Consider the following 131,760-nt stretch of genomic DNA (forward strand, 5'->3'; position numbering starts at 1 on the left):
ATAACATATAAAGGTCAGTGGGGCCGGACACTTGCGCTGGGGACCTGTCAATCATACAGCGGTCCCAGCGCTCACTATAGAAGGGGTCACTATTAGTCTGGGGGGGGGTACAGTACACATAACAATTATATACTGTAGAAGCGGCTCCACTCGCTCCCCTGTATAGACCTGTCACAATTCATAATCCCCGCCAGAAGATAGGAGCTCTGATTGGCTAATAGTGCTGAATAGCTTTCCACCAATCAGAGCTCCCCTCTCCCGGAGGCGGGGATTATGAATCGTGACATCTGCATAAGGGAGCCGGCGGCAGCGCAGTGGAGCCGCATGTACCGCTGGCTTTTTAAGTTAATAAATGCAGATCGCAGCGGGTCTCTGGAGAATGTCCTGCTGTGATCTGTCCTTCAGCTCCAGGACTACAACTCCCATCATGGACAGAGTCTGTCCATGATGGGAGTAGTAGTCCTAACAGTCACAATAGAGTCCCGCAGACAGGGGATGTGCGTCTCTCAGCGCTCCGGTACTACAACTACTCCCATTATGGGACAGATTCTGTCCCATGATGGGAGTAGTTGTAGTACTGCAGTGCTGAGAGACGGCTCCTGCATCCTCCACCTGCATCTTCCACCGTCTGCCATTTTCTACGAGTCCTTGCTAGCACTCTTAGGTTTAGACTACTTTTCTTGCAAAAAAGCGCAATTGCGCAAAAAAAAACCATCTACTTTTTTTTTGCGCAATTGATAAATACCAGTCCACTGGATTAGGTGGTGTACGGTAGACCAAACTGGTGACAACTTTAGAAAACTGTCCACCAAAAAAAACGCAGCTCTATGCAAAAAAAGCGCAATTGCGCAAAATTTGTAGACGTGAAAAATGGTCTAAATGCAATGATACATGTCCCCCTATGTGGCTGAAGGAAGCTACTCATCAGCGACTGTAGACTCAGGCTGCTGCTGATTGAGCCGGTACTGCTCCTGCCACCCCTCCCCTCCCCAGCAACCGTGCCAGTGGAATGTGAGCGCAGAGGGCCCCCCGAGTCAGACCTGCGAGTGGATGGACCATGTGGACGTCATCGCGCTGACGAATTGTGACAATTCGGGGGTCACTACGCAAGCAACTCAGCATGCATCGTGCCATTTGTTACAGTGACTCGCTGTGACTACCTGCCTCCATCTCCACTGCATACTGCCACGGTGTGTCTGGGTCCTCTGTCTCGCCTCCCTCGTAATAACCCTCCAGCTCCTCTGGCTGCTCCTGCTCCTCCTCTTCTGTCCAATGACCAGAAACACTGGCCATCTCATCCACCGTAAACTGTGCTCCGCTCTGCCCCTCATCATCCTCCTCCAGTTCATCCCCCACAGGACTCATGTAGCCTTCTGATGTAGGTGCAACGTCTCCATTGCCATGACCAGCCATGTTTTCAATAATTTTTTGGAGTAAATGTAGGAGTGGAATTACGTCATTCATGGCGTAATTCGAGCGACTAACAAAAATGTGGCTTCCTCAAAAGGCCTCAGCAAACGGCAGGTGTCACGTATGAGCTGCCACTCGTTCACATTGAAGTTACACAGGGGAGTAGTCCTATCTGCTTGTATCATCAAAAAATCTGTGATGGCTTTTCTTGTTCATATAGTCTGTCCAACATATGGAGAGTGGAATTCCAAAGTGTGGCAACGTCACAAATGAGACTATGTTGTGGGATACCGTTCTGACGCTGCAGCTCAAGCAAAGTGTGCTTGGCGGTGTACGAGTGGCTGAAGTGCATGCACAGTTTCCTTGCCATTGTCAGGACGTCTTGCAAATGGGATGAAGACTCGATGAACTTCTTGACAACCAAATTCAACACGTGTGCCATGCAGGGCGAATGGTTCACACTTCCTTGTCGCAGCGCGGCCACAATGTTCTTCCCATTGTCGGTCACCATGGTTCCCATTTCCAGATTTCGTGGAGTAAGCCATACTCGGATTTCTTCCCTAATGAACTTTAGCAGTTCCTCCCCTGTGTGACTCCATTCACCAAGGCAAACCATGTGAAGGACGGCTTGACACCGCTGTGCCCTACACACGTGGTATGATGAAGGGCCACCGAGATTTGGACGTGCAGTGGAGGCCGAGGACACGGGGAGGAGGTGGAGGAGGTGCACACTGTAAAAGGACCAACTGCCTGGCAGCCAGAGAGTGGAGGAGGAAGCGGAGTGACCTGTCCAAGTTCCTGTTGTGGCTGTGCAGGAACAACATTTACCCAGTGGGCCGTAAAAGACATGTATTGTCCCTGCCCGTAGTTACAGCTCCACACGTCGGCGCTGCCGTGCACTTTTGAACACACCGAAAGGCTCAAGAACTGGCCCACCTTCTCGTACAAACTTATGCAGGGCTGGTACTGCCTTCTTCGCAAAGAAATGAGGGCTTGGGACTCTCCACCTCGGCTCGGCACAAGCCATCAATTCCCTGAAAGCTGCAGAGTCCACCAGTTGGAAAGGGAGGGACTTCAACACCAGCAACTTCAGGAGCACATTCAACTTGGATGAGTGGGCGCATACTGTTGTCTCTTGGACATGGCTTCGCCGATCGATTGTTGGAGGAATGGCTGACTACGAGCGGAGGAAGCAGGAGTGCAAGAAGGAGGGTTTGACACAATGCTCCCTTCGGCTGAGGTGGTGGAGCCTTGGCTGGATGACGGAGGGAGCGGATGGCCACTAGGTGATGCAGCAGGCTGGACCAGTACCTCGGAGCCACGGTTATCCCAGGCCGCTTTATGGTGGCGAATCATGTGTTGATGCAGGGCCGTGGTGCCGAGATTGGGACCCTGGCCACGCTTCACTTTCTGCCCACAGATTTTGCATGTGACTACGCTATGGTCCTCCGGATTCTTTATGAAGAACAACCACACCGCAGAGTAGCTGATTTTCCCACCCGCAGTTCGCACTATTTCACTGCTATTGGCGCCGTCTCCAGGAACCCCTGTTCCACTACCTCCCTGAATGGTAGCTTGCCGCGAAGCAGGTGGTCTCCCCCTGGCACGTTTGGCTCCTGAATTTTCACTACTGCCACCACCACGCTGATTGCCAACCGTTCTACCGCCTTGCTGCCTCATAGACAAAGAGCAAATCTCTTCTCCTGATGATGATGAAGCCCGGCTTCTGCACCCGGCTCACAATTGCGATCGGCTTCATCATCATCATCATCATCATCATCATCATCAAAAGATGTGTGCACGTCACTGATGTCCTCCTCGTGTTCCACAACAGTGTCTGCCTCAGGACCCTGAACAATTGAAACATCGCCTCCCACGTCACTCTCCTCATCACTACTTGGCCGCATTGCGGAGCAAGGGACGCATGTCTCCTCACATTCTTGGCTGCCCATTAGATGCTGACTGTCCTCTATTACATCGTCCTCACTAAATAGTGGAGCTGAACCCAAAGCATGAGATACTTCTTTGGGAGAGGGAACAGCATAGGACAAAGGCAATGGGATTATGGGGACTGCTCCCGGGCCATGCCAACTGAGGGTTGTGTCTGAGGAACCCACCGACTCTTGACTGGGGTTGTCAGATGTCGCTTGTGATGATGGGGATGAGTGTGCAAACCAATTGACGAGGAGAGATGGGTCGACGACACGACCGCTGGGTGTTAACGGGAGCTCAGGCCTATTGCTGCGACTCCTGCTGCCGCTCGCCCCAAGTCTGCTGCCAACTCTGCCTGACGTATGTAGGCCTCTGCCCCTTCTCTGTGCACGTCCTGGCAGTTCTCTGCCTGACATACTTAGTGCGTTTATGAGGGTATAGAACAGCAGCAGGCGATTACGGCTGTCCTTTCAAAGTATATAGGCCCTAGACAGAATAACAGTTACTAAATAGTACACTCCTTGGTTCTATGTATGCCCTTTGCAATGATGAGCGCACTGTTAAGTGTATTTATATGCAGAAAAAAACTCTTTTTTTGTTGTATACACCAGCCAGTGTATACTAATGTGTGGAATAGCACTGAATTTAGCACCGAGACAGAAATACAGGTACTAAATAGTACACTACTTGGTTGTATGTAGGCCCTTTGCAATGATGAGCGCACTGTTAAGTGTATTTGTACGCAGGAAAAACTTTTTTTTTCTTTAATACACCGGCAGGTATATAACGTGTTGTTACGCCGAGCGCTCCGGGTCCCCGCTCCTCCCCGGAGCGCTCGCTTCACTCTCCCCGCGGCAGCGCTCCGGTCACGTCCTCTGACCCGGGGCGCTGCGATTCCGCTGCCAGCCGGGATGCGATTCGCGATGCGGGTAGCGCCCGCTCGCGATGCGCACCCCGGCTCCCCTACCTGACTCGCTCTCCGTCTGTTCTGTCCCGGCGCGCGCGGCCCCGCTCCCTAGGGCGCGCGCGCGCCGGGTCTCTGCGATTTAAAGGGCCACTGCGCCGCTGATTGGCGCAGTGGTTCCAATTAGTGTGTTCACCTGTGCACTTCCCTATATCACCTCACTTCCCCTGCACTCCCTTGCCGGATCTTGTTGCCTTAGTGCCAGTGAAAGCGTTTCCTTGTGTGTTCCTTGCCTGTGCTTCCAGACCTCCTGCCGTTGCCCCTGACTACGATCCTTGCTGCCTGCCCCGACCTTCTGCTACGTCCGACCTTGCTTCTGTCTACTCCCTTGTACCGCGCCTATCTTCAGCAGCCAGAGAGGTGAGCCGTTGCTAGTGGATACGACCTGGTCACTACCGCCGCAGCAAGACCATCCCGCTTTGCGGCGGGCTCTGGTGAAAACCAGTAGTGGCTTAGAACCGGTCCACTAGCACGGTCCACGCCAATCCCTCTCTGGCACAGAGGATCCACTACCTGCCAGCCGGCATCGTGACACGTGTGGTATAACACTGAATTTAGCACAGAGACAGAAAAAAAGGTGGTATATGGTACGCTATTTTCTTGTATGTAGGCCCTTTGCAATGATAAGGCCACTGAAAAAGCGTATTTGTACTCAGGAAAAACGTTTTTTTTCTTTAATACACCGGCAGGTATATAACGTGGGGTATAACACTGAATTTAGCACAGAGACAGAAAAAAAGGTAGTATATGATACGCTATTTGCTTGTATTTAGGCCCTTTGCAATGATAAGGTCACTGTTAAGCGTATTTGTACTCAGGGAAAAAAAAATGTCTTTAATACACCGGCAGGTGTATAACGTGTGGTATAACCCTGAATTTAGCACAGAGACAGAGTAACAGGTGAAAAATGGTAAAAAGGCACCAAAGTCCACACTAATATGACTTATGTTACGCCGAGCGCTCCGGGTCCCCGCTCCTCCCCGGAGCGCTCGCTTCACTCTCCCCGCGGCAGCGCTCCGGTCACGTCCTCTGACCCGGGGCGCTGCGATTCCGCTGCCAGCCGGGATGCGATCCGCGATGCGGGTAGCGCCCGCTCGCGATGCGCACCCCGGCTCCCCTACCTGACTCGCTCTCCGTCTGTTCTGTCCCGGCGCGCGCGGCCCCGCTCCCTAGGGCGCGCGCGCGCCGGGTCTCTGCGATTTAAAGGGCCACTGCGCCGCTGATTGGCGCAGTGGTCCCAATTAGTGTGTTCACCTGTGCACTTCCCTATATCACCTCACTTCCCCTGCACTCCCTTGCCGGATCTTGTTGCCTTAGTGCCAGTGAAAGCGTTCCTTGTGTGTTCCTTGCCTGTGTTTCCAGACCTTCTGCTGTTGCCCCTGACTACGATCCTTGCTGCCTGCCCCGACCTTCTGCTACGTCCGACCTTGCTTTTGCCTACTCCCTTGTACCGCGCCTATCTTCAGCAGCCAGAGAGGTGAGCCGTTGCTAGTGGATACGACCTGGTCACTACCGCCGCAGCAAGACCATCCCGCTTTGCGGCGGGCTCTGGTGAAAACCAGTAGTGGCTTAGAACCGGTCCACTAGCACGGTCCACGCCAATCCCTCTCTGGCACAGAGGATCCACTACCTGCCAGCCGGCATCGTGACAGTAGATCCGGCCATGGATCCCGCTGAAGTTCCTCTGCCAGTTGTCGCTGACCTCACCACGGTGGTCGCCCAGCAGTCACAACAGATAGCGCAACAAGGCCAACAGCTGTCTCAACTGACCGTTATGCTACAACAGTTACTACCACAGCTTCAGCAGTCATCTCCTCCGCCAGCTCCTGCACCTCCTCCGCAGCGAGTGGCCGCTCCTGGGATACGCTTATCCTTGCCGGATAAATTTGATGGGGACTCTAAGTTTTGCCGTGGCTTTCTTTCCCAATGTTCCCTGCATCTGGAGATGATGTCGGACCTGTTTCCCACTGAAAGGTCTAAGGTGGCTTTCGTAGTCAGCCTTCTGTCCGGAAAAGCCCTGTCATGGGCCACACCGCTCTGGGACCGCAATGACCCCGTCACTGCCTCTGTACACTCCTTCTTCTCGGAAATCCGAAGTGTCTTTGAGGAACCTGCCCGAGCCTCTTCTGCTGAGACTGCCCTGTTGAACCTGGTCCAGGGTAATTCTTCCGTTGGCGAGTATGCCGTACAATTCCGTACTCTTGCTTCAGAATTGTCCTGGAATAATGAGGCCCTCTGCGCGACCTTCAAAAAAGGCCTATCCAGCAACATTAAAGATGTTCTGGCCGCACGAGAAATTCCTGCTAATCTACATGAACTTATTCACCTAGCCACTCGCATTGACATGCGTTTTTCCGAAAGGCGTCAGGAACTCCGCCAAGATATGGACTCTGTTCGCACGAGGCGTTTCTTCTCCTCGGCTCCTCTCTCCTCTGGTCCCCTGCAATCTGTTCCTGTGCCTCCCGCCGTGGAGGCTATGCAGGTCGACCGGTCTCGCCTGACACCTCAAGAGAGGACACGACGCCGTATGGAGAACCTCTGCCTGTACTGTGCTAGTACCGAACACTTCCTGAGAGATTGTCCTATCCGTCCTCCCCGCCTGGAAAGACGTACGCTGACTCCGCACAAAGGTGAGACAGTCCTTGATGTCTACTCTGCTTCTCCACGTCTTACTGTGCCTGTGCGGATGTCTGCCTCTGCCTTCTCCTTCTCTACAGTGGCCTTCTTGGACTCTGGATCTGCAGGAAATTTTATTTTGGCCTCTCTCGTCAACAAGTTCAACATCCCGGTGACCAGTCTCGCCAGACCCCTCTACATCAATTGTGTAAATAATGAAAGATTGGACTGTACCATACGTTTCCGCACGGAGCCCCTTCTTATGAGCATCGGATCTCATCATGAGAGGATTGAACTTTTGGTCCTCCCCAATTGCACCTCGGAAATTCTCCTTGGACTTCCCTGGCTTCAACTTCATTCCCCTACCCTGGATTGGTCCACTGAGGAGATCAAGAGTTGGGGGTCCTCTTGTTCCAAGAACTGTCTAAAACCGGTTCCCAGTAACCCTTGCCGTAACTCTGTGGTTCCTCCAGTAACCGGTCTCCCTAAGGCCTATATGGACTTCGCGGATGTCTTCTGCAAAAAACAAGCTGAGACTCTACCTCCTCACAGGCCTTATGATTGCCCTATCGACCTCCTCCCGGGCACTACTCCACCCCGGGGCAGAATTTATCCTCTCTCTGCCCCAGAGACTCTTGCCATGTCCGAATACGTCCAGGAGAATCTAAAAAAGGGCTTTATCCGTAAATCCTCCTCTCCTGCCGGAGCCGGATTTTTCTTTGTGTCCAAAAAAGATGGCTCCCTACGTCCTTGCATTGACTACCGCGGTCTTAATAAAATCACGGTTAAGAACCGCTACCCCTTACCCCTCATCTCTGAACTCTTTGATCGCCTCCAAGGTGCCCACATCTTCACTAAATTGGACTTAAGAGGCGCCTATAACCTCATCCGCATCAGAGAGGGGGACGAGTGGAAAACGGCATTTAACACCAGAGATGGACACTTTGAGTATCTGGTCATGCCCTTTGGACTGTGCAACGCCCCTGCCGTCTTCCAAGACTTTGTCAATGAAATTTTTCGTGATCTGTTATACTCCTGTGTTGTTGTATATCTGGACGATATCCTAATTTTTTCTGCCAATCTAGAAGAACACCGCCAGCATGTCCGTATGGTTCTTCAGAGACTTCGTGACAACCAACTCTATGCCAAAATTGAGAAATGTCTGTTTGAATGCCAATCTCTTCCTTTTCTAGGATATTTGGTCTCTGGCCAGGGACTACAGATGGATCCAGACAAACTCTCTGCCGTCTTAGATTGGCCACGCCCCTCCGGACTCCGTGCTATCCAACGCTTTTTGGGGTTCGCCAATTATTACAGGCAATTTATTCCACATTTTTCTACCATTGTGGCTCCTATCGTGGCTTTAACCAAAAAAAATGCTGATCCCAAGTCCTGGCCTCCTCAAGCAGAAGACGCCTTTAAACGACTCAAGTCTGCCTTTTCTTCGGCTCCCGTCCTCTCCAGACCTGACCCTTCCAAACCCTTCCTATTGGAGGTTGATGCCTCCTCAGTGGGAGCTGGAGCTGTTCTTCTACAAAAAAACTCTTCCGGGCATGCTGTCACTTGTGGTTTTTTCTCTAGGACCTTCTCTCCAGCGGAGAGGAACTACTCCATCGGGGATCGAGAGCTTCTAGCCATTAAATTAGCACTTGAGGAATGGAGGCATCTGCTGGAGGGATCAAGTTCTCCTGTTATTATCTACACCGACCACAAGAACCTCTCCTACCTCCAGTCTGCCCAACGGCTGAATCCTCGCCAGGCCCGGTGGTCTCTGTTCTTTGCCCGATTTAATTTTGAGATTCACTTTCGTCCTGCCGATAAGAACATTAGGGCCGATGCTCTCTCTCGTTCCTCGGATGCCTCAGAAGTTGAACTCTCTCCGCAACACATCATTCCACCTGACTGCCTGATCTCCACTTCTCCTGCCTCCATCAGGCAGACTCCTCCAGGAAAGACCTTTGTTTCTCCTCGCCAACGCCTCGGAATCCTCAAATGGGGTCACTCCTCCCATCTCGCAGGTCATGCGGGTATCAAGAAATCTGTGCAACTCATCTCCCGCTTCTATTGGTGGCTGACTCTGGAGACGGATGTTGTGGACTTTGTGCGAGCCTGCACTATCTGTGCCCGGGATAAGACTCCTCGCCAGAAGCCCGCTGGTTTTCTTCATCCTCTGCCTGTCCCCGAACAGCCTTGGTCTCTGATTGGTATGGATTTTATTACTGATTTACCCCCTTCCCGTGGCAACACTGTTATTTGGGTGGTCGTTGATCGATTCTCCAAAATGGCACATTTCATCCCTCTTCCTGGTCTTCCTTCAGCGCCTCAGTTGGCTAAACAATTTTTTGTACACATTTTTCGTCTTCACGGGTTGCCTACGCAGATTGTCTCGGATAGAGGCGTCCAATTCGTGTCTAAATTCTGGAGGGCTCTCTGTAAACAACTCAAGATTAAATTAAATTTTTCTTCTGCATATCATCCCCAGTCCAATGGACAAGTAGAAAGGATTAACCAGATCTTGGGTGATTATTTGCGACATTTTGTTTCCTCCCGCCAGGATGACTGGGCAGATCTCCTCCCATGGGCCGAATTCTCGTATAACTTCAGGGTCTCTGAGTCTTCCTCCAAATCCCCATTTTTCGTGGTGTACGGCCGTCACCCTCTTCCCCCCCTCCCTACTCCCTTGCCCTCTGGTCTGCCCGCTGTGGATGAAATTTCTCGTGACCTTTCCATCATATGGAGAGAGACCCAAAATTCTCTCTTACAGGCTTCATCACGCATGAAGAAGTTCGCGGATAAGAAAAGAAGAGCTCCCCCCGTTTTTTCCCCTGGAGACAAGGTATGGCTCTCCGCTAAATATGTCCGCTTCCGTGTCCCTAGCTACAAGTTGGGACCACGCTATCTTGGTCCTTTCAAAATTTTGTGTCAAATTAATCCTGTCTCTTATAAACTTCTTCTTCCTCCCTCTCTTCGTATCCCTAATGCCTTTCACGTCTCTCTTCTCAAACCACTCATCCTCAACCGTTTTTCTCCCAAATCTGTTCCTCCCACTCCTGTTTCCGGCTCCTCGGACATCTTCTCGGTCAAAGAAATTTTAGCTGCCAAAAAGGTCAGAGGGAAAAATTTTTTTTTAGTGGACTGGGAGGGTTGTGGTCCTGAAGAGAGATCCTGGGAACCTGAGGACAACATCCTAGACAAAAGTCTGCTCCTCAGGTTCTCAGGCTCTAAGAAGAGGGGGAGACCCAAGGGGGGGGGTACTGTTACGCCGAGCGCTCCGGGTCCCCGCTCCTCCCCGGAGCGCTCGCTTCACTCTCCCCGCGGCAGCGCTCTGGTCACGTCCTCTGACCCGGGGCGCTGCGATTCCGCTGCCAGCCGGGATGCGATCCGCGATGCGGGTAGCGCCCGCTCGCGATGCGCACCCCGGCTCCCCTACCTGACTCGCTCTCCGTCTGTTCTGTCCCGGCGCGCGCGGCCCCGCTCCCTAGGGCGCGCGCGCGCCGGGTCTCTGCGATTTAAAGGGCCACTGCGCCGCTGATTGGCGCAGTGGTCCCAATTAGTGTGTTCACCTGTGCACTTCCCTATATCACCTCACTTCCCCTGCACTCCCTTGCCGGATCTTGTTGCCTTAGTGCCAGTGAAAGCGTTCCTTGTGTGTTCCTTGCCTGTGTTTCCAGACCTTCTGCTGTTGCCCCTGACTACGATCCTTGCTGCCTGCCCCGACCTTCTGCTACGTCCGACCTTGCTTTTGCCTACTCCCTTGTACCGCGCCTATCTTCAGCAGCCAGAGAGGTGAGCCGTTGCTAGTGGATACGACCTGGTCACTACCGCCGCAGCAAGACCATCCCGCTTTGCGGCGGGCTCTGGTGAAAACCAGTAGTGGCTTAGAACCGGTCCACTAGCACGGTCCACGCCAATCCCTCTCTGGCACAGAGGATCCACTACCTGCCAGCCGGCATCGTGACAACTTATTTCTGAACAGCAGCAGGACCCAACTGGGCAGCACCACAAAAAAAAAAAAATCCATGGATTAAACCCTAAATTGCACTCTGTCACACAATTCTGAGCAGCAGAAGATTTGTGGAGAAAAAAAAAATCAATAGAGCTGAAAAATGAGGAGATAAGATGGTTGATAAAGTTCAGGCAGCTTGGAGATCTGTATGAGGCAGCTGACAGCTATCTGCCCCTCTCTGCTGCAATGCTCTATAACGTGAATAGGAGGCTTAGCAATCAATGATCCTTCTCAGTGTAACAGCACAGCACTCTGCACTCCTGCCTTTCCCTAATGCTGATGTGACTAGCAGTTGCAGTGTAACGCTGTGGTATGAGCTATTCACACACATAGTCCCGTCCTCTCCATCTGAGTGCATAGACGAAATGAAGAGAGGCAAGATGGCCGCCGATTATATAGGGGCTGTGACATCACAGGGGTCAGTAAACACTGATAGGCTGCATCTCACATGTGGTTCAGGGTCAGCCCGCCTACCTTCATTCCCGCCGCTGTTTCCCGCCCTCCCATAATCCCCTGCCCCATGTACTCACATGTGGATCCGCCATCTTAGGTCTCCAATAGCCTGGAACGCTGTAAAGTGGAGTTTAATGAAGCGATTTGTGCGATAGAACTGCGGCGATATTCGTATTCGTTGCAAATCGAATTTTTCATAAAATTCGTAACGAATTCGGGTTTGTCAACTTCGATTCGCTCATCTCTAGTGTTAAGGCTAACTGGACCCCTTGTTACGTGCAGCACTAGGACCCCGCAGACTGCATTGTCGTCCCCATAGATGCCAATGCATTTCTGAGCAGATCTCCCTAAAGATCCACCCAGAAATGCATTGCCATCTATGGTGACGGCAATGCAGTCTGTGCGGTCTTAGTGCTGCCGGCTAAATCTCCAGCAGAAATTCTGCCCAGAGATTCCGTAGTGTGAACCTAGCCTTAAAGTTACAGTGGTCAGATGTGCAAAAAATGGCTGGGTCCTTAAGGTGAAAATGGGCTGGTTCCTTAAGGGGTTAAACCCCACTGGCACTTGACAGATCTTTGGAACAGTGGGCTGTACAAATAAAAAAATCTATCAGACACCTGTGAGGTGTAAATGCTCACTGCACCTCTTATTAGGGGTGTAGTTTCCAAAATGGGGTCAGATGTGGGGGGGGGGGGGGGGGGGTCACTGTTCTGGCACCATGGAGGCCTAAACTCACATGACCTTCAATTTCAGCCAGATTCTCTCTCCAAAAGCCCAATGGCGCGCGCTCCTTCTCTTCTCAGCCCTGTAGTTCACCCGCAGAGCACTTTACATCCACATGTGGGGTATTTTCTGACTCAGAAGAAATGGGGTTACAAATTTTGTGGGGCTTTTTCTCCTATTACCCCTTGGGGAAAATGATAAAATTGGGGTAACACCAGCATCTTAGTAAAAAAATGTTTAATTTTTTTTATTTTCACCTCCAATTTGTCAAACACCTGTGGGATGTTAAGGCTCACTATACCCCTTGTTACTTTACGTGAGGGATGTAGTTTTCAAAATGGGGTCACATGTGGGTGTTTTTTTATGTTTATGTCCGAACTGCTGTGACTTTAGGCCTCAAATGTATATGGTGCACTCTCCCTTCTGAGCCATGTTATGCGCCTGCAGAGCACTTTGCGTCAAAATATACAATTTTTTTTCCTTTTACCTCTTGGGAAAATTAAAAGTATGGGGCAACACCAGCATGTTAGTGTAAAATATTAAATTTGTTTACACTAACATGCTGGTGTAGACCCCAAATTTACCTTTTCTTAAGGGGTAAAAGAAGAGAAAAAAAATGTGTAACCCATAACTGTTCCCTTGAAATATGAGAGGGCTCCAAAGTGAAAGAGCACCATGGGCATTTGAGACCTAAATTAGGGATTTGCATCCACCAACAAATTACCCTACGGCAGTGCTTCCCAAATTGGGTGTCTCCAGCTGTTGCAAAACTCCCAGCATGCCAGGACAGTCAATGGCTATGCCGATGTTCTGGCCCCTGTATCACCCGTCATTACACACAGAGCAAGTTTGCTGACAGCAGGGTGCTGCAACCGAGATCACGGGGGTCCTCTGGAGAGGGGATAAGATGTCTAGGTGCGGAGTACCCCTTTAAGAGGGAAAAACATGATATATATTTAACCCCAACCCAAATGTACCTTATTTTTATTTTCTACCTAAGGTACATAAAGACCAAAAAAAAAATCCCCTTGTTGTCCGATAGTTGCCTGATGTTTATCTGAATATATAGACCATCAGTTACAGAAATGTGCGGTGTCTTTACCAGCAAACCTCAGAGATAAAGGGCGTTTATTAACCCTATTGAGAGATATCATACGGGAAGAGGACTATATGTGGGCAACACTAGATGTTTCTTCATTATATAGTAATATACCACATGACAGAGGAGTGGAAGCTGTGTCATCTTTTTTAGTGGAAGATCCCTTGATGCCCATACATCAGAGGAACTTCATTTTGGAGGCCATTAAAGGAGTAGTCCAGTGGTGAAAAGCATCCCCTATCCCAAGGATAGGGGATAAGATTCAGATTGCGGGGGGTCCGACCGCTGGGGGCCCCCGCAATCTCCTGTACGGGGCCCTGGCTCGCTGGCCAGATAGCGCATGTTGACCACCAGACGAAGCGGCAGCCGACACGCCCTTAGCCTCTTAGCCCTTGATAAAGCCACAGCTTGTGGCAAAACGTCGGGCGGGCGGGCAATGTGTTAGATTTTTAATTGTCTCACACTATAGATTGTGGACTGCAGCCACAATCTATCTTTTCAATTCAATTAAGATAGCATGCAGTGTCATGCCAATCAATGGATTATGGATCAATATGTGTGAGGTTATTTTAATCTTGGCTCAATAAACGTTAAGTTTTATATTGGGTGGGAAATATAGGGTCTTAGTGACCGCTTAGCGGTCAAATGTTAATAGTACCCCTTTAACTCGTTGGGGATGAAGGGCGTATGCATACGCCCTCGCGTCCCGTCACTTAAGGACGGCGAGCGGCAGTGATCGGACCGGGATGACTGCTGATATCTATCAGCAGGCATCCCGTGGCTATGCCTAGGATGGTCCTGAGACCCCCCCATATCGGCGATCGCAGCAAATCGCAGGTCAATACAGACCTGTGATTTGCCGCGATCTGGGCAAATCGGGTCACTGGTGACCCGATCTCCCGGAAAATAAGACTGATCGGAGCTGTCAGAGACAGCTCCGACCAGCCTAAAGGATAGGAGCGAGGTGGCAGTGTTGCCACCCCCTCCTATCCCCTGCCATTGGTTGGTCAGGCTGACCACCAATGGCAGGAGGGGGGCGGGGGGTTAGAGTTCATTTCCCCCGCTCTGGCCACTGATCGGAAGTCGGTACAGAGCGGGAGAACACGGGCGGAGAGGGGGGAGCATGTTCCGGCTTACCTGGACCTTCGTAGGCGGCATCGGCGGCATCCACGGAGCAGCGGCTGCAGCAGGAAGAGCAGCGGCCGGAAAGTGCGGCGGAGAAGGCTGCAGTGAAGATCGCGATAAATGATCTTTACTGTGACCTTCTAAAAACTGCAAAACTACAACTCCCAGCATGCCCAGACAGCCAAAGGCTGTCTGGGCATGCTGGGAGTTGTAGTTTTGCAACATCTGGAGGGTCACAGTTTGGAGACCATTGTGTAGTGGTCTCTAAACTATGGTCCTCCAGACGTTGCAAAACTACAACTTTCAGCATGCACTGACTGTCTGGGCATGCTGGGAGTTGTAGTTTTGCAACATCTGAAGTGGCACAGTTTGGAGACCACTATATGGTGGTCTCCAAACTGTAGCCTTCCAGATGTTGCAAAACTACAACTCCCAGCATGCCTGGACAGTCTGGGCATGCTTGGAGTTGTAGTTTTGCAACATCTGGAGGGCTACAGTTTGGAGGCCACTACTTAGCGGTCTCCAAACTGTTCTTCCCCAGTTGTTGCATAACTACAACTCCTAGCATGCCCAGACTGTCCAGGCATGCTGGGAGTTGTAGTTCTGCAACATCTGAAGGGACAGATATTGCAGAACTACATGCCCAGCATCCCTGACTGTCTGGCCATGCTGGGAATTGTAGTTTTGCAACAGCTGTAGGCACACTGGTTGGGAAACACTGAGCTAGAGTCTGTTTCCCAACTCAGTGATTCCAACCCATGTGCCTCCATCTGTTGAAAAACTACAACTCCCAGAATGCACTGACAGACCATACATGCTGGGAGTTGTAGTCTTGCAACAGCTGGAGGCACATGGGTTGGAATCACTGAGCTAGAGTCTGTTTTCTAACTCAGTGGTTCCCCACCAGTGTGCCTACAGCTGTTGTAAAACTACAACTCCCAGCATGTACGGTCTGTCAGTGCATTCTGGGAGTTGTCATTTTGCCACAGCTGAAGGTTTGGTTTGTACAGGGTACATTTACACGGGCGGGTTTACAGTGGGTTTCCTTCAAGGAAATGAATGTACCCTAAAAACACTACACTAACAAATAATAAAAAGTAAAACACTACACATACACCCCCTTACACGTCACCCCCCCCCCCCAATAAAAATGAAAAACGTCTCATACGGCAGTGTTTCCTAAACAGCGCCTCCAGCTGTTGCAAAACCACAACTCCCAGTGTTGCTGGACATAGACTGTCCTGACAGGCTTGGAGTCTTGCAACAGCTGGAGGCCCCCTGTTTGGTAAACACTGCTGTAGGGTTTTGGTGGAGACAAGTCCCATCCTTGTAACCGGGTCCACCCCTACTGCAAATTCCTTATTCAGGCCTCAAATGCGCATGGCGCTCTCTCACTTCAGAGCCCTGTCGTATTTCAAGGCAACAGTTTAGGGCCACATATTGGGTATCTCCGTACTCGGGAGAAAATGTGTTACAAATTTTGGGGGGATTTTTCTCCCATTACCCTTTGTAGAAATGGTAAATTTGGGAGAAAAAACTGCACTTTAGTGAAAAAATGTTTTTTTCATTTACACATCCGAATTTAACGAAAAGTCGTCAAACACCTGTGGGGTGTTAAGGCTCACCGGACCCCTTGTTACGTTCCTTGAGGGGTGTAGTTTCCAAAATAGTATGCCATGTGTTTTTTTTGCTGTTCTGGCACCATAGGGGCTTCCTAAATGTGACATGCCCCCAAAAACCATTTCAGCAAAATTCACTCTCCAAAATCCCATTGTCGCTCCTTCCCTTCTGAGCCCTCTACTGCGCCCGCTGAACACTTGCCATACACATTTGAGGTACTTCCATACTCGAGAGAAATTGGGTTACAAATTTTGTGTGGCTTTTTCTCCTATTACCCCTTGTAAAATGTCAAAAACTGGGTCTACAAGAACATGCGAGTGTAAAAAATGAATATTTTGAATTTCCTCCTTCACTTTGCTGCTATTCCTGAGAAACACCTAAAGGGTTAACAAACTTACTGAATGTCATTTTGAATACTTTGAGGGGTGCAGTTTTTATAATGGTGTAATTTATGGGGTATTTCTAATATGAAGGCCCTTCAAATCCACTTCAAAACTGAACTGGCCCCTGAAAAATTCCGATTTTGAAAATTTTTTGAAAAATTGGAAAATTGCTTCTGAACTTTTAATTCCTCTGATGTTTTCCAAAAGTAAAAACATGTCAACTTTATGATGCAAATATATAGTAGACATATTGTATTTGTAAATCAATATATAATTTATTTGGAATGTCTGATTTCCTTACAAGCAGAGAGCTTCAAAGTTAGAAAAATGCAAAATTTTAAATTTTTTCATTGAATTTTGAAATTTTTCACCAAGAAATGACTCAAGAATCGACAAAAATTTACCACTAACATGAAGTAGAATATGTCACGAAAAAACAATCTCGGAATCAGAATGAAAAGTAAAAACATCCCAGAGTTATTAATACTTAAAGTGACAGTGATCAGAATTGCAAAAAATGCTCCCGTCCTTAGGGTTATAATGGGCTCCGTCCCCAAGGAGTTAAGAGGGAAAAACATGATATATATTTAACCCCAACCTAAATGTACCTTATTTTTATTTTCTACCTAAGGTACATAAAGACCGAAAAAAAATACATCAGAGGAACGTCATTTTGGAGGCAATTAAAGGAGTAGTCCAGTGCTGAAAAACATCCCCTATCCCAAGGGTAGGGGACAAGTTTCAGATTGCGGGGGAGGGGTCCGACCGCTGGGGGCCCCCCGCGATCTCCTGTATGGGGCCCTGGCTCGCTGGCCAGATAGCGCGTGTTGACCACCAGACGAAGCGGCAGCCGACACGCCCCTTCAAAAAAAGCGCTATGGCAGAGCCAGAGATTGCCAAAGGCAGAGCTGCATCAGTCCCCCCAAAAAATTTGAGTTCCTGGATTTAAATATCTATATTCAGGATGGCTGTTTGCATACTGCCACCTATTTTAAGGAACTACCTCGACTTTAACAGTTGCCATCGGAAACAATGGAAGAAGAACATTCCATTCGGTCAAATGAAAAGAATCCGGAGGAATTGTTCTTCCACACACAAATGCCAGCAACAACTAGATAACCTGGAGGATCGTTTTAAACAAAAAGTGTATCCCAAACCCCTTATACAAGGAGCACGCCAGAGAGTGGACGAATTAGAACAAAGTGCTTGCTTGGAAAATAATAAACAGGGTAATGCAGAGGGAGGTTATAATGATTCTGGTTTTCTAACTACCGTATATACTCGAGTATAAGCCGACCCGAATATAAGCCGAGGCCCCTAATTCCCCCCCCCCCCCAAAAAAAAATAAAAATAAATATATATATATATATATATATATATATATATATATATATATATATATATATATATATATATATATATATGTTATTGACTCGACTATAAGCCTAGGGTGGGAAATATCTCGTCCCCCCATGTAATCATCCAGACCCCCGTCATCATCCCCCCCCCCCTTCATCATCACCGCCTGTCAATCCCTTCATCAGTGGTTTTCAACCTGCGGACCTCTAGATGTTGCAAAACTACGACCCCCAGCATGCCCGGACAGCCATCGGCTGTCTGGGTATGCTGGGAGTTGTAGTTTTGAAACCTCTGGAGGTCCGCAGGTTGAAGACCACTGCGGCCTTCATCATCATCCCCCCCTTAATCATCATCCCCCTCCCTTTCATCATCACCGCCTGTCAATCCCTTCATCAGTGGTCTTCAACCTGCGGACCTCCAGATGTTGCAGAACCACAACTCCCAGCATGCCCAGACAGCTATCGGCTGTCCGGGCATGCTGGGAGTTGTAGTTTTGAAACCTCTGGAGGTCCGCAGGTTGAAGACCACTGTGGCCTTTTTGTTTTGTACTCACCTCCCCTTGGCAGGAAGTTAGGGTGAGCTGGTCCTAGTGATGTTGCCTTGACGACGACGCACAGGGACGTTGCGCATGAAGAGGGCCCTCCGGTGAAAATGGACAGCCCGGAACGAGTATCCCTCCCCACCGGATGGTCCCTGCAGCATAGATGGCCCGGACCAGCTCTAACTGTGGGGGGGGTGAGTACAAAACAAAAGAGGGGGGGGGGGCCTGGATGATGACGAAGGCCGAAGTGGTCTTCAACCTGCGGACCTCCAGAGGTTTCAAAACTACAACACCCAGCATGCCCAGACAGCTGATGGCTGTCTGGGCATGCTGGGAGTTGTAGTTTTACAACATCTGGCGGTCTGCAGGTTGAAGACCACTGAAAAGGAATTGACAGGCGGAGAGATCACTCGAGTATAAGCCGAGGGGGGCGTTTTCAGCAAGAAAAATGGTGCTGAAAAACTTGGCTTATACTCGAGTATATACGGTAGGTATTACACATCACACACCAATATTTTTTTTTAATGTTTTTTATTTTTTTTGTATAGGTAATATCACCAGCTCATATTATTTTTTTATGGTTTTCCCGTGTCCTGTGCAGTATCTCTCCCAGAAGTCCACTTGATGGCCCACGTGGTGGTCTACACCCCGAAGTCATCAATTCTTACTCTAAGAGAGAGTTTGCAGCTGTTCCTGGAGACGGTTAACATTAACCTCTGCATGGTGGAATAATAGGTCACGGTGTTTATCAGGATCAGTAGAAGCATCACCCACTCGATGATTATGGTGGTGATTTCACGGATCTCGTCCCAGTCTTCATCATCATAGAATAATTCCTGTAATGTTTTATATCCAAAGTAGAAAATTGCGCAGGTAAAAGTCAGGCCACAGCAGGTGCATCTACTATGGTGGATGACTTTGTTTGCTCCTGGTAATTTATACATCTGGATGGACTGCCCAAGGTAGTATAAGGCTTCACATGTAATGGAAATTATCGTGCTGACAAAGTGTATCCTGGGATATTCTTCGGGGGACAATACATGCATGACAGCTGTACCAAAACAGGAGGCCCACACAATGGCCAGCAGGATCCTCTGGATCAGGACCTGATGACCCCTGAACTCTTCAGTATGCATAACCATATACTTATAAATAAGAAAGGTTAGTACCAAAGTGCCAATGGACGTCCCTATGAATCCAATTCTCAATAATATGTTTTCGGGAAAGAAATTTCCCACGTCACTGTGAAGGAAAAGAAACCAATGTTATTATGGATATTTCCTCACTCGCAACCCATGAAATAAGAATCTTGTGCTTGTTTATCTTACCTGATGTGCATCAGTGGCGAGGCGGCATGGCCGAGGACGACCGTCACGATGTAGCTGGTGGCAAGCCAGGCCACACACCAAAACGCCAACAGAAGGGGGACGAACCCCAAACCTTTTAGCTCCATCTCAGTCAAGAAGAAGAAATAGAAGTTGCTAATTGCACTGTAACAATCTACAGAATGAAGGCTCGGGCGGCTGTCAGTGGAATGTCAGGACTCCAGCTGTCTATGACATCACATGTCTGATGTCACGATGACTGCTTGTTTCTTAGAGCTGCCATGATTTAGTATTTGCTACATAACCTGATGTTTCTACTATGGACCTTACAGACCCCAGAACCCAAGTAATTAGTGCAGGGGCTCCATTTTGATCATCTCATATTTCACATTATTTGAGTTCCAGGGCTCGGATACATTTGCACCCTCTATAGCAGTGGTCTCTAAGCTGTGAACCCCCAACCGCTGCAAAACCACAACTCCCAGCATGCCCGGACAGCAACTTTGCATAAGGAAATAGTCTAAATAAACTTTTCTTATATATAGACTCCCCGACATCTCCAAGGATAAGCATCTAAGGGTCTCGTTCGATCTTAATGTTATACCTTTTTTCAATAAGATCGATGATTCCAAAATGTATGAATATAGGAATAATTCCATATAAGATACAAAAAGTTAGCATCCTCCATTTCTGGAAAAGTTTCTGAGTTGCCCAAAGCAACCAATCAGATTGCTTCCTTCATTTTTCAGAGGTCTTTTAAAAAATGAAAGAAGCAATCTGATTGGTTGCTATGGGCAACTGCATAACTTTTCCTCTACACAGGTTTTGATGAATCTCCCCCATAGAGAGAGATTTATCAAAACCTGACCAGTGGAAAAGCTGCTGAGATGCCCATAGCAACCAATCAGATTGCTTCTTTTATTCTTGAAAAAGCCTATGAAAAATTAAAGAAGCGATCTGATTGGTTGCTATGGGCAACTCAGAAACTTTTCCTCTGGACAGGTTTTGGGTTTTGATAAATCTTCCTCTATGGGGGAGATTCAGCAAAACCAGTGCAGATGAAGAGTTGTGCTGTTGCCCATAGCAACCAATCAGATTGCTTCTTTCATTTTTGAAAAGGCCTCTGAAAAATGAAGGAAGCAATCTGATTGGTTGCTATGGGCAACTCAGAAACTTTTCCAGGAAAGTAAAGTTTAACCACAACCAGGGGCGGATCCGGAGTCTAGTCTCGGGAGGGGCACTATTAGAGAATTTTGTATTGGCGCACAGAAAATAAGGTGTTTCTTAACCCCTTAAGGACGCAACCCTTTTTCTCCTTAAGGACTGGGCCCTTTTTCGCAATTCTGACCACCGTCACTTTACGAATTAATAACGCGAAAACACTTTTACCGAATATTCTGATTCTGAGATTGTTTTTTCGTGACATATTCTATTTTATTTTGGTGGTAAATTTTCGGCGTTACTTGCATCCTTTTTTGGTGAAAAATCCCCAAATTTAATGAAAATGTTGAAAATTTTGCATTTTTCTAACTTTGAAGCTCTCTACTTGTAAGGAAAATTGATATTCACAATAAATTTTATTTTTCTTCACAAGTACAATATGTTCACTTTATGTTGGCATCATAAAATGGACATATTTTTGCTTTTTTTTAAATTAGAGGGCTTCAAAGTAGAGAAGCAATTTTCAAAAGGGACAGATGTTACAGAACTACAACTATTTAAATAAAAACAAAAAAAAAACGTATAGGGTTCCCCGTATTTTCATTCTCAGCACAATACCATCCAAACAGCAACAGCCTGATGTTACCAGAGTGGGCGGGGACCATTGTTACTGGCCCTCCCCAGCCTAAATAACACCAGCCTGTTACCGCCTACGGCTCTTCCCGGCACCCCTGTGGCGGTGGGTACCGGGGTAATAATTGGGGGTTAGCGCTAGCTGTTTTTGGGGCTAGCGCTAAGCCCTGGCTTAGTAATGGATTCAGTCAATAAGACCAGCTTCCACTACTAACCCTGAAAATTCATTAAAAAAAACACATTGAAAAAATTATTTTATTTAAGGACCGAGGGTTTTTCAGTTTTTGCAATTTCATTTTTTCCTCCTTGCCTTTAAAAAAATAATAACTCTTTCAATTTTGCACCTAAAAATCCATATGATGGCTTATTTTTTGCGCCACCTATTCTTCTTTTTAATTACGTCAGTCATTTTGCCCAAAAATCTACAGCGAAATGGAAAAAAAAATCATTGTGAGACAAAATTGAAAAAAAACCCGCTGTTTTGTAACTTTTGGTGGCTTCCGTTTCTACGTAGTACATTTTTTGGTAAAAATGACACCTTATCTTTATTCTGTAGGTCCATACGATTAAAATAATACCCTACTTATATAGCTTTGATTTTGTCGTACTTCTGGAAAAAGTCATAACTACCGTATTTATCGGTGTATAACACGCACCCCCATTTTAACAGGGAAATTTAAGTAAAAAAAATAAAATGTAAAATAAATGACTTGGACTAAATGCCACATCATCTCCCCAACTTCGTTTTCTTCTGCACCTCAGTTTGGTCCCGTCCCCTCCAGTGCCACATCATTCCTTCCCTTTTATCAGTTCCTGTGCCACATTTACCCCTCTCATCGCCACCCCCCATGTCTCATCATCTCCCCATGTCTCATCATTCCCCCTCATCATCCCCCACCCTGTCTCATCATTTCCCCCTGTCTCATCCCCCCCTCATCATTTCCCCCTGTCTTATCCCCCCCTCATCATTTCCCCGTGTCTTATCCCCCCCCTCATCATTTCCCCCCTCTTCCCCCCATCATCCCCCCTCTCATCATTTCCCCCTGTCTCATCCCCCTGTCTCATCCCCCCCATCATTTCCCCCTGTCTCATCCCCCCCCCATCATTTCCCCCTGCCTCATCCCCCCATCCCCCCTCATCATTTCCCCCTGTCTCATCCCCCCATCATCTCCCCTCATCATTTCCCCCTGTCTCATCCCCCATCATCCCCCCATCATTTCCCCCTGTCTCATCCCCCATCATCCCCCCTCATCATTTCCCCCTGTCTCATCCCCCCTCATCCCCCCATCATTTCCCCCTGTCTAATCCCCCATCATTCTTCCCTCTCATCATTTCCCCCTGTCTCATCCCCCCTCATCCCCCCATCATTTCCCCCTGTCTAATCCCCCATCATTCTTCCCTCTCATCATTTCCCCCTGTCTCATCCCCCCCTCATCATTTCCCCGTCTCATTATTCCCCCATCATGTTCCTCCTATGGCATTCAGTGGTCTTCAACCTGCGGACCTCCAGATGTTGCAAAACTACAACTCCCAGCATGCCCGGACAGCCAACTGCTGTCCGGGCATGCTGGGAGTTGTAGTTTTGCAACATCTGGAGGTCCGCAGGTTGAAGACCACTCTTCCCCTTTCCTTACTTGTCTGCGCTTCGGCTGTCTTGCGGGGTCAGTGAAGCAGATGAGTTACGTCCTCTCCCGGCTCCTCTGCACGGCATCACGGAGGTCACTTTTCGGCGGCGACTACAGGAAATAAAGTGATGCCGCACAGAGAAGTCGGCAGAGGACGTAACTCATCTGCTTCACTGACCACGCAAGACCCTCCGCCTGACCTGACCTGCCGAAGCGCAGACAGGTAAGGAAAATAAACAAAACTATAAAAAGCAGGGAAAGGGGGAATGATGAGGGAGGGGGAGGGAGGGAAAATGAAAAGTAAAACTCACTTGTTTTCTCCTGCACTATCCACAGGAACTGGTGGATAGTGCGGGAGACGCTAATTAAAAGGTAGCGCAGATCCGGACAAGGTAGGGCTCATTTTAATCAGCATCTCCCGCACTATCCACCACACCAGTACCTGTGGATAGTGCGGGAGAAAACAAGTGACAGTGCGGGGAGGAGACACCGCTGGTCACTGATTTAAAGTAGCCACGGTCGTGCTGTTAATACATAACAAGCAGACGCTGCTGCGGCCGCTTTAAATCAGGGACCAGAAGACTTATCGGCGTATAACACGCAGGAAGACTTGTTGCCTTAAATGTAAGTTTTAAAAGTGCGTGTTATACGCCGATAAATATGGTACATGCAGGAAAATTAATGCGTTTAAAATTATCATCTTCTGACCCCTATTTTTGCATTGATAGGACTTATTGATCACTTTTTATTAATTTTTTCATGATATAAAAAGTGACCAAAAATTCACTATTTTGGATTTTGGAATTTTTTTGCACGTACACCATTGACCATGCGGTTTAATTAACGATATATTTTTATAATTCAGATATTTCCGCACGCGGCGATACCACATATGTTTATTTTTATTTACACAGTGTTTTTTTTTTCATGGGAAAAGGGGGGTGATTCAAACTTTTAATAGGGAAGGGGTTAAATGATCTTTATTCACTTTTTTTTCCCACTTTTTTTTTGCAGTGTTATAGCTCCCATAGGGACCTATAACACTGCACACACCGATCTATTACATTGATCACTGGTTTCTCATAGGAAACCAGTGATCGATGATTCTGCCGCTTGACTGCTCATGCCTGGATCTCGGGCACTGAGCAGTCATTCGGCGATCGGACAGCGAGGAGGCAGGTAGGGAGCCTCCTGCTGTCCTGTAAGCTGTTCGGGATGCCGCAATTTCGCCGTGGCTATCCTGAACAGCCCACTGAGCTAACCGGCATACTTTCACTTTCACTTTAGACGCGGCGTTCAACTTTGAACGCCGAGTCTAAAGGATTAATAGCGCGCGGCACCGCGATCAATGCCGTGCGCTATTAGCCACGGCCCGACCCGCTATTATAGATTGGGAGCGGACACATGACGTTCCAGTACGTCATGTGTCCTTATGGAGTTAACTTACTAAGGGGTGACTAGGGTATAACTAGGGAAGCGGACCCTGACAGGGACTGTGACTTTGGGGCCCCCCCAAACAAGGGACAGTATGAAATACGTGCCAGGACACCACAAACCCCCTTACTTAAAACAAGTAGACCCCTACGCCTGTCCCCTAAGGCAGAGGGACTAGGACAAGGACAGAATTATTAAAGAGTCTATACATCCTGACAACATTTTCTTTTAATTTGCCTAGTATTCTTACTAAACAATTATGAAGCTATCTAACATTTAGTCTCTAGCTCCTTAGACATTTTTATAGCTCTTTCTATACATTTATGAGGCTAACTAGACGTTGAGCTCACTAGACATTGGATGAAGCTGTCTAACATTTAGTCTCAAGCTCCCTGGATTTTTATACAGAGCTCTCTATACATTTAGTCTCAAGCTGTCTAGACATTTTTGAAAACTCACCACATTTTCTTTTGTTTTGCCACGATGAGTCACCTGTTAGTACACAAAAGTTATATTGGCTTGCCTGAGGCTATCTACCAATAAGTTTAGCCACCAGGGTCTATTGGCTACACGCTTCTTACCTCTAGAACACAACAGTATACCCTTACCTAGGTTACCTTTAGAAATATGTGTTTAATTTTAGCACTCAAAAGCATCTACTGGCCAGGTAGAGCATTTCATACACGTAATAAAGAAAAGAGAGATTAGTGTACCTAACAGTGGCAGGAATAGAATTTCAATAGGCTACAATTCCTAAAGTGTTTCTTGAGTGTGAGACATATTTTTATTTTACTTTGTGTATTGAAGAAGACTGAGATAAGTACATTTGAGTGAGCTATTTGAGGTACTATGTGTGCACGTACTGCTTAAAAGTTAGTCTTAATACCTTAAGGGTAGTTCACCCTGAGTAGTCCTTTGAGACTCTCGCAACATCACCCCCGGGCTGGCAGGAGTCTCTTCACATAGAGATTCTGCGGAAACTTCAGTCCCCGAGGGACCAGCTTGAAGGCTGGACACAGGAGCAACATCTTCGGTTGGACTGGGAGATTCTCTGAAGTCAGGTAGAGAAGGTGTAGCAGGACTTGGAGTAGCCACAGGAGCAGGACTGGTGCTGGGGGAAGCAACCAATGGTGGCTGACTGGATGGAGCAGCTATTGGTAGCTGGCTGGGCGGAGCAACCAGTGGAGGCTGGCTAGGTGGAGCAACAAGGGGCGGCTGGCTTGCAGCTGAACATGGCATACCCCAAAACATGACAGGTTGGTGAGAAGAGAATAAAGGAACGTCCATACTGGGATGAATTCCTTCTCCTGGTACATATTCCCTGGCTGGCCTGGCTGGAGGAGGAGTAGGGAGAAGTGCAGGAGGAGGGGGTCCCGGTAAGTCTTCCTTCAAGCACACTTTTATTCGGTTTTGGTGGACCACCTGTGGCTCAAACCCTTTTTTCTGTATCTCATACACATCTGTGTCGGGATAAGGAATTGCAGTAATAGTATAGGGTTCTGTTTCCCATAGAGAATCCAGCTCATGAGTTCTTGGGAATTTCCTGAGCCAAACTTTGTCTCCCAGCTGCAGGGGTTAAGCCGAGGCATGCCGACTTTTTTTGCTGTCGGCCCTGGGCTTCGCCCATTTTTTCTCCACAATGTCTCGGGCTTCTTTGATTCTCCTGCGATGTTCAGAGACCCAGTCCTGCAAGACTTGAGGGGAGTTATTGAAAGGGGCCTGTAGCCCAAAAGTTCTGTCCTTCGGCAATTGACCATGTCTTCCCATCATGAGAAAGAAGGGGGTATACCCTGTAGAACAATGAGTAGTGTTGTTGTAGATTTCCAATAACTCAGGCAGTAGTCGGGGCCACTCTTCATGTTTCGAGACAGAAGCTGCTCGGAGCATATGGATAAACACCTGGTTGATCCTTTCACAGAGCCCATTTCCTTGAGGATGGTAAGCTATCGTTCCGAGCTTCTTACAATCATGCAGCTGGCAGAGTTCCTGGAACAACTGAGCTTCGAAGGCCGTCCCTCGATCAGTGAGGACTGCTTCGGGACACCCCAAGGGCTGGATCCAGTGGCTGTAGAAGAGTTATGCTGCCGTCTTGGCGGTCAGATCCTTGACGGGAACAACAACCATCCACTTAGAGTAATGTTCCACCATGGTCAAGGCATAGCAATAGCCAGATCCAGTGGGGGTCAGCTTCACATGGTCAAGGGCAACCATTTGATTTGGCCTCTCAGTATGGATGGGGTGCAAGGGTGCTCTTGCATCTTTTTGGGGGTTCCTGATGAGATTGCACGTGGTGCATTCAGCACACCATATTTCGATGTCTCCTCGCATTCCTATCCAATAAAATCTTCGGTGAATAGTGGCCTCTGTCTAATGGATTCCAAAATGCCCCGACTGGTCGTGATATGCATTCAGGACCATAGCTGCATCTCTTCTGGGGATTACAATTTGATGCACCCGTTCTCCAGACACCGGGTCCAATGAGTTTCTGTATTGCAGCCAATTATGGAGGAATAGGCGATTTCGCTGTCGCCACAACTGTCTCAGTTCAAAGTCCCCTTGCTGCTTGTGGAGTCGAGTGGGCACCTTCTTGTGGAGGCAGTAATTCAAGAGGTCCCCTATGACCCAGTTTTCATCCTGCAGAGTCTTCCACGTGTATTGGTCTTCAGGGACTTCCAGAGGTCCGGGTTCGTCACCCTCTTGGGCCGTTAGAGCATTCTGGCTCATGAACCGTTGGTAGAAGGGTGGCATTTCCACATCTTCCCATTCGTCCCCTGCAGGGGGTTCTTCACCTGGGGCCATCCGGGAGAGAGCATCCGCATTGACATTGGATTTTCCACTGCAGTACTTAATACTGAAGTTATAATTGGCCAACCGGGAGACCCAGCACTGTTCAATAGCCCCCAACTTAGCAGCGTTCAAGTGGGCCAAGGGATTGTTGTCCGTATAGACCGTGAAGGGGGTGGCCACCAGATAATCCTTGAATTTTTCAGTGATGGCCCAGACCAGGGCCAAGAGCTCCAACTTGAAAGAGCTGTAGTTGTCATCGTTCATTTCCGCGCCTCGAAGATGACGGCTGGCGTAGGCTATTACCCTCTCTTTACCATCTTGGAGGTGAGATAAGACGGCTCCCAGTCCTTCGAAACTGGCCTTAGTATATAAGCGGAACGGCTTACCGTAGTCAGGATAGGCCAAGATAGGAGGTTCTGTAAGAAGGTACTTTAAAGCTCGGAAGGCAGTTTCTTGGTCTTCAGCCCATTGTGTCGGGAGCCTCCCATTATAATTTTCCTTGGCAGTACCCCTCAGTAAGGCAGTCAAGGGGCCAGCAATTTGTGCAAAGTGAGGGATGAAAAGTCGGTAGTAGCCGGCAAATCCCAGGAAACTTATGACGTCTCGTACTGTCTTGGGTGTAGGCCAGTTCCTCACAGCACTTATTTTCTGGGGGTCAGGTTGGACACCATCGGCACTTACGACAGGTCCTAGATAGTGCACTTGTGGCTTTAACAGGTGACACTTGGATGGCTTGACCTTCAGTCCTTGCCGTATAAGGACCCGGAAAACTTCTCTTTTTTTTTAAATCTGATATTTTTATTAAGATCTAAAACATACAGGACCCTGACCCATTCCAAAAATCTGCCACCCAAACCTCTCCATCGCCGGCCTGAGGTAGCTACAATCTACCCTGTCGAAGGCCTTCATGGCATCTATCGACAGGATGGATCGGAGCCCCTACTCCGGCATATGAATATTAGCAGACAGCTTAATCAAATTATCATGACTATTTCGGCTCGGTACAAAGCCGGTTTGGTCAGTAGCAATAATTTTGTTACAAACCTTTGCCAATCTCATTGCCAAAAACTTGGCAATAGTTTTGGCATCTGAATTTAATAGAGAGATGGGTCTATATGAATCAGCTGAAAGAAGGTTCTTTCCCATTTTTAACAGCAGAATTATGTTTGCTTCACGCATAGTCAATGGGAGAGACCTACTAATACAGGATTTTATTACAAGCAAGAGGCGAGTATTATAGTGCCAAATCTTTCTTTTAGTGAAAAAACAGCAGCAAAAGAGTTAACGGAAATAAGAAGAGAAAAAACACAGGTGAACGCAGGTGATAGCAGGTAGGTAATCAGCAAGGTATCCACCAATCAGCACACGGCATAGGTTATAAGAGGTATAGGCATTCCTTAACCCCTTAAAGGGGTTATCCAGGGAAAAACTTTTTTTTTAAATATCAACTGGCTCCAGAAAGTTAAACAGATTTGTAAATTACTTCTATTAAAAAATCTTAATCCTTTCAGTACTTATGAGCTTCTGAAGTTTAGGTTGTTATTTTCTGTCTAAGTAATCTCTGATCTCAGTTTAGAAGAGGTTTGCTATGGGAATTTGCTTCTAAACTGGGCGGTTCCCGCGAGATTCTATCTCTGTCCCTCTCTCCACTATTCAGCATTACGCGCCCGTTACCTCACAGGCTCCTCAGACTGCCGTGTCATTGGAGTCTTCAGATTCTCAGTATTTTCTCCAACTAGTTGTTTCTCTTTACTCATTTAGCCCTCTGGTTTTCCAATAGTCTCTTGCTGGACAAATATTAACCCCTTAAGGACCCAGCCATTTTACACCATAGGACCCAGCCATTTTTTGCACATCTGACCACTGTCATTTTAAACATTAATAACTCTGGAATGCTTTTAGTTATCATTCTGATTCCGAGATTTTTTTCGTGACATATTCTACTTTAACATAGTGGTAAATTTTTTTGGTAACTTGCATCCTTTCTTGGTGAAAAATCCCAAAATTTGATGAAAAATCTGAAAATTTTGCATTTTTCTAACTTTGAAGCTCTCTGCTTATAAGGAAAATGGATATTCCAAATAATTTTTTTTATTCACATATACAATATGTCCACTTTATGTTTGCATAATAAAATTTACATGTTTTTACTTTTGGAAGACACCAGAAGGCTTCAAAGTTCTGACGCAATTTTCCAATTTTTCACAAAATTTTCAAAATCACAATTTTTCAGGGACCAGTTCAGGTTTGAAGTGGATTTGAAGGGTCTTCATCTTAGAAATACCCCACAAATGATCCCATTATAACTGCACCCCTCAAAGTATTCAAAATGACATTCAGTCAGCATTTTAACCCTTTAGGTGTTTCACAGGAATAGCAGCAAAGTGAAGGAGAAAATTCACAATCTTCATTTTTTACACTCGCATGTTCTTGTAGACCCAATTTTTTTATTTTTACAAGGGGTAAATGGAGAAAATGTATACTTATATTTGTAGCCCAATTTCTCTCGAGTAAGCACATACCTCATATGTCTATGTAAAGTGTTCGGCGGGCGCAGTAGAGGGCTCAGAAGCGAAGGAGCGAAAAGGGGATTTTGGAGAGTACGTTTTTCTGAAATGGTTTTTGGGGGATATGTTGCATTTAGGAAGCCCCTATGGTGCCAGAACAGGAAAAAAAAACATGGCATACAATTTTGGAAACTAGACCCCTTGAGGAACGTAACAAGGAATAAAGTGAGCCTTAATACCCCACAGGTGTTTCACGACTTTTGCATGTAAAAAAAGAAAAATAAAATTTCACTAAAATGTGTGTTTACCCCCAAATTTCACATTTTTGCAAGAGTTAATAGCAGAAAATACCCCCCAAAATTTGTAACCCCATCTCTTCTGAGTATGGAGGTACCCCATAAGTTGACCTGAAGTGCACTATGGGCGAACTACAATGCTCAGAAGAGAAGGAGTCATATTTGGCTTTTTGAGAGCAAATTTTGCTCGGGGGCATGTCGCATTTAGGAAGCCCCTATGGTGCCAGGACAGCAAAAAATACCCACATGGCATACCATTTTGGAAACTAGACCCCTTCAGGAATGTAACAAGGAATAAAGTGAGCCTTAATACCCCACAGGGGTTTCACGACTTTTGCATACGTAAAAAAAATTATTTTTTTTTTCACTAAAATGTGTGTTTCCCCCCCAAATTTCACATTTTTGCAAGAGTTAATAGCAGAAAATACCCCCCAAAATTTGTAACTCCATCTCTTCTGAGTATGGAGGTACCCCATAAGTTGACCTTAAGCGTACTACGGGCGAACTACAATGCTCAAGAGAAGGAGTCATATTTGGCTTTTTGAGAGCAAATTTTGCTCGAGGGGCATGTCGCATGTAGGAAGCCCCTATGTTGCCAGGACAGCAAAATAACCCCCACATGGCATACCATTTTTGAAACTAGACCCCTTGAGGAACATTACAAGGGGTACAGTGAGCATTTACCCCCCACTGGTGTCTGTCAAATCTTTGGAAAAGTGGGCTGTACAAAATTTTTAATGTGCACAGCCCACTGTTCCAAAGATCTGTCAGACACCAGTGGGGTGTCAATTCTCACTGCGCCCCTAGTTTCCGAAATGGGGTCACATGTGTTTTTTTTTTTTTTTTTTTCGTTTGTCAAAACCTCTATAACAATCAGCCACCCCAGTGCAAATCACCTCAAATGTACATGGTGCACTCTCCCTTCTGGGCCTTGTTGTGCGCCCCCAGAGCACTTTGTGCCCACATATGGGGTATCTCCGTAGTCGGGAGAAATTGCATTTCAAATTTTGGGGGGCTTTTTTCCCTTTTACCTCTTGTCAAAATGAAAAGCATAGGGCAACATCAGAATGTTATTGTAAATGTTTTTTATTTTTTTACACTAACATGCTGTAGCATGATGTAGACCCCAACTTCACCTTTTCATAAGGGCTGAAAGTAGAAAAAGCCCCCCAAAATTTGTTAGGCCCTAAACTGTTGCCTTGAAATACGACAGGGCTCCACAGTGAGAGCGCCATGTGCATTTGAGGCCTGAATTAGGGATTTAATAGGGGTGGACATAGGGGTATTCTACTCCAGTGATTCCCAAACAGGGTGCCTCCAGCTGTTGCAAAACTCCCAGCATGCTTGGACAGTCAACGGCTGTCCGGCAATACTGGGAGTTGTTGTTTTGCAACAGCTGGAGGCTCCATTTTGAAAACAGTGGCGTACCAGACGTTTTTCATTTTTATTGGGGAGGGGGACTGTGTAGGGGTATGTGTATATGTAGTGTTTTTTACTTTTTATTTTATTTTGTGTTAGTGTAGTCTAGTGTTTTTAGGGTACAGTCACATGGGCGGGGGATTACAGTGAGTTTCCCGCTGCGAGTTTGAGCTGCCGCACAAAATTTGCTGCATCGCAAACTTGCAGCCTGATACTCACTGTAAGCCCCTGCCCATGTGAATGTACCCTGTACATTCACAGGGGGGGGGGGGAATCTCCCAGCATGCACAGTCTATCAGTGCATGCTGGTAGTTATAGTTTTGCAACAGCTGGAGGCACACGGGTTGGGAAACGCTGAGTTAGGAAACAGACAATGTTTCCCAACCAGTGTGCCTCCAGTTGTTGCAAAACCACAACTCCAAACATTCTCAGGCATGCTGGAAGTAGTAGTTCGGCGACATCTTTAGAGCCAGATGTTGCTGAACTACATCTCCCAGCATACTTGGAGTTGTAGTTTTGCAACATCTGGAGGACTACAGTTTGCAGACTACTTATACAGTGGTTCCCAATCTGTGCCCTTCCAGATGTTGCAAAACTACAACTCCCAGTATGCCAAAACTGTCCAGGCATGCTGGGAGTTGTAATTCTGCAACATCTGAAGGGCCAGATGTTACAGAACTACAACTCCCAGCATGACTGGACAGTAAGGGCATGCTGAGGATGTGTAGTTTTGCAACATCTGGAAGGGCACAGTGGTCCCAAAACTGCGGACCTACAGATGTTGCAAAACTCCAAGGACTGTCTGGGCATGCTGGGAGTTGTAGTATACAGGGCTTTATGGTGACGTGCATTGCTGTAAAGGGCCCGACCACGGCTGAAGATCCACTCACCTGTCGCCGCCGCCGTCTTCATCGCCGGGATCCGGGTCTTCAGGGACGAGGTAAGTAACGGGGCCAGGCCCCAGCACTCCCCCGTCGCGTCCTCCGGTCTTCCTCCTGTCCTCTCCGGACTTCCAGGGGCCGGGCAGGGCGGGAGGAAGTAACCGCCCCCCACCCACCCCGTGCGATTGGTCGGTTAGCTAACCGAAGAATCGCAGGGGATAGGAGGAGGTGGCACCTCGCTCCTATACTTTAGCATGGTCCTGGCCTTCTGTGACAGCCGGGATCATGCAAAATTACCGGGCGGTCGGGTCCCAGAGACCCGATCAGCCCGGTATCGCCGCAGATCACAGGGGCGATTTCCCTAGCGATTTGCGGCGATCACCGACATGGGGGGCCTACATGGCCCCCCTCGGCGTTTGCCCTGGATCCCTGCTGAAGGATTTCAGCAGGGATCCGCTTGCGATCTCCACCGGGTGAGCGGCGGAGACCAGGAAAAGACCATGACGTATGCATACGTCATGGGTCCTTAAGGGGTTAAGAATATTACTTGGCATTAATATTAATAATATATTACCTTTCTGTCATTGACATTGTGTCCCAGTCACTGCCACACATTAGACTTGTGCACTACAAAATTTTTTGTTTTGTTTCGTTTCGTTTTTTCGTTATGGAAAAAACTTTTCGCTTCGGCAATATTTTCGGTTTTGATTCTTCGGATACATTCAGTATTCGGGTGTTCGGGCTGATTTTTTTTCGGATACATTCGGTATTCGGGTGTTTGGGGTTGATTTTTTTCGGATACATTCGGTATTCGGGTACATTCGGTAAATCTTTTTATTCTTTTTTTGGACTTTAGCGATCCTAAAAAATTATGGAGATGCCTTTTTTATTAAAGTTTCGTAGGGTACCATAAAAAAAATCATAACAAAAAAGATACAGTAGTGATGGAAAAAATTGTATCTAACGAAATGTATCTTTTTTATTATGAAATGTTTATTAATTTTTAAACAGGGATCAATTTATGTGAGCGGGTAAAGCACTAAAAATGTAGCCGACAATAATGAAAATGTAGTGTGTGCGTGTTTTTCACTTTTTTTTAAAAACATTTTTTAGGTAGTACTACTACTCCCAGCATGGAACACACTCTTCCATGTTGGGAGTAGTAGTTACCTGTACTAATTGACAGATCGCTGGGGTCCCTTGCGATCTTATTGTATAGATGGGGTGGCAGCTCTTCTATGGTCCCCTGCACTCACGTATATACACATATTCATATTTCCCGCAGAGCTGTGATATGTCTCGCTACGATATGTCTATTAATGCAGGTACTACAGCTCCCAGCATGGAGCAGAGTGTGCTCCATGTTGGGACAATTAGTACCTGCAGTAAGGGACAGATCCCAGCGGATGTCACTCCTCCTGACACCTTCTGCAATGTCCTGATGTGAATGTCGGGATCAGCTGTTCTCATGGCTACAGAGCCGGGAGAACAGCTGACGCTGAGCAGTAGGTATACATGGTATATCTACTGCTCAGCAAGAACTTACAGTGAGCCTGCAATGTGTATACAGTATACACATTGCTGGCTCACTTAACCCCTTGCTGAGCTGTGCGCTATGCGCAAGCCCAGCAAGGAAAGAGTTAACTTACACTGCTGGACAGTGTAGGTTAACCCTTTGGGCGGTATACACTATATACAGCTATCTATAGATAGCTGTATATAGTGTATACAGAAGACGAAGTCCGCTTACTTCTCTCGAGTACCGGGCAGGTCCGTGTAGCTCCGCCCCTAGTGATGATGTCATTAGGGGGCGGGGATACAGAAGGGAACAAGGCTAGTTAATCTGAAGCTCTGTTCACATTGTCCGTTTTGTATAATGTGAACAGACCTTTCTGGCAGTGTCTACCCAGACAGGGAGACTCCAGCTGTTGCTAAACTACAACTCCCAGCATGCCCAGACAGCCAGAGGCTGTCTGGGCATGCTAGGAGTTGTAGTTTTGCACCAATTGGTGGCTCCCTGTTTGGGTAGACATTGTATCATGGGTGCTCTCCCCAGCGGACAGCGTCAAAAATGTCATAACCATTTTTTTGTGTTTTTTTTCTTCTCGTTTCAGATCCGTGTATGCAGAGGATTACTGCGGATTCGATGGATTACGGTGGATTATTATTTTTTTCTTTTAATAAAATGGTTAATGAGGGCTGTGGGGGAGTGTTTTTTTAAATAAAATAATTTTTCCAATGTGTTGTGTTTTTTTTAATGAATTTTCAGGGTTAGTAGTGGAAGCTGGTCTTATTGACTGAATCCATTACTAAGCCAGGGCTTAGCGCTAGCCCCAAAAACAGCTAGCGCTAACCCCCAATTATTACCCCGGTACCCACCGCCACAGGGGTGCCGGGAAGAGCCGGTACCAACAGGCCCGGAGCGTCAAAAATGGTGCTCCTGGGCCTAGGCGGTAACAGGCTGGCGTTATTTAGGCTGGGGAGGGACAGTAACAATGGTCCCCGCCCACTCTGGTAACATCAGGCTGTTGCTGTTTGGTTGGTATTGTGCTGAGAATGAAAATACGGGGAACCCTATACGTTTTTTTATTTTATTTTTTTTAAATAGTTGTAGTTCTGTAACATCTGTCCCTTCAGATTTAGCAATTTTCATGAAATTTTTGAAAATTGCTTCTCTACTTTGAAGCCCTCTAATTTAAAAAAAAAGCAAAAATATGTCCATTTTATGATGCCAACATAAAGTGAACATATTGTACTTGTGAAGAAAAATAAAATTTATTGTGAATATCAATTTTCCTTACAAGTAGAGAGCTTCAAAGTTAGAAAAATGCAAAATTTTCAAAATTTTCATTAAATTTGGGGATTTTTCACCCAAAAAAGGATGCAAGTAACGCCGAAAATGTACCTCCAAAATAAAATAGAATATGTCACGAAAAAACAATCTCAGAATCAGAATATTCGGTAAAAGTGTTTTCGCGTTATTAATTCGTAAAGTGACGGTGGTCAGAATTGCGAAAAAGGGCCCAGTCCTTAAGGTGAAAAAGGGTTGCGTCCTTAAGGGGTTAAGAAACACCTTATTTTCTGTCCGCCAATACAAAATTCTCTAATAGTGCCCCTCCCGAGACTAGACTCTGGATCCGCCCCTGGTTGTGGTTAAACTTTACTTTCCTGGAAAAGTTTCTGAGTTGCCCATAGCAACCAATCAGATTGCTTCCTTCATTTTTCAGAGGCCTTTTCAAAAATGAAAGAAGCAATCTGATTGGTTGCTATGGGCAACAGCACAACTCTTCCTCTGCACTGGTTTTGCTGAATCTCCCCCATAGAGGAAGATTTATCAAAACCCAAAACCTGTCCAGAGGAAAAGTTTCTGAGTTGCCCATAGCAACCAATCAGATCGCTCCTTTAATTTTTCATAGGCTTTTTCAAGAATAAAAGAAGCAATCTGATTGGTTGCTATGGGCATCTCAGCAGCTTTTCCACTGGTCAGGTTTTGATAAATCTCTCTCTATGGGGGAGATTCATCAAAACCAGTGTAGAGGAAGAGTTATGCAGTTGCCCATAGCAACCAATCAGATTGCTTCTTTCATTTTTGAAAAGACCTCTGAAAAAATGAAGGAAGCAATCTGATTGGTTGCTTTTGGAAACTCAGAAACTTTTCCAGAAATGTAGAATGCTAACTTTTTGTATCTTATATGGAATTATTCCTATATTCATACATTTTGGAATCATCGATCTTATTGAAAAAAGGTATAACAATAAGATCGAACGAGACCCTTAGATGCTTATCCTTGGAGATGTCGGGGAGTCTATATATAAGAAAAGTTTAATTAGACTATTTCCTTATGCAAAGGTGCTGTCCGGGCATGCTGGGAGTTGTGGTTTTGCAGCGGTTGGGGGTTCGCAGCTTAGAGACCACTGCTATAGAGGGTGCAAATGTATCCGAGCCCTGGAACTCAAATAATGTGAAATATGAGATGATCAAAATGGAGCCCCTGCACTAATTACTTGGGTTCTGGGGTCTGTAAGGTCCATAGTAGAAACATCAGGTTCTGTCCATAGCAGATACTAAATCATGGCAGCTCTAAGAAACAAGCAGTCATCGTGACATCAGACATGTGATGTCATAGACAGCTGGAGTCCTGACATTCCACTGACAGCCGCCCGAGCCTTCATTCTGTAGATTGTTACAGTGCGATTAGCAACTTCTATTTCTTCTTCTTGACTGAGATGGAGCTAAAAGGTTTGGGGTTCGTCCCCCTTCTGTTGGCGTTTTGGTGTGTGGCCTGGCTTGCCACCAGCTACATCGTGACGGTCGTCCTCGGCCATGCCGCCTCGCCACTGATGCACATCAGGTAAGATAAACAAGCACAAGATTCTTATTTCATGGGTTGGGAGTGAGGAAATATCCACAATAACATTGGTTTCTTTTCCTTCACAGTGACGTGGGAAATTTCTTTCCCGAAAACATATTATTGAGAATTGGTTTCATAGGGACGTCCATTGGCACTTTGGTACTAACCTTTCTTATTTATAAGTATATGGTTATGCATACTGAAGAGTTCAGGGGTCATCAGGTCCTGATCCAGAGGATCCTGCTCGCCATTGTGTGGGCCTCCTGTTTTGGTACAGCTGTCATGCATGTATTGTCCCCCGAAGAATATCCCAGGATACACTTTGTCAGCACGATAATTTCCATTACATGTGAAGCCTTATACTACCTTGGGCAGTCCATCCAGATGTATAAATTACCAGGAGCAAACAAAGTCATCCGCCATAGTAGATGCACCTGCTGTGGCCTGGCTTTTACCTGCGCAATTTTCTACTTTGGATATAAAACATTACAGGAATTATTCTATGATGATGAAGACTGGGACGAGATCCGTGAAATCACCACCATAATCATCGAGTGGGTGATGCTTCTACTGATCCTGATAAACATCGTGACCTATTATTCCACCATGCAGAGGTTAATGTTAACCGTCTCCAGGAACAGCTGCAAACTCTCTCTTAGAGTAAGAATTGATGACTTCGGGGTGTAGACCACCACGGGGGCCATCAAGTGGACTTCTGGGAGAGATACTGCACAGGACACGGAAAAACCATAAAAAAAATATGAGCTGGTGATATTACCTATACAAAAAATTAAAAAAAATTTAAAAAAAATATTGGTGTGTGACGTGTAATACCTACCGTATATACTCGAGTAAAAGCCGAGTTTTTCAGCACCATTTTTCTTGCTGAAAACGCCCCCCTCGGCTTATACTCGAGTGATCTCTCCGCCTGTCAATCCCTTTTCAGTGGTCTTCAACCTGCGGACCTCCAGATGTTGTAAAACTACAACTCCCAGCATGCCCAGACAGCCATCGGCTGTCTGGACATGCTGGGTGTTGTAGTTTTGAAACCTCTGGAGGTCCGCAGGTTGAAGACCACTTCGGCCTTCGTCATCATCCAGGCCCCCCCCCCTCTTTTGTTTTGTACTCACCCCCCCAGTTTGGGTGAGCTGGTCCGGGCCATCTATGCTGCAGGGACCATCCGGTGGGGAGGGATACTCGTTCCGGGCTGTCCATTTTCACCGGAGGGCCCTCTTCATGCGCAACGTCCCTGTGCGTCGTCGTCAAGGCAACATCACTAGGACCAGCTCACCCTAACTTCCTGCCGAGGGGAGGTGAGTACAAAACAAAAAGGCCACAGTGGTCTTCAACCTGCGGACCTCCAGAGGTTTCAAAACTACAACTCCCAGCATTCCCGGACTGTCCGGGCATGCTGGGAGTTGTGGTTGTGCAACATCTGGAGGTCCGCAGGTTGAAGACCACTGATGAAGGGATTGACAGGCGGTGATGATGAAAGGGAGGGGGATGATGATTAAGGGGGGGGATGATGATGAAGGGGGGGGATGATGATGAAGGCCGCAGTGGTCTTCAACCTGCGGACCTCCAGAGGTTTCAAAACTACAATCCCAGCATGCCCAGACAGCCGATGGCTGTCCGGGCATGCTGGAGGTTGTAGTTTTGCAACATCTAGAGGTCCGCAGGTTGAAAACCACTGATGAAGGGATTGACAGGCGGTGATGATGATGAAGGGGGGGGATGATGACGGGGGTCTGGATGATTACATGGGGGGATGATGTATTTCCCACCCTAGGCCTATAGTGAAATTAGGGGCCTCGGCTTATATTCGGGTCGGCTTATACTCAAGTATATACGGTAGTTAGAAAACCAGAATCATTATAACCTCCCTCTGCATTACCCTGTTTATTATTTTCCAAGCAAGCACTTTGTTCTAATTCGTCCACTCTCTGGCGTGCTCCTTGTATAAGGGGTTTGGGATACACTTTTTGTATAAAACGATTCTCCAGGTTATCTAGTTGTTGCCGGCATTTTTGTGTGGAAGAACAATTCCTCCGGATTCTTTTCATTTGACCGAATGGAATGTTCTTCTTCCATTGTTTCAGATGGCAACTGTTAAAGTCGAGGTAGTTCCTTAAAATAGGTGTCAGTATGCAGACAGCCATCCTGAATATAGATATTTAAATCCAGGAACTCAAATGTTTTGGGGGACTGATGCAGCTCTGCCTTTGGCAATCTCTGGCTCTGCCATCGCGCTTTTTTTGAAGGGGCGTGTCGGCTGCCGCTTCGTCTGGTGGTCAACACGCGCTATCTGGCCAGCGAGCCAGGGCCCCGTACAGGAGATCGCGGGGGCCCCCCAGCGGTCAGACCCCTCCCCCGCAATCTGAAACTTATCCCCTACCCTTGGGATAGGGGATGTTTTTCAGCACTGGACTACTCCTTTAATTGCCTCCAAAATGAAGTTCCTCTAATGTATTTTTTTTCGGTCTTTATGTACCTTAGGTAGAAAATAAAAATAAGGTACATTTAGGTTGGGGTTAAATATATATCATGTTTTTCCCTCTTAACTCCTTGGGGACGGAGCCCATTATAACCCTAAGGACGGGAGCATTTTTTGCAATTCTGATCACTGTCACTTTAAGTATTAATAACTCTGGGATGTTTTTACTTTTCATTCTGATTCTGACATTGTTTTTTCGTGACATATTCTACTTTATGTTAGTGGTATATTTTTGTCGATACTTGCATCATTTCTTGGTGAAAAATTCCAAAATTTGATGAAAGAATTGAAAATTTTGCATTTTTCTAACTTTGAAGCTCTCTGCTTGTAAGGAAATCAGACATTCCAAATAAATTATATATTGATTTACAAATACAATATGTCTACTATATATTTGCATCATAAAGTTGAGATGTTTTTACTTTTGGAAAACATCAGAGGGATTAAAAGTTCAGAAGCAATTTTCCAATTTTTCACAAAATTTTCAAAATCAGAATTTTTCAGGGGCCAGTTCAGTTTTGAAGTGGATTTGAAGGGCCTTCATATTAGAAATACCCCATCAATTACCCCATTATAAAAACTGCACCCCTCAAAGTATTCAAAATGACATTCAGTAACCCTTTAGGTGTTTCTCAGGAATAGCAGCATAGTGAAGGAGAATATTCAAAATATTCATTTTTTACACTCGCATGTTCTTGTAGACCCAGTTTTTGACATTTTACAAGGGGTAATAGGAGAAAAAGCCCCCCAAAATTATAACCCAATTTCTCTCGAGTATGGACATATCTCATATGTGTATGTCAAGTGTTCGGCGGGCGCAGTAGAGGGCTCAGAAGGGAAGGAGCGACAATGGGATTTTGGAGAGTGAATTTAGCTGAAATGGTTTTTGGGGGCATGTCACATTTAGGAAGCCCCTATGGTGCCAGAACAGCAAACACAAAACACATGGCATACCATTTTGGAAACTACACCCCTCAAGGCACGTAACAAGGGGTCCGGTGAGCCTTAACACCCCACAGATGTTTGACGACATTTCGTTAAATTCGGATGTGTAAATGAAAAAAAACATTTTTCACTAAACTGCAGTTTTTTCCCCCAAATTTACCATTTTTACAAAGGGTAATGGGAGAAAAATCTCCCCAAAATTTGTATCGCAATTTCTCCCGAGTACGGAGATACCCCATATGTGGCCCTAAACTGTTGCCTTGAAATACGACAGGGCTCTGGAGTGAGAGAGCGTCATGCGCATTTGAGGCCTGAATAAGGAATTTGCAGTAGGGGTGGACCCGGTTACAAGGATGCGGCTTGTCTCCACCAAAACCCTACAGCAGTGTTTACCAAACAGGGTGCCTCCAGCTGTTGCAAGACTCCAAGCCTGTCAGGACAGTCTATGTCCAGCAACACTGGGAGTTGTGGTTTTGCAACAGCTGGAGGTGCTGTTTAGGAAACACTGCCGTATGAGACGTTTTTCATTTTTATTGGGGGGGGGGGGGTGACGTGTAAGGGGGTGTATGTGTAGTGTTTTACTTTTTATTATTTGTTAGTGTAGTGTTTTTAGGGTACATTCATTTCCTTGAAGGAAACCCACTGTAAACCCACCCGTGTAAATGTACCCTGTACATTTACATGGGGGGGGGGGGGGGCGCCAAACCTTCAGCTGTGGCAAAATGACAACTCCCAGAGTGCACTGACAGACCGTACATGCTGGGAGTTGTAGTTTTACAACAGCTGTAGGCACACTGGCGGGGAACCACTGAGTTGGAAAACAGACTCTAGCTCAGTGATTCCAACCCATGTGCCTCCAGCTGTTGTAAGACTACAACTCCCAGCATGTACGGTCTGTCAGTGCACTCTGGGAGTTGTAGTTTTTCAACAGATGGAGGCACACGGGTTGGAATCACTGAGTTGGGAAACAGACTCTAGCTCAGTGTTTCCCAACCAGTGTGCCTACAGCTGTTGCAAAACTACAATTCCCAGCACGGCCAGACAGTCAGGGATGCTGGGCATGTAGTTCTGCAATATCTGGCCCTTCAGATGTTGCAGAACTACAACTCCCAGCATGCATGGACAGTCTGGGCATGCTAGGAGTTGTAGTTATGCAACAACTGGGGAAGAACAGTTTGGAGACCGCTAAGTAGTGGCCTCCAAACTGTAGCCCTCCAGATGTTGCAAAACTACAACTCCAAGCATGCCCAGACTGTCCAGGCATGCTGGGAGTTGTAGTTCTGCAACATCTGAAGGGCCAGATAATGCAGAACTACACGCCAAGCATCCCTGACCCCTGCTCCGTGGATGCCTCAGATGTCGCCTCCGAAGGTCCTGGTAAGCCGGGCCATGCTCCCCCCTCTCCGCCCGTGTTCCCCCGCTCTGTACCGACTTCCGATCTGTGGCCAGAGCGGGGGAAATGAACTCTAACCCCCCGCCCCCCTCCTGCCATTGAGGGTCAGCCTGACCAACCAATGGCCGGGGATTGGAGGGGGTGGCAACACTGCCACCTCGCTCCTATCCTTTAGGCTGGTCGGAGCAGTCTCTGACAGGAGATCGGGTCACCAGTGCTGCGATTTGCTGCGATCGCCGATATGGGGGGGTCTCAGGACCCCCCTAGGCATTGCCACGGGATGCCTGCTGATAGATATCAGCAGTCATCCCGGTCCGATCACCGCCCGGCGAGCGGCAGTGATCGGAAATGCCGAGGGCGTACAGATACGCCCTCCGTCCTTAAGCGACAGGACACGAGGGCGTATGCATACGCCCTTCGTCCCCATGGAGTTAAAGGGGTACTACGCACCTAGACATCTTATCCCCTCTCCAAAGGACCCCCGTGATCTCGGTTGCGGCACCCTGCTGTCAGCAAACTTGCTCTGTGCGTTATGACGGGTGATACAGGGGCCAGAACATTGGCATAGCCATTGACTGTCCTGGCACGCTGGGAGTTTTGTAACAGCTGGAGACACCCAATTTGGGAAGCACTGCCGTAGGATAATTTGTTGGTGGATGCAAATCCCTAATTTAGGCCTCAAATGCGCAAGGTGCTCTTTCACTTTGGAGCCCTCTCATATTTCAAGGGAACAGTTTTGGGTTACAATTTTTTTTCTCTTCTTTTACCCCTTAAGAAAAGGTAAATTTGGGGTCTACACCAGTATGTTAGTGTAAACAAATTACATTTTTTACACTAACATGCTGGTGTTGCCCCATACTTTTAATTTTCACAAGAGGTAAAAGGAGAAAAAATTGTATATTTTGACGCAAAGTGCTCTGCAGGCGCATAACATGGCTCAGAAGGGAGAGTGTACCATATACATTTAAGGCCTAAATTGGTGATTTTCACCGGGGTTGCTGGTAGTTACAGCGGTTCTGGCATAGACATAAAAAAAACACCCACATGTGACCCTATTTTGAAAACTACACCCCTCACGTAAAGTAACAAGGGGTATAGTGAGCCTTAACATCCCACAGGTGTTTGACAAATTTTCGGTAAAGTTGGAGGTGAAAATAAAAAAATGCATATTTTTTTTCACTAAAATACTGGTGTTACCCCAATTTTATCATTTTCACAAGGGGTAACCCCAATTCTTCTGAGTCAGAAAATACCCCACATGTGGATGTAAAGTGCTCTGCGGGTGAACTACAGGGCTCAGAAGAGAAGGAGCGCCATTGGGTTTTTGGAGAGAGAATCTGGCTGAAATTGAAGGCCATGTGCGTTTAGGCCTCCATGGTGCCGGAACAGTGACCCCCCCCCCCCCCCGCCCTACATGTGACCCCATTTTGGAAACTACACCCATAATAAGAGGTGCAGTGAGCTCACAGGTGTCTGATAGATTTTTTGAGCAGTGGTCTGTGAAAATGAAAAATGAAAATGTTTCATTTGTACAGCCCACTGTTCCAAAGATCTGTCAAATGCCAGTGGGGTTTAACCCCTTAAGGAACCAGCCCATTTTCACCTTAAGGACCCAGCCATTTTTTGCACATCTGACCACTGTAACTTTAAGGCTAGGTTCACACTACGGAATCTCTGGGCAGAATTTCTGCTGGAGATTTAGCCGGCGGCACTAAGACCTCACAGACTGCATTGCTGTCCCCATAGATGGCAATGCATTTCTGGGTGGATCTTTTTGGAGATCTGCTCAGAAATGCATTGGCATCTATAGGGACGACAATGCAGTCTGCGGGGTCCTAGTGCTGCCATCTTGATCTCCGGCAGAAATTCTGCCCAGAAATTCCACAGTGTGAACCCAGCCTAAGCGTTAATAACTCTGGGATGCTTTTACTTTTCATTCTGATTCCGAGATAGTTTTTTCGTGACATATTCTACTTCATGTTAGTGGTAAATTTTTGTCGATACTTGCATCATTTCATGGTGAAAAATTCCAAAATTTTATGAAAAAAATAGAAAATTTAGCATTTTTCTAACTTTGAAGCTCTCTGCTTGTAACGAAAACAGGCATTCCAAATAAATTATATATTTATTCACAAATACAATATGTCTACTTTATATTTTCATCATAAAGTTGACAGGTTTTTACTTTTGGAAGACACCAGAGGGCTTCAAAGTTCTGCAGCAATTTTCCAATTTTTCACAACATTTTCAAAATCTGAATTTTTCAGGGACCAGTTCAGTTTTGAAGTGGATTTGAAGGGCCTTCATATTAAAAATTCCCCACAAATGACCCCATTATAAAAACTGCACCCCTCAAAGTATTCAAAAGTGTGTTAACCCTTTAGGTGTTTCACAGGAATAGCAGCAAAGTGAAGGAGGAAATTCACAATCTAAATTTTTTTACACTCGCATGTTCTTGTAGACCCAGTTTTTGAATTTTTACTAGGGGGTAATAGGAGAAAAATCCCCCCAAAATTTGTAGCCCAATTTCTCTCGAGTAAGGAAATACATCATATGTCTATGTCAAGTGTTCAGAGGGCGCAGTAGAGGGCTGAGAAGGGAAGGAACAACAATGGGATTTTGGAGATTGAATTTTGCTGAAATGGTTTTTGGGGGGCATGTCCCCGTGGCTCAATGTCGCATTTAGGAAGCCCCTTTGGTGCCAGAACAGCAGAAAACCCTCACATGGCATACCTTTTTGGAAACTAAACCCCACACGGCACGTAACAAGGGGTCCAGTGAGCCTTAAAACCCCACAGGTGTTTGACGAGTCGGATGTGTAAATTAAAAATAAACATTTTTCACTAAAGTTCAGTTTTTTTCCCCAAGTTAACCGTTTTTGCAAAGGGTAATGGGAGAAAATGACCCCCAAAATATATAACCCCATCTCTTCTGAGTATGGAAATACCCCATGTTAGGATGTAAAATTCTCTGCGGGTGAACTACAATGCTCAGAAGAGAAGGAGTCACTTTTGGAAAGTAAATTTTGCTGAAATAGTTTTTGGGGGGCATATCACATTTAGGAAGCCCCTATGGTGCCAGAAGAGCAAAAAAAAAAAAAAACACGTGGCACACTATTTTGGAAACTACACCCCTTAAGGATCATAACAAGGGGTACAGTGAGCCTTAACACCCCACAGGTGTTTGACAACTTTTTGTAAAATTTGGATGTGTAAATGGAAAAAAAAATTTCACTAAAATGCAGTTTTCCCCCCAAATTTTACATTTTTACAAGGGGTAATAGGAGAAAATTACCCCCAAAATTTGTAACCCCCTTTCTTCTGAGTATGGAAATACCCCATGTGTGGACATCAAGTGCTCTGCTGGCACACTACAATGCACAGAAGAGGAGGAGTAGATATGAGCAAACTTTTCAAAAATTCCATTAGGCCGATTCGCCGAATTTTCCCTAAAAGTTTGTTTCGATCCGAATTTATTTGCAGCGAATCGATATTAAAAAAGGCTGTTTCTAGCCTACATACAGCCTCTATAGGGGTATAGAACAATTTGCTGTGTCCTAAAAAGCATATGGAGTGTGCTGGGGTAGTGAAATAATACTGTTATTCAGAATAGCATGCAGATTATCGGCATCGCTCTTAGAATCACTGCCGCACAGCAGTACAATGACAGAGCCTGGTGGTGGCATCAGTGTCAGGAGACCATTTAGTGACTGAATGACATAACGTGGACATGTTGGCAGCAAGAGGAGACCATTTAGTGGCTGAATGGACAGCGTGGAGTTGGCTGATGCACTAGTACACTACACACCAGGGCTTCACAATCCCCCCCAAAAAAACAACACAATATATGAAATTTTTGACAAAGATTTCTCATTGGTAGCACCCGCTATCCAAAAATTTGAAATTAACAGACCCAGGCCCCACCTCTGCGGCATCAGTAACCCATATATTGCCTTCATGACCCAGCCTGGAGTTGGCTGATGCAAGAGTACACACCAGGGCTTCACAATCCCCCCAAAAAACAAAACAATATATGAAATTTTTGACAAAGATTTCTCATAGGTAGCACCCGATATCCAAAATTTAGAAATTTCCAGACCCAGGCCCCACCTCTGTGGCATCAGGAACCCATATATTGCCTGAAGGACACAGCCTGGAGTTGGCTGATGCACCAGTACACACCCGGGCTTCACAATCCCCTCCAAAAAACAACAACATTTTTGAAATTTTTTAAAGAAATACCTTTCTATAAGAACAAGCGCATATCCAACAGTTCACAAGACTATATAATGCAGGACGGTGGACCACCCAAAGACATTCTTCTCAAAAATAATAAACCACACAATGTTTTAAATTTTTTTACAAAAACTAATTCAATATGTGTGTAAGCGCATCTGTCTCCAAAAGATCAGATCACCAAAGGACTTTTTTCACCCAAAATGATGAAGCAGAGTTAAAGGGGTACTCCGCCCCTGGCATCTTATCCCCTATCCAAAGGATAGGGGATAAGATGTTAGATCGCCGCGTTCCCTCTGCTGGGGACCCCGGGGATCGCTGCTGCAGCACCCGGCCATCATGACTGCACAGAGTGAGTTCGCTCTGCGCGTAATGACAGACGATACAGGGGCTGGAGCAGCGGGACATCATGGCCCCGCCCCTCATGACATCACGGCTCATCCCCTTAATGCAAGTCTATGGCAGGGGGCGTGACGACCACCACGCCCCCTCCCATAGACTTGTATTGACGGGGGTGGGCCATGACGTCACGAGGGCCCCTGTATTGCCCGTCATTACGTGCAGAGCGAACTCGCTCTACGCAGTCATGATAGCGGGGTGCTGCAGCAATGATTCCCGGGGTCCCCAACAGCGGGACCCCGGCGATCTGACATCTTATCCCCTATCCTTTGGATAGGGGATAAGATGTCTAGGGGCGGAGTACCCCTTTAATCCCTGTCCTTAATTTTTTTTTTCATTAAAAAATCACACGCAACAAGCGTTCCGTTGTGTAACGATTAGCATTCTGGAAAATTTTATTTTATTACTGATATAATTATCAGTAAATAAAAAAAAAAAAAAAAACTACCCAAGAGTGTTTAATTACCCCATACATTGCACCAGAAGCAGTCAAGAGTGGGCCTCAGCAGTACCCAAGAGGCTTTAATAACCCCCTACCTTTGCACGATCAATTGCTAGATCGAGCAATACCAGGTGTGTTATGCCCTCTGATTTCCGGGGCCACAGGCACGCTCCACTGAACGGATTAGCGTGTCTCTATCTTTCATCGACCGGTGCTGGTAACCTGCTAACTCCCGGAAAGGTAAGCTGCCGCGAAGCAGGTGGTCTCCCCCGGGCACGTTTGGCTCCAGAATTTCCACTACTGCCACACCACGCTGACTGCCAACCGTGCTACCGCCTTGCTGACTCAAGGGCAACCTGCAACTCTCTTCTCCCGATGATGAACCCCCTTCTCCTGAGATCGAGCAATAACAGGTGTGTTATGCCCTCAGATGTCCGGGGCCGCAGGCGCGCTCCACTGAACGGAGTGGGGTGTGTCCATCTTTTTTTGTAGCACCCGCAATCCAAAAATGTTTAATTCCCAGACCCAGGCCCCACCTCTGCGGCATCAGGAACACATTTATTGCCTGAAGAACACAGTCTGGAGTTGGCTGATGCACCAGTACACACAGGGCTTCACAATCCACCCCAAAATCAACAAAATTGTATACATTTTTTTTTTAATTTACAACTTTGTGTAAGCACAAGCGCATATCCAACATTTCAGAAGACTCTATAAGGCAGGACGGTGGACCACCCAAAGACTTTCTTCTCAAAAATAATGAACCACACAATTGTTGATTTTTTTTTAATTGAAATTCCTAGACCCAGGCCCCACCTCAGCTGCATCAGTAACCCATAGATTGCCTGAAAGACACAGCCTGGAGTTGGCTGATGCACGAGTACACACCCGGGCTTCACAATCCACCCCAAAAAAACACAATTTTTTTAAAAATTGTCTGACAAAATATCTTTTTGTTAAAACAAGCGCATATACAGCAGTTCAGAAGACTCTATAATGCAGGACGGTGGACCACCCAAAGACATTCTTCTATAATATAATAAACCACACAATAAGTTCAATTTTTTTAAATAATTGAAATTCCAAGACCAAGGCCCCACCTCTGCTGCATCATTAACCCATATATTGCCTAACGGACACAGACTGGAGTTGACTGATGCACGAGTACACACTACACACCCGTCACCCAGGCTTCACAATCCACCCCAAAAAAACGCTTAATTTTTATCGAAATTGTGTGACAAAATACCTTTTTTTTTAAAACAAGCGCATATACAGCAGTTCAGAAGACTCTATAATGAAGGATGGTGGACCACCCAAAGACATTCTTCTATAATATAATAAACCACACAATGTTTGAAATTTGGTTCAAAAAAATGTTACATGTGTGTAAGTGCATCTGTCTCCAAAAGATCAGATGGCAAAAGGATTCTATTCACCAAAAATGATTAAGCAGAGTTAATCCCTCTCCATCAAATTTTTTTTTTTCATTAAAAAATCACACGCAACAAGCGTTCCGTTGTGTAACGGTTAGCATTCTGCAAAATTCTATTTTATTACTGATAAAATTACCAGTAAATTTAACAATAACACCACCCAAGAGTGTTTAATTACCCCATACATTGCACCAGGAGCAGTCAGGAGTAGGCCTCAGCAGTACCCAAGAGGTTTTAATAACCCCTTACCTTGCCCGATCAATTGCGAGATGGAGCAATAACAGGTGTGATATGGCCTCAGATGTCCTGGGCCGCACTAGCGCTCCACTGAACGGATTAACGTGTCTCTATCTTTTAAGGACAGGTGCGTGTTGCACGCTGAAACCAGTTCGTGATAGGGATCTGTGATTGCAATTATTTAATCTTAAAACGAGGAATTACCAGTAAGTGAGGGTCATAAGCTGGCGTTTATTAAGTCCTTGCCCTTTGTACACACCGCCCGTCGCTATAAGCGATTGTAGTGAGTTGGTTAGTGAGGTCCTCGGATCTACTGTTGCTCGCAAATTTTTGCAATGCGAATTTTATTCACGAATATCGCATATTCGCGAATTTGTGAATATTAGCAAATATAGCACTATATATTCGCAATTACGAATATTCTTTTTTTTTATTTATTTTTTTATTCACAGTACACATCACAGTGATCATCCCTCTCTGCTTCCAGCTTGTGTGGTATAAAGAAGGCTCTAATACTACTGTGTGAGACTGGTGTCCGAATTTGCGCATATGCGAAAATTTGCGTAAGGCCCAAGGCCAGAGGCACCAGGGAGGCAAGTAGTTCCTGAAAGACACAGAATGAGTCCAGCGGATCTTCAACGGTTGTTGGCAGGGTCCTGTCGAAGTAAGCCACCACCTGCTGGTTTAGGTCCTGCTCCATGTCCACCTGCTGCTGATGAGTTGCTTCACTATGCGGCTGAAGGAAGCTACTCATCAGCGACTGTAGACTCAGGCTGCTGCTGATTGAGCCGGTACTGCTCCTGCCACCCCTCCCCAGCAACCGTGCCAGTGGAAGGTGAGCGCAGAGGGCCCTCCGAGTCAGACCTGCGAGTGGATGGACCATGTGGACGTCATCGCGCTGATGAATTGTGACAATTCGGGGTTCACTACGCAAGCAACTCAGCATGCATCGTGCCATTTGTGACAGTGACTCGCTGTGACTACCTGCCTCCATCTCCACTGCATACTGCCACGGTGTGTCTGGGTCCTCTGTCTCGCCTCCCTTTTAATAACCCTCCAGCTCCTCTGGCTGCTCCTGCTCCTCCTCTCCTGTCCAATGACCAGAAACACTGGCCATCTCATCCACCGTAAACTGTGCTCCGCTCTGCCCCTCATCATCCTCCTCCAGTTCATCCCCCACAGGACTCATGTAGTCTTCTGATGTAGGTGCAACGTCTCCATTGCCGTCACCAGCCATGTTTTCAATAATTTTTGGGAGTAAATGTAGGAGTGGAATTACGTCATTCATGGCGTAATTCGAGCGACTAACCAAAATGTGGCTTCCTCAAAAGGCCTCAGCAAACGGCAGGTGTCACGTATGAGCTGCCACTCGTTCACATTGAAGTTACACAGGGGAGTACTCCTATCTGCTTGTATCATCAAAAAATCTGTGATGGCTTTTCTTTGTTCGTATAGTCTGTCCAACATATGGAGGGTGGAATTCCAAAGTGTGGCAACGTCACAAATGAGACTATGTTGTGGGATACCGTTCTGACGCTGCAGCTCAAGCAAAGTGTGCTTGGCGGTGTACGAGTGGCTGAAGTGCATGCACAGTTTCCTTGCCATTGTCAGGACGTCTTGCAAATGGGGTGAAGACTCGATGAACTTCTTGACAACCAAATTCAACACGTGTGCCATGCAGGGCGAATGGTTCACACTTCCTTGTCGCAGAGCGGCCACAATGTTCTTCCCATTGTCGGTCACCATGGTTCCCATTTCCAGATTTCGTGGAGTAAGCCATACTCGGATTTCTTCCCTAATGAACTTTAGCAGTTCCTCCCCTGTGTGACTCCATTCACCAAGGCAAACCATGTGAAGGACGGCTTGACACCGCTGTGCCCTACACACGTGGTATGATGAAGGGCCACCGAGATTTGGACGTGCAGTGGAGGCCGAGGACACGGGGAGGAGGTGGAGGAGGTGCACACTGTAAAAGGACCAACTGCCTGGGAGCCAGAGAGTGGAGGAGGAAGCGGTGTGACCTGTCCAAGTTACTGTTGTGGCTGTGCAGGAACAACATTTACCCAGTGGGCCGTAAAAGACATGTATTGTCCCTGCCCGTAGTTACAGCTCCACACGTCGGCGCTGCCGTGCACTTTTGAACACACCGAAAGGCTCAAGAACTGGCCCACCTTCTCTTGTACAAACTTATGCAGCGCTGGTACTGCCTTCTTCGCAAAGAAATGACGGCTTGGGACTCTCCACCTCGGCTCGGCACAAGCCATCAATTCCCTGAAAGCTGCAGAGTCCACCAGTTGGAAAGGGAGGGACTTCAACACCAGCAACTTCAGGAGCACATTCAACTTCTGCGCCGTTGGATGAGTGGGCGCATACTGTTGTCTCTTGGACATGGCTTCGCCGATCGATTGTTGGAGGAATGGCTGACTACGAGCGGAGGAAGCAGGAGTGCAAGAAGGAGGGTTTGACACAATGCTCCCTTCGGCTGAGGTGGTGGAGCCTTGGCTGGATGACGGAGGGAGCGGAAGGCCACTAGGTGATGCGGCAGGCTGGACCAGTACCTCGGAGCCACGGTTATCCCAGGCCGCTTTATGGTGGCGAATCATGTGTTGATGCAGGGCCGTGGTGCCGAGATTGGGACCCTGGCCACACTTCATTTTCTGCCCACAGATTTTGCATGTGACTACGCTATGGTCCTCCGGATTCTTTATGAAGAACAACCACACTGCAAAGTAGCTGATTTTCCCACCCGCAGTTCGCACTATTTCACTGCTATTGGCGCCGTCTCCAGGAACCCCTGTTCCACTACCTCCCTGAATGGTAGCTTGCCGCGAAGCAGGTGGTCTCCCCCTGGCACGTTTGGCTCCTGAATTTTCACTACGGCCACCACCACGCTGATTGCCAACCGTTCTACTGCCTTACTGCCTCATAGACAAAGAGCAAATCTCTTCTCCTGATGATGATGAAGCCCGGCTTCTGCACCCGGCTCCCAATTGCGATCGGCTTCATCATCATCATCAAAAGATGTGTGCACGTCACTGATGTCCTCCTCGTGTTCCACAACAGTGTCTGCCTCAGGACCCTGAACAATTGAAACACCGCCTCCCACGTCACTCTCCTCATCACTACTTGCCCGCCTTGCGGAGCAAGGGACGCATGTCTCCTCACATTCTTGGCTGCCCATTAGATGCTGACTGTCCTCTATTACATCGTCCTCACTAAATAGTGGAGCGGAACCCAAAGCATGAGATACTTCTTTGGGAGAGGGAACAGCATAGGACAAAGGCAATGGGATTACAGGGACTGCTCACGGGCCATGCCAACTGAGGGTTGTGTCTGAGGAACCCACCGACTCTTGACTGGGGTTGTCAGATGTCGCTTGTGATGATGGGGATGAGTGTGCAAACCAATTGACGAGGAGAGATGGGTCGACGACACGACCGCTGGGTGTTAATGGGAACTCAGGCCTATTGCTGCGACTCCTGCTGCCGCTCGCCCCAAGTCTACTGCCAACTCTGCCTGACGTATGTAGGCCTCTGCCCCTTCTCTGTGCACGTCCTGGCACTTCCCTGCCTGACATACTTAGTGCGTTTATGAGGGTATAGAACATCAGCAGGCGATTACTTACGGCTGTCCTTTCAAAGTATATAGGCCCTAGACAGAATAACAGTTACTAAATAGTACACTCCTTGGTTCTATGTATGCCCTTTGCAATGATGAGCGCACTGTTAAGTGTATTTATATGCAGAAAAAAACTCTTTTTTTGTTGTATACACCAGCCAGTGTATACTAATGTGTGGAATAGCACTGAATTTAGCACCGAGACAGAAATACAGGTACTAAATAGTACACTACTTGGTTGTATGTAGGCCCTTTGCAATGATGAGCGCACTGTTAAGTGTATTTGTACGCAGGAAAACCTTTTTTTTTCTTTAATACACCGGCAGGTATATAACGTGTGGTATAACACTGAATTTAGCACAGAGACAGAAAAAAAGGTGGTATATGGTACGCTATTTGCTTGTATTTAGGCCCTTTGCAATGATAAGGCCACTGTTAAGCGTATTTGTACTCAGGAAAAACGTTTTTTTTCTTTAATACACCGGCAGGTATATAACGTGTGGTATAACACTTAATTTAGCACAGAGACAGAAAAAAAGTGGTATATGGTACACTATTTGCTTGTATTTAGGCCCTTTGCAATGATAAGGTCACTGTTAAGCGTATTTGTACTCAGGGAAAAATAAATTTCTTTAATACACCGGCAGGTATATAACGTGGGGTATAACACTGAATTTAGCACAGAGACAGAGTAACAGGTGAAAAATGGTAAAAAGGCACCAAAGTCCACACTAATATGACTTATTTCTGAACAGCAGCAGGACCCAACAGTGCAGCACCACAAAAAAAATAATCCAGGGATTAAACCCTAAATTGCACTCTGTCCCACAATTCTGAGCAGCAGAAGATTTGTGGAGAAAAAAAAAATCAATAGAGCTGAAAAATGAGGAGATAAGATGGTTGATAAAGTTCAGGCAGCTTGGAGATCTGTATGAGGCAGCTGACAGCTATCTGCCCCTCTCTGCTGCAATGCTCTATAACGTGAATAGGAGGCTTAGCAATCAATGATCCTTCTCAGAGTAACAGCACAGCACTCTGCACTCCTGCCTTTCCCTAATGCTGATGTGACTAGCAGTTGCAGTGTAACGCTGTGGTATGAGCTATTCACACACACACAGTCCCGTCCTCTCCATCTGAGTGCATAGATGAAATGAAGAGAGGCAAGATGGCCGCCAATTATATAGGGCCTGTGACATCACAGGGGTCAGTGAACACTGATAGGCTGCATCTCACATGTGGTTCAGGGTCAGACCACCTACCTTCATTCCCGCCGCTGTTTCCCGCCCTCCCATAATCCCCTGCCCCATGTACTCACATGTGGATCCGCCATCTTAGGTCTCCAATAGCCTGGAACGCTGTAAAGTGGAGTTTAATGAAGCGATTTGTGCGATAGAATCGCGGCGATATTCGTATTCGTTGCAAATCGAATTTTTCATAAAATTCGTAACGAATTCGGGTTTGTCAACTTCGATTCGCTCATCTCTAGTGTTAAGGCTAACTGGACCCCTTGTTACGTGCAGCACTAGGACCCCGCAGACTGCATTGTCGTCCCCATAGATGCCAATGCATTTTTGAGCAGATCTCCCTAAAGATCCACCCAGAAATGCATTGCCATCTATGGGGACAGCAATGCAGTCTGTGCGGTCTTAGTGCTGCCGGCTAAATCTCCAGCAGAAATTCTGCCCAGAGATTCCGTAGTGTGAGCCTAGCCTTAAAGTTACAGTGGTCAGATGTGCAAAAAATGGCTGCGTCCTTAAGGTGAAAATGGGCTGGTTCCTTAAGGGGTTAAACCCCACTGGCACTTGACAGATCTTTGGAACAGTGGGCTGTACAAATAAAAAATTTTCATTTTTCATTTTCACAGACCACTGCTCAAAAAATCTATCAGACACCTGTGAGGTGTAAATGCTCACTGCACCTCTTATTATGGGTGTAGTTTCCAAAATGGGGTCAGATGTAGGGGGGGGGGTCACTGTTCTGGCACCACGGAGGCCTAAACGCACATGGCCTTCAATTTCAGCCAGATTCTCTCTCCAAAAGCCCAATGGCGCTCCTTCTCTTCTGAGCCCTGTAGTTCACCCGCAGAGCACTTTACATCCACATGTGGGGTATTTTCTGACTCAGAAGAAATGGGGTTACAAATTTTGTGGGGCTTTTTCTCCTATTACCCCTTGGGAAAATGATAAAATTGGGGTAACATCTGCATTTTAGTAAAAAAATGTTTATTTTTTTTATTTTCACCTCCAATTTGTCAAACACTTGTGGGATGTTAAGGCTCACTATACCCCTTGTTCTGTACGTGAGGGATGTAGTTTTCAAAATGGGGTCACATGTGGGTGTTTTTTTTATGTTTATGTCAGAACTGCTGTGACTTTCGGCCTCAAATGTATATGGTACACTCTCCCTTCTGAGCCATGTTATGCGCCTGCAGAGCACTTTGCGTCAAAATATACAATTTTTTTTTCCTTTTACCTCTTGGGAAAATTAAAAGTATGGGGCAACACCAGCATGTTAGTGTAAAATATTAAATTTGTTTACACTAACATGCTGGTGTAGACCCCAAATTTACCTTTTCTTAAGGGGTAAAAGAAGAGAGAAAAAAATTGTAACCCATAACTGTTCCCTTGAAATATGAGAGGGCTCCAAAGTGAAAGAGCACCATGCGCATTTGAGGCCTAAATTAGGGATTTGCATCCACCAACAAATTACCCTACGGCAGTGCTTCCCAAATTGGGTGTCTCCAGCTGTTGCAAAACTCCCAGCATGCCAGGACAGTCAATGGCTATGCCGATGTTCTGGCCCCTGTATCACCCGTCATTACACACAGAGCAAGTTTGCTGACAGCAGGGTGCTGCAACCGAGATCACAGGGGTCCTTTGGAGAGGGGATAAGATGTCTAGGTGCGGAGTACCCCTTTAAGAGGGAAAAACATGATATATATTTAAAACCAACCCAAATGTACCTTATTTTTTATTTTCTACCTAAGGTACATAAAGACCAAAAAAAAAAAATCCCCTTGTTGTCCGATAGTTGCCTGATGTTTATCTGAATATATAGACCATCAGTTACAGAAATGTGCGGTGTCTTTACCAGCAAACCTCAGAGATAAAGGGCATTTATTAACCCTATAGAGAGATATCATACGGGAAGAGGACTATATGTGGGGAACACTAGATGTTTCTTCATTATATAGTAATATACCACATGACAGAGGAGTGGAAGCTGTGTCATCTTTTTTAGTGGAAGATCCCTTGATGCCCATACATCAGAGGAACTTCATTTTGGAGGCCATTAAAGGAGTAGTCCAGTGGTGAAAAACATCCCCTATCCCAAGGATAGGGGATAAGATTCAGATTGCAGGGGGTCCGACCGCTGGGGGCCCCCGCGATCTCCTGTATGGGGCCCTGGCTCGCTGGCCAGATAGCGCATGTTGACCACCAGACGAAGCGGCAGCCGACACGCCCTTAGCCTCTTAGCCCTTGATAAAGCCACAGCTTGTGGCAAAACGTCGGGCGGGCGGGCAATGTGTTAGATTTTTAATTGTCTCACACTATAGATTGTGGACTGCAGCCACAATCTATCTTTTCAATTCAATTAAGATAGCATGCAGTGTCATGCCAATCAATGGATTATGGATCAATATGTGTGAGGTTATTTTAATCTTGGCTCAATAAACGTTAAGTTTTATATTGGGTGGGAAATATAGGGTCTTAGTGACCGCTTAGCGGTCAAATGTTAATAGTACCCCTTTAACTCGTTGGGGATGAAGGGCGTATGCATACGCCCTCGCGTCCCGTCACTTAAGGACGGCGAGTGGCAGTGATCGGACCGGGATGACTGCTGATATCTATCAGCAGGCATCCCGTGGCTATGCCTAGGATGGTCCTGAGACCCCCCCATATCGGCGATCGCAGCAAATCGCAGGTCAATACAGACCTGTGATTTGCCGCGATCCGGGCAAATCGGGTCACTGGTGACCCGATCTCCCGGAAAATAAGACTGATCGGAGCTGTCAGAGACAGCTCCGACCAGCCTAAAGGATAGGAGCGAGGTGACAGTGTTGCCACCCCCTCCTTTCCCCTGCCATTGGTTGGTCAGGCTGACCACCAATGGCAGGAGGGGGCCGGGGGGGTTAGAGTTCATTTCCCCCGCTCTGGCCACCGATCGGAAGTCGGTACAGAGCGGGGGAACACGGGCGGAGAGGGGGGAGCATGGCCCGGCTTACCTGGACCTTCGGAGGCGGCATCGGCGGCATCCACGGAGCAGCGGCTGCAGCAGGAAGAGCAGCGGCCGGAAAGTGCGGCTGAGAAGGCTGCAGTGAAGATCGCGATAAATGATCTTCACTGTGGCCTTCTAAAAGCTGCAAAACTACAACTCCCAGCATGCCCAGACAGCCAAAGGCTGTCTGGGCATGCTGGGAGTTGTAGTTTTGCAACATCTGGAGGGTCACAGTTTGGAGACCATTGTGTAGTGGTCTCTAAACTATGGTCCTCCAGACGTTGCAAAACTACAACTTTCAGCATGCACTGACTGTCTGGGCATGCTGGGAGTTGTAGTTTTGCAACATCTGAAGTGGCACAGTTTGGAGACCACTATATGGTGGTCTCCAAACTGTAGCCTTCCAGATGTTGCAAAACTACAACTCCCAGCATGCCCAGACAGTCAGGGATGCTGGGCGTGTAGTTCTGCAATATCTGTCCCTTCAGATGTTGCAGAACTACAACTCCCAGCATGCCTGGACAGTCTGGGCATGCTTGGAGTTGTAGTTTTGCAACATCTGGAGGGCTACAGTTTGGAGGCCACTACTTAGCGGTCTCCAAACTGTTCTTCCCCAGTTGTTGCATAACTACAACTCCTAGCATGCCCAGACTGTCCAGGCATGCTGGGAGTTGTAGTTCTGCAACATCTGAAGGGACAGATATTGCAGAACTACATGCCCAGCATCCCTGACTGTCTGGCCATGCTGGGAATTGTAGTTTTGCAACAGCTGTAGGCACACTGGTTGGGAAACACTGAGCTAGAGTCTGTTTCCCAACTCAGTGATTCCAACCCGTGTGCCTCCATCTGTTGAAAAACTACAACTCCCAGAGTGCACTGACAGACCGTACATGCTGGGAGTTGTAGTCTTGCAACAGCTGGAGGCACATGAGTTGGAATCACTGAGCTAGAGTCTGTTTTCGAACTCAGTGGTTCTCCACCAGTGTGCCTACAGCTGTTGTAAAACTACAACTCCCAGCATGTACGGTCTGTCAGTGCATTCTGGGAGTTGTCATTTTGACACAGCTGAAGGTTTGGGGCGCCCCCCCCCCCCCCCCCATGTAAATGTACAGGGTACACTCACACGGGCGGGTTTACAGTGGGTTTCCTTCAAGGAAATGAATGTACCCTAAAAACACTGCACTAACAAATAATAAAAAGTAAAACACTACACATACACCCCCTTACACGTCGCCCCCCCCCCAATAAAAATGAAAAACGTCTCATACGGCAGTGTTTCCTAAACAGCGCCTCCAGCTGTTGCAAAACCACAACTCCCAATGTTGCTGGACATAGACTGTCCTGACAGGCTTGGAGTCTTGCAACAGCTGGAGGCACCCTGTTTGGTAAACACTGCTGTAGGGTTTTGGTGGAGACAAGCCGCATCCTTGTAACCGGGTCCACCCCTACTGCAAATTCCTTATTCAGGCCTCAAATGCGCATGGAGCTCTCTCACTTCAGAGCCCTGTCGTATTTCAAGGCAACAGTTTAGGGCCACATATGGGGTATCTCCGTACTCGGGAGAAATTGCGTTAAAAATTTTGGGGGGATTTTTCTCCCATTACCCTTTGTAGAAATGGTAAATTTGGGAAAAAAACTGAACTTTAGTGAAAATGTTTTTTTTCATTTACACATCCGAATTTAACGAAAAGTCGTCAAACACCTGTGGGGTGTTAAGGCTCACCGGACCCCTTGTTACGTGCCTTGAGGGGTGTAGTTTCCAAAATAGTATGCCATGTGTTTTGTTTTTGCTGTTCTGGCACCATAGGGGCTTCCTAAATGTGACATGCCCCCAAAAACCATTTCAGCAAAATTCACTCCCCAAAATCCCATTGTCGCTCCTTCCCTTCTGAGCCCTCTACTGCGCCCGCCGAACACTTGACATACACATTTGAGGTATTTCCATACTCGAGAGAAATTGGGTTACCAATTTTGGGGGGCTTTTTCTCCTATTACCCCTTGTAAAATGTCAAAAACTGGGTCTACAAGAACATGCGAGTGTAAAAAATGAATATTTTGAATTTACTCCTTCACTTTGCTGCTATTCCTGAGAAACACCTAAAGGGTTAAAAAACTTACTGAATGTCATTTTGAATACTTTGAGGGTTGCAGTTTTTATAATGGTGTAATTTATGGGGTATTTCTAATATGAAGACCCTTCAAATCCACTTCAAAACTGAACTGGCCCCTGAAAAATTCCGATTTTGAAAATTTTGTGAAAAATTGGAAAATTGCTTCTGATCTTTTAATCCCTCTGATGTTTTCCAAAAGTTAAAATATGTCAACTTTATGATGCAAATATATAGTAGACATATTGTATTTGTAAATCAATATATAATTTATTTGGAATGTCTGATTTCCTTACAAGCAGAGAGCTTCAAAGTAAGAAAACTGCAAAATTTTCAATTTTTTCATCGAATTTTGGAATTTTTCACCAAGAAATGATGCAAGTATTGACAAAAATTTACCAATAACATAAAGTAGAATATGTCACGAAAAAACAATGTCGGAATCAGAATGAAAAGTAAAAACATCCCAGAGTTATTAATGCTTAAAGTGACAGTGATCAGAATTGCAAAAAATGCTCCCGTCCTTAGGGTTATAATGGGCTCCGTCCCCAAGGAGTTAAGAGGGAAAAACATGATATATATTTAACCCCAACCTAAATGTACCTTATTTTTATTTTCTACTTAAGGTACATAAAGACCGAAAAAAAATACATCAGAGGAACGTCATTTTGGAGGCAATTAAAGGAGTAGTCCAGTGCTGAAAAACATCCCCTATCCCAAGGGTAGGGGATAAGTTTCAGATTGCGAGGGGTCCGACCGCTGGGGGCCCCCGCGATCTCCTGTACGGGGCCCTGGCTCGCTGGCCTGATAGCGCGTGTTGACCACCAGACGAAGCGGCAGCCGACACGGCTCTTCAAAAAAGCGCTATGGCAGAGCCAGAGATTGCCAAAGGCAGAGCTGCATCAGTCCCCCCAAAAATTTGAGTTCCTGGATTTAAATATCTATATTCAGGATGGCTGTCTGCATACTGCCACCTATTTTAAGGAACTACCTCGACTTTAACAGTTGCCATCGGAAACAATGGAAGAAGAACATTCCATTCGGTCAAATGAAAAGAATCCGGAGGAATTGTTCTTCCACACAAAAATGCCAGCAACAACTAGAGAACCTGGAGGATCGTTTTAAACAAAAAGTGTATCCCAAACCCCTTATACAAGGAGCACGCCAGAGAGGGGACGAATTAGAACAAAGTGCTTGCTTGAAAAATAATAAACAGGGTAATGCAGAGGGAGGTTATAATGATTCTGGTTTTCTAACTACCGTATATACTTGAGTATAAGCCGACCAGAATATAAGCCGAGGCCCCTAATTTTACCCCCCCCCCCCCCAAAAAAAAATATAAAAAAATAAAAATAAAAATAAGTTATTGACTCGACTATAAGCCTAGGGTGGGAAATACATCATCCCCCCATGTAATCATCCAGACCCCCGTCATCATCCCCCCCCCCCCTTCATCATCACCGCCTGTCAATCCCTTCATCAGTGGTCTTCAACCTGCGGACCTCTAGATGTTGCAAAACTACAACCCCCAGCATGCCCGGACAGCCATCGGCTGTCTGGGCATGCTGGGAGTTGTAGTTTTGAAACCTCTGGAGGACCGCAGGTTGAAGACCACTGCGGCCTTCATCATCATCCCCCCCTTAATCATCATCCCCCTCCCTTTCATCATCACCGCCTGTCAATCCCTTCATCAGTGGTCTTCAACCTGCGGACCTCCAGATGTTGCAGAACCACAACTCCCAGCATGCCCAGACAGCTATCGGCTGTCCGGACATGCTGGGAGTTGTAGTTTTGAAACCTCTGGAGGTCCACAGGTTGAAGACCACTGTGGCCTTTTTGTTTTGTACTCACCTCCCCTTGGCAGGAAGTTAGGGTGAGCTGGTCCTAGTGATGTTGCCTTGACGACGACGCACAGGGACGTTGTGCATGAAGAGGGCCCTCCGGTGAAAATGGACAGCCCGGAACGAGTATCCCTCCCCACCGGATGGTCCCTGCAGCATAGATGGCCCGGACCAGCTCACCCTAACTTCCCGCTGTGGGGGGGGGGGTGGGGGGGGGGTGGGGGGGGGATGGTGAGTACAAAACAAAAGAGGGGGGGGGGGGTCTGGATGATGACGAAGGCCGATGTGGTCTTCAACCTGCGGACCTCCAGAGGTTTCAAAACTACAACACCCAGCCGATGGCTGTCTGGGCATGCTGGGAGTTGTAGTTTTACAACATCTGGCGGTCCGCAGGTTGAAGACCACTGAAAAGGGATTGACAGGCGGAGAGATCACTCGAGTATAAGCCGAGGGGGGCGTTTTCAGCAAGAAAAATGGTGCTGAAAAACTCGGCTTATACTCGAGTATATACGGTAGGTATTACACGTCACACACCAATATTTTTTTTTTTTTATTTTTATTTTTTTGTATAGGTAATATCACCAGCTCATATTATTTTTTTTTATGGTTTTCCCGTGTCCTGTGCAGTATCTCTCCCAGAAGTCCACTTGATGGCCCACGTGGTGGTCTACACCCCGAAGTCATCAATTCTTACTCTAAGAGAGAGTTTGCAGCTGTTCCTGGAGACGGTTAACATTAACCTCTGCATGGTGGAATAATAGGTCACGGTGTTTATCAGGATCAGTAGAAGCATCACCCACTCCATGATTATGGTGGTGATTTCACGGATCTCGTCCCAGTCTTCATCATCATAGAATAATTCCTGTAATGTTTTATATCCAAAGTAGAAAATTGCGCAGGTAAAAGCCAGGCCACAGCAGGTGCATCTACTATGGTGGATGACTTTGTTTGCTCCTGGTAATTTATACATCTGGATGGACTGCCCAAGGTAGTATAAGGCTTCACATGTAATGGAAATTATCGTGCTGACAAAGTGTATCCTGGGATATTCTTCGGGGGACAATACATGCATGACAGCTGTACCAAAACAGGAGGCCCACACAATGGCCAGCAGGATCCTCTGGATCAGGACCTGATGACCCCTGAACTCTTCAGTATGCATAACCATATACTTATAAATAAGAAAGGTTAGTACCAAAGTGCCAATGGATGTCCCTATGAATCCAATTCTCAATAATATGTTTTCGGGAAAGAAATTTCCCACGTCACTGTGAAGGAAAAGAAACCAATGTTATTATGGATATTTCCTCACTCCCAACCCATGAAATAAGAATCTTGTGCTTGTTTATCTTACCTGATGTGCATCAGTGGCGAGGCGGCATGGCCGAGGACGACCGTCACGATGTAGCTGGTGGCAAGCCAGGCCACACACCAAAACGCCAACAGAAGGGGGACGAACCCCAAACCTTTTAGCTCCATCTCAGTCAAGAAGAAGAAATAGAAGTTGCTAATTGCACTGTAACAATCTACAGAATGAAGGCTCGGGCGGCTGTCAGTGGAATGTCAGGACTCCAGCTGTCTATGACATCACATGTCTGATGTCACGATGACTGCTTGTTTCTTAGAGCTGCCATGATTTAGTATCTGCTATGGACAGAACCTGATGTTTCTACTATGGACCTTACAGACCCCAGAACCCAAGTAATTAGCGCAGGGGCTCCATTTTGATCATCTCATATTTCACATTATTTGAGTTCCAGGGCTCGGATACATTTGCACCCTCTATAGCAGTGGTCTCTAAGCTGTGAACCCCCAACCGCTGCAAAACCACAACTCCCAGCATGCCCGGACAGTACCTTTGCATAAGGAAATAGTCTGATTAAACTTTTCTTATATATAGACTCCCCGACATCTCCAAGGATAAGCATCTAAGGGTCTCGTTCGATGTTAATGTTATACCTTTTTTCAATAACATCGATGATTCCAAAATGTATGAATATAGGAATAATTCCATATAAGATACAAAAAGTTAGCATCCTCCATCTGACATTTTGGACAGCTTGCATCCTGTCTGAGGCCCATACGCTTCAATCTCCATGGAGTATAATACATCCTATACGAAATCTTAGACTGTACCATTACATGGACCTTATTATATCATATACATTTCATGTGTACAATGGCTCTGCCCCATGAATCTGAATATAAACCCCCCCAAGTCCCTTTCCCATCTAACCTTGATGGCATCAACATTTTATACATTTTTGTCATGGGTTTAGGGACAGGGGGCCCTCTCATTAATTCAACAAGGGGATGTGAATGTTCTCTCCCGAACTCTCCTTTTATTGATTTATGATCTGCGTTACTTATTTGTAAAAAACAATTGTGGTGCCTTGGTGGGGATGTTGGGTAGTTGGGGTGTTACTGTTGGGGATAATAAAGGGCGCGGTTAACCCTTGTCACTCGTGACGCCAGGGTGAGGGATAAATACTGTAAAGTTGCTAGGGCCTATCGTCACCCTTCCCAAGAGCGATAGGTGAGTGCGTAATAAATGGATTGTCCACAACCCCTGTTTAACGGAAAACTTGCAGGAACATTTACTGAAGATTTTCTGAAGCAGGCAATAGCAATAACAGTCCAGATAACAGATTCTACTTCTAGTTGATCAGCAATTGACAGTTGGTTGGGATCAGATAAGCTCAATTTAGCTATTAAAAGATTCCGTAGCATAGATCCACTGGATTTAGAGGTGTATTTAGGTCCAGTGATCTTGCAGAGAGTAGCGGTGAATGATTGAAGTATAACCGCTTTGGTATAGGCCGAGGCCGCAAGGCTTTGGCCTAGAAAACGTACTTGAAAGTTGCGGAGGTCCTACCTCGTTCAGTGACAGCAACCCAAGAGAGCGAATAATGTCCGCAGCTCCCTTATATGGGCAGGGGCTGGCCGTTTTGGATTGGTCCATAACAACTGTCACTCACCGTTACAAGGCATTGTGGGTGAACATGTGATATAAGAACCACCTAAGGTCCTTTAACATACCATTGAGTTCTAAGTAACGGGTCACATGACCTAAGGTACTGCGACGCCAAACAAGTGAATAATACATATATACAATGATAATGGTTATAAATATTAACCCCTTAAGGACCGAGGGTTTTTCCATTTTTGCATTTTCGTTTTTTCCTCCTTGCCTTTAAAAAATTCATAACTCTTTCAATTTTGCACCTAAAAATCCATATGATGGCTTATTTTTTACGCCACCTATTCTACTTTGTAATGAAGTCAGTCATTTTGCCCAAAAATCTACGCTGAAATGGAAAAAAAATCATTGTGAGACAAAATTGAAAAAAAAACGCTGTTTTGTAACTTTTGGTGGCTTCCGTTTCTACGTAGTACATTTTTTGGTAAAAATGACACCTTATCTTAATTCTGTAGGTCCCTACTATTAACCCCTTCAGGACCAAGCCCATTTTGGCCTTAAGGACCAGAGCGTTTTTTGCACATCTGACCACTGTCACTTTAAACATTAATAACTCTGGAATGCTTTTAGTTATCATTCTGATTCCGAGATTGTTTTTTCGTGACATATTCTACTTTAACATGGTGGTAAATTTTTGTGGTAACTTGCATCCTTTCCTTGTGAAAAATCCAAAAATTTGATTAAAAATTTGAAAATTTTGCATTTTTCTAACTTTGAAGCTCTCTGCTTGTAAGGAAAATGTATATTACAAATAAAAAACATTTTTTATTCACATATACAATATGTCTACTTTATGTCTGCATCATAAAAGTGACGAGTTTTTACTTTTGGAAGACACCAGAGGGCTTCAAAGTTCAGCAGTAATTTTACAATTTTTCACAAAATTTTCAAACTCACTATTTTTCAGGGACCAGTTCAGGTTTGAAGTGGATTTGAAGGGTCTTCTTATTAGAAATACCACACAAAAGACCCCATTATAAAAACTGCACCCCCAAAGTATTCAAAATGACATTCAGTGATCATTTTAACCCTTTAGGTGTTTCACAGGAATAGAAGCAAAGTGAAGGAGAAAATTCACAATCTCCATTTTTTACACTCGCATGTTCTTGTAGACCCAATTTTTTAATTTTTACAAGGGGTAAAAGGAGAAAATGTATACTTATTTTTGTAGCCTGATTTCTCTCGAGTAAGCACATACCTCATATGTCTATGTTAAATGTTCGGTGGGCGCAGTAGAGGGCTCAGAAGGGAAGGAGCGATAAGGGGATTTTGGAGAGTACGTTTTTCTGAAATGGTTTTTGGGGGGCATGTTGCATTTAGGAAGCCCCTATGGTGCCAGAACAGCAAAAAAACCCTCACATGGCATACCATTTTGGAAACTAGACCCCTTGAGGAACATAACAAGGAATAAAGTGAGCCTTAATACCCCACAGGTGTTTCACGACTTTTGCATATGTAAAAAAAAAAAAAAATTTTTTCTCTAAAATGTGTGTTTCCCCCCAAATTTCACATTTTTCCAAGGGTTAATAGCAGGAAATACCCCCCAATATTTGTAACCCCTTCTCTTCTGAGTATGGAGGTACCCCATAAGTTGACCTGAAGTGCACTATGGGCGAACTACAATGCTCAGAAGAGAAGGAGTCATATTTGGCTTTTTGAGAGCAAATTTTGCTCGGGGGGCATGTCACATTTAGGAAGCCCCTATGGTGCCAGAACAGCAAAAAAAAAAAACACATGGCATACCATTTTGGAAACTAGACCCCTTGAGGAATGTAATAAGGAATAAAGTGAGCCTTAATACCCCACAGGTGTTTCTCGACTTTTGCATATGTAAAAAAAATTTAAAAAAAATGTCCACTAAAATGTGTGTTTCCCCCCTAATTTCACCTTTTTGCAAGGGTTAATAGCAGAAAATACCCCCCAAAATTTGTAACCCCATCTCTTCTGAGTATGGAGGTACCCCATAAGTTGACCTGAAGTGCACTATGGGCGAACTACAATGCTTAGAAGAGAAGGAGTCATATTTGGCTTTTTGAGAGCAAATTTTGCTCGGGGGGCATGTCGCATTTAGGAAGCCCCTATGGTGCCAGAACAGCAAAAAAAAAAAAAAACACATGGCATACCATTTTGCAAACTAGACCCCTTGAGGAACGTAACAAGGGGTACAGTGAGCATTTGCCCCCCACTGGTGTCTGACAGATCTTTGGAACAGTGGGCTGTACAAGTTTTCATTTTCACGGACCACTGTTCCAAAGATCCGTCAGACACCTGTGGGGGGTAAATTCTCACTGCACCCCTCATTACATTCCGTGAGGGGTGTCGTTTCCGAAATGGGGTCACATGTGGGTTTTTTTTTTTTTTTGCGTTTGTCAAAACCGCTGTAACAATCAGCCACCCCTGTGCAAATCACCTCAAATGTACATGGTGCGCTCTCCCTTCTGGGCCTTGTTGTGCGCCCCCAGAGCCCTTTGCGCTCACATATGGGGTATCTCTGTAGTCGGGAGAAATTGCGTTACAAATTTTGGGAGGCTTTTTTCCCTTTTACCTCTTGTGAAAATGTAAAGTATAGGGCAACATCAGCATGTTAGTGTAAAAAATAAAAAATGTTTACACTAACATTCTGGTGTAGACCCCAACATTTCCTTTTCATGAAGGGTTAAAGAAGAAAAAGCCCCCCAAACCTTGTAACGCAATTTCTCCCGAGTACAGCGATACCCCATATGTGACCCTAAACTGTTGCCCTGAAATACGACAGGGCTCCAAAGTGAGAGCGCCATGTGCATTTGAGGCCTAAATTAGGGTTTTGCATAGGGGTGAACATAGGGGTATTCTACGCCAGTCATTCCCAAACAGGGTGCCTCCAGCTGTTGCAAAACTCCCAGCATGCGTGGACAGTCAACGGCTGTCCGGCAATACTGGGAGTTGTTGTTTTTCAACAGCTGGAGGCTCTGCTTTGGAAACAGTGGTGTACCGGACGTTCTTATTGGGGGAGGGGGGCTGTGTAGGGGTATGTGTATATGTAGTGTTTTTAACTTTTTATTTTATTTTGTGTTAGTGTAGTGTAGTGTTTTTAGGGTACAGTCACATGGGCGGGGGATTACAGCGAGTTTCCCAGCGCAAAATTTGCTGCATCTCAAGATGCGAGAAACCCACTGTAAAAGCCTCGCCCATGTGAATGTATCCTGTACATTCACAGGGGTGGCGGGGGGGGGGGGGGGGGGGTTTGCACCAGCTGTTGCAAAACCACAACTCCCAGCATGCATGGTCTGTTAGTGCATGCTGGGAGTCATAGTTTTGCAACAGCTGGAGGCACACAGGTTAGGAAACACTGAGTTAGAAACAGACAATGTTTCCCAACCAGTGTGTCTCCAGTTGTTGCAAAACTACAACTCCCAGCATGCCCAGACAGCTGAAGGGCATGCTGGGAGTTGTAGTTCGGCAACATCTGAAGGGCCAGATGTTGCTGAACTAAAACTCCCAGCATGCCTGGACAGTAAGTGCATACTGGGAGTTGTAGTTTTGCAACAGCTGGAAGAGCACAGATTGGAGACCATTATACAATGGTCTCCAAACTGGGGCCCTCCAGATGTTGCAAAACTACAACTCCCAGCATGCATGGTCAGTTAGTGCATGTTGGGAGTTATAGTTTTGCAACAGCTGGAGGCACACAGGTTAGGAAACACTGAGTTAGAAACAATGTTTCCCAACCAGTGTGTCTCCAGTTGTTGCAAAACTACAACTCCCAGCATGCCCAGACAGCTGAAGGGCATGCTGGGAGTTGTAGTTCGGCAACATCTGAAGGGCCAGATGTTGCTGAACTAAAACTCCCAGCATGCCTGGACAGTCAGTGCATGCTGGGAGTTGTAGTTTTGCAACAGCTGGAAGAGCACAGATTGGAGACCATTATACAATGGTCTCCAAACTGGGGCCCTCCAGATGTTGCAAAACTACAACTCCCAGCATGCCCAGACAGCCAAAGGCTGTCTAGGCATGCTGGGAGTTGTAGTTTTCAGACTCCTAGAAGCAGCAGTGAAGATCTTCACTGCTGCCTCTGAGGACCACATACTTACCCGTCGCTGCTCGTCCACGTGGCCGGTCCTGCCGCTGCTCCTCGGTCCCGCCGCTGCTCCAGGTAAGTCCGCCGGCCCCCACGTGTTCCCCCCGAATGCCGCAGGTCCCCGCGAGCCCCTGCAGCCTTCGTCCCCCGTTTTGCCCGACTTCCAGGGGCGGGCAGTGCGGGGGATCTGAACTTTCACCCCAGATCACTGTGATTGGTCCACAGGGACCAATCACAGTGATCACTGACCAGGACCATCAATGGATGGTCCTGGGGGTGAAGCAGAAGTTGTCCCCTGCTGGAAACAGCGGGACTTCTGCCAGTTAACCCGTGCGATGCTGCGCATCGCCGGGTTAACTGAATGTCATTTATAAACGCCGGGATGCGCGAACGCACTGCACAACCCGGCGTTTATATATGACATTCTGCGGGAAGGGGTTAAGGTTGTATTGTCTCTCGTCCATGGGGATCAGACTGGCTTAATGCCAGGTAAATCTATGGTAGATAATATTAGGAGAGTGTATCTTAATTTGCAGATGACTCAGGAGGGTGCAGGGGCTAGATCGATTTTTTTCATTGGACGCTGCCAAGGCATTTGATAGCGTCAAATGGAATTATCTATGGAAGGTGCTGGGGGCTATGGGGTTCGGGCCCAGGTTTCTTTCCTATGTTAAACTCCTTTATCAATGCCCGACTGCCCGTCTTCGGGTTAATGGACGGCTTTCCCCATCATTTGAGTTGAGGAGAGGTATGCGGCAGGGGTGCCCCCTGTCGCCTCTACTCTTTGCACTAGCTATAGAGCCGCTGGCTTGCCTCCTGCGATTCTCACCTGATCTAATTGGATTCCGTTATGGATCCATGGACGAGAGAGTAGCGCTCTACGCAGATGATATGTTACTGTTTTTTTGTGATACTGCTAGGTCCCTGACCCCTGCTATGTCTATTATTAACGAGTTTGGTATCTACTCTGGCCTGCTCATTAATTGGGATAAGTCGGTACTGATGCCCCTGGATCCTTTGCCTGGTATTCCTCAGATAGCCCTCTCTAATATCCAGGTGGTTAAGGAATTTAAATATTTGGGTATTACCATCACACCCCTTTTACATGATTTTATACTCCGGAATCTGACACCCCTACTGGACAGGAGTTCTCAGAAGGTAGCTGTCTGGTGTAAATTGCCGATCTCAGTGGTTGGCCGGACTAATCTAATAAAAATGGTGCTCATGCCGCAGTTATTGTGTGTGCTGCTGAACTCACCTGTGTGGATAGCAATGTTTTACTTTCATAGGATACAGCGGCTTTTCAGGCAGTTGGTGTGGGGGGGTGCGACTGCTAGGATCAAATTTGAGACATTACAAAGGGGAAAACCTTCGGGTGGACTGGCGTTTCCTAATCCCTGGTTGTATTATCTTGCCTCGCAACTACATCAGGTTAGGGGGTGGGCGAAGACGTCTCTCCTGGGTCCTACGGGTAGATTGTTTATGGCCAAACATGGAGGGAGGGTGCCATTGTATATTCTGGAAATTGGAGCCCTGACCAGACCTCCAGATTCCTCTCCCACCACCCAGCTCCTTTGCAAGCTTTGGGGCCACACACGTAAGCTACTAGGTATTACAAGTTTCATGTCGTGTACACCGATGTGGCTTAACCCGGGCTTGCCGGTTTTCTGTTCTTTTGTGGATGCTGGTTATTGGGAGAGAAAGGGACTGTGTGAAGTGGGGCAGTAGGCTGTACAAGGGGTAGTCCGATCTTTTGAGGACTTGCAGGATGAGTTCGCTTTACCGCGCTCATCATTTTATCGATACCTGCAACTCCGTCATGTGTACGAATCTCAGAATCGGCTGTGGCTGATGGAGGTGCAAGCTAACAGTCGTCCTGGAATCTGTAGTTACTAATAGGGAATCTGCGGGAGTTATTTCTTGGCTGTACGGTGAGCTCTTGAGTTATTACCATGAACGTTTCCCCTTAACAATCCGAACTAAGTGGGAGAGAGACCTTGGTGGGCTGAGTGACGAGGAATGGTCTACTGCTTTGTCGCTTACCCCGTCATTGTCCATGTCAGAGTCTAATAGACTGTCGCAGTTGTTCTTTTTGCACAGGGTGTATAGGACCCCACTGTTCTTACATAGTATTGGTGTGCGGTCTGACTCTGCCTGTCCTAGGCGTGGTGAGTTGGAGGCTCACCTGCTTCACATGGTGTGGGTGTGTCCCATCTTAGATACATATTGGGCTGATGTGATACATCTTATCAGGGCTGTTTATGGGGTTACACTGCATAGAGAACCTAAGGTGTGCTTACTTGGCCTTATTAGTTATGATGAGGAACCCTCCTTGAGAGAAGTGGGGATCTTACGTGTGCTGTATCAAGCCAGGAAACTGATTGCGCAGTTCTGGATCAGACCGTCACCTCTGGGAGTAGCTGATCTTATTAAAAGATTACGGCAGTGCGCTTGGAGAAAGGGATATATATTAAACGTAACGTTGAAAGGAAATTTGAGGGTGTTTGGGGACCCTGGGTACACCATTTTGCCCCCCCCCCCCCGACGACTGGTTCCTAAATGATTGTGAGTCCTTGGGCTGTACTTGCCATGGTATGCTTGGCTTGAATTCTGGGGATTTATGTATGTGGCTTCTCTCCTTTCCCTATCAGCTTTTTTTTTTTTTTTTTTATCTCTATCCTTCTCTGGTGGCTTTGTTGGAATGCCTGTAGGTACCGCTTGCTGAGGTTATGTGTGCAAGAAGTGAGGGAGCGATTTCATCGGGATATGGGTATATTTGAACCTCTAGTTACATAGTTACATAGTTAGTACGGTCGAATAGTTCAACCAGGGAATTGAAGGGTAGGGGTGTGGCGCGATATTGGGGAAGGGATGGGATTTTATATTTCTTCATAAGCATTAATGTTATTTTGTTCCAGGAATGTATTCAATCCTGTTTTAAAGCTGTTAATTTTTGCTGCTGTGACCAGTTCCTGAGGTAGACTGTTCCATAAGTTCACAGTTCTCATGGTAAAGAAGGCGTGTCGCCCCTTGAGACTAAACTTTTTCTTCTCCAGACGGAGGGAGTGCCCCCTCGTCCTTTGGGGGGGGTTTAACCTGGAACAGTTTTTCTCCATATTCTTTGTATGGGCCATTTATATACTTATATACGTTTATCATATCCCCCCTTCAACGTCTCTTCTCAAGACTAAACAATTGTAACTCCTTTAATCGCTCCTCATAGCTAAGATGTTCCATGCCCCATATTAGTTTAGTCGCGTGTCTCTGCACCCTTTCCAGCTCCACAGTGTCCCTTTTATGGACAGGTGACCAAAACTGAACAGCATATTCCAGGTGAGGCCGTACCAATGCTTTATAAAGGGGGAGTATTATGTCCCTGTCCCTTGAGTCCATGCCTCTTTTTATACATGACAATATCCTGCCGGCTTTGGAAGCAGCAGCCTGACATTGTGCTATTCTGTAGTCTGTGATCTACAAGTACATCCAGATCCTTCTCTACCAGTGACTCTGCCAGTTTAATCCCCCCTAAGACATACGACGCATGCAGGTTATTAGTACCCAGATGCATAACTTTACATTTATCCACATTGGACCTCATTTGCCAAGTGGATGCCCAGACACTTAGTCTATCCAAGTCATCTTGTAACCTATACACCTCCTCTATAGACTGTACCGTGCTACAAAGCTTGATGTCATCTGCAAAGATAGAAACAGAGCTGTTAATGCCATCCTCTATATCACTGATAAATAAATTAAATTAATTAGTTCACTACTAGTATGTATTATTGATGCTGCATTGGGGAGAGACGAATGGTTTGTTTGTAAGGTGGGTGGGGGTTACTGTTAGTGTACTGTTTTTGTTTTAAAAATGTTTAAGATCTTAATAAAAATATCAGATTTAAAAAAAAAAAGAGAGAAGTTTTCCAGGTCCTTATACGGCAAGGACTGAAGGTCAAGCCATCCAAGTGTCACCTGTTAAAGCCACAAGTGCACTATCTAGGACATGTCGTAAGTGCCGATGGTGTCCAACCTGACCCCGAGAAAAGAAGTGCTGTGAGGAACTGGCCTACACCCAAGACAGTACGAGACGTCATAAGTTTCCTGGGATTTGCCGGCTACTACTGACGTTTCATCCCTCACTTTGTACAAATTGCTGGCCCCTTGACTGCCTTACTGAGGGGTACTGCCAAGGAAAATTATAATGGGAGGCTCCCGATACAATGGGCTGAAGACCAAGAAACTGCCTTCCGAGCTTTAAAGTACCTTCTTACAGAACCTCCTATCTTGGCCTATCCTGACTACGGTAAGCCGTTCCGCTTATATACTAAGGCCAGTTTCGAAGGACTGGGAGCCGTCTTATCTCACCTCCAAGATGGTAAAGAGAGGGTAATAGCCTACGCCAGCCGTCATCTTCGAGGCGCGGAAATGAACGATGACAACTATAGCTCTTTCAAGTTGGAGCTCTTGGCCCTGGTCTGGGCCATCACTGAAAAATTCAAGGATTATCTGGTGGCCACCCCCTTCACGGTCTATACGGACAACAATCCCTTGGCCCACTTGAACGCTGCTAAGTTGGGGGCTATTGAACAGTGCTGGGTCTCCCGGTTGGCCAATTATAACTTCACTATTAAGTACTGCAGTGGAAAATCCAATGTCAATGCGGATGCTCTCTCCCGGATGGCCCCAGGTGAAGAACCCCCTGCAGGGGACGAATGGGAAGATGTGGAAATGCCACCCTTCTACCAACGGTTCATGAGCCAGAATGCTCTAACGGCCCAAGAGGGTGACGAACCCGGACCTCTGGAAGTCCCTGAAGACCAATACACGTGGAAGACTCTGCAGGATGAAAACTGGGTCATAGGGGACCTCTTGAATTACTGCCTCCACAAGAAGGTGCCCACTCGACTCCACAAGCAGCAAGGGGACTTTGAACTGAGACAGTTGTGGCGACAGCGAAATCGCCTATTCCTCCATAAGGGGCTGCAATACAGAAACTCATTGGACCCGGTGTCTGGAGAACGGGTGCATCAAATTGTAATCCCCAGAAGAGATGCAGCTATGGTCCTGAATGCATATCACGACCAGTCGGGGCATTTTGGAATCCATTAGACAGAGGCCACTATTCGCCGAAGATTTTATTGGATAGGAATGCGAGGAGACATCGAAATATGGTGTGCTGAATGCACCACGTGCAATCTCATCAGGAACCCCCAAAAAGATGCAAGAGCACCCTTGCACCCCATCCTTACTGAGAGGCCTAATCAAATGGTTGCCCTTGACCATGTGAAGCTGACCCCCACTGGATCTGGCTATTGCTATGCCTTGACCATGGTGGAACATTACTCTAAGTGGATGGTTGTTGTTCCCGTCAAGGATCTGACCGCCAAGACGGCAGCATAACTCTTCTACAGCCACTGGATCCAGCCCTTGGGGTGTCCCGAAGCAGTCCTCACTGATCGAGGGACGGCCTTCGAAGCTCAGTTGTTCCAGGAACTCTGCCAGCTGCATGATTGTAAGAAGCTCGGAACGATAGCTTACCATCCTCAAGGAAATGAGCTCTGTGAAAGGATCAACCAGGTGTTTATCCATATGCTCCGAGCAGCTTCTGTCTCGAAACATGAAGAGTGGCCCCGACTACTGTCTGAGTTATTGGAAATCTACAACACTACTCATTGTTCTACAGGGTATACCCCCTTCTTTCTCATGATGGGAAGACATGGTCAATTGCCGAAGGACAGAACTTTTGGGCTACAGGCCCCTTTCAATAACTCCCCTCAAGTCTTGCAGGACTGGGTCTCTGAACATCGCAGGAGAATCAAAGAAGCCCGAGACATTGTGGAGAAAAAATGGGCAAAGCCCAGGGCCGACAGCAAAAAAAGTCGGCATGCCTCGGCTTAACCCCTGCAGCTGGGAGACAAAGTTTGGCTCAGGAAATTCCCAAGAACTCATGAGCTGGATTCTCTATGGGAAACAGAACCCTATACTATTACTGCAATTCCTTATCCCGACACAGATGTGTATGAGATACAGAAAAAAGGGTTTGAGCCACAGGTGGTCCACCAAAACCGAATAAAAGTGTGCTTGAAGGAAGACTTACCGGGACCCCCTCCTCCTGCACTTCTCCCTACTCCTCCTCCAGCCAGGCCAGCCAGGGAATATGTACCAGGAGAAGGAATTCATCCCAGTATGGACGTTCCTTTATTCTCTTCTCACCAACCTGTCATGTTTTGGGGTATGCCATGTTCAGCTGCAAGCCAGCCGCCCCTTGTTGCTCCACCTAGCCAGCCTCCACTGGTTGCTCCGCCCAGCCAGCTACCAATAGCTGCTCCATCCAGTCAGCCACCATTGGTTGCTTCCCCCAGCACCAGTCCTGCTCCTGTGGCTACTCCAAGTCCTGCTACACCTTCTCTACCTGACTTCAGAGAATCTCCCAGTCCAACCGAAGATGTTGCTCCTGTGTCCAGCCTTCAAGCTGGTCCCTCGGGGACTGAAGTTTCCGCAGAATCTCTATGTGAAGAGACTCCTGCCAGCCCGGGGGTGATGTTGCGAGAGTCTCAAAGGACTAGTCAGGGTGAACTACCCTTAAGGTATTAAGACTAACTTTTAAGCAGTACGTGCACACATAGTACCTCAAATAGCTCACTCAAATGTACTTATCTCAGTCTTCTTCAATACACAAAGTAAAATAAAAATATGTCTCACACTCAAGAAACACTTTAGGAATTGTAGCCTATTGAAATTCTATTCCTGCCACTGTTGGGTACACTAATCTCTCTTTTCTTTATTACGTGTATGAAATGCTCTACCTGGCCAGTAGATGCTTTCGAGTGCTAAAATTAAACACATATTTCTAAAGGTAACCTAGGTAAGGGTATTGTTACGCCGAGCGCTCCGGGTTCCCGTTCCTCCCCGGAGCGCTCACGGCGTCTCTCTCCCTGCAGCGCCCCGGTCAGTCCCGCTGACCGGGAGCGCTGCACTGTCATGGCCGTTGGGGATGCGATTCGCACAGCGGGACGCGCCCGCTCGCGAATCGCATCCCAGGTCACTTACCTATCCCGGTCCCCGGCTGTCATGCTCTGGCGCGCGCGGCTCCGCTCTCTAGGGCGCGCGCGCGCCAGCTCTCTTGATTTAAAGGGCCAGTGCACCAATGTTGGTGCCTGGCCCAATCTTCCCAATTAGCTTGATTTGTTTCCACCTGTGCACTCCCTACTTATACCTCACTTCCCCTGCACTCCCTGGCCGGATCTTGTTGCCCTTGTGCCTAGTGAAAGCGTTCCCTTGTTTGTTCCTAGCCCGTGTTCCAGACCTCCTGCCGTTGCCCCTGACTACGATCCTTGCTGCCTGCCCCGACCTTCTGCTACGTCCGACCTTGCTTCTGTCTACTCCCTTGTACCGCGCCTATCTTCAGCAGTCAGAGAGGTTGAGCCATTGCTAGTGGATACGACCTGGTCACTACCGCCGCAGCAAGACCATCCCGCTTTGCGGCGGGCTCTGGTGAAAACCAGTAGTGACTTAGAACCGGTCCACTAGCACGGTCCACGCCAATCCCTCTCTGGCACAGAGGATCCACCTCCTGCCAGCCGGCATCGTTACAGTAGATCCGGCCATGGATCCCGCTGAAGTTCCTCTGCCAGTTGTCGCCGACCTCCCTACACTGGTCGCCCAGCAAGCCCTAAAGATCGCCCAACGAAATCACCAGCTGGCATACTTGACCTCCGTGACACTGCATCTTCAGTCACAGATACAGCAGCTGCAGCCGCAGATACAGCAACTTCTGTCACAGACACAGCAGCTGCAACAACCATCTCCTCCGCCGGCTCCTGCAACTCCTCCGCAGCAACCGGCCGCTCCTAACCCCTGCTTGTCCCTGCCGGACAAATTTGATGGGGACTCTAGATTCTGCCGTGGTCTCCTTTCTGGAAAGGCCTTGTCTATGGCCACACCGCTCTGGGACCGCAATGATCCTGCCACAGCCACAGTCCAGTCCTTCTTCGCTGAGGTCCGTGGGGTCTTCGAGGAGCCTGCCCGAGCTTCTTCTGCCGAGACTGCCCTGCTGAACCTGGCCCAGGGTGTTTCTTCCGTTGGCGAGTACGCCATTCAGTTCCGTGCTCTTGCTTCCGAGTTGTCCTGGAATAGTGAGGTTCTCTGCGCGACCTTTAAAAAAGGCCTATCCAGCAACATTAAAGATGTTCTGGCCACACGAGAAACTCCTGCTAACCTACATGAACTCATTCATCTTGCCACTCGCATTGACATGCGTTCTTCCGGATGGCGTCTGGAGCTCCGCCTGGATATGGACTTTGTTCGCACGAGGCGTTTTTTCCCCCCGGCTCCTCTCTCCTCTGGTCCTCTGCAATCCGTTCCTGTGCCTCCCGCCGTGGAGGCTATGCAAGTTGACCGGTCTCGCTTGACACCTCAAGAGAGGACACGACGCCGCATGGAGAATCTTTGCCTGTACTATGCCGGTACCGAACACTTCCTGAAGGATTGTCCTATCCGTCCTCCCCGCCTGGAAAGACGTACGCTGACTCCGCACAAAGGTGACACAGTTCTTGATGTCAACTCTGCTTCTCCACGCCTTACTGTGCCTGTGCGGATATCTGCCTCTACCTTCTCCTTCTCTACTATGGCCTTCTTGGATTCCGGATCTGCAGGAAATTTTTTTTTGGCCTCTCTTATCTACAGGTTCAACGTCCCTGTGACCAGTCTCGCCAGACCCCTCTACATCAATTGTGTTAACAATGAAAGATTGGACTGTGCCGTGCGTTACCGCACGGAAACCCTCCTAATGTGCATCGGACCTCATCACGAAAAAATTGAGTTTTTGGTCCTCAGGTTCTTTGGCCCCAAGAAGAGGGGGAGACCCAAGGGGGGGGGTACTGTTACGCCGAGCGCTCTGGGTCCCCGTTCCTCCCCGGAGCGCTCACGGCGTCTCTCTCCCTGCAGCGCCCCGGTCAGTCCCGCTGACCGGGAGCGCTGCACTGTCATGGCCGTTGGGGATGCGATTCGCACAGCGGGACGCGCCCGCTCGCGAATCGCATCCCAGGTCACTTACCTATCCCGGTCCCCGGCTGTCATGCTCTGGCGCGCGCGGCTCCGCTCTCTAGGGCGCGCGCGCGCCAGCTCTCTTGATTTAAAGGGCCAGTGCACCAATGATGGTGCCTGGCCCAATCTTCCCAATTAGCTTGATTTGTTTCCACCTGTGCACTCCCTACTTATACCTCACTTCCCCTGCACTCCCTGGCCGGATCTTGTTGCCCTTGTGCCTAGTGAAAGCGTTCCCTTGTTTGTTCCTAGCCCGTGTTCCAGACCTCCTGCCGTTGCCCCTGACTACGATCCTTGCTGCCTGCCCCGACCTTCTGCTACGTCCGACCTTGCTTCTGTCTACTCCCTTGTACCTCGCCTATCTTCAGCAGTCAGAGAGGTTGAGCCGTTGCTAGTGGATACGACCTGGTCACTACCGCCGCAGCAAGACCATCCCGCTTTGCGGCGGGCTCTGGTGAAAACCAGTAGTGACTTAGAACCGGTCCACTAGCACGGTCCACGCCAATCCCTCTCTGGCACAGAGGATCCACCTCCTGCCAGCCGGCATCGTTACAGTTATACTGTTGTGTTCTAGAGGTAAGAAGCGTGTAGCCAATAGACCCTGGTGGCTAAACTTATTGGTAGATAGCCTCAGGCAAGCAAATATAACTTTTGTGTACTAACAGGTGACTGATCGTGGCAAAACAAAAGAAAATGTGGTGAGTTTTCAAAAATGTCTAGACAGCTTGAGACTAAATGTATAGAGAGCTCTGTATAAAAATCCAGGGAGCTTGAGACTAAATGTTAGACAGCTTCATCCAATGTCTAGTGAGCTTTATCAACGTCTAGTTAGCCTCATAAATGTATAGAAAGAGCTATAAAGATGTCTAAGGAGCTAGAGACTAAATGTTAGATAGCTTCATAATTGTTTAGTAAGAATACTAGGCAAATTAAAAGAAAATGTTGTCAGGATGTATAGACTCTTTAATAATTCTGTCCTTGTCCTAGTCCCTCTGCCTTAGGGGACAGGCGTCGGGGTCTACTTGTTTTAAGTAAGGGGGTTTGTGGTGTCCTGGCACGTATTTCATACTGTGCCTTGTTTGGGGGGGCCCCAAAGTCACAGTCCCTGTCAGGGTCCGCTTCCCTAGTAATACCCTAGTCACCCCTTAGTAAGTTAACTCCATAAGGACACATGACGTACTGGAACGTCATGTGTCCGCTCCCGATCTATAATAGCGGGTTGGGCCGTGGCTAATAGCGCACGGCATTGATCGCGGTGCCGCGCGCTATTAATCCTTTAGACTTGGCGTTCAAAGTTGAACGCCGCGTCTAAAGTGAAAGTGAAAGTATGCCGGTTAGCTCAGTGGGCTGTTCAGGATAGCCGCGGCGAAATCGCGGCATCCCGAACAGCTTACAGGACAGCAGGAGGCTCCCTATCTGCCTCCTCGCTGTCCGATCGCCGAATGACTGCTCAGTGCCCGAGATCAAGGCATGAGCAGTCAAGCGGCAGAATCATCGATCACTGGTTTCCTATGAGAAACCAGTGATCAATGTAATAGATCAGTGTGTGCAGTGTTATAGGTCCCTATGGGAGCTATAACACTGCAAAAAAAAAAGTGGGGAAAAAAAGTGAATAAAGATCATTTAACCCCTTCCCTATTAAAAGTTTGAATCGCCCCCCTTTTCCCATAAAAAAAAACACTGTGTAAATAAAAATAAACATATGTGGTATCGCCGCGTGCGGAAATATCTGAATTATAAAAATATATCGTTAATTAAACCGCATGGTCAATGGTGTACGTGCAAAAAAAATTCCAAAATCCAAAATAGTGAATTTTTGGTCACTTTTTATATCATGAAAAAATTAGTAAAAAGTGATCAATAAGTCCTATCAATGCAAAAATGGTACCGCTTAAAACTTCAGATCACGGCGCAAAAATTGAGCCCTCATACGGCCCCATATGCGCAAAAATAAAAAAGTTATAGGGGTCACAAGATGATAATTTTAAACGCATTAATTTTCCTGCATGTACCATATTTATCGGCGTATAACACGCACTTTTAAAACTTACATTTAAGGCAACAAGTCTTCCTGCGTGTTATACGCCGATAAGTCTTCTGGTCCCTGATTTAAAGCGGCCGCAGCAGCGTCTGCTTGTTAAGTATTAACAGCACGACCGTGGCTACTTTAAATCAGTGACCAGCGGTGTCTCCTCCCCGCACTGTCACTTGTTTTCTCCCGCACTATCCACAGGTACTGGTGTGGTGGATAGTGCGGGAGATGCTGATTAAAATGAGCCCTACCTTGTCCGGATCTGCGCTACCTTTTAATTAGCGTCTCCCGCACTATCCATCAGTTCCTGTGGATAGTGCAGGAGAAAACAAGTGAGTTTTACTTTTCATTTTCCCTCCCTCCCCCCTCCCTCATCATTCCCGCTTTCCCTGCTTTTTATAGTTTCGTTTATTTTCCTTACCTGTCTGCGCTTCGTCAGGTCAGGTCAGGCGGAGGGTCTTGCGGGGTCAGTGAAGCAGATGAGTTACGTCCTCTGCCGGCTGCTCTGTGCGGCATCACTTTATTTCCTGTAGTCGCCGCCAAAAAGTGACCTCCGTGATGCCGTGCAGAGGAGCCGGGAGAGGACGTAACTCATCTGCTTCACTGACCCCGCAAGACAGCCGAAGTGCAGACAAGTAAGGAAAGGGGAAGAGTGGTCTTCAACCTGTGGACCTCCAGATGTTGCAAAACTACAACTCCCAGCATGCCCGGACAGCAGTTGGCTGTCCGGGCATGCTGGGAGTTGTAGTTTTGCAACATCTGGAGGTCCGCAGGTTGAAGACCACTGAATGCCATAGGAGGAACATGATGGGGGGATAATGAGACGGGGAAATGATGAGGGGGGATGAGACAGGGCGAAATGATGAGAGGGAAGAATGATGGGGGATGAGACAGGGGGAAATGATGGGGGGATGAGGGGGGATGATGGGGGGATGAGACAGGGGGAAATGATGGGGGGATGAGACAGGGGGATGAGACAGGGGGAAATGATGAGGGGGGATGATGGGGGGATGAGACAGGGGGAAATGATGGGGGGATGAGGGGGGATGAGACAGGGGGAAATGATGGGGGGGATGATGGGGGGATGAGACAGGGGGAAATGATGGGGGGATGAGACAGGGGGATGAGACAGGGGGAAATGATGAGGGGGGATGAGACAGGGGGAAATGATGAGGGGGGATGATGGGGGGATGAGACAGGGGGAAATGATGGGGGGATGAGGGGGGATGAGACAGGGGGAAATGATGAGGGGGGATGATGGGGGGATGAGACAGGGGGAAATGATGAGGGGGGGGGTGATGGGGGGATGAGGCAGGGGGAAATGATGGGGGGGATGAGACAGGGGGAAATGATGAGGGGATGAGGGGGGATGAGACAGGGGGAAATGATGAGGGGGGATGATGGGGGATGAGACAGGGGGAAATGATGAGAGGGAAGAATGATGGGGGATGAGGCAGGGGGAAATGATGAGAGGGGGGAAGAGGGGGGAAATGATGAGGGGGGATAAGACAGGGGGAAATGATGAGAGGGGGGAAGAGGGGGGAAATGATGAGGGGGGATAAGACAGGGGGAAATGATGAGACAGGGTGGGGGATGATGAGGGGGGAATGATGAGACATGGGGAGATGATGAGATATGGGGGGTGGCGATGAGAGGGGTAAATGTGGCACAGGAACTGATAAAAGGGAAGGAATGATGTGGCACTGGAGGGGACGGGACCAAACTGAGGTGCAGAAGAAAACAAAGTTGGGGGGATGGTGTGGCATTTAGTCCAAGTCATTTATTTTACATTTTATTTTTTTTACTTAAATTTCCCTGTTAAAATGGGGGTGCGTGTTATACACCGATAAATACGGTAGTTATGACTTTTTCCAGAAGTACGACAAAATCAAACCTATATAAGTAGGGTATTATTTTAATCGTATGGACCTACAGAATAAAGATAAGGTGTCATTTTTACCAAAAAATGTACTACGTAGAAACGGAAGCCACCAAAAGTTACAAAACAGCGGGTTTTTTTTCAATTTTGTCTCACAATGATTTTTTTTTCCATTTCGCCGTAGATTTTTGGGCAAAATGACTGACGTAATTAAAAAGTAGAATAGGTGGCGCAAAAAATAAGCCATCATATGGATTTTTAGGTGCAAAATTGAAAGAGTTATTATTTTTTTAAAGGCAAGGAGGAAAAAACGAAATAGCAAAAACTGAAAAACCCTCGGTCCTTAACCCCTTAAGGACTCAGCCCATTTTGGCCTTAAGGACTCAGACAATTTAATTTTTACGTTTTCATTTTTTCCTCCTCGCCTTCTAAAAATCATAACTCTTTTATATTTTCATCCACAGACTAGTATGAGGGCTTGTTTTTTGCGCGACCAGTTGTTCTTTGTAATGACATCACTCATTATATCATAAAATGTATGGCGCAACCAAAAAACACTATTTTTGTGGGGAAATTAAAACGAAAAACGCAATTTTGCTAATTTTGGAAGGTTTCGTTTTCACGCCGTACAATTTCTGGTAAAAATGAAGTGTGTTCTTTATTCTGAGGGTCAATACGGTTAAAATGATACCCATTATTATATACTTTTACATTATTGTTGCGCTTAAAAAAAATCACAAACTTTTTAACCAAATTAGTACGTTTATAATCCCTTTATTTTGATGACCTCTAACTTTTTTATTTTTCCGTATAAGCGGCGGTATGGGTACTCATTTTTTGCGCCATGATCTGTACTTTTTTTTACACCACATTTGCATATAAAAAACTTTTAATACATTTTTTATAATTTTTTTTAATACAATGTATTAAAAAAGTAGGAATTATGGACTTTTTTTTTTTTTTAATTCACGCCGTTCACCGTACGGGATCATTGACATTTTATTTTAATAGTTCGGACATTTACGCACGCGGCGATACCAAATATGTCTATAAAAAATGTTTTTTTACGCTTTTTGGGGGTAAAATAGGAAAAAACGGACGTTTTACTTTTTTATTGGGGGAGGGGATTTTTCACTTTTTTTTTACTTTTACTTTTACATTTTTTTACATTTTTTTTTACACTTGAATAGTCCCCATAGGGGACTATTCATAGCAATACCATGATTGCTAATACTGATCTGTTCTATGTATAGGACATAGAACAGATCAGTATTATCGGTCATCTCCTGCTCTGGTCTGCTCGATCACAGACCAGAGCAGGAGACGCCGGGAGCCGGACAGAGGAAGGAGAGGGGACCTCCGTCCGGCGCTCTGAATGATCGGATCCCCGCAGCAGCGCTGCGGGCGATCCGATCGTTCATTTAAATCGCGCACTGCCGCAGATGCCGGGATCTGTATTGATCCCGGCACCTGAGGGGTTAATGGCAGACGCCCGCGAGATCTCGGGCGTCGGCCATTGTCGGCGGGTCCCTGGCTGCGATCAGCAGCCGGGATCAGCCGCGCATGACACGGGCATCGCTCCGATGCCCGCGGTTATGCACAGGACGTAAATGTACGTCCTGGTGCGTTAAGTACCACCTCACCAGGACGTACATTTACGTCCTGCGTCCTTAAGGGGTTAAATAAAATAATTTTTCCAATGTGTTTTTTTTAATGAATTTTCAGGGTTAGTAGTGGAAGCTTGTCTTATTGACTGAATCCATTACTAAGCCAGGGCTTAGCGCTAGCCCCAAAAACAGCTAGCGCTAACCCCCAATTATTACCCCGATACCCACCGCCACAGGGGTGCCGGAAAGAGCCGGTACCAACAGGCCCGAAGCGTCAAAAATGGTGCTCCTGGGCCTAGGCGGTAACAGGCTGGCGTTATTTAGGCTGGGGAGGGCCAGTAACAATGGTCCCCGCCCACCCTGGTAACGTCAGGCTGTTGCTGTTTGGATGGTATTGTGCTGAGAATGAAAATACGGGGAACCCTATACGTTTTTTTTTTTTTTTTTTAAATAGTTGTAGTTCTGTAACATCTGTCCCTTCAGATTTAGCAATTTTCAGGAAATTTTTGAAAATTGCTTCTCTACTTTGAAGCCCTCTAATTTTAAAAAAAAAGCAAAAATATGTCCATTTTATGATGCCAACATAAAGTGAACATATTGTACTTGTGAAGAAAAATAAAATTTATTGTGAATATCAATTTTCCTTACAAGTAGAGAGCTTCAAAGTTAGAAAAATGCAAAATTTTCAAAATTTTCATTAAATTTGGAGATTTTTCACCAAAAAGGATGCAAGTAACGCCTAAAATGTACCACCAAAATAAAATAGAATATGTCACGAAAAAACAATCTCAGAATCAGAATATTCGGTAAAAGTGTTTTCGCGTTATTAATTCGTAAAGTGACGGTGGTCAGAATTGCGAAAAAGGGCCCAGTCCTTAAGGTGAAAAAGGGTTGCGTCCTTAAGGGGTTAAGAAACACCTTATTTTCTGTCCGCCAATACAAAATTCTCTAATAGTGCCCCTCCCGAGACTAGACTCTGGATCCGCCCCTGGTTGTGGTTAAACTTTACTTTCATGGAAAAGTTTCTGAGTTGCCCATAGCAACCAATCAGATTGCTTCCTTCATTTTTCAGAGGCCTTTTCAAAAATGAAAGAAGCAATCTGATTGGTTGCTATGGGCAACAGCACAACTCTTCCTCTGCACTGGTTTTGCTGAATCTCCCCCATAGAGGAAGATTTATCAAAACCCAAAACCTGTCCAGAGGAAAAGTTTCTGAGTTGCCCATAGCAACCAATCAGATCGCTTCTTTCATTTTTCATAGGCTTTTTCAAGAATAAAAGAAGCAATCTGATTGGTTGCTATGGGCATCTCAGCAGCTTTTCCACTGGTCAGGTTTTGATAAATCTCTCTCTATGGGGGAGATTCATCAAAACCAGTGTAGAGGAAGAGTTATGCAGTTGCCCATAGCAACCAATCAGATTGCTTCTTTCATTTTTTAAAAGACCTCTGAAAAAGGAAGGAAGCAATCTGATTGGTTGCTTTGGGCAACTCAGAAACTTTTCCAGAAATGGAGGATGCTAACTTTTTGTATCTTATATGGAATTATTCCTATATTCATACATTTCGGAATCATCGATCTTATTGAAAAAAGGTATAACATTAAGATCGAACGAGACCCTTAGATGCTTATCCTTGGAGATGTCGGGGAGTCTATATATAAGAAAAGTTTAATTAGACTATTTCCTTATGCAAAGTTGCTGTCCGGGCATGCTGGGAGTTGTGGTTTTGCAGCGGTTGGGGGTTCACAGCTTAGAGACCACTGCTATAGAGGGTGCAAATGTATCCGAGCCCTGGAACTCAAATAATGTGAAATATGAGATGATCAAAATGGAGCCCCTGCACTAATTACTTGGGTTCTGGGGTCTGTAAGGTCCATAGTAGAAACATCAGGTTATGTCCATAGCAGATACTAAATCATGGCAGCTCTAAGAAACAAGCAGTCATCGTGACATCAGACATGTGATGTCATAGACAGCTGGAGTCCTGACATTCCACTGACAGCCGCCCGAGCCTTCATTCTGTAGATTTGTACAGTGCGATTAGCAACTTCTATTTCTTCTTCTTGACTGAGATGGAGCTAAAAGGTTTGGGGTTCGTCCCCCTTCTGTTGGCGTTTTGGTGTGCGGCCTGGCTTGCCACCAGCTACATCGTGACGATCGTCCTCGGCCATGCCGCCTCGCCACTGATGCACATCAGGTAAGATAAACAAGCACAAGATTCTTATTTCATGGGTTGGGAGTGAGGAAATATCCACAATAACATTGGTTTCTTTTCCTTCACAGTGACGTGGTAAATTTCTTTCCCGAAAACATATTATTGAGAATTGGTTTCATAGGGACGTCCATTGGCACTTTGGTACTAACCTTTCTTATTTATAAGTATATGGTTATGCATACTGAAGAGTTCAGGGGTCATCAGGTCCTGATCCAGAGGATCCTGCTGGCCATTGTGTGGGCCTCCTGTTTTGGTACAGCTGTCATGCATGTATTGTCCCCCGAAGAATATCCCAGGATACACTTTGTCAGCACGATAATTTCCATTACATGTGAAGCCTTATACTACCTTGGGCAGTCCATCCAGATGTATAAATTACCAGGAGCAAACAAAGTCATCCGCCATAGTAGATGCACCTGCTGTGGCCTGACTTTTACCTGCGCAATTTTCTACTTTGGATATAAAACATTACAGGAATTATTCTATGATGATGAAGACTGGGACGAGATCCGTGAAATCACCACCATAATCATCGAGTGGGTGATGCTTCTACTGATCCTGATAAACATCGTGACCTATTATTCCACCATGCAGAGGTTAATGTTAACCGTCTCCAGGAACAGCTGCAAACTCTCTCTTAGAGTAAGAATTGATGACTTCGGGGTGTAGACCACCACGTGGGCCATCAAGTGGACTTCTGGGAGAGATACTGCACAGGACACGGGAAAACCATAAAAAAAATAATATGAGCTGGTGATATTACCTATACAAAAAAATAATATGAGCTGGTAATATTACCTATACAAAAAAAATAAAAAACATAAAAAAAAAATATTTGTGTGTGACGTGTAATACCTACCGTATATACTCGAGTATAAGCCGAGTTTTTCAGCACCATTTTTCGTGCTGAAAACGCCCCCCTCGGCTTATACTCGAGTGATCTCTCCGCCTGTCAATCCCTTTTCAGTGGTCTTCAACTTGCGGACCGCCAGATGTTGTAAAACTACAACTCCCAGCATGCCCAGACAGCCATCAGCTGTCTGGGCATGCTGGGTGTTGTAGTTTTGAAACCTCTGGAGGTCCGCAGGTTGAAGACCACTTCGGCCTTCGTCATCATCCAGGCCCCCCCCCCTCTTTTGTTTTGTACAGTTGTGTCCCAAAACTGTTGCCCTGAAATACGACAGGGCTCCAAAGTGAGAGAGCGCCATGCGCATTTGAGGCCTGAATTAGGGATTTGCATAGGGGTGGACATAGGGGTATTCTATGCCAATGATTCCCAAACAGGGTGCCTCCAGCTGTTGCAAAACTCCCAGCATGCCTGGACAGTCAATGGCTGTCCGGCAATACTGGGAGTTATTATTTTGCAACAGCTGGAGGCTCCGTTTTGGAAACAGTAGCGTACCAGATGTTTTTCATTTTTTGGGGGGAGGGGGGCTGTGTAGGGGTATGTGTATATGTAGTGTTTTTTACTTTTTATTTTAGGTTAGTGTTAGTGTAGTGTAGTGTTTTTAGGGTACAGTCACATGGGCAGAGGTTCACAGCAAGTTTGACGCTGGAAGTTTGAGCTGCAGCGCAAAATTTGCGCCATCTCAAACTTGCAGCACTCACTGTAAACCTCCGCCCATGTAAGTGTACCCTGTACATTCACATTGGGGGGAGGGGGCAAACATCCAGCTGTTGCAAACTCTGAGCATGCCCTTTGGCTGTCCGTGCATGCTGGGAGTTGTAGTTTTGCAACAGCTGGAGGAACACTGGTTTGGAAACACTAAGTTAAGTAATAAACTTTCAAGTGTTTTGCAACCAAACTTAGTGTTTCCAAACCAGTGTGCCTCCAGCTGTTGCAAAACTACAACTCCCAGCATGCATGGTCTGTCAGTGCATGCTGGGAGTTATAGTTTTGCAACAATTGCAACAGCTGGAGGCACTGAGGTAGGAAACGGACAATGTTTCCCAACTAGTGTGCCTCCAGTTGTTGCAAAACTACAACTCCCAGCATGCCCAGACTGCCCAGGCATGCTGGAAGTTGTAGTTCGGCAATATCTGAAGGATCAGATGTTGCCGAACTACAACTTCCAGTATGCTTGGGCAGTCTGGGCATGCTGGGAGTTGTAGTTTTGCAACATCTGGAGGTCCACAGTTTGGAGACCACTGTATAATGGTCTCCAATCTGTGCTCTTCCAGATGTTAGAGAACTACAACTCCCAGCATGCTTGGACAGACTGAGCATGCTGAGATTTGTAGTTTTGCAACATCTGGAAGAGCACAGATTGGAGACCATTATACAGTGGTCTCCAAACTGAGGACCTCCAGATGTTGCAAAACTACAACTCCCAGCATGCCCAGAAAGCCAAAGGCTGTCTGGGCATGCTGGGAGTTGCAGTTTTGAAACTCCCAGTTTTGAAACTCACCTCCGGGACGCAGCGCCGCCGGGACCGCATGGAGGACGCCGCTCGCGCCGGGACCGCTCGGGACACTGCTCGGACGGGTAAGTGACGCCGGGGGACAGGTCAGGGACACTTAGCAGAGCGGTGTGTGTCCCGCTCCCCGTGATCGGGACTCACACACCGCGCTGCTAAGAATTCTGATAGCGAAACGCTGCTATCAGCTAGTCAGATTTGACCAGCTGATAGCAGCGATCGCTGGGGGGGGGGGTGGGGGATGAAACCCCCCATGGTCACATGGTAAGATGGCTGGATATCAGTGATAGCCACCATCTTTCCGGGCGCTGCGGGATGCCGCGAGTAGCGGCAAAAATGTTCATGACGTACCTGTATGTCATGGGTCGGGAACACCTTTTACAGGTATGTCATAGGTCGGGAAGGGGTTAATTGCCTCCAAAAGGAAGTTCCTCTGATGTATTTTTTTTCGGTCTTTATGTACCTTAGGTAGAAAATAAAAATAAGGTACATTTAGGTTGGGGTTAAATATATATCATGTTTTTCCCTCTTAACTCCTTGGGGACGGAGCCCATTATAACCCTAAGAACGGGAGCATTTTTTGCAATTCTGATCACTGTCACTTTAAGTATTAATAACTCTGGGATGTTTTTACTTTTCATTCTGATTCTGACATTGTTTTTTCGTGACATATTCTACTTTATGTTAGTGGTAAATTTTTGTCGATACTTGCATCATTTCTTGGTGGAAAAATTCCAAAATTCGATGAAAAAATTGAAAATTTTGCAGTTTTCTAACTTTGAAGCTCTCTGCTTGTAAGGAAATCAGACATTCCAAATAAATTATATATTGATTTACAAATACAATATGTCTACTATATATTTGCATCATAAAGTTGAGATGTTTTTACTTTTGGAAAACATCAGAGGGTAAAAAAGATCAGAAGCAATTTTCCAATTTTTCACAAACTTTTCAAAATCGGAATTTTTCAGGGACCAGTTCAGTTTTGAAGTGGATTTGAAGGGCCTTCATATTAGAAATACCCCACAAATGACCCCATTATAAAAACTGCACCCCTCAAAGTATTCAAAATGACATTCAGTAAGTGTGTTAACTCTTTAGGTGTTTCACAGGAATAGCAGCAAAGTGAAGGAGGAAATTCAAAATCTCAATATTTTTACACTTGCATGTTCTTGTAGACCCAGTTTTTGAATTTTTACAAGGGGTAATAGGAGAAAGAGCCCCCCAAAATTTGTAGCCCAATTTCTCTCGAGTAAGGAAATACCTCATATGTGTATGTTAAACCCCACTGGCACTTGACAGATCTTTGGAACAGTGGGCTGTACAAATGAAAAATTTTCATTTTTCATTTTCACAGACCACTGCTCAAAAAATCTATCAAACACCTGTGAGGTGTAAATTCTCACTGCACCTCTTATTAGGGGTGTAGTTTCCAAAATGGGGTCAGATGTAGGGGGGGGGGGTCACTGTTCCGGCACCATGGAGGCCTAAACTCACATGACCTTCAATTTCAGCCAGATTCTCTCTCCAAAAGCCCAATGGCGCTCCTTCTCTTCTGAGCCCTGTAGTTCACCCGCAGAGCACTTTACATCCACATGTGGGGTATTTTCTGACTCAGAAGAAATGGGGTTACAAATTTTGCAGGGCTTTTTCTCCTATTACCCCTTGGGAAAATGATAAAATTGGGGTAACATCTGCATTTTAGTAAAAAAATGTTTAATTTTTTTTATTTTCACCTCCAATTTGTCAAACACTTGTGGGATGTTAAGGCTCACTATACCCCTTGTTACTGTACGTGAGGGATGTAGTTTTCAAAATGGGGTCACATGTGGGTGTTTTTTTTATGTTTATGTCAGAACTGCTGTGACTTTAGGCCTCAAATGTATATGGTACACTCTCCCTTCTGAGCCATGTTATGCGCCTGCAGAGCACTTTGCGTCAAAATATACAATTCCCTTACGTCCTAACCAGCAGCACAAGTGGGGTGTTCTGCCCCTGTGAAGCTGGCAGGAAGGTGGAATTTTTAATTCCGCCCAAGTAATTAAACATTTAATTAGTACCCCATATAAGGCCTCCTCCCTTAGGCCACATACCTTTTTTTCTGTCCTGTGCGGACAGCAGGACGGTGCAGGCTCTGCTGCTTTTTAGCAGAGCCTGCATGGATCCCTCTCCCTTCCCAAGTCTTAGGGGAGAGGTTTTTTTATATATATATATGTGTTTTCTTATCTTTTTCTACTGCGGGACAGCGTTCTGTCCCAAGCTCAGCGGTCCGCGACTTCGGTCTCTGACCGAAGTTGCGAGAGTGGTGTGAGCAGCTCTGTGCGCCCCTCCTAACTGTTAGGGGTCCGCTGATGCCTCACTGTTTGGGCTAAGTCCGCCCTTACCTTATTTGGCAGCGCTGTCCGTGTCGCCCCATCTCTGCGGCAGCTCTGTGGACCGGAAGTGCGTCGTCTGACGACTTCCGGTCCGGCGTCTGCGCTTCTAGCGCAGATTACCTTAATTTCTAGGATTTTTCGCAAATCCTGTTGTGCATGTGCCCCTTCCAAGGGTGGGAAGGATCACATCCTGTATAATCTGCATTTCTCCATGAATTGGATGTTTTGTTCGGTATTGTACATCACATCCTGTAGGGGGCAGGGCTTAACTTAAATCTAGGCGCCCATTCCCCTATAAAAAGCAGCTGGACCATTAGTGTGTCTCTTGCTGCTACCCTAGCTGGAGTACTTGCACTGGTTAAACCTCTGCTATACCTTGAGTGTTCTTTGATAGAGCAAAACTATTTACCTAATAGGTATTTATTTGTAGGTTGCGCTGCAACAGGGTTAGGTAGAATTGTTTCTAACCCTTTGATTTCTTTTCTCTTAGACAATGTCTACTCCTTCCTTGAGTGATCATTTGTCTGGAGGTCGCAAATCCGCCTCTAAGAAGCGTCATTTGACATGTGCTGATTGCGGCACCCCGCTACCGGATGCCTATGAGTATAATAGGTGTCCTGGGTGTCGTCCACCTGCTAACCCTGCGGAGCCCACTGTCCATGACATGTTTGTATGGATGAAAGAGTTTATGGGCAATTCTATCTCAGAAATAAAGAGTTCCTTAGCTCCCAAAAGGCCTAGAACCTCATCTAGCCCTCCTTCGGTTGTAGAAGGCCCCGCCATGTCAGTGGGAGATCAGTCGGAGCTATCTGTAGAAGAAGTAGTCTCTCAACCACTTTTTCCAATAGAGAAAATTCAGAGATTACTTAGATCCATCCGGTCAGGGGACCAGGATGTTGATCAGGGGGAAGCCTCAACATCCACCGCTAGGGAACCTTGGGTTTTCAAGGTAGATGATACCCTCAGTGTACCCATTGCCGGAGGCTGAATTAGATTCCTGGGTCCCTCCACCTAAGGTCGACATGGCGGTCAATAGACTATCTAGGAGGGTCCTTGTTCCAGCGGACGATGGAAGCAACCTTCAGGATCCCCTTGATAGAAAGGTGGACTCATTATTGAGGCGCAGTTACACTGCGGCTTCAGCTTCTGCTACTGTGGCTATCGCTTCTAACGAAGTTGCTGAATTCGTGAAGGATAGAGTTCTTCGGATCCAGTCCGAGATTGAGGGAAATGTTGCCAGGGAAGATATCCTGGACAGTTTTAAAACACTGCTTCTAGGAGTGGACTTTCTCTGTGAATCGACCCAACAGCACCTCAAGCTTGCGGCCAAGTCTATGGGACTCTCTTCAGCTAGTAGGCGCCCCTTATGGTTACGCCCCTGGATGGCGGACAATACCTCCAAATTTAATCTTTGTGGTATGCCTCTTGAGCCCAATTGGCTTTTTGGGTCCGAATTAGACCGCATCATGGAAGGATATGCGGAAAGAAAAGGAAAATCCTTACCTGTCCAATCCTTTCGGGGTAAGGGCAGAGCAAGGGGAGGGAGGTACCAGGGCTCTTCCAGATCCCAAAAGCGCCAGTCCAACCAGAAGCGTGGAGGGGGCCGTGGCCGCGGTAAAGATCGAAAAGCCGAGCTGTGACTCTCCTCTAGAACCCACCAACGTTTCCCCTCTCCCTTCCCTTCTATGTCAGGTAGAGAAGTCATCTACCGATCCCCCTCCGGTAGGAGGTCGTTTAAGTTTATTTCTTCCAGCTTGGATGAAAGAAATCCAAGATCCCTGGGTACTGGATGTTATCCAGTCAGGTTGCAAAATAGAGTTTACGTCCCTTCCTCCAAGAAAATTTGTGTTAACAAAACTACTCCCTCAGCCAAAGCAAGCTATTCTAGAGAACTCTGTTCTCCAATACATAGAAAAGCATGCTTTGGAAGACGTTCCCCCCGATCAAAGGGGTTCAGGGGTATACTCCCCGATCTTTCTGGTGCCGAAACCGTCAGGCGATTGGCGTATGATCATAGATCTGCGCTTTTTGAACCGGTTCATAAGGAAAAGAAGGTTCAGGATGGAGACCATTCGCTCTGTCATCAGCATTCTGGCCCCTCTAGATCTTATGGTTACTATCGACCTGAAGGATGCTTACCTTCATGTTCCTATTTTTCCTGCCCACAGGAAATTCTTGAGGGTTGCTGTCTCCATAAGAGGTGTGGTAAGGCATTTCCAGTTTGCTGTGTTGCCCTTCGGCATCACTTCTGCTCCCCACACCTTCACAAAGGTGGTGGCTCCGGTAGTCTCTGCCCTCAGATTAAGAGGTCTAGAGATTATACCTTACCTAGACGACTGGCTTCTAAAGGCCGCTACTCTAGACGTACTACATTCCCATCTTCATCTGGCTCTAGATTTTCTCCAGCGTCTGGGCTGGATTATAAATTGGGAAAAATCCGAAATAATCCCTGCCACCTCCAGAAAGTTTCTGGGCTTCGTTCTCGACTCTTCTCAGATGACTTTGTCCCTCACTACAGAAAGAAGAGAACGAGTCATAAGAGCCGCCGAGTTTCTAATGGTCCCTCGCAGGGTATCCATCAGAACTCTGATGAAGATGTTGGGTCACATGTCAGCATCTGCAGAGGCAGTTCCCTGGGCCCTATGGCATCTACGACCTCTACAAGATCAGGTCTTGACTGTCTGGAACCACAACCCCAGAGGGTTGGACAGAAAATGCACCCTGTCGCCCGAAGTCCGAGCATCCCTCAGATGGTGGAGGGATCTGACAGATGGGAAGTCCTTGATTCAACCTCGTTGGATCACTTTGTCAACGGACGCCTCCCTTCTGGGATGGGGAGCCCACCTGGACGAGATTCCGGTACGAGGTACCTGGTCCCCTCAGGAGAGACTTCTCTCCTCCAACATGAGAGAACTGAGGGCAGTTCGTCTAGCTCTCCTCCACTTCACGCCTCTTGTTCTAGGGAAGGCGGTAAGAGTCCGGTCAGACAACACCACGGTAGTGGCTTACATCAACAGACAGGGTGGCACGAAGTCCCAAGTGCTCCTCAAGGAGACCGGACTGATCCTCTCTTGGGCAGAGCTCAATCTAACCCACCTTTCTGCGATCCACATCAAGGGGGATCTCAATATAGTGGCAGATCGTCTAAGTCGCGGCCTTCCGGTCCAAGGAGAATGGTCCCTGAACGAAGACATCTTCAAGAAGATAACCTTAAGGTGGGGTATGCCAGAGATAGATCTCATGGCAACTCGTCTGAACGCCAAGGTGAACAAATTCTGCTCTCTTTACAAAGAGGACAACCCAGTGGCGATAGACGCTCTGTCCATTCCATGGAGGTTCAGGCTGGCCTACATATTCCCTCCACTTTCCATGATACCGAAGGTATTGATGAAAGTCAGGCAAGACCAGACCTCAGTCATTGCCATCATACCATTCTGGCCCAAGAGGTCCTGGTTCACCCAACTCATGAGGATGAGTCAGGGTTGTTATTGGAGGCTTCCCCACGTGCAGAACCTTGTGTCTCACAACACAGGCTCCTGCCTAGATCTGAGGAGACTCAATCTGACAGCCTGGAGATTGACAGGACCCTACTAAGTAGTGGGCTTCCTGCGGAGGTCTTGAGAACCATTGCACACTCTAGAGCAGAGTCTACAAATAAGGTCTATTCCAGGATAAAGAAGATTTTCCTTCAATGGTGTGCTACGAAAGAGGTAGTAACCTCAGATCCTCCTCTTTCTGCAATACTACGGTTTATTCAGGATGGCCTTGACAAGGGTCTTAGCCCATCCACTCTAAAGGTACAAGTCTCAGCACTCTCTGCCTTTTTAGGCAGGTCCTTATCTCAAGAATCTCTAATCAAAAGATTCCTTAAGGGAGCTGAAAGACTTAAACCTACAGTTCTCAGACCCATTCCCAAATGGGATTTGCCTACTGTTCTTAAAGGGTTATGCTCTCATCCCTTTGAACCGCTAGAAGAGGTCGACTTTAGGTATTTGTCCCTTAAAGTCACCTTCTTGTTGGCCATAACCTCAGCCAAAAGGGTTGGCGAGCTTCAGGCCCTTTCGTCCCTTGAGCCTTATACATTGTTTCTCCAGGACAGAGTCCTGTTGAGATATTTACCCACCTTTGTTCCTAAGGTTCCGACGTTTTCCAACACCAACCAGGTCATATCCCTTCCAGTTCTGTGTCCTAATCCAGCTTCTCCTGAGGAAGTTGCTGACCACACTCTGGACATCTCAAGAATTCTCAGAGTCTACATCTCCAGAACTGAAGGATTTAGAAGATCGGAGCACCTTCTTGTTTCGTTTTCAGGAAAGAACAAGGGTCTTAAAGCCTCTAAACCCTCTCTGAGTAGATGGATTAAGGAGGCAATCCGGGAGGCCTTTGTAGCCCAGGACTTAACTCCTCCTGCCTTTGTTACTGCCCATTCTACTAGGGCAGTCTCTACTTCCTTTGCAGAAAGGAAAGCTGTTCCTCTTGATCAAATTTGTACGGCTGCCTCCTGGGGCACCCATAATACGTTTATTAGTCATTACAGGGTCAATGCCAAACGATCGGAAGAGTTGGCCTTTGGGCAATCAATCCTAAGTGCCACTCTGCCGTAGTCCCTCCCTATTTGTGTTGTTACTTGCTAAGTCCCCACTTGTGCTGCTGGTTAGGACGTAAGGGAAGCGTTCATTTTTAACGTAAATTTGTTTTCCCTTAGTCCTAACAGCAGCACACAAATTTCCCGCCCGTATATTTTTGTTTGTTACTTGTTATAAAGCAATGTGGCCTAAGGGAGGAGGCCTTATATGGGGTACTAATTAAATGTTTAATTACTTGGGCGGAATTAAAAATTCCACCGTCCTGCCAGCTTCACAGGGGCAGAACACCCCACTTGTGCTGCTGTTAGGACTAAGGGAAAACAAATTTACGTTAAAAATTAACGCTTTTTTTTTCCTTTTACCACTTGTGAAAATTAAAAGTATGGGGCAACACCAGCATGTTAGTGTAAAAAATGTAATTTGTTTACACAAACATGCTGGTGTAGACCACAAATTTACCTTTTCTTAAGGGGTAAAAGAAGAGAAAAAAAATGTGTAACCCATAACTGTTCCGTTGAAATATGAGAGGGCTCCAAAGTGAAAGAGCACCATGCGCATTTGAGGCCTAAATTAGGGATTTGCATCCACCACCAAATTACCCTACGGCAGTGCTTCCCAAATTGGGTGTCTCCAGCTGTTGCAAAACTCCCAGCGTGCCAGGACAGTCAATGGCTATGCCGATGTTCTGGCCCCTGTATCACCTGTATCATTACGCACAGAGCAAGTATGCTGACAGCAGGGTGCTGCAACCGAGATCACGGGGGTCCTCTGGAGAGGGGATAAGATGTCTAGGTGCGTAGTACCCCTTTAACCCCTTAAGGACGCAGGACGTAAATGTATGTCCTGGTGAGGTGGTACTTAACGCACCAGGACGTACATTTACGTCCTGTGCATAACCGCGGGCATCGGAGCGATGCCCGTGTCATGCGCGGCTGATCCCGGCTGCTGATCACAGCCAGGGACCCGCCGGCAATGGCCGACGCCCGCGATCTCGCGGGCGTCCGCCATTAACCCCTCAGGTGCCGGGATCAATACAGATCCCGGCATCTGCGGCAGTGCGCGATTTGAATGAATGATCGGATCGCCCGCAGCGCTGCTGCGGGGATCCGATCATTCATAACGCCGCACGGAGGTCCCCTCTCCTTTCTCCGTCCGGCTCCCGGCGTCTCCTGCTCTGGTCTGTGATCGAGCAGACCAGAGCAGAAGATGGCCGATAATACTGATCTGTTCTATGTCCTATACATAGAACAGATCAGTATTAGCAATCATGGTATTGCTATGAATAGTCCCCTATGGGGACTATTCAAGTGTAAAAAAAAAATGTAAAAGTAAAAAAAAAAGTGAAAAATCCCCTCCCCCAATAAAAAAGTAAAACGTCAGTTTTTTCCTATTTTACCCCCAAAAAGCGTAAAAAATCTTTTTTTATAGACATATTTGGTATCACCACGTGCGTAAATGTCCGAACTATTAAAATAAAATGTTAATGATTCCGTACGGTGAACAGCGTGAACGAAAAAAAAAAAAAGTTCAAAATTCCTACTTTTTTAATACATTTTATTTAAAAAAATTAGAAAAAATGTATTAAAAGTTTTTTGTATGCAAATGTGGTATAAAAAAAAAGTACAGATCATGGCGCAAAAAATGAGCCCCCATACCGCCGCTTATACGGAAAAATAAAAAAGTTAGAGGTCATCAAAATAAAGGGATTATAAACGTACTAATTTGGTTAAAAAGTTTGTGATTTTTTTTAAGCGCAACAATAATATAAAAGTATATAATAATGGGTATCATTTTAATCGTATTGACCCTCAGAATAAAGAACACATGTCATTTTTACCATAAATTGTACGGCGTGAAAACGAAACCTTCCAAAATTAGCAAAATTGCGTTTTTCGTTTTAATTTCCCCAAAAAATAGTGTTTTTTGGTTGCGCCATACATTTTATGATATAATGAGTGATGTCACTACAAAGGACAACTGGTCGCGCAAAAAACAAGCCCTCATACTAGTCTGTGGATGAAAATATAAAAGAGTTATGATTTTTAGAAGGCGAGGAGGAAAAAATGAAAATGTAAAAATTTAATTGTCTGAGTCCTTAAGGCCAAAATGGGCTGAGTCCTTAAGGGGTTAAGAGGGAAAAACATGATATATATTTAAAACCAACCCAAATGTACCTTATTTTTATTTTCTACCTAAGGTACATAAAGACCGGAAAAAAAAAAATCCCCTTGTTGTCCGATAGTTGCCTGATGTTTATCTGAATATATAGACCATCAGTTACAGAAATGTGCGGTGTCTTTACCAGCAAACCTCAGAGATAAAGGGCATTTATTAACCCTATTGAGAGATATCATACGGGAAGAGGACTATATGTGGGCAACACTAGATGTTTCTTCATTATATAGTAATATACCACATGACAGAGGAGTGGAAGCTGTGTCATCTTTTTTAGTGGAAGATCCCTTGATGCCCATACATCAGAGGAACTTCATTTTGGAGGCCATTAAAGGAGTAGTCCAGTGGTGAAAAGCATCCCCTATCCCAAGGATAGGGGATAAGATTCCGATTGCAGGGGGTCCGACCGCTGGGGGCCCCCGCGATCTCCTGTACGGGGCCCTGGCTCGCTGGCCAGATAGCGCGTGTTGACCACCAGACGAAGCGGCAGCCGACACGCCCCTTCAAAAAAAGCGCTATGGCAGAGCCAGAGATTGCCAAAGGCAGAGCTGCATCAGTCCCCCCAAAAATTTGAGTTCCTGGATTTAAATATCTATATTCCGGATGGCTGTTTGCATACTGCCACCTATTTTGAGAAGGTGGATGCAAACAGCTACCTCGACTTTAACAGTTGCCATTGGAAACAATGGAAGAAGAACATTCCATTCGGTCAAATGAAAAGAATCTGATGAATTTGATTCTGGTTTTCTAACCCGACCCGAATATAAGCCGAGGCCCCTAATTTCACCCCAAAAACCCAGGAAAAGTTATTGACCCGACTGTAAGCCTAGGGTGGGAAATACATCAACCCCCCATGTAATCATCCAGACCCCCGTCATCATCCCACCCCCTGCATCATCACTGCCTGTCAATCCCTTCATTAGTGGTCTTCAACCTGCGGACCTCCAGATGTTGCAAAACTACAACTCCCAGCATGCCCGGACAGCCATCGGCTGTCTGGGTATGCTGGGAGTTGTAGTTTTGAAACCTCTGGAGGTCCGCAGGTTGAAGACCACTGCGGCCTTCTTCATCATCCCCCTCCCCTTCATCATCACCCCCCTCCCCCCTTCATCATCACCGCCTGTCAATCCCTTCATCAGTGGTCTTCAACCGGCGGGCCTCCAGATGTTGCAAAACTACAACTCCCAGCATGCCCGGACAGCCATCAGCTGTCCGGGCATGCTGGGATTTGTAGTTTTGAAACCTCTGGAGGTCCGCAGGTAGAAGACCACTGCGGCCTTCGTCATCATCCAGCCCCCCCCCCCCTCACCTTTTTGTTTTGTACTCGCCTCCCCTCGGCAGGAAGTTAGGGTGAGCTGGTCCTAGTGACGTTGCCCTGACGACGATGCACAGGGACATTGTGCATGAACGTCCCTGTGCGTCGTCATCAAGGCAACGTCACTAGTCCGGGACCGGACCCGAAGCGTGGAAAAGAGGGCCCCCTGGTGAAAATGGACAGCCCGCAACGACTAACCCTCCCCACCGGATGGTCCCTGCACCATAGAGGGCCCGAACCAGCTAACCCCTCCTTCCCACCGAGGGGAGGTGAGTACAAAACAAAAGGAGGGGGCTGGATGATGACGAAGGCCGCAGTGGTCTTCAACCTGCGGACCTCCAGAGGTTTCAAAACTACAACACTCAGCATGCCCGGGCATGCTGGGAGTTGTAGTTTTGCATCATCTGGAGGTCCGCAGGTTGAAGACCACTGAGAAGGGATTGACAGGCGGAGAGATCACTTGAGTATAAGCCGAGGGGGGCATTTTCAGCACGGAAAATGGTGCTGAAAAACTCGGCTTATACTCGAGTATATACGGTAGGTATTACACGTCACACACCAATATTTTTCTTTTATGTTTTTTATTTTTTTTGTATAGGTAATATTACCAGCTCATATTATTTTTTTGTATAGGTAATATCACCAGCTCATATTATTTTTTTTGTATAGGTAATATTACCAGCTCATATTATTTTTTTTATGGTTTTTCCGTGTCCTGTGCAGTATCTCTCCCAGAAGTCCACTTGATGGCCCTCGTGGTGGTCTACACCCCGAAGTCATCAATTCTTACTCTAAGAGAGAGTTTGCAGCTGTTCCTGGAGACGGTTAACATTAACCTCTGCATGGTGGAATAATAGGTCACGATGTTTATCAGGATCAGTAGAAGCATCACCCACTCCATGATTATGGTGGTGATTTCACGGATCTCGTCCCAGTCTTCATCATCATAGAATAATTCCTGTAATGTTTTATATCCAAAGTAGAAAATTGCGCAGGTAAAAGTCAGGCCACAGCAGGTGCATCTACTATGGTGGATGACTTTGTTTGCTCCTGGTAATTTATACATCTGGATGGACTGCCCAAGGTAGTATAAGGCTTCACATGTAATGGAAATTATCGTGCTGACAAAGTGTATCCTGGGATATTCTTCGGGGGACAATACATGCATGACAGCTGTACCAAAACAGGAGGCCCACACAATGGCCAGCAGGATCCTCTGGATCAGGACCTGATGACCCCTGAACTCTTCAGTATGCATAACCATATACTTATAAATAAGAAAGGTTAGTACCAAAGTGCCAATGGATGTCCCTATGAATCCAATTCTCAATAATATGTTTTCGGGAAAGAAATTTCCCACGTCACTGTGAAGGAAAAGAAACCAATGTTATTGTGGATATTTCCTCACTCCCAACCCATGAAATAAGAATCTTGTGCTTGTTTATCTTACCTGATGCTCATCAGTGGCGAGGCGGCATGGCCGAGGACGATCGTCACGATGTAGCTGGTGGCAAGCCAGGCCGCACACCAAAACGCCAACAGAAGGGGGACGAACCCCAAACCTTTTAGCTCCATCTCAGTCAAGAAGAAGAAATAGAAGTTGCTAATCGCACTGTAACAATCTACAGAATGAAGGCTCGGGCGGCTGTCAGTGGAATGTCAGGACTCCAGCTGTCTATGACATCACATGTCTGATGTCACGATGACTGCTTGTTTCTTAGAGCTGCCATGATTTAGTATCTGCTATGGACAGAACCTGATGTTTCTACTATGGACCTTACAGACCCCAGAACCCAAGTAATTAGTGCAGGGGCTCCATTTTGATCATCTCATATTTCACATTATTTGAGTTCCAGGGCTCGGATACATTTGCACCCTCTATAGCAGTGGTCTCTAAGCTGTGAACCCCCAACCGCTGCAAAACCACAACTCCCAGCATGCCCGGACAGCAACTTTGCATAAGGAAATAGCCTAATTAAACTTTTCTTATATATAGACTCCCCGACATCTCCAAGGATAAGCATCTAAGGGTCTCGTTCGATCTTAATGTTATACCTTTTTTCAATAACATCGATGATTCCAAAATGTATGAATATAGGAATAATTCCATATAAGATACAAAAAGTTAGCATCCTCCATTTCTGGAAAAGTTTCTGAGTTGCCCAAAGCAACCAATCAGATTGCTTCCTTCATTTTTCAGAGGTCTTTTCAAAAATGAAAGAAGCAATCTGATTGGTTGCTATGGGCAACTGCATAACTCTTCCTCTACACTGGTTTTGATGAATCTCCCCCAGAGAGAGAGATTTATCAAAACCTGACCAGTGGAAAAGCTGCTGAGATGCCCATAGCAACCAATCAGATTGCTTCTTTTATTCTTGAAAAAGCCTATGAAAAATTAAAGAAGCGATCTGATTGGTTGCTATGGGCAACTCAGAAACTTTTCCTCTGGACAGGTTTTGGGTTTTGATAAATCTTCCTCTCTGGGGGAGATTCAGCAAAACCAGTGCAGAGGAAGAGTTGTGCTGTTGCCCATAGCAACCAATCAGATTGCTTCTTTCATTTTTGAAAAGGCCTCTGAAAAATGAAGGAAGCAATCTGATTGGTTGCTATGGGCAACTCAGAAACTTTTCCAGGAAAGTAAAGTTTAACCACAACCAGGGGCGGATCCAGAGTCTAGTCTCGGGAGGGGCACTATTAGAGAATTTTGCATTGGCGCACAGAAAATAAGCTGTTTCTTAACCCCTTAAGGACGCAACCCTTTTTCACCTTAAGGACTGGGCCCTTTTTCGCAATTCTGACCACCGTCACTTTACGAATTAATAACGCGAAAAAACTTTTACCGAATATTCTGATTCTGAGATTGTTTTTTCGTGACATATTCTATTTTATTTTGGTGGTAAATTTTCGGCGTTACTTGCATCCTTTTTTGGTGAAAAATCCCCAAATTTAATGAAAATGTTGAAAATTTAGCATTTTTCTAACTTTGAAGCTCTCTACTTGTAAGGAAAATTGATATTCACAATAAATTTAATTTTTCTTCACAAGTACAATATGTTCACTTTATGTTGGCATCATAAAATGGACATATTTTTGCTTTTTTTAAAAAATTAGAGGGCTTCAAAGTAGAGAAGCAATTTTCAAAAATTTCATGAAAATTGCAAAATCTGAAGGGACAGATGTTACAGAACTACAACTATTTAAATAAAAACAAAAAAAAAAAACGTATAGGGTTCCCCGTATTTTCATTCTCAGCACAATACCATCCAAACAGCAACAGCCTGACGTTACCAGGGTGGGCGGGGACCATTGTTACTGGCCCTCCCCAGCCTAAATAACGCCAGCCTGTTACCGCCTAGGCCCAGGAGCACCATTTTTGACGCTCCGGGCCTGTTGGTACCGGCTCTTCCCGGCACCCCTGTGGCGGTGGGTACCGGGGTAATAATTGGGGGTTAGCGCTAGCTGTTTTGGGGGCTAGCGCTAAGCCCTGGCTTAGTAATGGATTTAGTCAATAAGACAAGCTTCCACTACTAACCCTGAAAATTCATTAAAAAAAACACATTGGAAAAATTATTTTATTTAACCCCTTAAGGACGCAGGATGTAAATGTACGTCCTGGTGAGGTGGTACTTAACGCACCAGAACGTACATTTACGTCCTGTGCATAACAGCGGGCATCGGAGCGATGCCCGTGTCATGCGCGGCTGATCCCGGCTGCTGATCGCAGCCAGGGACCCGCCGGCAATGGCCGACGCCCGCGATCTCGCGGGCGTCCGCCATTAACCCCTCAGGTGCCGGGATCAATACAGATCCTGGCATCTGCGGCAGTGCGTGATTTAAATGAACGATCGGATCGCCCGCAGCGCTGCTGCGGGGATCCGATCATTCAGAACGCCGGACGGAGGTCCCCTCTCCTTCCTCCGTGCGGCTCCCGGCGTCTCCTGCTCTGGTCTGTGATCGAGCAGACCAGAGCAGAAGATGACCGATAATACTGATCTGTTCTATGTCCTATACATAGAACAGATCAGTATTAGCAATCATGGTATTGCTATGAATAGTCCCCTATGGGGACTATTCAAGTGTAAAAAAAAATGTAAAAAAATGTAAAAGTAAAAGTAAAAAAAAAGTGAAAAATCCCCTCCCCCAATAAAAAAGTAAAACGTCAGTTTTTTCCTATTTTACCCCCAAAAAGCGTAAAGAACATTTTTTATAGACATATTTGGTATCGCCGCGTGCGTAAATGTCCGAACTATTAAAATAAAATGTCTATGATCCCGTACGGTGAACGGCGTGAACGAAAAAAAAAAAAAGTCCAAAATTCCTACTTTTTTAATACATTGTATTAAAAAAAAATTATAAAAAATGTATTAAAAGTTTTTTATATGCAAATGTGGTATAAAAAAAGTACAGATCATGGCGCAAAAAATGAGCCCCCATACCGCCGCTTATATGGAAAAATAAAAAAGTTAGAGGTCATCAAAATAAAGGGATTATAAACGTACTAATTTGGTTAAAAAGTTTGTGATTTTTTTTTAAGCGCAACAATAATGTAAAAGTATGTAATAATGGGTATCATGTTAACCGTATTGACCCTCAGAATAAAGAACACACTTCATTTTTACCAGAAATTGTACGGCGTGAAAACAAAACCTTCCAAAATTAGCAAAATTGCGTTTTTCGTTTTAATTTCCCCACAAAAATAGTGTTTTTTGGTTGCGCCATACATTTTATGATATAATGAGTAATGTCATTACAAAGAACAACTGGTCGCGCAAAAAACAAGCCCTCATACTAGTCTGTGGATGAAAATATAAAAGAGTTCTGATTTTTAGAAGGCGAGGAGGAAAAAATGAAAACGTAAAAATTTAATTGTCTGAGTCCTTAAGGCCAAAATGGGCTGAGTCCTTAAGGGGTTAAGGGGGCAATTTCGTTTTTTCCTCCTTGCCTTTAAAAAAATAATAACTCTTTCAATTTTGCACCTAAAAATCCATATGATGGCTTATTTTTTGCGCCACCTATTCTACTTTTTAATTACGTCAGTCATTTTGCCCAAAAATCTACGGCGAAATGGAAAAAAAAATCATTGTGAGACAAAATTGAAAAAAAACCCGCTGTTTTGTAACTTTTGGTGGCTTCTGTTTCTACGTAGTACATTTTTTGGTAAAAATGACACCTTATCTTTATTCTGTAGGTCCATACGATTAAAATAATACCCTACTTATATAGGTTTGATTTTGTCGTACTTCTGGAAAAAGTCATAACTACCGTATTTATCGGTGTATAACACGCACCCCCATTTTAACAGGGAAATTTAAGTAAAAAAAATAAAATGTAAAATAAATGACTTGGACTAAATGCCACATCATCCCCCCAACTTCGTTTTCTTCTGCACCTCAGTTTGGTCCCGTCCCCTCCAGTGCCACATCATTCCTTCCCTTTTATCAGTTCCTGTGCCACATTTACCCCTCTCATCGCCACCCCCCATATCTCATCATCTCCCCATGTCTCATCATTCCCCCCTCATCATCCCCCACCCTGTCTCATCATTTCCCCCTGTCTCATCCCCCCCTCATCATTTCCCCCTGTCTTATCCCCCTCATCATTTCCCCCCTCTTCCCCCCATCATCCCCCCTCTCATCATTTCCCCCTGTCTCATCCCCCCTCATCCCCCCATCATTCCCCCCTGTCTCATCCCCCCATCATTTCCCCCTGCCTCATCCCCCCATCACCCCCCCTCATCATTTCCCCCGTCTCATCCCCCCATCATCCCCCCTCATCATTTCCCCCTGTCTCATCCCCCTGTCTCATCCCCCCATCATTTCCCCCTGTCTCATCCCCCATCATTCTTCCCTCTCATCATTTCCCCCTGTCTCATCCCCCCCTCATCATTTCCCCGTCTCATTATTCCCCCATCATGTTCCTCCTATGGCATTCAGTGGTCTTCAACCTGCGGACCTCCAGATGTTGCAAAACTACAACTCCCAGCATGCCCGGACAGCCAACTGCTGTCAGGGCATGCTGGGAGTTGTAGTTTTGCAACATCTGGAGGTCCACAGGTTGAAGACCACTCTTCCCCTTTCCTTACTTGTCTGCGCTTCGGCTGTCTTGCGGGGTCAGTGAAGCAGATGAGTTACGTCCTCTCCCGGCTCCTCTGCACGGCATCACGGAGGTCACTTTTCGGCGGCGACTACAGGAAATAAAGTGATGCCGCACAGAGAAGCCGGCAGAGGACGTAACTCATCTGCTTCACTGACCCCGCAAGACCCTCCGCCTGACCTGACCTGCCGAAGCGCAGACAGGTAAGGAAAATAAACGAAACTATAAAAAGCAGGGAAAGGGGGAATGATGAGGGAGGGGGGAGGGAGGGAAAATGAAAAGTAAAACTCACTTGTTTTCTCCTGCACTATCCACAGGAACTGGTGGATAGTGCGGGAGACGCAAATTAAAAGGTAGCGCAGATCCGGACAAGGTAGGGCTCATTTTAATCAGCATCTCCCGCACTATCCACCACACCAGTATCTGTGGATAGTGCGGGAGAAAACAAGTGACAGTGCGGGGAGGAGACACCGCTGGTCACTGATTTAAAGTAGCCACGGTCGTGCTGTTAATACTTAACAAGCAGACGCTGCTGCGACCGCTTTAAATCAGGGACCAGAAGACTTATCGGCGTATAACACGCAGGAAGACTTGTTGCCTTAAATGTAAGTTTTAAAAGTGCGTGTTATACGCCGATAAATATGGTACATGCAGGAAAATTAATGCGTTTAAAATTGTCATCTTCTGACCCCTATAACTTTTTTATTTTTGCGCATATGGGGCAGTATGAGGGCGCAATTGTTGCGCCGTGATCTGAAGTTTTAAGCGGTACCATTTTTGCATTGATAGGACTTATTGATCACTTTTTATTAATTTTTTCATGATATAAAAAGTGACCAAAAATTCACTATTTTGGAATTTTTTTGCACGTACACCATTGACCATGCGGTTTAATTAACGATATATTTTTATAATTCAGATATTTCCGCACGCGGCGATACCATATATGTTTATTTTTATTTACACAGTGTTTTTTTTTTAATGGGAAAAGGGGGGCGATTCAAACTTTTAATAGGGAAGGGGTTAAATGATCTTTATTCACTTTTTTTCCCACTTTTTTTTGCAGTGTTATAGCTCCCATAGGAAACCAGTGATCGATGATTCTGCCGCTTGACTGCTCATGCCTTGATCTCGGGCACTGAGCAGTCATTCGGCGATCGGACAGCGAGGAGGCAGGTAGGGAGCCTCCTGCTGTCCTGTAAGCTGTTCGGGATGCCGCGATTTCGCCGCGGCTATCCTGAACAGCCCACTGAGCTAACCGGCATACTTTCACTTTCACTTTAGACGCGGCGTTCAACTTTGAACGCCGAGTCTAAAGGATTAATAGCGCGCGGCACCGCGATCAATGCCGTGCGCTATTAGCCACGGCCCGACCCGCTATTATAGATCGGGAGCGGACACATGACGTTCCAGTACGTCATGTGTCCTTATGGAGTTAACTTACTAAGGGGTGACTAGGATATAACTAGGGAAGCGGACCCTGACAGGGACTGTGACTTTGGGGCCCCCCCAAACAAGGCACAGTATGAAATACGTGCCAGGACACCACAAACCCCCTTACTTAAAACAAGTAGACCCCGACGCCTGTTCCCTAAGGCAGAGGGACTAGGACAAGGACAGAATTATTAAAGAGTCTATACATCCTGACAACATTTTCTTTTAATTTGCCTAGTATTCTTACTAAACAATTATGAAGCTATCTAACATTTAGTCTCTAGCTCTTTAGACATCTTTATAGCTCTTTCTATACATTTATGAGGCTAACTAGACGTTGATAAAGCTCAATAGACATTGGATGAAGCTGTCTAACATTTAGTCTCAAGCTCCCTGGATTTTTATACAGAGCTCTCTATACATTTAGTCTCAAGCTGTCTAGACATTTTTGAAAACTCACCACATTTTCTTTTGTTTTGCCACGATGAGTCACCTGTTAGTACACAAAAGTTATATTGGCTTGCCTGAGGCTATCTACCAATAAGTTTAGCCACCAGGGTCTATTGGCTACACGCTTCTTACCTCTAGAACACAACAGTATACCCTTACCTAGGTTACCTTTAGAAATATGTGTTTAATTTTAGCACTCAAAAGCATCTACTGGCCAGGTAGAGCATTTCATACACGTAATAAAGAAAAGAGAGATTAGTGTACCTAACAGTGGCAGGAATAGAATTTCAATAGGCTACAATTCCTAAAGTGTTTCTTGAGTGTGAGACATATTTTTATTTTACTTTGTGTATTGAAGAAGACTGAGATAAGTACATTTGAGTGAGCTATTTGAGGTACTATGTGTGCAAGTACTGCTTAAAAGTTAGTCTTGATACCTTAAGGGTAGTTCACCCTGAGTAGTCCTTTGAGACTCTCGCAACATCACCCCCGGGCTGGCAGGAGTCTCTTCACATAGAGATTCTGCAGAAACTTCAGTCCCCGAGGGACCAGCTTGAAGGCTGGACACAGGAGCAACATCTTCGGTTGGACTGGGAGATTCTCTGAAGTCAGGTAGAGAAGGTGTAGCAGGACTTGGAGTAGCCACAGGAGCAGGACTGGTGCTGGGGGAAGCAACCAATGGTGGCTGACTGGATGGAGCAGCTATTGGTAGCTGGCTGGGTGGAGCAACCAGTGGAGGCTGGCTAGGTGGAGCAACAAGGGGCGGCTGGCTTGCAGCTGAACATGGCATACCCCAAAACATGACAGGTTGGTGAGAAGAGAATAAAGGAACGTCCATACTGGGATGAATTCCTTCTCCTGGTACATATTCCCTGGCTGGCCTGGCTGGAGGAGGAGTAGGGAGAAGTGCAGGAGGAGGGGGTCCCGGTAAGTCTTCCTTCAAGCACACTTTTATTCGGTTTTGGTGGACCACCTGTGGCTCAAACCCTTTTTTCTGTATCTCATACACATCTGTGTCGGGATAAGGAATTGCAGTAATAGTATAGGGTTCTTTTTCCCATAGAGAATACAGCTCATGAGTTCTTGGGAATTTCCTGAGCCAAACTTTGTCTCCCAGCTGCAGGGGTTGAGCCGAGGCATGCCGACTTTTTTTGCTGTCGGCCCTGGGCTTCGCCCATTTTTTCTCCACAATGTCTCGGGCTTCTTTGATTCTCCTGCGATGTTCAGAGACCCAGTCCTGCAAGACTTGAGGGGAGTTATTGAAAGGGGCCTGTAGCCCAAAAGTTCTGTCCTTCGGCAATTTACCATGTCTTCCCATCATGAGAAAGAAGGGGGTATACCCTGTAGAACAATGAGTGTTGTTGTAGATTTCCAATAACTCAGGCAGTAGTCGGGGCCACTCTTCGTGTTTCGAGACAGAAGCTGCTCGGAGCATATGGATAAACACCTGGTTGATCCTTTCACAGAGCCCATTTCCTTGAGGATGGTAAGCTATCGTTCCGAGCTTCTTACAATCATGCAGCTGGCAGAGTTCCTGGAACAACTGAGCTTCGAAGGCCGTCCCTCGATCAGTGAGAACTGCTTCGGGACACCCCAAGGGCTGGATCCAGTGGCTGTAGAAGAGTTATGCTGCCGTCTTGGTGGTCAGATCCTTGACGGGAACAACAACCACCCACTTAGAGTAATGTTCCACCATGGTCAAGGCATAGCAATAGCCAGATCCAGTGGGGGTCAGCTTCACATGGTCAAGGGCAACCATTTGATTAGGCCTCTCAGTATGGATGGGGTGCAAGGGTGCTCTTGCATCTTTTTTGGGGTTCCTGATGACATTGCACGTGGTGCATTCAGCACACCATATTTCGATGTCTCCTCGCATTCCTATCCAATAAAATCTTCGGCGAATAGTGGCCTCTGTCTAATGGATTCCAAAATGCCCCGACTGGTCGTGATATGCATTCAGGACCATAGCTGCATCTCTTCTGGGGATTACAATTTGATGCACCCGTTCTCCAGACACCGGGTCCAATGAGTTTCTGTATTGCAGCCCCGAGGAATAGGCGATTTCGCTGTCGCCACAACTGTCTCAGTTCAAAGTCCCCTTGCTGCTTTTGGAGTCGAGTGGGCACCTTCTTGTGGAGGCAGTAATTCAAGAGGTCCCCTATGACCCAGCTTTCATCCTGCAGAGTCTTCCACGTGTATTGGTCTTCAGGGACTTCCAGAGGTCCGGGTTCGTCACCCTCTTGGGCCGTTAGAGCATTCTGGCTCATGAACCGTTGGTAGAAGGGTGGCATTTCCACATCTTCCCATTCGTCCCCTGCAGGGGGTTCTTCACCTGGGGCCATCCGGGAGAGAGCATCCGCATTGACATTGGATTTTCCACTGCAGTACTTAATACTGAAGTTATAATTGGCCAACCGGGAGACCCAGCACTGTTCAATAGCCCCCAACTTAGCAGCGTTCAAGTGGGCCAAGGGATTGTTGTCCGTATAGACCGTGAAGGGGGTGGTCGCCAGATAATCCTTGAATTTTTCAGTGATGGCCCAGACCAGGGCCAAGAGCTCCAACTTGAAAGAGCTAAAGTTGTCAGCGTTCCTTTCCGCGCCTCGAAGATGACCGCTGGCGTAGGCTATTACCCTCTCTTTACCATCTTGGAGGTGAGATAAGATGGCTCCCAGTCCTTCGAAACTGGCCTCAGTATATAAGCGGAACGGCTTACCGTAGTCAGGATAGGCCAAGATAGGAGGTTCTGTAAGAAGGTACTTTAAAGCTCGGAAGGCAGTTTCTTGGTCTTCAGCCCATTGTGTCGGGAGCCTCCCATTATAATTTTCCTTGGCAGTACCCCTCAGTAAGGCAGTCAAGGGGCCAGCAATTTGTGCAAAGTGAGGGATGAAAAGTCGGTAGTAGCCGGCAAATCCCAGGAAACTTATGACGTCTCGTACTGTCTTGGGTGTAGGCCAGTTCCTCACAGCACTTCTTTTCTGGGGGTCAGGTTGGACACCATCGGCACTTACGACATGTCCTAGATAGTGCACTTGTGGCTTTAACAGGTGACACTTGGATGGCTTGACCTTCAGTCCTTGCCGTATAAGGACCTGGAAAACTTCTCTTTTTTTTTAAATCTGATATTTTTATTAAGATCTAAAACATACAGGACCCTGACCCATTCCAAAAATCTGCCACCCAACCCAAACCTCTCCATCGCCTGCCTGAGGTAGCTACAATCTACCCTGTCGAAGGCCTTCATGGCATCTATCGACAGGATGGATCGGAGCCCCTACTCCGGCATATGAATATTAGCAGACAGCTTAATCAAATTATCATGACTATTTCGGCTCGGTACAAAGCCGGTTTGGTCAGTAGCAATAAGTTTGTTACAAACCTTTGCCAATCTCATTGCCAAAACCTTGGCAATAGTTTTGGCATCTGAATTTAATAGAGAGATGGGTCTATATGAATCAGCTGAAAGAAGGTTCTTTCCCTTTTTTAACAGCAGAATTATGTTTGCTTCACGCATAGTCAATGGGAGAGACCTACTAATACAGGATTTTATTACAAGCAAGAGGCGAGTATTATAGTGCCAAATCTTTCTTTTAGTGAAAAAACAGCAGCAAAAGAGTTAACGGAAAAAAGAAGAGAAAAAACACAGGTGAACGCAGGTGATAGCAGGTAGGTAATCAGCAAGGTATCCACCAATCAGCACACGGCATAGGTTATAAGAGGTATAGGTGTTCCTTAACCCCTTAAAGGGGTTATCCAGGGAAAAACTTTTTCTTTAAATATCAACTGGCTCCAGAAAGTTAAACAGATTTGTAAATTACTTCTATTAAAAAATCTTAATCCTTTCAGTACTTATGAGCTTCTGAAGTTTAGGTTGTTATTTTCTGTCTAAGTAATCTCTGATGACACGTGTCTCGGTAACCGCCCAGTTAAGAAGAGGTTTGCTATGGGAATTTGCTTCTAAACTGGGCGGTTCCCGCGAGATTCTCTCTCTGTCCCTCTCTCCACTATTCAGCATTACGCGCCCGTTCCCTCACAGGCTCCTCAGACTGCGGCCGCGCTAGACGTGTCATTGGAGTCTTCAGATTCTCAGTATTTTCTCCAACTAGTTGTTTCTCTTTATTCATTTAGCCCTCTGGTTTTCCAATAGTCTCTTGCTGGACAAATATTAACCCCTTAAGGACCCAGCCATTTTACACCTTAGGACCCAGCCATTTTTTGCACATCTGACCACTGTCATTTTAAACATTAATAACTCTGGAATGCTTTTAGTTATCATTCTGATTCCGAGACTTTTTTCGTGACATATTCTACTTTAACATAGTGGTAAATTTTTTTGGTAACTTGCATCCTTTCTTGGTGAAAAATCCCAAAATTTGAACCTCTCTGCTTGTAAGGAAAATGGATATTCCAAATAATTTTTTTTATTCACATATACAATATGTTCACTTTATGTTTACATCATAAAATTTACATGTTTTTACTTTTGGAAGACACCAGAAGGCTTCAAAGTTCAGACGCAATTTTCCAATTTTTCACAACATTTCTAAATCGCAATTTTTCAGGGACCAGTTCAGGTTTGAAGTGGATTTGAAGGGTCTTCATCTCAGAAATACCCCACAAATGATCCCATTATAAAAATTGCACGCCTCAAAGTATTCAAAATGACATTCAGTCAGCATTTTAACCCTTTAGGTGTTGCACAGGAATAGCAGCAAAGTGAAGGAGAAAATTCACAATCTTCATTTTTTACACTCGCATGTTCTTGTAGACCCAATTTTTTTTATTTTTACAAGGGGTAAAAGGAGAAAATGTATACTTATATTTGTAGCCCAATTTCTCTCGAGTAAGCACATACCTCATATGTTTATGTAAAGTGTTCGGCGGGCGCAGTAGAGGGCTCAGAAGCGAAGGAGCGAAAAGGGGATTTTGGAGAGTACGTTTTTCTGAAATGGTTTTTGGGGGATATGTTGCATTTAGGAAGCCCCTATGGTGCCAGAACAGGAAAAAAAAACACATGGCATACAATTTTGGAAACTAGACCCCTTGAGGAACGTAACAAGGAATAAAGTGAGCCTTAATACCCCACAGGTGTTTCACGACTTTTGCATGTAAAAAAAGAAAAAGAAAATTTCACTAAAGTGTGTGTTTCCCCCCAAATTTCACATTTTTGCAAGAGTTAATAGCAGAAAATACCCCCCAAAATTTGTAACCCCATCTCTTCTGAGTATGGAGGTACCCCATAAGTTGACCTGAAGTGCACTACGGGCGAACTACAATGCTCAGAAGAGAAGGAGTCATATTTGGCTTTTTGAGAGCAAATTTTGCTCGGGGGCATGTCGCATTTAGGAAGCCCCTATGGTGCCAGGACAGCAAGAAATACCCACATGGCATACCATTTTGGAAACTAGACCCCTTCAGGAACGTAACAAGGAATAAAGTGAGCCTTAATACCTCACAGGGGTTTCACGACTTTTGCATACGTAAAAAAAAAAAAATGTTTATTTTCACTCAAATGTGTGTTTCCCCCCCAAATTTCACATTTTTGCAAGGGTTAATAGCAGAAAATACCCCCCAAAATTTGTAACTCCATCTCTTCCGAGTATGGAGGTACCCCATAAGTTGACCTTAAGCGCACTACGGGCGAACTACAATGCTCAAGAGAAAGAGTCATATTTGGCTTTTTGAGAGCAAATTTTGGGGGGGGGGCATGTCGCATTTAGGAAGCCCTTATGTTGCCAGGACAGCAAAATAACCCCCACATGGCATACCATTTTTGAAAGTAGACCCCTTGAGGAACATTACAAGGGGTACAGTGAGCATTTACCCCCCACTGGTGTCTGTCAAATCTTTGGAAAAGTGGGCTGTACAAAATTTTTAATGTGCACAGCCCACTGTTCCAAAGATCTGTCAGACACCAGTAGGGTGTCAATTCTCACTGCACCCCTAGTTTCCGAAATGGGGTCACATGTGTTTTTTTTTTGCGTTTGTCAAAACCTCTGTAACAATCAGCCACCCCTGTGCAAATCACCTCAAATGTACATGGTGCACTCTCCCTTCTGGGCCTTGTTGTGCGCCCCCAGAGCACTTTGTGCCCACACATGGGGTATCTCCATAGTCGGGAGAAATTGCATTACAAATTTTGGGGGGCTTTTTTCCCTTTTACCTCTTGTCAAAATGAAAAGTATAGGGCAACACCAGCATGTTATTGTAAATTTTTTTATTTTTTTACACTAACATGCTGTAGCATGATGTAGACCCCAACTTCACCTTTTCATAAGGGGTGAAAGTAGAAAAAGCCCCCCAAAATTTGTTAGGCCCTAAACTGTTGCCTTGAAATACGACAGGGCTCCAAAGTGAGAGCGCCATGTGCATTTGAGGCCTGAATTAGGGATTTGCATAGGGGTGGACATAGGGGTTGTTACGCCGAGCGCTCCGGGTCCCCGCTCCTCCCCGGAGCGCTCGCTACACTCTCGCTACTGCAGCGCTCCGGTCAGATCCACTGACCCGGTGCGCTGCGATACCGCCTCCAGCCGGGATGCGATTCGTGATGCGGGTGGCGCCCGCTCGCGATGCGCACCCCGGCTCCCGTACCTGACTCGCTCTCCGTCGGTCCTGTCCCGGCGCGCGCGGCCCCGCTCCCTAGGGCGCGCGCGCGCCGGGTCTCTGCGATTTAAAGGGCCACTGCGCCGCTGATTGGCGCAAGTGGTTCTAATTAGTGTGTTCACCTGTGCACTCCCTATGTATACCTCACTTCCCCTGCACTCCCTCGCCGGATCTTGTTGCCATTGTGCCAGTGAAAGCGTTTCCTTGTGTGTTCCTAGCCTGTGTTCCAGACCTCCTGCCGTTGCCCCTGACTACGATCCTTGCTGCCTGCCCCGACCTTCTGCTACGTCCGACCTTGCTTCTGCCTACTCCCTTGTACCGCGCCTATCTTCAGCAGTCAGAGAGGTTGAGCCGTTGCTAGTGGATACGACCTGGTCACTACCGCCGCAGCAAGACCATCCCGCTTTGCGGCGGGCTCTGGTGAAAACCAGTAGTGACTTAGAACCGGTCCACTAGCACGGTCCACGCCAATCCCTCTCTGGCACAGAGGATCCACCTCCTGCCAGCCGGCATCGTGACAGTAGATCCGGCCATGGATCCCGCTGAAGTCCCTCTGCCAGTTGTCGCCGACCTCACCACGGTGGTCGCCCAGCAGTCACAACAGATAGCGCAACAAGGCCACCAGCTGTCTCAACTGACCGTGATGCTACAGCAGCTACTACCACAGCTTCAGCAATCATCTCCTCCGCCAGCTCCTGCACCTCCTCCGCAGCGAGTGGCCGCTTCAGGCCTACGACTATCCTTGCCGGATAAATTTGATGGGGACTCTAAATTTTGCCGTGGCTTTCTTTCTCAATGTTCCCTGCACTTGGAGATGATGTCGGACCAGTTTCCTACTGAAAGGTCTAAGGTGGCTTTCGTAGTCAGCCTTCTGTCTGGAAAAGCTCTGTCATGGGCCACACCGCTCTGGGACCGCAATGACCCCGTCACTGCCTCTGTACACTCCTTCTTCTCGGAAATTCGAAGTGTCTTTGAGGAACCTGCCCGAGCCTCTTCTGCTGAGACTGCCCTGTTGAACCTGGTCCAGGGTAATTCTTCCGTTGGCGAGTACGCCGTACAATTCCATACTCTTGCTTCTGAACTATCCTGGAATAATGAGGCCCTCTGCGCTACCTTTAAAAAAGGCCTATCCAGCAACAGTAAAGATGTTCTGGCCGCACGAGAAATCCCTGCTAACCTACATGAACTCATTCATCTAGCCACTCGCATTGACATGCGTTTTTCCGAAAGGCGTCAGGAGCTCCGCCAGGATATGGACTTTGTTCGCACGAGGCGTTTTTTCTCCCCGGCTCCTCTCTCCTCTGGTCCCCTGCAATCCGTTCCAGTGCCTCCCGCCGTGGAGGCTATGCAGGTCGACCGGTCTCGCCTGACACCTCAAGAGAGGACACGACGCCGCATGGAGAATCTCTGCCTGTACTGTGCCGCTACCGAACACTTCCTGAAGGATTGTCCTATCCGTCCTCCCCGCCTGGAAAGACGTACGCTGACTCCGCACAAAGGTGAGACAGTCCTTGATGTCAACTCTGCTTCTCCACGTCTTACTGTGCCTGTGCGGATATCTGCCTCTACCTTCTCCTTCTCTACTATGGCCTTCCTGGATTCCGGATCTGCAGGAAATTTAATTTTGGCCTCTCTCATCAACAGGTTCAACATCCCGGTGACCAGTCTCGCCAGACCCCTCTACATCAATTGTGTTAACAATGAAAGATTGGACTGTACCATACGTTTCCGCACGGAGCCCCTCCTAATGTGCATCGGACCTCATCACGAGAAAATTGAGTTTTTGGTCCTCCCCAATTGCACTTCTGAAATTCTCCTCGGACTACCCTGGCTTCAACACCATTCCCCAACCCTGGATTGGTCCACTGGGGAGATCAAGAGTTGGGGTTCCTCTTGTTTCAAGGACTGCCTTAAACCGGTTCCCAGTTCTCCTTGCCGTGACCCTGTGGTTCCCCCTGTAACCGGTCTCCCTAAGGCCTATATGGACTTTGCGGATGTTTTTTGCAAAAAACAAGCTGAGACTCTACCTCCTCACAGGCCTTATGACTGTCCTATTGACCTCCTCCCGGGCACTACTCCACCCCGGGGCAGAATTTATCCTCTCTCTGCCCCAGAGACTCTTGCTATGTCTGAGTACATCCAGGAAAATTTAAAAAAGGGCTTTATCCGCAAATCCTCCTCTCCTGCCGGAGCCGGATTTTTCTTTGTGTCCAAAAAAGATGGCTCCCTACGTCCTTGCATTGACTACCGCGGTCTTAATAAAATCACGGTAAAGAACCGCTACCCCCTACCTCTCATCTCTGAACTCTTTGATCGCCTCCAAGGTGCCCACATCTTTACCAAACTGGACTTAAGAGGTGCTTATAATCTCATCCGCATCAGAGAGGGGGATGAATGGAAAATGGCATTTAACACTAGAGATGGACACTTTGAGTATCTGGTCATGCCCTTTGGCCTGTGCAACGCCCCTGCCGTCTTCCAAGACTTTGTTAATGAAATTTTTCGTGATCTCTTATATTCCTGTGTGGTTGTGTATCTGGACGATATCCTGATTTTTTCTGCCAACCTAGAAGAACACCGCCAGCATGTCCGCATGGTTCTTCAGAGACTTCGTGACAATCAACTTTATGCCAAAATGGAGAAATGTCTGTTTGAATGTCAATCTCTTCCTTTCCTAGGATACTTGGTCTCTGGCCAGGGACTACAAATGGATCCAGACAAACTCTCTGCCGTCTTAGATTGGCCACGCCCCTCCGGACTCCGTGCTATCCAACGTTTTTTGGGGTTCGCCAATTATTACAGACAATTTATTCCACATTTTTCTACCATTGTGGCTCCTATCGTGGCTTTAACCAAAAAGAATGCCAATCCTAAGTCATGGCCTCCTCAAGCGGAAGACGCCTTTAAACAGCTCAAGTCTGCCTTTTCTTCGGCTCCCGTGCTCTCCAGACCTGACCCATCTAAACCCTTCCTATTGGAGGTTGATGCCTCCTCAGTAGGAGCTGGAGCGGTCCTTCTACAAAAAAATTCTTCCGGGCATGCTGTTACTTGTGGTTTTTTTTCTAGGACCTTCTCTCCGGCGGAGAGGAACTACTCCATCGGGGATCGAGAGCTACTAGCCATTAAATTAGCACTTGAGGAATGGAGGCATCTGCTGGAGGGATCAAGATTTAAAAGTTATTATTTACACCGATCACAAGAACCTCTCCTATCTCCAGTCTGCCCAACGGCTGAATCCTCGCCAGGCCAGGTGGTCTCTGTTCTTTGCCCGATTTAATTTTGAAATTCACTTTCGGCCTGCCGATAAGAACATTAGGGCCGATGCTCTCTCTCGTTCCTCGGATGCCTCGGAAGTAGAGCTCTCTCCGCAACACATCATTCCTCCTGACTGCCTGATCTCCACTTCTCCAGCCTCCATCAGGCAAACTCCTCCAGGGAAGACCTTCGTCTCTCCACGCCAACGCCTCGGAATCCTCAAATGGGGTCACTCCTCCCATCTCGCAGGTCATGCGGGCATCAAGAAATCCGTGCAACTCATCTCTCGTTTCTATTGGTGGCCGACTCTGGAGACGGATGTTGTGGATTTTGTGCGAGCCTGCACTGTCTGTGCCCGGGATAAGACTCCTCGCCAGAAGCCCGCTGGTTTTCTTCATCCTCTGCCTGTCCCCGAACAGCCTTGGTCTTTGATTGGTATGGACTTTATTACAGACTTACCCCCATCCCATGGCAACACTGTTGTTTGGGTGGTCGTTGATCGATTCTCCAAGATGGCACATTTCATCCCTCTTCCTGGTCTTCCTTCTGCGCCTCAGTTGGCAAAACAATTTTTTGTACACATTTTTCGTCTTCACGGGTTGCCCACGCAGATCGTCTCGGACAGAGGCGTCCAATTCGTGTCAAAATTCTGGAGGGCTCTCTGTAAACAACTCAAGATTAAATTAAACTTTTCTTCTGCCTATCATCCTCAATCCAATGGGCAAGTAGAAAGAATTAACCAGGTCCTGGGTGATTATTTACGGCATTTTGTTTCCTCCCGCCAGGATGACTGGGCAGATCTTCTACCATGGGCCGAATTCTCGTATAACTTCAGAGTCTCTGAATCTTCCTCCAAATCCCCATTTTTCGTGGTGTACGGCCGTCACCCTCTTCCCCCCCCCTCCCTACTCCCTTGCCCTCTGGTTTGCCCGCTGTGGATGAAATATCTCGTGATCTTTCCACCATATGGAAAGAGACCCAAAATTCTCTCTTACAGGCTTCATCACGCATGAAGAAGTTTGCTGATAAGAAAAGAAGAGCTCCCCCCATTTTTTCTCCTGGAGACAAGGTATGGCTCTCCGCTAAATATGTCCGCTTCCGTGTCCCTAGCTACAAATTGGGACCACGCTATCTTGGTCCTTTGAAAATTTTGTGCCAGATTAATCCTGTCTCTTACAAACTTCTTCTTCCTCCTTCTCTTCGTATTCCTAATGCCTTTCACGTTTCTCTTCTTAAACCACTCATCATCAACCGTTTCTCTCCCAAACTTGTCTCTCCCACTCCTGTTTCCGGCTCCTCGGACATCTTCTCCGTAAAGGAGATACTGGCCTCCAAGAAGGTCAGAGGGAAAACTTTTTTTTTGGTCGATTGGGAGGGTTGTGGTCCTGAAGAGAGATCCTGGGAACCTGAGGACAATATCCTAGACAAAAGTCTGCTCCTCAGGTTCTCAGGCTCTAAGAAGAGGGGGAGACCCAAGGGGGGGGGTACTGTTACGCCGAGCGCTCCGGGTCCCCGCTCCTCCCCGGAGCGCTCGCTACACTCTCGCTACTGCAGCGCTCCGGTCAGATCCACTGACCCGGTGCGCTGCGATACCGCCTCCAGCCGGGATGCGATTCGTGATGCGGGTGGCGCCCGCTCGCGATGCGCACCCCGGCTCCCGTACCTGACTCGCTCTCCGTCGGTCCTGTCCCGGCGCGCGAGGCCCCGCTCCCTAGGGCGCGCGCGCGCCGGGTCTCTGCGATTTAAAGGGCCACTGCGCCGCTGATTGGCGCAAGTGGTTCTAATTAGTGTGTTCACCTGTGCACTCCCTATGTATACCTCACTTCCCCTGCACTCCCTCGCCGGATCTTGTTGCCATTGTGCCAGTGAAAGCGTTTCCTTGTGTGTTCCTAGCCTGTGTTCCAGACCTCCTGCCGTTGCCCCTGACTACGATCCTTGCTGCCTGCCCCGACCTTCTGCTACGTCCGACCTTGCTTCTGCCTACTCCCTTGTACCGCGCCTATCTTCAGCAGTCAGAGAGGTTGAGCCGTTGCTAGTGGATACGACCTGGTCACTACCGCCGCAGCAAGACCATCCCGCTTTGCGGCGGGCTCTGGTGAAAACCAGTAGTGACTTAGAACCGGTCCACTAGCACGGTCCACGCCAATCCCTCTCTGGCACAGAGGATCCACCTCCTGCCAGCCGGCATCGTGACAGGGGTATTCTACGCCAGTGATTCCCAAACAGGGTGCCTCCAGCTGTTGCAAAACTGCCAGCTTGCTTGGACAGTCAACGGCTGTCCGGCAATACTGGGAGTTGTTGTTTTGCAACAGCTGGAGGCTCCAATTTGAAAACAGTGGCGTACCAGACGTTTTTCATTTTTATTGGGGAGGGGGGCTGTGTAGGTGTATGTGTATATGTAGTGTTTTTTACTTTTTATTTTATTTTGTGGTAGTGTAGTGTAGTGTTTTTAGGGTGCAGTCACATGGGCGGGGGATTACAGCGAGTTTCCCGCTGCGAGTTTGAGCACCGCACAAAATTTGCTGCATCGCAAACTTGCAGCCTGATACTCACTGTAAGCCCCTGCCCATGTGAATGTACCCTGTACATTCACAGGGGGGGGGGGATCTCCAGCTGTTGCAAAGCTACAACTCCCAGTATGCACAGTCTATCAGTGCATGCTGGTAGTTATAGTTTTGCAACAGCTGGAGGCACACGGGTTGGGAAACGCTGAGTTAGGAAACAGACAATGTTTCCCAACCAGTGTGCCTCCAGTTGTTGCAAAACCACAACTCCAAACATTCTCAGGCATGCTGGAAGTAGTAGTTTGGCGACATCTTTAGAGCCAGATGTTGCTGAACTACATCTCCCAGCATACTTGGAGTTGTAGTTTTGCAACATCTGGAGGACTACAGTTTGCAGACTACTAATACAGTGGTTCCCAATCTGTGCCCTTCCAGATGTTGCAAAACTACAACTCCAAGTATGCCAAAACTGTCCTGGCATGCTGGGAGTTGTAATTCTGCAACATCTGAAGGGCCAGATGTTACAGAACTACAACTCCCAGCATGACTGGACAGTAAGGGCATGCTGAGCATCTGTAGTTTTGCAACATCTGGAAGGGCACAGTGGTCCCAAAACTGCGGACCTACAGATGTTGCAAAACTCCAAGGGCTGTCTGGGCATGCTGGGAGTTGTAGTACACAGGGCTTTATGGTGACGTGCATTGCTGTAAAGGGCCCGACCGCGGCTGAAGATCCACTCACCTGTCGCCGCCGCCGCCGTCTTCATCGCCGGTATCCGGGTCTTCAGGGACGAGGTAAGTAACGGGGCCGGGCCCCAGCACTCCCCCGTCGCGTCCTCCGGTCTTCCTCCTGTCCTCTCCGGACTTCCAGGGGCCGGGCAGGGCAGGAGGAAGTAACCGCCCCCCACCCACCCCGTGCGATTGGTCGGTTAGCTAACCGAAGAATCGCAGGGGATAGGAGGAGGTGGCACCTCGCTCCTATACTTTAGCATGGTCCTGGCCTTCTGTGACAGCCGGGATCATGCAAAATTACCGGGCGGTCGGGTCCCAGAGATCGCAGATCGCAAGGGGCGATTTCCCTAGCGATTTGCGGCGATCACCGACATGGGGGGCCTACATGGCCCCCCTCGGCGTTTGCCCTGGATCCCTGCTGAAGGATTTCAGCAGGGATCCGCTTGCGATCTCCACCGGGTGAGCGGCGGAGACCAGGAAAAGACCATGACGTATGCATACGTCATGGGTCCTTAAGGGGTTAAGAATATTACTTGTCATTAATATTAATAATATATTACCTTTCTGTCATTGACATTGTGTCCCAGTCACTGCCACACATTAGACTTGTGCACTACAACATTTTTTGTTTTGTTTCGTTTCGTTTTTTCGTTTTGGAAAAAACTTTTCGCTTCGGCAATATTTTCGGTTTTGATTCTTCGGATACATTCAGTATTCAGTATTCGGGTGTTCGGGGCTGATTTTTTTTTCGGATACATTCGGTATTCGGGTGTTTGGGGTTGATTTTTTTCAGATACATTCGGTATTCGGGTACATTCGGTAAATCTTTTTATTCTTTTTTTGGACTTTAGCGATCCTAAAAAATTATGGAGATGCCTTTTTTATTAAAGTTTCGTAGGGTACCATAAAAAAATCATAACAAAAAAGATACAGTAGTGATGGAAAAAATTGTATCTAACGAAATGTATCTTTTTTATTATGAAATGTTTATTAATTTTTAAACAGGGATCAATTTATGCGAGTGGGTAAAGCACTAAAAATGTAGCCGACAATAATGAAAATGTAGTGTGTGCGTGTTTTTCACTTTTAAAAAAAACATTTTTTAGGTAGTACTACTACTCCCAGCATGGAACACACTCTTCCATGTTGGGAGTAGTAGTTACCTGTACTAATTGACAGATCGCTGGAGTCCCTTGCGATCTTATTGTATAGATGGGGTGGCAGCTTTTCTATGGTCCCCTGCACTCACGTATATATACACATATTCATATTTACCGCAGAGCTGTGATATGTCTCGCTACGATATGTCTATTAATGCAGGTACTACAGCTCCCAGCATGGAGCAGAGTGTGCTCCATGTTGGGACTATTAGTACCTGCAGTAAGGGACAGATCCCAGCGGATGTCACTCTTCCTGACACCTTCTGCAATGTCCTGATGTGAATGTCGGGATCAGCTGTTCTCATGGCTACAGAGCCGGGAGAACAGCTGACGCTGAGCCGTAGGTATACATGGTATATCTACTGCCCAGCAAGAACTTACAGTGAGCCTGCAATGTGTATACAGTATACACATTGCTGGCTCACTTAACCCCTTGCTGAGCTGTGCGCTATGCGCAAGCCCAGCAAGGGAAGAGTGAACTTACACTGCTGGACAGTGTAGGTTAACCCTTTGGGCGGTATACACTATATACAGCTATCTATAGATAGCTGTATATAGTGTATACAGAAGACGAAGTCCGCTTACTTCTCTCGAGTACCGGGCAGGTCCGTGTAGCTCCGCCCCTAGTGATGATGTCATTAGGGGGCGGGGCTACAGAAGGGAACAAGGCTAGTTAATCTGAAGCTCTGTTCACATTGTCCGTTTTGTATAATGTGAACAGACCTTTCTGGCAGTGTCTACCCAGACAGGGAGACTCCAGCTGTTGCTAAACTACAACTCCCAGCATGCCCAGACAGCCAGAGGCTGTCTGGGCATGCTAGGAGTTGTAGTTTTGCACCAATTGGTGGCTACCTGTTTGGGTAGACATTGTATCATGGGTGCTCTCCCCAGCGGACAGCGGCAAAAATGTCATAACCATTTTTTTGTGTTTTTTTTCTTCTCGTTTCAGATCCGTGTATGCAGAGGATTACTGCGGATTCGATGGATTACGGTGGATTATTATTTTTTTCTTTTAATAAAATGGTTAATGAGGGCTGTGGGGGAGTGTTTTTTTAAATAAAATAATTTTTCCAATGTGTTGTGTTTTTTTTAATGAATTTTCAGGGTTAGTAGTGGAAGCTTGTCTTATTGACTGAATCCATTACTAAGCCAGGGCTTAGCGCTAGCCCCAAAAACAGCTAGCGCTAACCCCCAATTATTACCCCGGTACCCACCGCCACAGGGGTGCTGGGAAGAGCCGGTACCAACAGGCCCGGAGCGTCAAAAATGGTGCTCCTGGGCCTAGGCGGAAACAGGCTGGCGTTATTTAGGCTTGGGAGGGCCAGTAACAATGGTCCCCGCCCACCCTGGTAACGTCAGGCTGTTGCTGTTTGGATGGTATTGTGCTGAGAATGAAAATACGGGGAACCCTATACGTTTTTTTGTTTTTTTTTAAATAGTTGTAGTTCTGTAACATCTGTCCCTTCAGATTTAGCAATTTTCATGAAATTTTTGAAAATTGCTTCTCTACTTTGAAGCCCTCTAATTTTTAAAAAAAGCAAAAATATGTCCATTTTATGATGCCAACATAAAGTGAACATATTGTACTTGTGAAGAAAAATAAAATTTATTGTGAATATCAATTTTCCTTACAAGTAGAGAGCTTCAAAGTTAGAAAAATGCAAAATTTTCAAAATGTTCATTAAATTTGGGGATTTTTCACCAAAAAAAGGATGCAAGTAACGCCGAAAATGTACCACCAAAATAAAATAGAATATGTCACGAAAAAACAATCTCAGAATCAGAATATTCGGTAAAAGTGTTTTCGCGTTATTAATTCGTAAAGTGACGGTGGTCAGAATTGCGAAAAAGGGCCCAGTCCTTAAGGTGAAAAAGGGTTGCGTCCTTAAGGGGTTAAGAAACACCTTATTTTCTGTGCGCCAATGCAAAATTCTCTAATAGTGCCCCTCCCGAGACTAGACTCTGGATCCGCCCCTGGTTGTGGTTAATCTTTACTTTCCTGGAAAAGTTTCTGAGTTGCCCATAGCAACCAATCAGATTGCTTCCTTCATTTTTCAGAGGCCTTTTCAAAAATGAAAGAAGCAATCTGATTGGTTGCTATGGGCAACAGCACAACTCTACCTCTACACTGGTTTTGCTGAATCTCCCCCATAGAGGAAGATTTATCAAAACCCAAAACCTGTCCAGAGGAAAAGTTTCTGAGTTGCCCATAGCAACCAATCAGATCGCTTCTTTAATTTTTCATAGGCTTTTTCAAGAATAAAAGAAGCAATCTGATTGGTTGCTATGGGCATCTCAGCAGCTTTTCCACTGGTCAGGTTTTGGGTTTTGATAAATCTCTCTCTATGGGGGAGATTCATCAAAACCAGTGTAGAGGAAGAGTTATGCAGTTGCCCATAGCAACCAATCAGATTGCTTCTTTCATTTTTGAAAAGACCTCTGAAAAATGAAGGAAGCAATCTGATTGGTTGCTTTGGGCAACTCAGAAACTTTTCCAGAAATGGAGGATGCTAACTTTTTGTATCTTATATGGAATTATTCCTATATTCATACATTTTGGAATCATCGATCTTATTGAAAAAAGGTATAACATTAAGATCGAACGAGACCCTTAGATGCTTATCCTTGGAGATGTCGGGGAGTCTATATATAAGAAAAGTTTAATTAGACTATTTCCTTATGCAAAGTTGCTGTCCGGGCATGCTGGGATTTGTGGTTTTGCAGCAGTTGGGGGTTCACAGCTTAGAGACCACTGCTATAGAGGGTGCAAATGTATCCGAGCCCTGGAACTCAAATAATGTGAAATATGAGATGATCAAAATGGAGCCCCTGCACTAATTACTTGGGTTCTGGGGTCTGTAAGGTCCATAGTAGAAACATCAGGTTCTGTTCATAGCAGATACTAAATCATGGCAGCTCTAAGAAACAAGCAGTCATCGTGACATCAGACATGTGATGTCATAGACAGCTGGAGTCCTGACATTCCACTGACAGCCGCCCGAGCCTTCATTCTGTAGATTGTTACAGTGCGATTAGCAACTTCTATTTCTTCTTCTTGACTGAGATGGAGCTAAAAGGTTTGGGGTTCGTCCCCCTTCTGTTGGCGTTTTGGTGTGCGGCCTGGCTTGCCACCAGCTACATCGTGACGGTCGTCCTCGGCCATGCCGCCTCGCCTCTGATGCACATCAGGTAAGATAAACAAGCACAAGATTCTTATTTCATGGGTTGGGAGTGAGGAAATATCCACAATAACATTGGTTTCTTTTCCTTCACAGTGACGTGGGAAATTTCTTTCCCGAAAACATATTATTGAGAATTGGTTTCATAGGGACATCCATTGGCACTTTGGTACTAACCTTTCTTATTTATAAGTATATGGTTATGCATACTGAAGAGTTCAGGGGTCATCAGGTCCTGATCCAGAGGATCCTGCTGGCCATTGTGTGGGCCTCCTGTTTTGGTACAGCTGTCATGCATGTATTGTCCCCCGAAGAATATCCCAGGATACACTTTGTCAGCACGATAATTTCCATTACATGTGAAGCCTTATACTACCTTGGGCAGTCCATCCAGATGTATAAATTACCAGGAGCAAACAAAGTCATCCGCCATAGTAGATGCACCTGCTGTGGCCTGGCTTTTACCTGCGCAATTTTCTACTTTGGATATAAAACATTACAGGAATTATTCTATGATGATGAAGACTGGGACGAGATCCGTGAAATCACCACCATAATCATCGAGTGGGTGATGCTTCTACTGATCCTGATAAACACCGTGACCTATTATTTCACCATGCAGAGGTTAATGTTAACCGTCTCCAGGAACAGCTGCAAACTCTCTCTTAGAGTAAGAATTGATGACTTCGGGGTGTAGACCACCACGGGGGCCATCAAGTGGACTTCTGGGAGAGATACTGCACAGGACACGGGAAAACCATAAAAAAAATAATATGAGCTGGTGATATTACCTATACAAAAAAATAAAAAAACATTAAAAAAAAATATTGGTGTGTGACGTGTAATACCTACCGTATATACTCGAGTATAACCATTTTTCTTGCTGAAAACGCCCCCCTCGGCTTATACTCAAGTGATCTCTCCGCCTGTCAATCCCTTTTCAGTGGTCTTCAACCTGCGGACCGCCAGATGTTGTAAAACTACAACTCCCAGCATGCCCAGACAGCCATCGGCTGTCTGGACATGCTGGGTGTTGTAGTTTTGAAACATCTGGAGGTCCGCAGGTTGAAGACCACTTCGGCCTTCGTCATCATCCAGGCCCCCCCCCCTCTTTTGTTTTGTACTCACCCCCCCAGTTTGGGTGAGCTGGTCCGGGCCATCTATGCTGCAGGGACCGTCCGGTGGGGAGGGATACTCGTTCCGGGCTGTCCATTTTCACCGGAGGGCCCTCTTCATGCGCAACGTCCCTGTGCGTCGTCGTCAAGGCAACATCACTAGGACCAGCTCACCCTAACTTCCTGCCGAGGGGAGGTGAGTACAAAACAAAAAGGCCACAGTGGTCTTCAACCTGCGGACCTCCAGAGGTTTCAAAACTACAACTCCCAGCATGCCCGGACAGCCGATAGCTGTCTGGGCATGCTGGGAGTTGTGGTTCTGCAACATCTGGAGGTCCGCAGGTTGAAGACCACTGATGAAGGGATTGACAGGCGGTGATGATGAAAGGGAGGGGGATGATGATTAAGGGGGGGGTGATGATGAAGGCCGCAGTGGTATTCAACCTGCGGACCTCCAGAGGTTTCAAAACTACAACTCCCAGCATACATTTATTTATTTATTTATTTATTTTTATTTTTTTGGGGGTGAAATTAGGGGCCTCGGCTTATATTCGGGTCGGTTTATACTCGAGTATATACGTTAGAAAACCAGAATCATTATAACCTCCCTCTGCATTACTCTGTTTATTATTTTTCAAGCAAGCACTTTGTTCTAATTCGTCCACTCTCTGGCGTGCTCCTTGTATAAGGGGTTTGGGATACACTTTTTGTTTAAAACGATCCTCCAGGTTACATAGTTAGTTACATAGTTACATAGTTAGTACGGTCGAAAAAAGACATATGTCCATTAAGTTCAACCAGGGAATTAAGGGGTAGGGGTGTGGAGCGATATTGGAAAAGGGATGTAGTTTTATAATTCTGCATAAGCATTAATCTTATTTTGTTCCAGGAATGTATCTAACCCTGTTTTAAAGCTGTTAATTTTTCCTGCTGTGACCAGTTCCTGAGGTAGACTGTTCCATAAATTCACAGTCCTCACGGTAAAGAAGGCGTGTCGCCCCTTTAGACTAAACCTTTTCTTCTCCAGACGGAGGGAGTGCCCCCTCGTCCTTTGGGGGGGTTTAAACTGGAACAGTTTTTCTCCATATTTTTTGTATGGGCCATTAATATACTTATATACGTTTATCATATCCCCCCTTAAACGTCTCTTCTCAAGACTAAACAATTGTAACTCCTTTAATCGCTCCTCATAGCTAAGATGTTCCATGCCCCAGGTTATCTAGTTGTTGATGGCATTTGTGTGTGGAAGAACAATTCCTCCGGATTCTTTTCATTTGAGTTAATGGAATGTTCTTCTTCCATTGTTTCAGATGGCAACTGTTAAAGTCGAGGTAGTTCCTTAAAATAGGTGGCAGTATGCAGACAGCCATCCGGAATATAGATATTTAAATCCAGGAACTCAAATTTTTTGGGGGACTGATGCAGCGCTGCCTTTGGCAATCTCTGGCTCTGCCATAGCGCTTTTTTTTGAAGGGGCGTGTCGGCTGCCGCTTCGTCTGGTGGTCAACACGCGCTATCTGGCCAGCGAGCCAGGGCCCCGTACAGGAGATCGCGGGGGCCCCTCAGTGGTCAGACCTCCCCCCCCCCCCGCAATCTGAAACTTATCCCCTACCCTTGGGATAGGGGATGTTTTTCAGCACTGAACTACTCCTTTAACCTCTTAAGGACGCAGGGCGTATCCATACGCCCGTGTGAATTCCGGTCCCCACCGCTAGCCGGTTGGGGACCGGAGCCGGATGCCTGCTGAAATCGTTCAGCAGGCATCTCGGTATATCGCCCAGGGGGGTCATTATGTTCCCCCATGTCGGCGATCGCAGCACATCGCTCATCAATTCAGATGAGCGATGCGCTGCGATTCCGTTCCACGCCGCTCGCCGGTCGGGGATCGGAGCCAGATGTCTGCTGATTTCTATCAGCAGACATCCCGGCAGTGTGCCGGAGGAGGTCCGGAGGACGACCTATACCGACGTTCTGACTGGTGGTGTAGTATACACCACCAATCACCATCCATGCTGTACTGGGGGCTGGCATTGTGGCCATCCCCCTCAGTACAGTTGTGATTGGGTGGCCAAAGTGGCCACACCAATCACAATGTAATGGGAGGGGATCTGGTGGGCTAGGAGCATGTTGCTCCGTTCTGCCCGCCATTTCAGAGAGATCTGGTGTTCAGGACGGAGCCTCGTGCTGCCCACCATCCCCTCAGTAAAAAAAAAAGTGCCCCTTTGCCCCCTTTCTGTGGCCCCTTGGCACAGAAATCCCCAGGGATAGCTTTAGATTTTTTTTTTCAGCGTACCTCAGTGGGTGTCCGTGGGTCCGTAGCACCTTTAGCTGCGTGACCCCGGCCCTGCTGGGTCGCTGCGGTCTGCCGCCAGCCTTTTTTTTGGCGCAGATCTTTTTTTTTTTTTTTTCCTAAGCGTGTGTGCGGACCCTCTTAGTTATAAAACAGTGGTCCGCCACCGTTTGTTAAAGCCCACCCGCCGCTGATCAGTCCCGTAGTACTGATCAGCGTTTTTTTTTTGTGGTGCCGGCGCTTTTTTTTTGCGTTTTCTAGCGTTTTTTGCACCCATAGGCGGTCCGTGCCACCAGTAGCAGGCGTGTACTGTGTGGCCGGACCTTACCTGTGTGTGCGGCATGCCTCACCGCTGTCAGTGATTTATCACTGATCAGCGTTTTTTTTGTGGTAAAGGCACTTTTTTCGGTTAACGCGTATTTTTTTTTTGCACCCATAGGCGGTCCGTGACACCAGTAGCAGGCGTGTACTGTGTGGACGGACCGTACCTGTGTGTGCAGCCTGTCCCACCGCTGTCAGTGATTTATCACTGATCAGCGTTTTTTTTGGGTTCAGGCGGGTGCATTTTTTCGGGGTTAAGCGTTTTTTTTATTTTATTTTTCAGGTTTTTTGTGTGGGGGTCTGTGTACAAGCCGCCAGCCACTGTTCGGGGCTGAGTGGCTGGACCCCCCACTGACTTCTGCGCCCCCTGCCGCCACAAGCGCTAATCAGTGCGCACACCACTGATTAGATAAACGCTTTTTTTTGGCATAGGGCTTTTTTGCGCTAGAAGTCCCTTTTTTGTTTTAAAAAAAAGTCCCCTTTTTATTTTTTTTCTGTTAGGGCGGGTTAGTTTAGTTAGGTTAGGTTAGGGAGGGTTAGGGCGGGTTAGGGAGGCAATATCGCACCACACCACACACAGCACATACACCAATAAAGTTTTTCCCCACACACACACATACCCGTATCCCCATTAGAGTAGGGAAATGGCCCGCAGAGCGTTTTGGGCAGAGGAGGCATATGCCATAATTGCCTCCGACACCGAGAGCTGCTCAGAGGACGATGAAGACCCCACCTTCCTTATTTCATCGTCCTCCTTATCATCTGGTTCAGATGATGAGCCGCCAAGGCGGCGAACTCGCCGCCGTGCGGCGCCGCAAACCTCCTCTGCCCTTGACTCTGTGCCCCATGCTAGTATGAGTCCCCCTGGCGCTCATACTAGTGAAGCCCCCCAGCCAAGGTCACTGGTACCTCGTACCGGAGAACTTGACTGGGCTGAGCCAGCGGACCACGAGCCCGTGATTCCTGAGTTTGTTGGCGACTCAGGAATCAAGATTAACATCGCCGGGTTCACTGAAAAGGACTTTTTCGGTCATTTTTTCAGTGACGACTTTGTTAATCTAATGGTTACACAGACGAATCTGTACGCCCAACAGTTCGTCGCCGCTAACCCGGGCTCACTTTTAGCTAGACCCGGCGGCTGGACTCCAGTCGATGCAGCCGAAATGAGGACCTTTTGGGGACTCGTGCTGCATATGGGTCTAGTTAAAAAACCCAGTGTCAGGCAATATTGGAGTGGGGACATCCTGTACCAGACCCCGCTCTACAATATGGCCATGACACGTCCCCATTCGAGGCCATTCGGAGATGTTTGCATTATGCTGATAATGCGGCATGTCCCCCCCGAACTGATCCCGCGTATGACCGCCTGTATAAAATCAGGCCGGTCCTCAATCAATTCGGGGCCAGATTTTGGGAGGCCTATGTCCCTGGAAGGGAGGTCGTTATTGATGAGTCTCTCATCAGCTTTAAGGGGAGACTCAGCTTCCGGCAATACATCCCGACCAAGCGAGCGCGGTATGGCGTGAAGATGTATAAACTTTGCGAGAGTACCTCCGGGTACACTTGCAAGTTTATGGTGTATGAGGGACGAGATTCCCGCATTGAACCCCCAGATTGTTCCCCCACTCTGGGTGTTAGCGGGAAAATTGTTTGGGGCCTTTTGCACCCATTGCTAGATAAAGGTTACCACCTTTACGTGGATAACTTTTATACTAGTATCCCTCTCTTCACATCCCTCGCCGCCAAATCCACGCTCGCTTGTGGGACAGTCCGGAAGAATCAAAGAGGCCTTCCTTCCTATCCCCTGCAGACTCCTATCCCCCGGGGTGAGTCCCGTGCCTTTTCCCATGAGAACCTGTTGTTGGTCCGGTATAAGGACAAGAGGGATGTCCTTATGCTCACCACAATTCATGGGAATGGCAGCACCCCTGTCCCTGTGCGAGGTACCGTGGGACCGGTCCTCAAGCCCGATTGTATTCTGGACTACAATCGGTATATGGAGGGAGTTGATCTTTCTGATCAAGTCCTCAAGCCATATAATGCCATGCGGAAAACACGCGTATGGTACAAAAAAGTTGCGGTCTACATGGTACAGGTTGCCATGTACAACGCTTTAGTACTGTACAAGTACGATGGCAACACAGGGACATACCTGCAGTTCCAAGAGGAAGTTCTAAAGGCCCTCTCTCCCCACCTGAGCGGGTTGCGCATTTGAGGTAACAGAATAGGGACGGCCCCACACATCCCCTTCCCAGAATGATGATTCAGAGTATAGGGTTTGGGGCGGGCATCCTTTTTACTTTTGTCTGTACTCTGGGTCATCATTCTGGGAAAATAATTGGCATATCAGTTCTAAAATTGCTATTTTCTTCCCCCCATAGTACACTTCATCCATTCCTGGAAAATAAATGAAGGGAACACCCATCTGTTCCAAATCTCCACTTCACCCTATACACCTTCCCTAGGGGGTGTACTGTTTGTAGTATTCTCACATGTGGGTGTTCCTTTCTTGTATTTTCCTCTGAATGTATGTAACTGTTAGGTCGGTAACAAACATCCGCCTCAAATGTGAAGAGTTCTCGCTGAGCTCTGTCGTATTTCCAGGCGACAATTCGGAGTCACATGTTAGTTGTTTCCAGAAAAATGAAGCAGAGCATAGGTTGAAAATTGCAATTGCACCTTCATCCATTCCTGGAAAATAAATTTAGGAAACACCCGTGCGTTCAAAATGTCCTCTTTACCCCTATACCCATTTCCCAGGGTGGGTACTTTCTGTAATGGTGTCACATGTGGGTGTTTCATTTTTGTATTTTTCTCGGAATGTATGTAACCGTCAGCTACTGATATGCCATAGGCCACAAATACAAACAGACCTCTATGACTTCTGAGCCTTGTTGTGCGCCCGTCCAGCACGTTACCCCATATGTGGATGTATTTTTATAGTCAGGGGGAAAAGCCCTCCAAAATTTGTAACCCAATTCCTCATATTACCCCTTGTGAAAATGTAAAAAATTGGGTAACCCAAGCATTTTACTGTAAAAAAAATCTAATTTTTCAATTTATGGCCCACTTTTCAAAAAACCTGTGAGGTGTTATTTCCCGCTGTACCCCTTGTTATGTTCATTGAGGGGTGTAGTTTCTAAAATGGTGTCACATGTGTTTTTGTTTTATGTTGGGTGCTTTATAAATGCACATGAACCCTCGACTTCAATTTCTACAAAATTTTCACTCCTTCCATTCTGAGCATTGTAGTGCGTCCACAGAGCAATTTACATCCACATATGGGGTATTTTTTTTCTCAGACAAAATTGTTCTTCAAATTTTGGAGGCCTTTCGCCCTATTACCCAATGTGAAAATGAAACATTTGGGGTAACACTATCAATATAGTGCAAAAAAATCACATTTTTCACTTTTATGGCCCACTGTTCAAAAAACCTGTGAGGTGTAAGTACTCACTGTAACACTGTTACGTTCCCCAAGGGGTCTAGTTTCCAAAATGGTATGCCATGTGTTTTTTTTTGCTGTCCTGGCACCATAGGGGCTTCCTAAATGCGGCATGCCCCCAGAGCAAAATTTGTAACTCCAGCAGAGCACTTTTCACCCGCATATGGGGTGTTTTCTGAATCGGGAGAAATTGGGCTTAACATTTTGGGGGGTATGTTCTGCTTTAACCTTTTGTAAAAATGTAACATTTTTGAGAAACCAAGCATTTTAGGTAAAAAATATACATTTTTTTTTACATATGCAAAAGTCGTGAAACCCCTGTGGGGTATTAAGGTTCACTTTACCCCTTGTTACATTCCCCAAGGGGTCTAGTTTACAAAATGGTATGCAATGTGTTTTTTTTTTTTTTTTGCTGTCCTGGCACCATAGGGGCTTCCTAAATGCAGCATGCCCCCAGAGCAAAATTTGGTTCCAAAAAGCCAAATGTGACTCCTTCTCTTCTGAGACCTGTAGTGCACCAGAAGAGCACTTTTCACCCCCATATGGGGTGTTTTCTGAATCGGGAGAAATTGGGCTTCAAATTTTGGGGGGTATTTTCTGCTTTAACCCTTTGTAAAAATGTAAAATTTTTGAGAAGCCAAGCATTTTAGGTAAAAAGTTTTTTTTTTTTTTTTTTACATATGCAAAAGTCGTGAAACCCCTGTGGGGTATTAAGGTTCACTTTACCCCTTGTTACATTCCCCAAGGGGTCTAGTTTCCAAAATGGTATGCCATGTGTTTTTTTTTTCTGTCCTGGCACCATAGGGGCTTCCTAAAAGCGGCATGCCCCCAGAGCAAAATTTGCTTCCAAAAAGCCAAATGTGACTCCTTCTCTTCTGAGACCTGTAGTGCACCAGCAGAGCACTTCCCCCCCCCCCATATGGGGCGTATTCTGAATTGGGAGAAATTGGGCTTAACATTTTTGGGGGGTGTTCTCTGCTTTTACCCTTTGTAAAAATGTAAAATTTTGGAGAAACCAAGCATTTTAGGTAAAAAATATAATTTCTTTTTTTACATATGCAAAAGTCGTGAAACCCCTGTGGGGTATTAAGGTTCACATTACCCCTTGTTACGTTCCCCGAGGGGTCTAGTCTCCAAAATGGTATGCCATGTGTTTTTTTTTTGCTGTCCTGGCACCATAGGGGCTTCCTAAATGCGGCATGCCCCCAGAGCAAAATTTGCTTCCAAAAAGCCAAATGTGACTCCTTCTCTTCTGAGACCTGTAGTGCGCCAGCAGAGCCTTTTTCACCCCCATATGGGGTGTTTTCTGAATCGGGAGTAATTGGGCTTCGAATTTTGGGGGGTATTTTCTGCTTTAACTCTTTGTAAAAATGTTAAATTTTTGAGAAACCAAGCATTTTAGGTAAAAAATATATAGATTTTTTTTACATATGCAAAAGTCGTGAAACCCCTGTGGGGTATTAAGGTTCACTTTACCCCCTGTTACGTTCCCCAAGGGGTCTAGTTTCCAAAATGGTATGCCATGTGTTTTTTTTTTTTGCTGTCCTGGCACCATAGGGGCTTCCTAAATGTGGCATGCCCCCCAGAGCAAAATTTGCTTGCAAAAAGCCAAATGTGACTCCTTCTCTTCTGAGACCTGTAGTGCGCCAGCAGAGCACTTTTCACCCCCATATGGGGTGTTTTCTGAATCGGGAGAAATTGGGCTTCAAATTTTGGGGGGTATTTTCTGCTTTAACCCTTTGTAAAAATGTAAAATTTTTGAGAAACCAAGCATTTTAGGTAAAAAATATATAGATTTTTTTACATATGCAAAAGTCGTGAAACCCCTGTGGGGTATTAAGGTTCACTTTACCCCCTGTTACGTTCCCCAAGGGGTCTAGTTTCCAAAATGGTATGCCATGTGTTTTTTTTTGCTGTCCTGGCACCATAGGGGCTTCCTAAATGCGGCATGCCCCCAGAGCAAAATTTGCTTCCAAAAAGCCAAATGTGACTCCTTCCTTCTGAGACCTGTAGTGCGCCAGCAGAGCACTTTTCACCCCCATATGGGGTGTTTACTGAATTGGGAGAAATTGGGCTTCATATTTTGGGGGGTATTTTCAGCTTTAACCCTTTGTAAAAATGTTAAATTTTTGAGAAACCAAGCATTTTAGGTAAAAAATATATATATTTTTTTACATATGCAAAATTCGTGAAACCACTGTGGGGTATTAAGGTTCACTTTACCCCTTGTTACATTCCTCAAGGGGTCTAGTTTCCAAAATGGTATGCCATGTGTTTTTTTTTTGCTGTTTTGACACCCTAGGGGCTTCCTAAAGGTGACAAGCCCCCCAAAACCATTTCAGAAAAACTTACTCTCCAAAATTCCCTTGTCGCTCCTTCCCTTCTGAGCCCTCTACTGCGCCCGCCGAACAATTAATATAGACATATGAGGTATGTGCTTACTCGAGAGAAATTGGGCTACAAATATAAGTATACATTTTC

General features: G+C 46.5%; 4 protein-coding genes across 4 annotated transcripts; 2 read left to right on the top strand and 2 right to left on the bottom strand.

Moving 5' to 3' along the window:
* Positions 1-18,797: 18,797 nt before the first annotated feature.
* On the bottom strand, positions 18,798-19,711 carry LOC130297900 (DNA damage-regulated autophagy modulator protein 1-like). The gene is made up of 2 exons (XM_056550748.1): positions 19,560-19,711; positions 18,798-19,473 (listed from the first exon to the last, which is right to left on the bottom strand). Exons 1-2 carry the CDS (start codon positions 19,682-19,684, stop codon positions 18,873-18,875), a joined length of 726 nt encoding a protein of 241 aa, XP_056406723.1. The 5' UTR covers positions 19,685-19,711; the 3' UTR covers positions 18,798-18,872.
* A 16,452-nt stretch (positions 19,712-36,163) lies between these two features.
* Positions 36,164-37,406, top strand: LOC130297899 (DNA damage-regulated autophagy modulator protein 1-like). The gene is made up of 2 exons (XM_056550747.1): positions 36,164-36,651; positions 36,738-37,406. Exons 1-2 carry the CDS (start codon positions 36,527-36,529, stop codon positions 37,336-37,338), a joined length of 726 nt encoding a protein of 241 aa, XP_056406722.1. The 5' UTR covers positions 36,164-36,526; the 3' UTR covers positions 37,339-37,406.
* Positions 37,407-60,558: 23,152 nt separating this feature from the next.
* On the bottom strand, positions 60,559-61,523 carry LOC130297902 (DNA damage-regulated autophagy modulator protein 1-like). Its single transcript, XM_056550751.1, has 2 exons — positions 61,372-61,523; positions 60,559-61,285 (listed from the first exon to the last, which is right to left on the bottom strand). The coding sequence occupies exons 1-2, from the start codon at positions 61,494-61,496 to the stop codon at positions 60,685-60,687; spliced, it is 726 nt and encodes a 241-aa protein (XP_056406726.1). The 5' UTR covers positions 61,497-61,523; the 3' UTR covers positions 60,559-60,684.
* A 22,140-nt stretch (positions 61,524-83,663) lies between these two features.
* On the top strand, positions 83,664-84,600 carry LOC130297905 (DNA damage-regulated autophagy modulator protein 1-like). The gene is made up of 2 exons (XM_056550754.1): positions 83,664-83,813; positions 83,900-84,600. The coding sequence occupies exons 1-2, from the start codon at positions 83,689-83,691 to the stop codon at positions 84,498-84,500; spliced, it is 726 nt and encodes a 241-aa protein (XP_056406729.1). The 5' UTR covers positions 83,664-83,688; the 3' UTR covers positions 84,501-84,600.
* Positions 84,601-131,760: the final 47,160 nt, after the last annotated feature.

This window comes from Hyla sarda (assembly GCF_029499605.1).
Source record: "Hyla sarda isolate aHylSar1 chromosome 1 unlocalized genomic scaffold, aHylSar1.hap1 SUPER_1_unloc_1, whole genome shotgun sequence".
In the NCBI taxonomy this organism is placed as follows: Eukaryota; Metazoa; Chordata; class Amphibia; order Anura; family Hylidae; genus Hyla; species Hyla sarda.

What these genes read in the sequence shown, in the direction of transcription:
- LOC130297905 (XM_056550754.1), top strand. Translation starts at nt 83,689, where the DNA reads ATGGAGCTAAAAGGTTTGGGGTTCGTCCCCCTTCTGTTGGCGTTTTGG. An exon ending in TCGCCACTGATGCACATCAG is followed by an intron (nt 83,814 to 83,899) that starts GTAAGATAAACA and finishes TTTCCTTCACAG; the next exon opens with TGACGTGGTAAATTTCTTTC.
- LOC130297899 (XM_056550747.1), top strand. Translation starts at nt 36,527, where the DNA reads ATGGAGCTAAAAGGTTTGGGGTTCGTCCCCCTTCTGTTGGCGTTTTGG. An exon ending in TCGCCACTGATGCACATCAG is followed by an intron (nt 36,652 to 36,737) that starts GTAAGATAAACA and finishes TTTCCTTCACAG; the next exon opens with TGACGTGGGAAATTTCTTTC.
- LOC130297900 (XM_056550748.1), bottom strand. Translation starts at nt 19,684, where the DNA reads ATGGAGCTAAAAGGTTTGGGGTTCGTCCCCCTTCTGTTGGCGTTTTGG. An exon ending in TCGCCACTGATGCACATCAG is followed by an intron (nt 19,474 to 19,559) that starts GTAAGATAAACA and finishes TTTCCTTCACAG; the next exon opens with TGACGTGGGAAATTTCTTTC.
- LOC130297902 (XM_056550751.1), bottom strand. Translation starts at nt 61,496, where the DNA reads ATGGAGCTAAAAGGTTTGGGGTTCGTCCCCCTTCTGTTGGCGTTTTGG. An exon ending in TCGCCACTGATGCACATCAG is followed by an intron (nt 61,286 to 61,371) that starts GTAAGATAAACA and finishes TTTCCTTCACAG; the next exon opens with TGACGTGGGAAATTTCTTTC.